Genomic DNA, 133,220 nt, shown 5'->3' with positions numbered 1-133,220 from the left:
AGGACCTCAACAGCAAGTTTTTCAAACTGACTTTGCTTCTTCTTAAAGGGCTGAACTTATGGCTGTGATAACAGTGTTAAAAACTTTTAAACAGCCAGTAAACAGTGTTTCTGATTCAGCCTATGTAGTGCAAGCCATGCAAAATATTCAATGTGCCTTAATTCAAAATATGACTGATGAACAACTTAATCTTTTATTTCATTCTTTACAGCAAGCAGTACAACAAAGGCATTCACCTTTCTATATCACTCATATGAGAGCACATACTAACCTCCCTGGCCCTTTAACTAAACTTAATCAAAGGGCGGTTGCATTGGTGTCTGCAGCCTTTGCTGATGCACAAACATTTCATTCTTTAACCCACCTTAATGCCACAGGCCTTAGAAAAAGATACAGTCTATCATGGAAACAAGCTAAAGAAATTGTGCAACATTGTTCTGCCTGCCAAGTCCTGCATCTGCCACATCAAGGAAAAGGAGTTAACCCTAGAGGTTTATCTCCAAATTCCATCTGGCAGATTGATGTAACACATATTCCTGCTTTTGGAAAATTGTCCTTTGTTCATGTTTCATTAGATACCTATTCACATTTTATTTGGGCCACATGTCAAACAGGGGATGCCACAGCTCATGTTAAAAGACATCTTTTATCTTGCTTTTCAGTTATGGGAATCCCAGAAAAATCAAAACTGATAACGGCCCAGGATACTGTAGTAAAGCCATGGCTACATTTTTTCAACAATGGAATATTACCCATACTACGGGTGTTCCATATAACTCACAAAGACAAGCAATAGTGGAAAGCGCTAATTGTACTTTAAAAACTCAAATACAAAAGCAAAAGGGAGGAGACTAGGAATATAAGACACAACATATGCAATTGCATTTAGCTTTATTAACATTACATTTTTTAAATTTACAGAAAGATTAACCCATGACTGCAGCTGAACAACACCTGACAGGACAAAAGGAAAATTAAAAGGCTGGACAAGATATATGGTGGATGGATGCACATACAAAGAGCTGGGAAAAAGGAAAGATAATTTTATGGGGAAGAGGATTTGCTTGTGTTTCTCCAGATGACAATCAGGTGCCTGTGTGGGTGCCCACCAAACATCTGAAGATCTATCATGAGCCACAGCATCTAGTGGACCCACCTGTACAGTGCACATTGAAGGTTTAAGGATTGTTTTTAAGCCTCGATTTGCTTTCTCTGTGCCTTCTGTTAGAAGGGGCCTGCTTCTTGTTATCAACGGTAAGTTTTACCCCGTGGTAATTAACCAAAGAGGCGGAAGCTGAGTTACAAATGCTTCAGCAATGGCATGCCTCCCGGCTACAGCCTCAAAAGGTTTTGCTTCTGTTTCCGTAGATTTACTAATGTGGGGGTGAGGGTATGCTTGTGTTTTTGCAGGAGATGAACAAACCGTGTAGGTGCCCTCAAGATGTGTATGACCATGGAACATGAGACTGGAAGGACCCACGGATCCCAACCATGGACTGGGTTCCCCTAGTACGAGCCATGCTGAGAAACTGCTGGAGTGCCAGGATTTTACCTATAGATGCTTAAAGGACCAATGCTTTCTGACTGAACTCCTCTCTACCCTGAATACAATAGACCCTAATAGGTAGGCAGGAGTATCATTGCCCCTATTCAGCATGAAGAAGTTACAGAAGACGGACCTTCATCCTTCTGCAGCCCCTAGGATTAAGGGTCCTCTTGTAAAAGGGAAAGGGGAGATATGTATGAAGCATTCAAACCAGAGCAACCCCATTTTGAATAAGGGCTAAAAAAAAATGAAGCTGGATCACCAACTGGCAATTAAGGGCTGCACAGCCTGCAATTATCTTGCTCAATTAATTTTTTTTAAAAAAGGTCACCTTATGCTAATAATAATGATAGCTCTGGCGGTTTTTACAAAAAAGAGAAGGGGAGCATGTTGGGAGAAAAGCTGAGTGTTGGGAGAGAAGCTGAGGCAGGGCTTGCATGTCTGCTAGACTTGCTGGCCCCTTGCTTCTAGAATTCCCATTATCTCAAGCAGCCCTATGCTTCTCATTCACTTGATACACTGTTTCCTTTCAACCCCTACATCCTCACCACCTGTTTCTTTGTTTGAGCACCAATAAATAGTGTGGGCTCCCAGAGCTCGGGGCCTTCGCAGCCTCCACACTTGCAATGGCCTCCTGGTCCCACTTTGTCTCTCGAACTGTCTTTTTCTCATTTCTTTGACTCCGCTGGACTTTGTCGCCCCCATGACCTGGTGTTGGGTCTAATCACCCCAACAGGAGACTGAGGCAAGAGAATCGCTTGAACCTGGGAGGCAGAGGTTGCAGTGAGCCGAGATCACACCACTGCACTCCAGCCTAGGTGATAGAGCGAGACACTGTCTCAAAAAAAAAAAAGAAAAAATCCTAGAAAGACACAAACTACCAAAACTGACTCAAGAAAAAGGAGAAAATGTGAATAAATATATAACAACTAAAGAGATTGAATTAGTTATTTTAAAAAACCTTCCCACAATTAAAAGTCTAGAACCAGATGGCTTCACTGATGAATTCTACAAAATATTTAAAGAAGAACTGATGCCAGCCTTCACATACTCTTCCAAAAACAGAAGAGGAGGGAGCACTTCCTAACTAATTCTATGAGGCCAACATTACCTCAATACTAAAACCAGACAAAATAATCACAAGCAAAGAAAACTACAGATTAATATCACTTATGAATATAGACATAGTAAATTCTCAACAAAAAACTAGCAAACCAAATCCAGCCACATATAAACGGTACTACATGCCATGACCAAGTGGCATTTATCCCAGGAATGTAATGTTGAGTCAACATACAATAATCAATTAATGTAATACATCATATTAATAAAGGATAAAACCAAATCATCACGTCAATAGACACAGAAAAACCATTTCACAAAATTCAATATCCTTTCACAACAAAAGCACTCAGCAAACAAAGAATAAAAGGAAACTGGGGCCGGGTGCCATGGCTCACACCCATAATCCCAGCACTTTGGGAGGCTGAGGCTGGCGGATCGTTTGAGGTCAGGAGTTCGAGACCAGCCTGGTAAACATGGTGAAACCTCATTTCTACTAAAAACACAAAAATAAGGTGGGCGTGGTGGCCCATGCTTGTAATCTCAGCTACTTGGGAGGCTGAGGTGGGAGGATCACTTGAACCTGGGAGGCGGAGGTTGCAGTTAGCCGAGACTGCATCACTGCACAAAGTGAGACTCCATCTCAAAAAAAAAAAAAAAAAAAAGGAACTGGGCCGGGAGCAGCACTCCTAGCACTTTGGGAGGCCAAGGCAGGATGATTACTTGAGTTCAAGACCAGCCTGGGAAATATAATGAGACCCCCATCTCAACAAAAAATTTTAAAAATTAGCCAGGCCTAGTGGCACATGCCTGTAGTCCCAGCTACCTGGGAAGCTGAGGTGGGAGGATCACTTGAGCCCGTGAGGTCAAGGCTGCAGTGAGCCATGATCATGACACTGCAGTCCAGCCTGGGCAACAAAGTGAGACCCTGTATCAAAAATAAACAAATAAATAGAAGAAAATTTCTTAAACCTATAAACAGCATCTACCAAAACCCAACAGCTGATATCATACTTACTATTAAAAGACTGAAAGCTTTCTCCCTGAGTTCAGGAACAATAAAGGGATGTTCACTCTCCTCATTTCCATTCACCATTGTACTGGAGGTTCCAGCCAGGATAATTAGTCAGGAAAATGAAATAAAAAACATTCAGATTAAAAAGGAAGAAGTAAAAATATTTCTATTCACAGATGACATGATCTTGTATACAGATAATTCAAATAAATCCACTCAAAAACTATTAAGGCCATTAAATGAGCTAGCAAGGTTGTAAGGATCAAGATCAAATTACTAAAATTAGTTGTATTTCTATATGCTTTAATGACAAATGCAAAAATAAAAATATTTCATCTGTAATAGCATCGAAAATAATAAAATACTGAGGAATAAATTCAATAAAATAAGTATAAGATTTGTACACTAGAAACTACAAAACGTTGTTGAAAACCATACCTAAATAAATGGAAAGACATCTGGTGTTCATGTATTAGAAAACTTAAAATTGTTTTAAGTCAGTACTTTCCAAAGTGATCTACAGTTTCGATGTAATTCCTATCAAAATTCCAACTGCCTTTCTTTGCAGAAATTGACAAGCTAATCCTAAACTTCATATGGAAATGTAAGGGACCCAGAAAAGCCAAAAGCAATATTGAAGAAGAATAAAGTTTGAAAGTCTCATTCTTCCCTATTTCAAAATTTATCACAAAGGTACAATAACAAAGACACTGTGGTACTGATCTAAGAAGAGACATATAGATCACTGCGGTAGAATTCAAAGTCCAGAAAAAAAAAATAGTTCCGTACTTCTATAGTCAATTGATTTTTGACAAAGATCCTAAGAAAATTCAATAGAAGGTAAGGATAGCCTTTTCAACAAATGGTGTTGGAACAAATTGATATCACCATGAAAAACAAATAAATTTAGACCACCTCATACCATATTAAAAATTAGCTTGATCCCATCTCTACAAAAAAATAAAAATTAGCCATGTGTGGTGGCATGCCCCCATAGTCCAAGCTACTTGGGGGGATGCAGTGGGAGGATTGCTTAAGCCCAAGAGAGCAAGGCTGCAGTGAGCCATGATCACATCACTGCACTCCAGTTTGGGCAGCAGAGCAAGACCCTCTCTCTAAAACAAAAAACAAAACCATTAACTTAACATGGATAAAATACCTAAATATAAGAGATAAAACTAGAAAACTCTCAGAAGAAAACAATGATGTAAATCTTCATGACCCTGGACTAGGCAACAGTTTCTGAGACATTACACCTAAAGTACAAACAATCAACAAAAAAATTAATTGGACTTCATCAAAATCTAAATAGTTTGTGCATTAAAGGGCACTATGAATAAAGTATACAGATAACCTGCTATTTGCAAATCATATATCTGAGAAGTGTCTTATATTCAGAATATATAAAGATGTCTTCGAACTTGACAACCAAAAGACAAATAACCCAATTTAAAAATGGGCGAAGGCTGGCTGTGGTTGCTCATGCTTGTAATCCCAGCACTTTGGGAGGCAGAGGTGGGAGGAACACTTGAGCCCAGGAGTTCAAGAACAGCCTGGGCAACATAGTGAGACCTTATCTCTACAAAAAATAAAAAAATTAGCCAGGTGCTGTGGTGCACACCTGTGGTCCCAGCTACTCAGGAAGTTGAGACAGAAGGATCACTTTAGCCCAGAAGGTTAAGGTTACAGTGAGCCACGATCATGCCACTGCACTCCAGCCTGGGTGGTGGAGCAAGACCCTGTCTCAAAAAAAAGGTCAAAAAACGTAATTAGACATTTTTCCAGAAAAGATACACAATGGCCAACAAGACATGAAAAGTATGTTCAACACCACCAGTCATTAGGTAAATGCAAATGAAGCTATATTACTTCCTACCCACTGGCATGAACATAATAAAAAATAACAATAGTTGGCAAGGATTTGGAGAAAATAGAAGCCTCATACATTACTGACAGGAATGTAAAATGGTACAGCCACACTGAAAAAGTTTGGTGGTTCCTCAATAATTTAAACATAGAATTACCATAAGGTCTAGTAAACCCACTCCAAACCCACAAGAATTGAAAAACAGGCATTCAGGCCGGGTGCAGTGGCTCACACCTGTAATCCCTGCACTTTGGGAGGCCGAGGCGGGCAGATCACCAGGTCAGGAGATCGAGACCATCCTGGCTAACACAGTGAAATCCCGTCTCTACTAAAAAATACAAAAAATTATCTGGGCATGGTGGCAGGCGCCTGTAGTCCCAGCTACTTGGGAGGCTGAGGCAGGAGAATGGCGTGAACCTGGGAGGTGGAGCTTGCAGTGAGCCGAGATCGTGCCACTGCACTCCAGCCTGGGCGACAGAGCGAGACTCTGTCTCAAAAAAAAACAAAAAGAAAGAAAAACAGGCGTTCAAATAAACATTTGTGTATATGAATGTTCACAGCAGCACTATTCACATCAGTCAAAAATGGAAACAATCCAAATGTCCATCATTGATGAAGGAATAACAAAATGTGCTATATTAATACAAAAGAATATTATTCAGCCATAAAAAGGAATGAAGTTCTGATACAAGTTATAACATGGATGAATCTTGAAAACATCATGCTAAGTGAAATAAGCCAGACACAAAAGGCCACATATTGTATGATTCCATTTATATGAAACATCCGGCACAGGTGAATTCATAGAGACCAGAATGCATATTGGTGGTTGCCTGAGGCTGGGAAAAGGGAAGGAATGAGGAGAAAATACTTAATGGGTACAGGGTTTCCTTTTTGGGTGATGAAAAAGTTCTGAAACTAATATTGGTGGTAGTTGCACAACATTATGAATATACTTAATGCCACTGAATTGGACTTTAACATGGTTCAAATGGTAAATATTATGCAATGAGTATTTTACTAGAATAAGAAAAAGTAGTAAAATGCAAATCAGTTATCTTATCAAAACTCGCCTTTAAAAAATGCTTAAAGAAATCTAATAATTCTAAAACATAAATTATGAAATGTTTAAGAAATCAAAGTTAAATCTATTGGTGATAGAATAAAACAAAATGCTAAGAAGAAAAAATGTAATGCTCACCGATGGCAAAGAAATTCTGAAATTTAGGGTAAGAAGAGCTACTGTAGTTATTAACCAATGTGAGTACTCTTATGTAAAGTGGTTTATAGGGTGAAAGTTCTTTAAGCAGCATAGATCCGGCTGGGTGCGGTGGCTCACGCCTGTAATCCCAGCACTTTGGGAGGCCGAGGCGGGTGGATCACCTGAGGTCAGGAGTTCGAGACCAGCCTGGCCAACATGGTGAAACTCCATTTCTAATAAAAATACAAAAATTAGCTGGGCATGGTGGCAGGCACCTGTAATCCCAACTACTCAGGAGGCTGAGGCAAGAGAATCACTTGAACCCAGGAGGTGGAGGTTGCAGTGAGCCGAGATCATGCCATTGCACTCCAGCCTGGGCAACAAGAGCAAAACTCTCTGTCTCAAAAAAAAAAAAAAAGAAGAAGAAGAAGAAGAAGAAAAGAAGAAGAAGCATAGATCCTAAGGAAGGGGCTTCAAGATAGCTGACTAGAGGCATCTGGTACTCACCTTCACAAAGAACCAAAGTAGCAAGTAGATAATCATATTTCAAACGGATCATTTAACAGAGAACACTGGAATTAGAGAAGTGACAGGAAACACCTAAAGCAAGGAAGGAGAGGGATGCGAAGCAGCCTGCTACCTGGGATCAGCTGGGAACCTGGAGAGGCTCCAGGGAAGCCCCTATCCAGGGGAAAGGATATGTGAGTGACCCCCAGTGATCCACATTTCCATTGCAGACTCCTTCTTCCTAGCCACAGGAAAGCCCCTAGACTCTTTCAGGCCCTGAGAATAAGCTGCCTGAAGAATGCATGAAGACACGGCTCCAGAGAGGGGGCTCACACTGGGTCCCATACATACTCCAAGCCCTAAGCAGCTACAGCAAGGCAGCGTATTGGTTGCTAAGACTCACCAGACTGCATCCTGCCTGGGGGCCCAATAGCCCCTGCATCTCCACATCTTTGGAGCTCCATTGACATTTCACACCCACAGCCACCATCGCAGCTCACTGTGCCACGAGGGCTAAAGTGCAAGGGAAGGCATTGGCAAGGATCCTGCTGCCCCCAGCAGTGAAGCTGCAGCACACCTTCACATGGCCTGAGGACAAACTCCCTTACCAACAGTAGCTACCATATCAGACTGCCTCCACCAGGCCCAAAGTGTGAGCACCCACCTGCATATGACTGCTACCAACTGAAAGCAACCCTGTCCTCTATAGTAGCAGGGCTGTTGCACAGTTGCTGCTGTCCCCACTCAATCATTCTGCCTCGAGCTTGAGGAGCGCCCTGCCTCTACCTAACACAGTCAATGCCTAAACGCACCACCTGGGGAACTGAGGACAGGTCCACCCAGCCTGGCTCAACGCTCGCTGTGACCTACCATGCCGTCCAAGAGCCTAGAGGCTGCCCAGCAAAGCCCACCACTGGTGACAAATGGGCATTCATCTTGAAGGCCTGAGGTTGGGCCCACCCAACCTGCCACTGCAGGTACCCACCTGCAGCTGGTACTCACCTGCACATGCCACTTGCAGGCCTCAGGACTATCTTGCATAACCCATTACAGCCATCATAAATACAGTGTGGATAGCTTGGGAGCAAAAGGCTTGTCCCACCACTGCAACTATCATTGACCACACCATACCTGCATCCAGGGGCCCAAAAACCTGCCCACCTTCCCAGCTTGCCACTGCCACTACTGGCACCCAAGCAAGCCACCTAGGAGCCCAAAAGACAGCCCCACTGGATCTAAAATAACACTGGTGTCAACATACACCACGCTGAGACCCAAGGACAGGTACATTCAGCCCGCCACTGGAATCAGGGGACCAAGGACAGGCCCATGTGGTGTTCCTGTCCCCAGGAAAACTTCACCACAGCCTCCACCAATAATAGCATCCTAAGCCACTGAGGAAATCACAAACATCACCATATACAAAATCAACTCAGCACGGTAAAGACTGAAACATAAGACCTGAAACTGTAAAACATTGGTCTATGCAAGGAACTTATGGCTAAGACCTCGAAAGCACAGAAACAAAAACAGACAAATGGGACTATATACATAAAAAACTTTTGCACAGCAAAGGAAACAACCAACAGAGTAGAGACATCGTTGAACTGAAGAAAATATGTGCAAATGATTCATCCTACAAGGAACTAATATCCCAAATATACAAGGAACTCAAACAACTTAACAAGATAAAACAAACAAACCCATTAAAAAGTGAGCAAAGGACATGAATAGACAGTTCTCAAAAGAATACACACAATTTCCCAATAGGTATATGAATAAAAATTCTGAAGATCACTAATCATCAGGGAATGCAAATCAAAACTATAATAAGATATCATCTCACCCCAGTTAGAATGGCTATTAAAAAGAAAAAAATAGCATGCTGGCAAGGATGTGAAAGGGGAATGCTTATACACTCTTGGTGGGATTGTAAATTAGTATAGCCACCACGGAGAACAGTAGGGGAGGTTCAAAAAACTAAAAATAGAACTACCATATGTTCCAGGAATCCCACTACTCTGTATTTATCCAAAGGAAAACAGATCAGTATATCAAAGGGACACCTGTGAGCTTACTGCAGCACTATTCACAATAGAAAGATATGGAATAAACCTAAGTGCCTATCAATGGACTAATGAATTAAAAATGCACATACATACACACATACAATGAAATACTATCATCTATAAAAGAATAAAATCCTGTCATTTGGAGCAACGTGGATGGAACTGGAGGTCATTATGTTAAGTGAAATAAGCCAGGCACACAAAGACAAACATCACATATTCTCACTCATATGTGGGAGCTAATAAAGTTGACCTTATGGAGGTAGAGAATAGAATGATAGATACCAGAGGCTGGGAAGGGTGTGGGTTTGGTGGGGGTTGGGGGAGGATAAAGAGTGATTAGTTAATGAGTACATTCAGTTAGATAGAAGGAATAAGTTCTAATGCTTGACAGCACAGGAGGGTAACTATAGTTAACAATGTATTGTATATTTTGATAGCTAGAATAGAAATGTTTCCAACACAGAAATAATAAATACTCGAGGTGTTAGACATCCCAAGTACCCTGACTTGATCATTATACAGTCTATACATGTAATAATGTATCCCATGCACCCCATAAATATGTACAAATATTATGCATCAATTAAAAATAGAAGTATAGATACTAGAAAGGCTCAATTACTGTCCAACCTCTAGGAGCTAAGTTATAGGCCAAGAATCCTTCAGCTCTTTCCTTCAGCTCAATTCATTTCCAAACACAAGGGGAATAGTATTTGAAGTTAGGACAAGAAACTACAATTTTATTCTAACTCCCCATTCAGCACAACATGCTCATTTTCTTTCTTATTTTCTTCCCATCCATGGAAGTGGTAGGATCATTTTCTTTACTTTAGCTTTCCCTGCAACTGTAGAGGCTAAGTTGCAGAGGCAAAATTCTTACTTCCTTATAATGGGGTAAATATCCAACAGGGATAGGTGGTAGATCTATATAAACTAAAAAGCTGTTGCACAGCAAAGGAAACAATCAACAGAGTAAAGCAATAACATGGGATTCTAAACATTGCTAAGATTTTTTCACACAGAGTATCTTAAAAATGGGGTTGTTATTGAAATAGCATAATTGTTATAATCCTCACCTGAAATTAAATAGATTAATACATTTTAAAAAAATATTTCAACTTGGTTTTTTGTTGTTGTTGTTGTTGTTGAGACGGAGTTTTGCCCCTGTTGCCCAGGCTGGAGTGCAATGGCACGATCTTGGCTCACCACAACCTCCACCTCCTGGGTTCAAGTGATTCTCCTGCCTCAGCCTCCCGAGTAGCTGGGATTACAGACATGTGCCACCACGCCCGGCTAATTTTGTACTTTTAGTAGAGACGGGGTTTCTCCTTGTTGGTCAGGCTGGTCTCAAACTCCTGACCTCAGGTGATCCACCCGCCTCGGCCTCCCAAAGTGCTGGGATTACAGGCGTGAGCCACCAGGCCTGGCCTAAAATTTCAACTTTTATTTTACATTCGGGTGGTACATGTGCATGTTTGTTACCTGGGTATATTGTGTGATGCTGAGGTTTGGGGTATGATTGACCCCATCACCCAGGTACTGAGCATAGTACCCAATAGTTTTTCAACTCTTGCTCCCCTCCCTCCCCTCTCTAGTAGTCCCCAGTGTCTATTGTCGCCATCTTTATGTCCACGAGTACCCAATGTTTAGCTCCCACTTATAAGGGCAAACATGTGGTATTTGGTTTTCTGTTCCTGCATTAATTTGCTAAGAATAATGGTCTCCAGCTGTATCTATGTTGCTGCAAAGGATATAAGGTTGTCTTTTATGGCTATGTAGTATTCCATGGCATGTATGTGTCATATTTTCTTTATCCAATCCACCACTGATGGGCACCTAGGTTGATTCCATGTTTTGCCATTGTGAATAGTGCTGCAATGAACACACAAGTGCATGTGTTTTTTTGGTAGAATAATTTATTTTCTTTTGGATATATACCCAGTCATGTGATTGCTAGGTCAAATGGTATCTCATGGGAGATACAGATATGGATATAGATAGATATAGATACACCCAGTCATGGGATTGCTAGGTCAAATGGTTTTAAGTTCCTTGAGAAATATCTAAACTAATTTCCACACTGGGTGAACTAATTTATATTCCCACCAACCGTGTATAAGCATTCCCTTTTCTCCGCAGTCTCACTAACATCTATTGTTTTTTGACTTTTTTATAATAGTCATTCTGACTGGTGTGACATGGTATCTCATTGTGGTTTTGATCTGCACTTCTCTGATGACTAGTGATGTTGAGCATTTTTTCATACGTTTTCTGGCCACTTGCATGTCTTCTTTTGAGAAGCATCTGTTCATGTTTTTTGCCCATTTTTAATGGGGTTGTTTTTTGCTTGTTAAGTTCCTTATAGATTCTGGATATTAGACGTTTGTCTGATAGAATTTGGCTGTGAATCTATCTGGTCCAGGTTTTTTTTTTGGTTGGTAGGTTTTTTATAAGATTCAATTTTGGAACTTGATATTGGTCTCTTCAGGGTTTTAATTTCTTTCTGGATTCAATCTTGGGAGGTTGTGTTTTCAGTAATTTATCCATTTCCTCTAGCTTTTCTTGTTCGTGTGCATAGAGGTGTTCATAATGGTCTCTGAGGATCTTTTGTATTTCTATGGGATTCGTTGTAATGTAATCTTTGTCATTTCTGGTTGTGCTTAAATAGATTAATATTTTTCTACATAAATTACCATTTAAACACATAAGAAAGCTTCCTAATTCTATTTAAGACATCATCACTCTGGTTGCATCCTCATTCAGAACTGTGGAAATTCTGTATGCCTGTAGTCCCAGCTACTTGAGAGGCTGAGGTGGAAGGATCACTTGAGCCCAGGAGGTAGAGGCTGCAGTGAGTTGAGATCACACCACTGCACTAGAGCCTGGGTGACAGAGTGAGACCCTGCCTCCAACAAAAAAAAAAAAAAGAGGCCAGGCATGGTGGCTCACGCCATAATCCCAGCACTTTGGGAGGCCGAGGAGGGCAGATCACGAGGTCAGGAGATCAAGACCATCCTGGCCAACATGGTGAAACCCCGTCTCTACTAAAAATACAAAAATTAGCTGGGCATGGTGGAGCACGCCTGTAGTCCCAGCTACTCGGGAGGCTGAGGCAGGAGAATCGCTTGAACCCGGGATGTGGAGGTTGCAGTGAGCCGAGATCGCACCACTGCACTCCAGCCTGGCAACAGAGCAAGACTCCACCGCAAAAAAAAAAAAAAAAAAAAAAAAAAAAAAAAAAAATTCCTACAACTACTTAATAGGTGCACAATGATCATATACAATTGTCTTTGCATATTCCTAACTTCCTAGACTTGAAGAGGGCAGGGTAAGAGACAGAAGATAATCAAATAATGATTTTATGAGTATAATTTTTCTAAACGTATTATTATACAATTAAGATGATCACTATGCAAATATAAGAGCTTTAAGATTACTCATCTCATCCATTTCCAAAGGACTTAAAATAGTCCTTATAAGTTTTTAAACATTGATATGTTACATAACAATTTATCGATTGAAAATGTACAATTCAGTGGTTTTTATATTTACATAGTTTAAAACTTTCATTACCTCAAAAAGAAATCTCTTATCCGTTAAGAGTCACTCCCCATTACCTGCCAACTATCCCGATCAGCCCTAGGCAACTACTTCTGTCTTTATACATTTACATATTGTGGACATTTTCATGTAAATAGAACCACAAAATATGTGTTTTGTGATTGGATTATTTCATATAGCATAGTGTCTTTGAGGTTTGTCCATGTCATAATATATGTTTTTTTTTTCCCTGCCAAACAGTATTCTGTTAAATGGGTATAGCATACTTTACTCATTCATCAGTTGGACATTTGCATTGTTTCACCTTTTGGCTATTAAAAATAATGCTGCTATGAACAATCTGTGTTCAAACTTTTGTGAGGACATATTTTCATTTCTCTTGGGGATACACCCAGTGGAATTGCAGGTTCATATGGCTACTCTATGTTTGAAATTTTGAGTAACTACCAAACTCTATTCCAAACTGGCTGCAATATTTATGTTCCAACCAGCCAATACATGACTATTTCAATTCCTCTGCATCCCCCCAACACTAGTTATTGTCTGTCTTATTATGCCTATCTTACAGGGTATGAAGTTGTAGACCATTGTGGTTTGGATTTGAATTTACCTAATGACTCATAATGTTCAGCATTGTTCCATGTTCTTATTATCCATTCGCATATCTTCCTGGGGAGAAATATTCAGATCTTTGGTCCATTTTTTAATTGGGTCATCATTATTTATTTATATATTCGGAATAAAATAGTTTTATCAGGTATGATTTGCAAATATTTCCTCTCATTTTGTTTCCACCTCACTTAATGGTGTCATTTGAAGCACAAATGTTTTTAACTGTGATAAAGTTCATTTTTTTCTGTTATGTATGCCTTTGCTGCCATAGCTATCACTGCCCAACCCCATGTCACAACGATATACTCCTATGTTTTATCTAAAAGTTTTATAAGGCCAGGCATAGTGGCACACGCCTGTAATCCCAGCACCTTGAGAAGCTGAGGTGGGAGGATTGTTTGATCCCAGGAGTTTGAGACCAGCCTGAGCCACAGACTCAGTTTCTACAAAAACTCATTTAGCCAGGCATGGTGCTGCATGACTGTGGTCCCAGCTGCTCAGGAGGCTGAAGCAGGAAGACTGAGTGAGCCTGGAAGATCAAGGCTGCAACGAGCCGTGTTTGCGCCACTGCCCTCCACCCTGGGCGAAAGTGTCACCTTGTTTCCAAAATAAAAAAAAGTTTTCTGGTTTGGGGCTTTATATTTAGGTTTTTTAATCCATTTTAATTTTTATTTATGGTGTGACACAGAGGCCCAACTGGATTCTTCTGCATGGGAATATTCAGTTGTCACAGTACCATAATGAAATACTATAGTCTTTTCATTTTAAAAAAATTGTTTTATAATCTTTTCAAAAATAAGCTGGGCATGATGATACATGTCTGTAGTCCCAACTACTTGGGAGGCTGAGGTGGGAGGCTTGTTTGTGCCCAGGCTGAGGATACAGTGAGACATGACTGCACCACTGCACTCCACCCTGGGCAACGGAACAAGACCCTGTCTCAAAGAAAAAAGAAAAAAGACTGCTTTGGAAATGTATATCAGTTTGGGGTGTATTGCTATCTTAACAATATTGTCTTCTAATCTATGAACATGGGACATATTTGCATTTATTAGATTGTCTACTTTTTTTAAACAATGTTTTGATATGGTGTATGATATTAACTACCTTTTGGATGTTAAATCAACCTTGCATTCCTGGGATAAATCCCAGTTTGTCATGAAGTATAATCCTTTTTATGTAGTCCCGCATCTCTGAACGACAGTGCCATGTCCTGAGAAATGTGTTAGGCGATTTTATTGTGTGAACATCATACAGTATACTTACACAAGTCTATGGTATAGCCTATTACTCCTTGGCTACAAATCTGAACAGCATGTTACTGTACTGAATAGAATACTGTAGGCAACTGAAACACAATGTATTTGTGTATCTAAACACAGAAAAAGTACAGGTAAAACACAATAGGTACAAAGCAGTACACCTCTATAGAGCACTTAACATGAATGAAATTTACAGGACTAGAAGTTGCTCTGGGTGAATCAGTGAGTGACTGTGAAGGCCTAGGACATTACTGAACAATACTGTAGACCTTATAAACACTGTACACTTAGGCTAAATCTATAAAAAGCTTTTCTTCAATAACTTAGCCTTAGCTTACTGTAACTTTTTACTTTATATACTTAAAATTTTAAATTTTTTTACTCTTTTGTAATAACACTTAGAACACAAACATTGTACAGCTGTACAAAATATTTTCTTTATATCTTTATTTTGTTAGCTTATTTCTAATTTTTCACTTTTTTGTTAAAAATTAAGCCATAGAAACATACATTAGGCTAGGCCTACACCAGGGCAGGATCATCAATATTACTGTCTTCCACCTCCACACCTCTTTCTACTGGAAGGTCTTCGGGGACACTAATAAGCATGGAGCTGTCATCTCTGATAATAACAATGCTTTCTTCTGGAATACCTCCTGAAGGACCTGCCTGAGGTTGTTTTACAGTTAACTTTTTAAAAGTAAGTATGAGTAGATGCTCCAAAATAATAATAAAAAGTACAGTAAATACATAAACCAGTGACACAGTCGTTTATTCTCATCAAGTATAATCTGCTGTACATAACTGTATGTGCTGTTTTTATGTGAGTGGCAACACAGGTTTGTTTACACCAGCATCATCACAAACATGTAACACATTGCACTATGACAGCACTAGGTGATGGGAACTTTTCAGCTGCACTATAATCTTACGGGACTACCACCATACATGTTGTCAATCATTGATCAAAATGTTATGTGGTGGCACATGACTGTATATTGCTGGATTTAATTTGCTTATATTTCCTTGAGCTTGTTGGATGTGTAGATTGTTTTTCATCAAGTTTGGGGCATTATTAGCCATTATTTAAATATTTTTTCTGTGCCCTTCTCTCCTCTTCTGGTATTCCCATTATGAGCATATTTGTGTCCCACATTTCTCTAAGGCTCCATTCATTTTTCTTCACTTTTTTCCAAGTCCAGAATTTCCATTTCTGTGTATAGAAATGGTGTATGTGTATATTCTATACTTTGATACAATCATTGTCATCATATCTCCCTTTAATTATTTAAACATAGTTGCTTTAATTTCTTTGAAGATACTTATAATAGCTGCTTTGAAGTCATTGTTCACTAAGATCAACATCTGGTCCTTATCAAGATAATTTCCAGTCTTTTTTCCTGTGTATGAATCACATGTTCCTATTTCTTTGCATGTCTCATTTTTACTGCACTGAACACTTTAGGTACTACACTGCTGCAGCTCTGGATAACGATACTCTCTACTCCAGGATTTGTCGCTGTTGTTTGTTCACTTATTTGGTGATGTGGCTAGACTACTCCTGTGAAGTCCATTCCCCCACTGTATAGCCTCTAATGACCCCATTTAGATTTTTTGTTAGTTTGTTTTTATCTTTAAATCTGGCTTCCTAAGGGTAATCCTTAGGTCAGTACAGTTTAGCAGTCAGCCACTGATAGATCAGAAGTTGTGCTTAAGCCCCTTGAGCCAGTAAGATTTTTCGTTTTGTTTTGTTTTGTTTTTGAGAGTCTTGCTCTGTTGCCCAGGCTGGAGTGCCCTGGGTGATCTCAGCTCACTGCAACCTCCACCTCCCGGGTTCAAGCAATTCTCCTGCCTCAGCCTCCCTAGTAGCTGGGATTACAGGCACACGCCACCATGCTCAGCTAATTTTTGCATTTTTAGTAGAGACAGGGTTTCGCCATGTTGGCCAGGGTGGTCTCGAACTCCTGGCCTCAAGTGATCCACCCGCCTCAGCCTCCCAAAATGCTGGGATTACAGGCGTGAGCCACCATGCCTGGCCCCAATAAGGTTTCCATTCATTACTGTTTGCTCTGTAGCTTGGAGACTGCTTTCACACTTCAGGGAGTTTATAAGTTTGTCTCACATTTAGTCAGGAACTAATAGCAAAGCAATTCCTTCTTCCGTTGCTTCTGAGAGAATGCAGATTTACGTCTGTGTACACTTCTCCATATCACCAAGTATGACCGTGATTTTAGCAAGGCCTCCTTTGCTCTTTCTCTGATCTCCCTTTTAAACTTCTGGCTGGTCTTCCTCTATAGGTATTATACCATGCTGTTAGTCTCCACATAAAGTCAGGCCTCTCAGGAAGGGCCAGGGTCTTGCCAGTCTTTAAGGCTTGCACTGACCCCCTCCCTTGGCAGAGCCTCTGTATTATGGAGCAGTATTTGAAGGAGATGGGAGTTCTACTTTGGACCACACCCATTGGAATAATTCTTCCATAACAATAGCTCTTCTGCAACATGAAGTTGGGTGGGAAAATAAGTGCAGCCTCTAGTTCAGATGTTATGACCTCCACTATTATTGAGTTCTGTAAATTTTGAATAAATTGAGTTTCAATTTTGTGAATCTTCTGATCACTCTCCAGAGACTTTGAATGATTGCTTTTGCTAATTTTAAGCAATGAAACAGGTATTTCTCTGGGAAGAAGTTCCACTGAACTCTTCACAGTGCCACCCAGAGGTCCCCCACATTCCAATTTTCAATTGATTACGCAGAAAGTGGTAATCAAGTTTGGGAATTTAACCTAGTCCATGAAGCTGATTATAAATGCAAAAATGATTCATTTCTAATTTTTAAAAGCTGGAATTAAAGGTTAATTTTTAAAAATTATATACTATGTTCTCCCTTATTACCCGAGGTAACAGTAAGTTGCATACAAATGGATGCAAGGGCAACGTACAACACAAAAAAATCAGTCTTGTTCAATTTCGTAGGTGTCATTGTATCCAAAGCTGGAGTACTCATAAATGCCCAGGATGTCAGTCTATTAAATACGTGCTCATTCATTCATACTTTTTGCATTTTGTCCAAAAAGGCTCAAGCAATCTGTTCACCCATGAAGATTCCCAAATGCAAATTATCTCAGTAAGAATTACAGAGAATCACTTTTCTAGTAAACAATTCTACTATGTTAATAAAAGTTATGTGTGACACCATAGCCTTACTTTTCTTTCCAGATCAACCCCAAGATCAAAAAGGAGAAAGTATAATAAAAAGGAAAAAAAATGGGCCAGGTGCTGTGGCTTACGCCTGTAATCCCAGCACTTTGGGAGGCCAAGGCGGATCACAAGGTCATGAGATTGAGACCATCCTGGCCAACATGGTGGAATCCCATCTCTACTAAAAACACAAAAATTAGCTGGGTGTGGTGGCATGCGCCTGTAATCCCAGCTACTCGGGAGGCTGAGGCAGGAGAATCGCTTGAACCAGGGAGTCAGGGGTTGCAGTGAGCCAAGATTGCGCCACTGCACTCCAGCCTGCCAACAGAGTAAGACTCCGTCTCAAAAAACAAAAGGAAAAAAATGTTAGAACTCTAATAGCAACTTTAGTATTCTTTAGTATTGAACATTAAGTCAATATTAATAATGCCACCAATTCTACACAAACACTGGGTAAAGAAAATACTTTTTTACAACTGCAATAATAAACCAAATTTTCCATTTCTTTTATCTTCTAGACATGTTTTGCACCAAAGCAAAATAGCTATTCTTTATTTAACTATTATGGTTTTTGCCATGAAGAATCTTCAAAAAATATGTTTTCAGATAACTATATTTGGCTTATTTGCACTGCCATATAATCTTAAGTGAGTTAAAAAATTAAAAGAGGGCTGGGCGCGGTGGCTCATGCCTGTAATCCCAGCACTTCGGGAGGCCGAGATGGGTGGATCCCGAGGTCAAGAGATCAAGACCATCCTGGCCAACATGATGAAACCCCATCTCTACCAAAAATACAAAAATTAGCTGGGCATGGTGGCACGTGCCTGTAGTCCCAGCTACTCGGGAGGCTGAGGCAGGAGAATCGCTTCAATCCGGGAGGCAGAGGTTGCAGTGAGCTGAGATCACGCCGCTGCACTCCACCCTGGTGACAGAGTGAGACTCCGTCTCAAGAAAAAAAAAAAAAAAAGTTAAAAGAGAAATAGGCACAAAAAAAGGTATCCAGGTATGTCTAAGTATTTTATTTGTGGGGGAAAAAAAGATACCCAGGGAATCATTATTGAACAAAAAGACAAACCTAAGGGAAAAATTATTTTTCATAAATTTAAGTTTAGAAAAGTTTCTTTAATGATAAAATAATCAACTCCCTTCTCACAATGGAAAGTTCTACATGATCTTAAGGACCAAAATATCATGATCTGAAAAGCAACATGGAAAGTTATTTGCAGTACAAACTATCACATTTACTTAAAAAGCAGCTGAAGTTGCTTTTTTCCAGGTATATAGGTAACATTTCACACCATTCAATACTACCTTCCTTTTGTGAAACATTTTCTTCCGATGGCTTCCAGAATACCAGCCTCCTGATTTTTCTTCTAGGTCACTGGTGGGTCCTTCTCAGTCTTTTGCTGGTTCCTCTTCTCCTCTACTTCTCAATGCTGGCATACCTTAGGTCTCTGTCTTTTGCTACCTTCTCTTCTCTAGCTGTACTAGGTGATCTCATCCAAAGTCATGGTTATTCCCTAATGACTCCCAAACTAATTTTCTAGTCCCAAATTGTACTCTGAAGTCCAGACTTGGATATCCAATTGCCTACACAGCATTTCCAACCTAACATAGCCAAAACAGAATTTAATCTCAGAGTTCGCCCAATTGACAGGTCAAAAATCTGAGTCATCCTTTACTCCTCTCCTTTTCCTCCTCATATCCAAGCTATCAGCAGACATTATCTTCTCTACTTACAAAACAGAGTCTGAATCCAACCTCTAACCCCTCCCACCTCAACATTTATCACACTTGTCCAAAACTGTTACCTAGGACACTATAATAACCTAACCAGTCTCTGCTTTCCTCTTTAATCTTCTTCAGTCTAACCTTGACATTGTAGCTCCATATTTCATAAAGGTAAATCAAATTATGTCACTCCTCTTCTCAATCTAATTGCTTCCCATTTACATATCCATGCCAGGCTATAAGGACCTGGCTTTCTTCCTTATGTCACTTCTTACCATTCTTCTCTCTTAATCACTATGCTGTAACCTTACTGGCCTCTTTGTTATTCCTCAAACATGCCAAGTAAGTTAACATTTTAGGGCCTTTTCACTTGTTTTTTACCTTTGTCCAGAATGCTCTTTCCCCAAATATTTATATGACTCATATGCTTACTTCACTGGGGCCTCTGCATATGTCATCTCTTCAAACAGGCTTTCCCAAACCATCTTATCTAAAGTTTCAACCCTCTCCACATTCTGTCCCAGTGGGATTCATCCCGGGATGCAAAGATGATTCAATATACACACATCAGTAAATGTGATATATCATGTTAACAGAATGAAGGACAAAAGCCATATGATAATCTCAAAAGATACAAAAAAAGCATTTGACAAAAGTCAACACATTGTATTGCCCTTTCTTTATAGCATTTGATATATGTTATTGTCTGTCTTCTCCATTGGAAGTAAACTCCATAAAAACAGGTACTTTGGGCTGGGTGCAATGGCTCACACCTCTAATCCCAACACTTTGGGAGGCCAAGGTGGGTTGATCACTTGAGATCAAGAGTTCAAGACCAGCCTGGTCAACATGACGGAACCCTGTCTCTACTAAAATAAAAATACAAAAATTGGCTGGGCGTGGTGGTAGGTGCCTGTAATCCCAGCTACTCGTGAGGCTGAGGCAGGAGAATTGCTTGAACCAGAAAGTAGAGGTTGCAGTGAGCCGAGATCATGCCTCTGCACTCCAGCCTGGGCAAGAGAGCGAGACTCCATCTCAAAAAACAAAAACAAAAACAAAAACCTGGGTACTTTGTATTGGTCACAACTGTATAACCAGCACACAGAAGAGTACCTGGCACAGAAAAAGGAGCTCAATAAATATTTATTGAATCAATTAATGAGTCAATGGACGAGTGGGATTTCTAGTCTGAACGCCATCCAATAATATAGTTTAGGGTTTGTTTTTTTAAATGGGGGAAAAAAAAGAACCCCAAGTATGCATCCTTAAAGACAAAAATTAATTCAGCTTGATTCTTCTCAAATGATACGAATTTTATTAGAAGGGAGAGTTATTCAATAGCATTGAGGTAATTTTTTTTTTTTTTTTTTTTTTTTTTGAGACAGAGTCTCGCCAGAGTGCAGTGGCGCGATCTTGGCTCACTGCAACCTCCGCCTCCCGGGTTCAAGCGATTCTCCTGCCTCAGCCTCCTGAGTAGCTGGGACTACAGGCACGTGCCGGCATGCCTGGCCAATTGTTTGTATTTTTAGTAGAGACAAGGTTTTACCATATTGGCCAGCCTCATCTCGAACTCCTGACCTCATGATCCACCCACCTTGGCCTCCCAAAGTGCTGGGATTACAGGCGTGAGCCACCACGCCCAGCAGGCAAAATTTTATAGTACATTTTCAGCAAGATATTCTAGCTATTATTAACTTTTTTAAAACTTCAGAATTCCTTCTGAAAGTAAAATTTCAGTTAGTTTATTTAGTCCTTACACTTAAAAACTGAAGCTACAGACACACACATACACGCACACATACACATATACATATACAATACACACAAACAAAATAGAGCAGTTCCATGAAATCAGACATATACGCGAATGTCTTGATTACCCAACAAATCCTCTCCCCTTCCTTCCCTCATCAAATTGCTATGATTGAAGGCCCAGGAAGTTACCAACTACTTAGGGCTTTTAGAGTCATACATGTTGCATCCTGTTAACTTGGTGTTGGTGCTGTTGCTCACAGTAAGAAAAATGGCAATATCCCCAGAGACAGCAAAGTATTTTGCATGTTTATGTCTGTGAGTTAACTGTCACCACATATTGCCTGCTGTCTTCCATCAATGCAGCTCATAGTACCCAAAAATGTGAAAAAATCCTACCACAAAACAGATGTGTCTTTTTACATACAATTTGGTAGAACGCAGAGCCTGATGATGAAGGGGTCATTTTCCACTGGTAGGCTAAAAAAATCTAAATTTTGAAAAATCAGTTAGGCACCCCAAGGCTCTCCTAAGCCATGAACAGAAGGCCAGTCTGAGTACTCCTTGAGGATGGCAGTCTGTCAGTGAAATGAAAATGGGAACTCAAGATGAGCCACTTTGCTCTAGCAATGAGGAGTGAGTTTAGTCCAGTATGTTCAGTTTATGTCAACATTCATTTAATATTGATTGTTGCAGTTTATGCCCTCTGCTCTGGGAACGGAAGAATGATGAACACTACTTCTTATAAAAAGTTTCAAGCCTTGTAATCCCTGTGAAAATAAATAGTCCAAATACCAGCTCCATTTCTTTCCCTGCAGGCACAGAAAAAGTAAAATTACTTATCAAATATTTTACTATGCTTTTTCTCTATTTCCTCCTCTTTCCCTAGGAAGAGTTTGCGGCATCCCGCATGCACATATCAAAATTAGTTCGGGTGGGGGGGAAATGAGCTCAGTCACTAAGTAACATTTAAACCAGAAAGTACCCAATTCCAAGGGCTAAACGTCCATTTTATTATGTTGGCAAAAAAATTTAAGTACTGTGCAATGGAAATGTGTCATCATTCTCACCCTCTAGGAGATAACATAGGAGCAGATATTATTACATTACTGCCTATATTAAATGTGTAAATAGCAGTTTTTGATAATGAGATAATTATATATATATATATATATATATATATATATATATATATATATATATATATATATATATATATATATTTTGAGATACGGTTTTGCTCTGTTTGTTGCCCAAGCTGGAATGCAGCAGTGATCACAGCTCGTTGTAGCCTCGACTTCCCAGCCTCAAGCAATCCTCCTGCCTCAGCCTCCCAAGTAGCTGGGACCACAGGCACGCACCACTATGCCTGGCTAATTTTTTAAAATTTTAGTACAGGCATGGTCTTGCTATGTTGCCCAGGCTGGTCTCAAATTCCAGGCCTCCGGGTGCGGGGACTCACATCTGTAATCCCAGCACTTTGGGAGGCCAAGGCGGGCAGATCACTTGAGGTCAGGAGTTCGAGACCAGCTGGCCAACAGGGAGAAACATCTTCTCTACTAAAAAAACAAAAATTAGCCAGGCGTGGTGGTACACACATGCAATCCCAGCTTCTCAGGAGGCTGAGGCAGGAGAATCGCTTGAACCCGGGAGGCAGAGGTTGCAGTGAGCCGAGATTACACCACCGCACTCCAGCCTGGGGGACAGAGCAAGACTTCTTCTCAAAAAAAATAAAATAAAATAAAATCCAGGCCTCAAGAGATCCTCCTGCCTCAACCACTCCAAGTGCTGGGATTGCAGGCATGAGCCACAATGCCCAGCCTATGTATGGCTTTGTTACACCAGTAACAAATCATACTTTATTTCATTACAATCATACTTTATATACATGCAACTGTAACTATCAAGAGTTATATCCTAGATAAGACTAGAAAGAATAAGTGCCAATAAATTCACATTAAAGTCACTGGAATGAATTTGGAAGGCAAACACTTCATTTTGACTTTGTGGAGGCAGCAGGCTTAAGGTTTGGAAAAAAGGAAAGGTATAAATTCTCTTGATGAAATTAAGCTGTATGAAATCCCTCAACATGATGAAAGTAAATTTATTTACCCGAATAGAGCTCACATTTACTGTCCTTTCTTCTGGGCTTTCCTTAAAAACAAACAAACAAAAAACAAAACAAAGAAAAACAAAAAAGAAGTGGGGAGATATGGTGATAGAAATACTTGGTTAGTACAAATCATCAGAAAATTAAGATGGCAATTCACTTGCTCATTTGCAAAGTTCTATTCCTACCATCACTCTTGGATTCCTTTCAAATATCCATCAGCTTTAAGAAATAACATTTTAAAAATTATTGCTAAGTGAAAACTCTTAAACTATGTAAAACAGGCCAGGTGCAGTGGCTCATGCCTGTAATCTCAACACTTTGGGAGGCCAAGGCAGGCAGATCTCTTGAGACCAGGAGCTCAAGATCAGCCTGGTCAACATGAGACCTTGTCTCTATTTAAATAAACTATGTATAACACAATGCCTTTTTAACAGAATTGTTGTAATGATTAAAATAGTTGTTTCAGATGTAGGCAGGTTTTTATCATATATCATTTTTATAAACATAAGATAGTAAATATAAACAAAATAAACTGGTGAAAGTACTTCTAAAACTTCATATTCAGAGTAAACCCCTCTATTCAGAGTACAACTCCTCTGAATTGTGGGATGTCTGTATTTTTTCACACATCATCCTCTGTGCCATAGAGTGTTGGTTATGTACCATTTCTTTTTTCTTTTCACTGACACATAATAATTGTACATATCTATGTGGTACAGTGCAATGTTTCAATATGTGTATACTTTGTTTAATGATCAAATCATGGTAATTAGCATATCTATCACTGTAAACATTATTTCTTTGCTGTGGGAACATTCAAAGTCCTCTCTTGGCTATTGGAAATATACAATGCATTTCTTAAAAGAACTAAAAGCTAGGCTGGGCATGGTGGCTCACACCTGTAATCCCAGCACTTTGGGAGGCTGAGGCAGGTGGATTACAAGGTCAGAAGTTCGAGACCAGCCTGGCCAATGTGGTGAAGCCCCGTCTCTACTAAAAAAAAAAAAAAAATACAAAAATTAGCCAGGCATGATGGTGTGCACCTGTAATCCCAGCTACTTGGGAGGCTGAGGCAGGAGAAATGCTTGAACCTGGGAGGCAGAGGTTGCAGTGAGCCGAGATAGTGCCACTGCACTCCAGCCTGGGCAACACAGCAAGACTCCATCAAAAAAAAAAAAAAAAAAAAAGAACTAAAAGCTAAGGGTGCTGGGGTCTCAATTATGTAAAGCTAACTACTTTTGGCTCCTGCTTCAGGAAAGTCCATTAACAAGTATGAATCACTGCTTCTGCCCTCCCTCCAAATCATTGGGTTTTTGAGGATTACAACAATGCTCCAATATTGTCTCCAGACTTTTTCCCCAAGCTGCTGACGTCCATCCTGCAAAGTCTGATTCTGGCAGTCTGCCTGTGCACACTCCAATAGCAAATGACAAATATGCCATGATTCCTACCTGACTGACAATGATCACAACGATGTATCTGATCTCTTAGAAGCAGGAAAGTGAACAAAAAGTTTTTGAAATTGATGAATATACTACTCACTGATGAATTCCATATTCTATTTATTTCTCTAGCTTGAACATCTCTTCTGAACACCAAGCCCCAACTGACTACTTACATTTTTTTCTTGGATATCTAACAAGCATCTCAAATTTAAGCAGGTCAAACAGAACTTGATTCTCAAATTGTCCTCACAAAACAAAATAACCTCTCCTGTTCTCTCATCAGTATTCCTCTTAATAATAAATGGAACCACCATCAACCCAACTGCTCAAGTCAAAAAACCAAAGTCAGCCAGGTGTGGTGGCTCATGCCTGTAATCCCAACACTTTGGGAGGCCGAGGTGGGTGGATCGCCTGAGGTCAGGAGTTCGAGACCAGCCTGGTCAACATGGTGAAACCCCGTCTCTACTAAAAATACAAAAAAATTAGCTGGGCACGGTGGCAGATGCATGTAATTCCAGCTACTTGGGAGGCTGAGGCAGGAGAATCACTTGAACTCGGGAGGCGGAGGTTTCAGAGAGCCAAGATCATGCCATGGCACTTCAGCCTGGGCAACAAGAGCAAACCTCCGTCTCACAAAGAAAAAAAAGGCCAAGCGCGGTGGCTCACACCTGTAATCCCAGCACTTTGGGAGGCTGAGGTGGGCTGATCACGAGGTCAGGAGATCAAGACCATCCTGGCTAACACGGTGAAACCCCCTCTCTACTAAAAAATACAAAAAATTAGCCAGGCGTGGTGGTGGGTGCCTGTAGTCCCAGCTACTCAGGAGGCTGAGGCAGGAGAATGGCGTGAACCTGGGAGGCGGAGCTTGCAGTGAGCCGAGATCGCACCACTGTACTCCAGACTGGGTGACAGAGCGAGACTCTGTCTCAGAAAAAAGGGTCATTTTCTCATTCCCACTTCCAATCAAACTATCATCAAGTCCCATCTGTTCTACCACTGCAATATACCTCAAAGCAGTCCATTTCTGTCAATTTCCATTACTACCCCTTGCATACAAATCACTGTCAATATCTCTTGTCTAGACTTCAGCAATAGCCACCTAATTGGTGTTCCTGTTTCCACTCGAGCCTCTTCTTATAACCCCATACTCCATAAAGAAGCCAAAGTGATCTCTATTGGCCAGGCATGGTGGCTCATGCCTATAATCCCAGCACTTTGGGAGGCCGAGGCGGGTGGATCGCTTGAGGTCAGGAGTTCAAGACCAGCCTGACCAACATGGCGAAACCCCGTCCCTACTAAAAATACAAATATTAGATGGGCTTGGTGGCGCAAGCCTGTAATCCCAGCTATTTGAGAGGTGGAGGCATGAGAATCACTTGAACCTGGAAGGCGGAGGTTGCAGTGAGCTGAGATCATGCCACTGCACTCCAGCCTGGGTGCCAGAGCGAGACACTGTCTCAAAAAAAAAAAAAAAAGTGATCTCTATCACATCAACTCAGACCACTTTACAACCCTACTTAAAAATCATTCCAGCCAGGCGCGGTAGCTCATGCCTATAATCCCAGCACTTTGGGAGGTTGAGGCAGGTGGATCACCTGTGGTCAAGAGTTCAAGACCAGCCTGGTCAACATGGTGAAACTCCATCTCTACTAAAAATACAAAAATTAGCCAGGCGTGGTGGTACGTGCCTATAATCCCAGAAACTCGGGAGGCTGAAGCAGGAGAATCACTTGAACCCAGGAGGCGGAGGTTGTGGTGAGCGGAGACTGCGCCATTGCACTCTAGCCTGGGCAACAAGAGCAAAACTCTGTCTCAAAAAAAAAAAAAAAAAAAAAAGCCATACTGCCCAAAGCAATTTACAGATTCAATGCTATTCTTGTTAAACTACCAATAACGTATCCATCAACAGATGAATGGATAAAGAAAATGTGGTAGATATACACAATGGGATATTATTCAACCATACAAAATAATGAAATTCTGTCATTTGTGGCTAGATGGATGGAAGTGGAGTACATTATGGTAAATGAAATAAGCCAAGCACAGAAAGACAAACATTGCATGTTCTCATGCATATGTGCAAGCTAAAAAAGTGGTTCTCATGGAGGTAGAGAGTAGAATGATGGTCATCGGAGGCTGGGAGAAGCGGGTGGGGGACAGGTATGAAGAGAGTTTGGTTAATGGGTCCAAAATACAGTTAGATAGAAGGAATAAGTTCTAGTGTTTAATATCACAGTAGTGTGACTATAAGTAATAATTTATTGTATATTTCAAAGTGGCTAGAAGAGATTGGGGATGTTCTTAACATGAAAAAATGGTAAGTGTTTGAGTTGATAGATATCCCATTTACTCTAACTTGATCATTATATATTGCACGCTGTATCAAAATATCATACAAATACCCCATATTAAAAAAATGAAACAACCAAAAAAAAGTCCTTTTTTTTTTTTTTGAGACAAGGTCTCACTCTGTCACCCAGGCTAGAGTTCAATGGAGCAATCACAGCTCACAGCAACCTTGACTTCCTAGGCTCATGTAATCCTCCCACCTCAACTTCCCAAGTAATTGAGAGCACAGGTGCATGCCACCAAACCCAGCTAAGTTTTTAAAATTTTATGTAAAGACAGCATCACACTATATTGCCAATGCTGGTCTCAAACTCCTGGGCTCAAGCAGTCCTCCCACCTTGGCCTCCCAAAGTGCTGGGATTACAGGCATGCATCACAGTGCCCAGCCCCAGTGTCCTCTCTTGCTTGTTACTGATCTAGGGTCAATTTACTCCACCTCTTTGAGTTAAGCTTCTTCTCCTGTAAAACAGGGATAGTGATAACTAGTTTTGAGGCCTAACACATATATGTACATTATAGTCCAAGTCTGGTGAGTCATAAGTCTTCAATAATTGTTAATTCCTGGCCATAATAAAAAAAGTTAAAAAATAATAGATGTTGGCATGGATGCGGTGAAAAGGGAACCCTTCTACACTGCTGATGGGAATGTAAAATAGTACAACCACTATGGAAAACAGTGTGGAGATTCCTTAAAGAACTAAAAGTAGAACCATCATTTGATCCAGCAATCCCACTACTGGATATCTACCCAGAGGAAAAGAAGTCATTATACAAAAAAAGGCACTTGTGCATGCATGTTTATAGCAGCAGAATTCGCAACTGCAAAAATATGGAACTAACCCAAACACCCATCAATCAACGAGTGGGTAAATAAACTGTGGCATATATATATATGATGAAATACTACTCAGCCATAAAAATGAATGAATTAATGGCATTTGCAGCAATCTAGGTGGGACTGGAGACTATTATTCTAAGTGAAGTAACTCAGGAATGAAAAAAAAACATCGTATGTTCTCACTCATAAGTGGGAGCTAAGCTGTGAGGATGCAAGGGCATAAGAATGACACAATGGACTCTGGGGACTCGGGGAAAGGGTGGGAAGGGGGTGAGGGATAAAAGACTACAAATCGGGTACAGTGTATACTGCTCGGGTGATGGGTGCACCAAAATCTCAAAAATCACCACTAAAGAACTTACTCATGTAACCAAATAGCACCTGTTCCCCAAAAACCTATGGAAATAAAACATTGAAAATAATAAATAAATAAATAAACAAATAAATAAATAATTGTTAATTATTTTTCCCTTTTAGCAATAAATCAATCTTCCTGAGGCTATTCCTTTCACCTTCCAGATGGGAATAATGGTGCCTAACCTTACAACCTCACAGGACTGCTTTGATAATCAAAGAGTCAATGTATATTGTGGTACTTAAAAAAAGAGGATAAGGCGGGAGCAGTGGCTCACACCTGTAATCCCAGCACTTAGGGAGGCCAAGGAGGGAGGATCACCTGAGGTCAGGAGTTCAAGACCAGCCTAACCAACATGGTGAAACCCATCTCTACTAAAAACACAAAAATTAGCTGGGTGTGGTGGCGGGTGCCTGTAATCCCAGCTACTCAGGAGGCTGAAACAGGAGAATTACTTGAACCCAGGAGGCAGAGGTTGCAGTGAGCCAAGATCATGCCATTGCACTCCAGCCTGGGTGACGACAGTGAAACTCTGTCTCAAAAAAAAAAAAAAAAAAAGAGGATAAGTTATTAAACAAAGGCAAGGCAAAACATTAGCATCATCATCATAATTATTATCATTGCAAATATTTATGACTGCACTTGACTCACTTGTCTTTATGAAGTTCAACATTACATCATAAAAGTCTTACATGACAATCTAGCCTGAGCTATTTTCCAAACTAAACTGGTCACTTATATGCTTTAACATTTTTTCTTCAATAGTCAAATCTGTTTGTTTCCAAGAATCTATAAGACTTGTAAAAAGAGTTTTTGGTTGCCTTTCCTGAATTTAGTAAGCCTGTGTGCTATAGAGGGTTACAAAACAAAAAAAGTACCCAGTAATGTGTAAAAGGGAATTTTTATCCATCACCAAACAGGATTTATTCTAAGAATGCAAGGTTGGTTAAACATATGAACCTCAATTAATGTAATATACCATATCAGCAGAATAGAGGACAAAACCCACAAAACCATGTTTATAGATGCAGAAAAATGGGTTCACAACATCCAACACCCATTCATAATAGAAAACATTCGGCCAGGTGTGGTGGCTCACATCTGTAATCCCAGCACTTTGGGAGGCCGAGGCAGGCGGATCACCTGAGGTCAGGAGTTTGAGACCAGCCTGGCCAACATGGTAAAACCCCATCTCTACTAAAAATACAAAAATTAGCCAGGCGTGGTGGCGGGTACCTATAATCCCAGCTACTTGGGAGGCTGAGGCAAGAGAATTGCTTGAAACCGGGAGGTGGAGGTTGCAGTGAGCCAAGACTGCACTACTGCACTCCAGCCTGGGCAAGAAGAGCGAGATTCCATCAAAAAACACCACTCAACAAACTGGAAATAGAAGGGCAGTTCCCCAACCTGACAAACGACAAAGTGAAATGTTTCTCCCTACGATTAACTGGCCATTCTTGCCATTTTTTTCGACATAATACCTGAGGTTCTAGGCAGTACAATTAGTAAGACAAAGAAAAGGCATTCAAATTTAAAAGGAAAAAACAAAATTTCTCTATTTGCAGAAGACATAATCTTGTATATGGAAAATCCTAAGGAATATACCAAAAAGCTATAAAAACTAATAAATGAGTTCAACATTATGAGATATAAGACCAATATATGGGTGCAGATCAATTGCATTTCTATATAATAGCAATAAGCAATCCAAAACTGAAATTAAGAAAAATATTCCATTTATGATAACATCAAAAAACACAGTACTTAGGAATAAACTTAGCCAAACAAGTATAAAACTTATAATCTGAAAACTGCAAAACATTGTTGAAAAAACTGAAGACCTACATAAATGGAATGACATATGATGTTCATGCATTGGAAGACTTAATATTATTAAGATGGCAATACTACCCAAATTTCTACAGATTACAAGCCATTATCTATCAGAATCGCAGCTGGATCCGTTTTTTGTTTTGTTTTGTTTTTTTAGACAGAGTTTTGCTCTTTCACCCAGGCAGGAGTGAAGTGGCACGACCTCAGCTCACCGCAACCTCTGCCCCCCGGGTTCAAGCGATTCTCCTGCCTCAGCCTCTCGAGTAGCTGGTAGCTAGGATTATAGGTGCGTGCCACCACGCCTGGCTAACTTTTGTATTTTTAGTAGAGAAATGCCCAACATTTCACCATGTTGGCCAGACTGGTCCTGAACTCTCGACCTCAGGTGATCCACCCATCTCAGCCTCTCAAAGTGCTAGGATTACAGGTGTGAGCCACCATGCCCGGCCTGGATTCTTTATAGAAATTAATAAGCTAGTCCTAAAATTCATATGGAATTTCAAAGAACCAACAATAGCCAAAACAATCTTGAAAAAGAAGAACAAGTTGGGGAACTCACATTTTCTGATTTCAAAGCTTACTACAAAGCTATATTGATCAAGACAGCATTTACTGGCATGAGGATAGACATATAGATCCATAAAATAGAATTAAGAGTCCATACATCTATGGTCCATCGATTTTAGACAAGGGTGCCAAGACATTTTAATGGGAAAGAGTAGCCTTTTCAACAAATGGTGTGGGTACATTTGTGTACTCACACACACAAAATGAAGTTGTATACTTAAATCACAACATATACAAGAGATAAAATTGATTTAAAAAACCCAAATATAAGAGTTAAAACTATAAAATTCTCAGACAAAACAGAGGAGTAAATCTTTGTAACCTTGGGTTAGGCAGTGATTTCTTAAGCTCTGACAACAAAAGCATAAGCAATAGGAAAAAAAAGTGAAATTTCATTTCATCAAAATTAAAAACCTTTGTAAATCAAAAGACATTAACAAAAAAGTGAAGACAACCCACAAAATTGGAGAAAACTTTTGCAAATTACATATTTGATAAAGGATTTGTATCTAGAATATAAAAAGAACCATTATAACTTGATAATAAAATCACAAATAAACTCATTAAAAAATGAGCAAAGGGCCAGGCATGGTGGCTCACACCTGTAACCCCAGCACTCTGGGAGGCCAACCTGGGTGGACCATTTGAGCCCAGGAGCTCCAGACCAGCCTGGGCAATATGGTGAAACCCTGTCTACAAAAAACGGTCAGGAGTGGTGGCGTGTGCTTGTAGTCCCAGCTACTCAGGAGGCTGAAGTGGGACAATCAATTAAGCTCTGGAGTTCAAGGCTTCAGTAAGCTGTGATTGTGCCACTGGCCACTGCCCTCCATCCTGAGCTACAGAACGACCGTCTCAAAAAAAAAAAGAACAAGAAATATAAAAACTTTTTAAAAAATTTAAAATGAGCAGAGTCTGATAGACATTTCTCCAAAGAAAATATATAAATGTTCAATAAGCACATGAAAAGATGCTAAACATCAATAGCTACCATGGAAATGCAAATCAATACCACAATGAAATACCATTTCACACTTCCAGGATGGCTAGAACCAAAAAAACAGATTAAAAAGTGTTAGGAAAGAGGTGGAGAAAATGGAACCCTCACATACTGCTGATGGGAATGTGAAATGGTGCTGCTACTTTGGAAAACAGTCTGGAAGTTCTTCCAGTGGTTAAACATAGAGTTACTATATGATCTAGTATTCCCACTCTTAAGTATATATACCAAAGGTATATATACCCAAGAGAAATGAAAACATATATCCACACAAAACCTTTTACAAGAATACTTATTCATAATCACCAAAAAGTGAAAATAACAAAAATGTCCATCAATTGATAAATGAATAAAATGTGTCATATCTATATAAAGGAATATTATTTATCAGTAAAAACAAATAAAGTACTGATACATACCATAAGATAGCTGAATGTTGAAAACATTATGCTAAGTGAAAGAAGCCAGTCCGGGCACTGTGGCTCATGCCTGTAATCCCAGCACTATGGGAGGCCAAGCAGATTACCTGAGGTCAGGAGTTAGAGACCAATCAGCCTGGCCAACATGGTGAAACCCTGTCTCTACTAAAAATACAAAAAATTAGCCGGGCATGGTGACACATGCCTCAGGAGGCTGAGGCAGGAGAATCGCTTGAACCCAGGAGGCAGAGGTTGCAGTAAGCCGGGATGGCACCACTGCACTCCAGTCCAGGCGACAGAGCAAGACTGTCTCAAAAAAAGAAAAAGAAAGAAGCCAGTCACAGAAGACCACATATTGTGTGATTTCATTGATTTGAAACTTCTAGAGGCCGGGCCGGGTGGGTCACGCCTGTAATCCCAGCACTTTGGGAGGATGAGGCTGGTGGATCACGAGGTCAGGAGTTCGAGACCAGCCTGACCAACATGGTGAAACCCCGTCTCTACTAAAAATACAAAAAAATTAGCCAGGCATGGTGGCACGTGCCTGTAATCCCAGCTATCGGGGGCTGAGGCAGGAGAATAGCTTGAACCCGGGAGGCGGAGGTTGCAGTGAGCCAAGATCACGCCATTGCACTCCAGCCTAGACAACAGAGCGAGACTCCATCTCAAAAAAAAGAAACTTCTAGAATAGGCAAATACATAGATATATAAAGTAGATTAGTGTTCGCTTAAGACTGGGAGGTGGGAGGCCCTGGGGAATGATGGCTAAGGGGTGTGATGTTTCTTTTGGGAATAATGAAAATGTTCTAAAATTGATGATGGTGATGGATGCACAGCTCTACAAATAAACTAAAAGCCATTGAACTGTATATTTGTTTTTTGTTGTTCTTGTTTTTTTTTTTTTTTTTTTTGAGATGGAGTCTTGCTCTGTCACCTGGGCTGGAGTACAGTGGTGCCATCTCGGCTCACTGCAACCTCTGCCTGCTGGGTTCAAGCGATTCTCCTGCCTCAGCCTCCTGAGTAGCTGGGACTACAGGCACGTGCCACCACGCCCGGCTAATTTTTTGTACTTTTAGTAGCGACGGGGTTTCGCCATGTTGGCCAGGCTAGTCTCAAACTCCTGACCTCAAGTGATCTGCCCGCCTTGGCCTCCCAAAGTGCTGCGATTACAGGCGTGAGCCACCCCGTGCCTGGCTTCATCATACTATTCTACCTTTGTTATGTTTGACATTTTCCATAACAAAAGGTAGATTTTTTTTTTAAAGTAACAAGGTGCTAACGCTACGGTAAGGAGTTACAAGGCCAAAATATAGAAGATGATAACCCAAAGAAGTAAGTCTAATACTCAAAATCACTTTTGGCCTGAGGGAATTTGCCGATCCAGAGGAATTTGCTACCAAAGTGAACTGTACTTCCACGGCCTCAAAGAACTAAGGTAATTAAATTCAGAGCACAGGGTTTTCCAAAACTGGGAACTCTTATAAATCATGCCCCATTTTAAACTTGGAAACCCAATGGGCTATACCTTCAAGATAAGACATAACCAGAAGTAAATCAGTCCTCTCACAAGCTTGCAGTCTAACCTCCTACAGTTCAGGGAATCTCAGACACAGAACTTGGATTAGGGTAGTACCAGACAAAGAACACCACTGGGTACCAGTGAGAAGCAAAGAAAAGTCCTCTGTGCAGAAATATATCATTTCAGTGTTCAAATTATTTCTATAAAATAATATTCCAAGTATCCAGCACATTGTCAAAGATAACCAGGCACACAAAGAAACTAAGCAGTATGAGGAAGAAGCACACACACACACACACACAAAAGCAGGCAACAGAAACAGACATTCAAAAACTTCAGACATTGGAATTATCAAATACAGATTATAAAACAATGCTTACTAAGTTTAAAGAAAGGAAAACACTGGATGGAAAAAACAAAAAGCAATAGAAACGGTTATCTCAAGGCAGAAGATGGTAAAAGATGGAAGAGGAAAGGACAGAAGTGAGATTTTCATAGTATAGAATTCTGTAAATTTTTACATATTTCAAAATAAAATTAAATTAAAAAAAAAAGTAGCCAGGCACAGTGGCGCACACCTTTAATCCCAGCACTTTGGGAGACTGAGGCAGGCATCTCGCTTGAACTCAGGAGTTTGAGACCAGCCTGGACAACATGGCGAAACTCCATCCCTACAAATACAAAAAAACTAGCCAGGAGTGTTGGCGCACGCCTGTAGTCCCAGCTACTTGGGAGGCAGAGATGGGAGGATCACTTGAGCCCCCGAGGTCAAGGCTGTAGTGAGCCGAGATTGCGACACTGCACTCCATCCTGGGGGACAGAGAGTGAGAATGACAACTTGTCTTAAAAAAAATAATAATAATAAGGCAATCTGTAAAACATGAAAACAAACAGAAACAACAAATGTACCTAACTGCATGTAAAATACAGTATGTGCACCTTACATTTGTAGAAGGATTTAGTGCAGGGGGAAAAAGACCTGCAAACATTTAAAATTTCATCTAGTAGCCTCATATTAGTAGTAACATTAATATTATTAATTTGACACAGGTTATTGTATATTGTATGATAAATCAAGTTATTATGAAGGTAAGAAAAGAGAAAAAGACAAGAAATATCAGAAAATCACTATAATGTCTCTGAAATTCTTCTACGTAGTTAAAAAATATAATTCTTATTCAAATATTCTAATCAATCAATATGGTTTCAGAGGCTTATGTATTATTTTCCTCAGCATCTAGTCCTTGACTACATTTCAAAACCTCATCTCCTATCATGTTATAGTCTAGCCCAGTGGCTCTCAACTCTTGTTGTATATCAGAACTATTTAAAAGGTGGGTCCTGAATGTCACCCTAGAGTTATTAAATCAGAGTCTCAGCATGGGAGCAGCCAAGGATGTACACTTTGAAAAAGCACCATTGGCCGGGCGCAGTGGCTCATGCCTATAATCTCAGCACTTTGGGAGGCCGAGGCAGGCAGATCACCTGAGGTCAGGAGTTCAAGGCCAACATGGCGAAACCCTGTCTCTACTAAAAATATAAAAATTAGCCAGGCGTGGTGGTGGGCACTTGTAATCCCAGCTATTCGGGAGGCTGAGGCAGGAGAATTGCTTGATCTTGGGAGGCAGAGGTTGCAGTGAGCCAAGATCACACCACTGCACTCTAGCCTGGGCGACAGAGCGAGACTCCATCTCAAAAAAAAAAAAAAAAAAGAAGCAGCACCACTGACAATTCAGCTGCTCAGCCAGTGTAGAATCACTGCTCTAGCCCTACAATTCTACCTCATGTTCCTCAAACATGACAGGCTCTAACAGAGAGTTCAGCCAACCACGGCCCAAAGCCCAAACTCCAGCTCAACACCTGGTTTTGTAAATAAATTTTTTACTGGAATACAACTATAGCCATCTGTTTATGCTTTGTCTACAGCTGCTTTCATGCTACAATGATAAAGTTGAGTACTCTTGACACAGACCACGTGGCCTGTAAAATCTAAAATATTTACAATCTGGCCCTCTACAAGAAAAGTTTGCTGACTTCTGTTCTATCTTTGCTCTGCATCTTTGTACTTTTCCTCAAACTCTGCTCCTATCTTGACAAGCTCATGTTCGTGCTTCAAAATTCCAATCAGCATCATTTCTGCAAATCCTGAACTTAGCGCCCCTTTATATTTTTTCATCATCCTCTGTACTTTCCGCTATTACATCACTTATTATTGTTTTTTCTAAGATGTCTGTTTAATGACTGCCTCCCTGACTAGATGTGAAGCTCTCTGAGGACAACACTCAGAGTGTCTTATTCACTGTAGTGCCTGGTTCATTGTATACGTATATTAAAATTTATTCAATGAATATCTCCCCCACCCTGCACACTTTTTTTTCATTTTGTTAGATTTCTCAATGTTCCCATCTGTTAAGGGAATCCTGAGTCCAAATTCTTTCAGGGTATTTGTAATTCCACCCTGTTGTCTCATCCATGCATTTCAGATACCACCATTTGAGTTCTTCTCCATGTCACACACACACATAATGTTGAAAGTGACAGGGCTGAGAATGAAGTCCTGAAAGGACACACACAAACATAAACCCTCCTCCACCTGCCTGCATATTGATATCAATCCATTAAATCAGCAGTCTTTGACTAAGACTCTAACTCTAATTGTACTATTAACTAACCTACATTTTCTATCTTGTCTAGAAGGATTTTATGAGAGCTTCCACATCTATGAAGCGTTTCCTTACATGGCACCACCTCTACCCAGGCAGGACTGGACTAATCACTCCCCCATCTTTCTTACAACTGAACCTTTTCTCATTTTGCCACACTGTGTTATAGTAATTTGTTTACAAGTCTGTCTCTGTTACAAGCTCAAGCTCTCTTAGAGGACAGAAACTTACTTAAATTAACTGGAATCCCTGAGCCTAGCACAATGCCCAGAATTTAGTTGTTACTTAAAAAAAATTACTAAACACACGTCTTACAATTCACACACATTAAATTTATGGCACTTCCTATTTCTGCCACCACAGTATTAAGATACAAAATCTAAAAATTCTTTAAATACCCTTACCTGTAGCAAAAAGGAAACAGCGTAACTCAAGAAAGAAGGATGATGGACTACATTTAAACTGTTTTCATATTCAGCCACTCCAGTTTTTTCTAGGATTTCAGGGTCAATATATACTCCTTTCCCAAAGGGTTTGGACGTCCACAGGCAACCAACCATTGATGTCAAATAGTGATTAAATTCTTGATAAGTCTTGCTGCTGAAATTGAACTCTGATTTTGTCTAATGGGAAAGAAATAAAAAATTGTCACTATCACCTATTCTCCCTTTCCTTCTTACTCCCATCAGGTCATATATATCTAGACTTAATTTTTAAACAACAGTGATTTAACACAGAGCTTTCTCATTCATACCTTTTGTACCAACTCATTTTTCTTTGCAGCAGTCAAATTTTTACGATATCTAACAGAAAAAACAAACAAAATGAAACATTTAACATGCCTTTGAATATAATGCCTTTGAAATGGTAAAATTTTTAAAAAACATACATTTGAAATGTAAATATATGCAAGTGTGCATATACACAAATATCCAGTTGTCTAGTTAAGGATTTTGTCCTTTTGTGGTACATTCTCCTCAAGTGAAAATAGAGGCTCAATAAGTTGTATACTTAAGATGTGTACTTGACTAAATAAAAAATAAGCAATGAAAAATGCTTTCAATGTTTCACTATTAAAAATGTAATAGAGTTCTCACTCATAAATGGGAGTTGAACAATGAGAACACATGGACACAGGGAGGAGAACATCACACACTGGGGCCTGTCGGGGGTCGGGGGGCAAGGGGAGGAAGAGCATTGAGACAAATATCTAATGCATGCAGGTCTTAAAACCTAGATGATGAGTTGATAGGTGCAGCAAACCACCCTGGCACATGTATACCTATGTAACAAACCTGCACGTTCTGCACATGTATCCCAGAACTTAAAGTAAAATAATAAAAAAAAATTAATAGAGGCTCAAAAGCAGTCAGTCACTGATATAGAACATGTTTTCCTAATGTAAAAAAAAGGTGCAGCAGAAAGGATAAACAGGAAATTCTTGTCTGAGAACTATTAACAACTAATTAGTTTTTAAACATTTTAACCTTGACATAGTCCTACAAGTTATGCCAAGAAGGTCTACACTAAGCTGAGCATGGTGGCTCACGCCTGTAATCCCAGCACTTTGGGAGGCCGAGGTGGGTGGATCACCTGAGGTCAAGAGTTCGAGCCCCAGCCTGGCCAACATGGTGAAACCCCATCTCTACTAAAAATACAAAAAATTAGCCAGGCGTGGTGGCGGGCGCCTGTAATCCCAGCTACTCAGGAGGCTGAGGGGGGAGAATCGCTTGAACCCGGGAGGCAGAGGTTGCAGTGAGCCGAGATCATGTCACTGCACTCCAGGGTGATAAGAGCAAAACTCCATCTCAAAAAAAAAGTCTACACTTATGGACTGAAGAAAGTAATTTCAGTCCACAAGTGAAAGAATTAGAGGAGACCAGAAATAATACTTACAGTTTCATATAATTGGCAATAGCTCCCCTTATCGCCCAGAAAATGTTATTTTTACCAGAGAAGCTACAAACACTTCAAGCAATTATCACCAAATGACTAATTGTTCCTGAAGACACAGCAATTAGAATGAACAATGCTGAGTGCAACAGTACCATTGCACAACAAGTCCTTAACTAGGAATTTTTTTTATTCTGTAGCCACAGCAGTGGAGGATTTAAAAAACACAGCTACCATGGCCCCATATCGGAAGGTCATGTCCAAAAGCAAGCCACATTTCCTATTTCCAGAGGCCCTGGCAGAAGACGAGTAGGAATATTTATTGTATTATAGCTGAAAGAGGAAGAGAGAATTATAATACACTGTTTCATAAAATGGTAAAAAGGCTTTGTACCTGTGCATAATAAAACACAGCTGGTTCAGGATGCTGGTATCCAGGCTGAGGAGTGCAGAATAGAAGATCCCAGGAGGAAACAATACCACTAATGGAAGGTTATAATTTATGTATATGTCACACACCTTGGAGGAAGAATGATAACATCAGTATACAGAGTATTCCCCAGAACTCCTCAACTAAGTTCACCCAAAGAATCATCAGTATAAGATAAGCAATAACATAACATTAGCTTTGGACATGCCTGACTCCTAAATAAACAAGTAACTACAAGCTGGCTTAAAATATACTTCACCAAACATCAATCACACTATAGAGGATTATTTCCAGAAGGCCATTACTCAAATCTTTCATTTTTTGGGGGGAAAGGTCTTAAAGTTAGGGGGACAGGGTAGATTAAGGAAGTATTTCTTTATCCTTAAGTCCCATAATATTTACTTACCATATGAGTTAGCTGTCAACCTAGAAAACAAAGGAGCATGCTTCTAAGCAAATGCATAACACAAGACAACTAGGTATTAGTAAAGAGAGGAAGCTGGGAAAAGTGAGACTATAATGGATACTTCATGGATAATATTAAATTGGTGCAAAAGTAATTGCAGTTTTTGCTATTGTTTTCAATGGCAAAAACTGCAATTACTTTTGCACCAACCTATAGTTCTGTCCAGGTCATATACTATATATAAAACAATAAAAGGGTACTAGGTAGCAAGAGAAGTAAGGCAGTTGAAAGGTAGAAATGGAGATCTGAAGAAACAACAAGATATTTTTGGTTTCTGCCAGGAGTTGGGAATGGGATGAACAAAAAATAATGCTAACAATAGACTTCTCTCTAGGGCCAGTATTAACACAGGTCAATGTAGTGGTACCTGACCCTAAATAAAAGCAATTGTTTTTCCACTTTGTTTATGAAAGTCAGTTATTCTGGCGAGAAAATAATCATGAACTTCAAAATGTGAGGTTATTTTAATGATGCTAATAAGATCATAGCCCACCTTAATGGTTGTGCATGAAATTTAAATAATAAGCCAATAAAGTGGATAGCCTTCACATAAATCCAAATGGGGAAAATGTAATGTGTACTACCTTCTCATAGAAATCCAAAATAAAGTGCAGCAAGAAAGTACTGTTGCTCTCCAAGCGCATTGCAGTAGTGGATAGCCACCCTACATAGTGGATCAGTTTAGACACAGAGTTCATGGATCCACCCAAAGTTGTCTCTCTGCAATAAGAAACCATAACATTCAGATACAGAGTAGCAATAGTGTTCACAATTTCCAAGCTAAAGCTGAATAATATAAAGCAAAATGTCGGTGAGGATTTTAAAAACTATCAGTGCTCCAACGTATAATTCACTTTTTAAAAAATCACAGTGATTAATCATAAAACTACACTTAGCCCTCCAGGGAACCATTAAGACGAATTCATAGAACATTCTAAGCAATCAGACTCTACTAGTAAATACCAGAGAAATAAAGTATTAAGCTCCAAGCAGATATGAAAATTCTCAAGTGAGATATATAAAAACCATTAAAAAATAGGTATTCCATTAAAAGTTAAGTGGAGAAAAAAAGTTCACATAAAAGTGACATGAAAAATTCAGGGCCGGGCAGAGTGGCTCACACCTGTAATTCCAGCACTTAGGGAGGCGAAGGTGGGGGGCTCTCTTGAATCCAGGAGTTTAAGACCATCCTGGGCAACATGGCAAAAGCCCGTCTTTACAAAAAATACAAAAATTAAGTGCGGTGGTGGCACATGCCTATAGTTCCAGCTACTCAAGACGCTGAGGTGGGAGGATCACTTGAGCCTGTGAGGCAAAGGTTGCAGTGAGCGAGAGTGCACCACCGCACTCTAGCCTGAGTGACAGAGCAAGACTATTTCAAAAAAAAAAAAAAAAATTCAGGCCAGGTGCAGTGGCTCACACCTGTAACCCCAGCACTTTGGGAGGCCAAGGCAGTTGGATCACTTCAGGTCAGGAGTTCGAGACCAGCCTGGCCAACATGGTGAAACCCTGTCTCTACTAAAAATACAAAAATTAGCCAGGTGTGATGGTGGGTGCCTATAATCCCAGCTGCTTGGGAAGCTGGGGCAGGAGAATTGCTTCAGGAGGTGGAGGTTGCAGTGAGCCAAGATCATGCCATTGCACTCCAGCCTGAGCAACAGAGCAAGACCCTGTCTCAAAAAAAAAAAAAAAGAAAAAGAAAAAGAAAATATTCAGGATAAAATGTGAAAATGGACAAAATGATACAGTAAACTAGAAAAAATGAGAACTAATTTATCCCAACCAAATCAAAAGTGATTTAAAGGAATAAACATTAAAATGACTTCAGGAATCATTTCCTATACTGTTAGTAACATTGCAACACAGATCGAAGGAAACCTACAGTACACAAATCAAAACTCAGTTTTGCCTGAATTCCTGAGCTAAAATGCTGTTAAACATATTTTCACTTGAATTTGGCTGGGGGCAGTGGCTCACACCTGTAATCCCAGCACTTTGGGAGGCTGAGGCAGGTGGATCACCTGAGGTCGAGAGTTTAAGACCAGCCTGGCCAACATGGTGAAACCCCATCTCTACTAAAAATACAAAAATTAGCCAGGTGTGGTGGTGCACGCCTGTAATCCGTTACTTGGGAGGCTGAGGCAGGAGAATCCCTTGAACCCAGGAGGTGGAGGTTGCAATGAGCCAAGATCGTGCTATCGCACTCCAGCCTGGCCTGGGCGACAGAGTGAGACTCCATCTCAAAATATATATATATATATATTTTTTTTTTCACTTGAATTCAATTCAACCCTAAAAGGGAATTAGCAAAATTTTTGGCATCTTTTATTCTTCTAGCAAAAAACAGATCTGGCTATTTCATATTCTCCCTGGATCAATGAATGGAGTCTCTTACAGCATCTATGGGTATTAGTTCAATCCATCCATCTACTCACCCCTGTCCTTCAATCCAATGTTAAATGGATTAGGACAAGACTTACAAATTTGAATTCATAGCTTTGCCCTCCTATCTAGGTAGTCAACAATGGTTACGCATAAGGAAAAGAACATGTATAATCTTAGAGTTTCAGAGATGATGATGACTCTACTACTGCCCACCACCATGATACTTCAGTGCCAAGGCAATCAAAGAAGGATCAGGAGACCATTCAAATAGGCGAGCATCTACACATAGCCAGCTGGCTATTTGCAAAACTATATGCTTTTTTTTTTTTTTTTTTTTGAGATGGAGTCTCACTCTGTCGCCCAGGCTGGAGTGCAGTGGCGCAATCTCAGCTCACTGCAATCTCCTTCTCCCAGGTTCAAGCAATTCTCGTGCCTCAGCCTCCTGAGTAGCTGGGATTGCAGGCGTGCACCACCACACCCAGCTAACTTTTGTATTTTTACTAGAGACAAGGTTTCACCATGTTGGCCAGGCTGGTCTGGAATTCCTGACCTCAAGTGATCAGCTGGCCTCAGCCTCTCAAAGTGCTGGGATTACAGGCATAACTGTATCTTAACTATGATTTTTGGTAGCACTTGGCAACTGTGTCTGAAATAATTTGAAACAAAGACGATTGCTCAGAACAGCCTCTTTTGAAGTGTTTCTCCACAAGACACTATCGGCATTTTGGATGAAACAATTCACTGTTCAGGACTGCCTCCTACTTCCCACCCACTGAAGCACATTGAGCATCCCCATCTCCCACACACTAAATGACGGTTGCAACCTCTTCCCAGTCACTGTGACAACCAGAAATGGCCCCCTTCGAGAACCACTGTTGAGAAGTTTTCTACCCTTCTCTTTTTATGATATATAACTACAATTTACTCCCTTTTTGACAGTGATATGGCATATGGTCACATGATAAAAATAGGGCATTATACCTATACTTACTTAATAAAAAGAATTATTTAAAACTTGAGCTATACTATATAATGCCAAATATTGATATGGCAAGCAAAATTATCCACATGTATCACCATTTATATAAGAATTTTAGAAAACAGAATTCCTTTTTAAATTGTCTGCCTTAACTTATGACACTAATAAAAGAGGAATCCGAAGATTTTTGAAAAGATAATACAGAAATTGTAAGGCAGCTATTTCAGGGGTATCAGAGACTTACACTGCAAGTTGGCCAAATATTATAGATGCAAACCTACTATTTTGTTAAATCTCCTGCTGATCCAGGGAATAGAGGATGAACAAATATGGGTCCAGGCTCAGCAGCCCACAGAAGGGAATGCAGGTTAGGGAGAACCACAAGTAAAAGAGAGGAATTTCAGACTGGATGTGGTGGCTCACGCCTGTGATCCCAATATTTTGGAAGGCCAAGGCAGGAGGATAGCTTGAGCCTAGAAGTTGAAGACCAAACTGGACAACACAGTGAGACCTTGTCTCTACAACAAATAAAAAAATTAGCCAAGCGTGGTGGTGAACGCTTGTGGTCAGAGCTACTCAGGGGCTGAGGTGGGAGGATTGCTTGAGCCTGGGAGGTCGAGGCTGCAGTGAGCAAAGACTGCGTCACTGTACTCCTGGGAGACAGAGCAAGACCCTGTCTCAATAAAAAAAGGGGGGGGGGGGCAGGTGGAGGTAATTTCAAACGTACTATTCTTAATGTAATTTAGGTAGAAGAGATTAAATGTCTAAGTGGAATTTCTTTATAATAGTGGTTCTTGGCCAGGCGCAGTGGCTCACACCTGTAATCCCAGCACTTTGGAAAGCTGAGGCGGGCAGATCACAAGGTCAAGAGATCGAGACCATCCTGGCCAGCATGGTGGAACCCCATCTCTACTAAATAAACCCCATCTCTACTTAGCTGGATATGGTGGCACATGCCTGTAATCCCAGCTACTTGGGAGGCTGAGGCAGAAGAATCATTTGAAGCTGGGAAGTGGAGGTTGAGGTGAGCCAATATTGTGCCACTGCACTCCAGCCTGGGTGACAGAGTAAGACTCTGTCTCAAAAAATATATATATGTAGGAGAAGGCAAAGATTTTAGGTAGAAAGAGTCAAAACAACCTGATTATGCAGTTCCTTGAAATTTAGTCTTTTACTTTTACTTTGAAGGTAAAGCACACATTTAACAATTCAGGGCTCTTATTTTAAACTCCAAAGTTAAGAAAAATTAACACATATAACCAAAATACAGCACAGAAACATAAAAACAAAGTTGTACGCAAAATTACGTTAGAGATTTTTCTAGCCATCATGAAAATTGGCTTTAAATATAAGAATATAATTTATAAAATGAGTTAAACTGAATGGAAGTCAAAGTTGCAAATTCTAATCTCATCTCTCTAGTGTTTTGTTATATTAACTCTTGAAAGAAGTCATTTAGCAGATAAGGGTTGCTTTCTGATTTACACAATAGGAACTTAGAGAATTAGCCTTCCTTTCAGGATTGTGGGGGAAGAAGAGTGAAAAGTCACAAAAAAGTCTTCCAAAAAAGTACTACTAAGCATTTACACGAAAAAAATTGTTTCACGCCACACTATTAAACATATGCAAACATTTGTATACAGATCGTCTCTTGTGGAAGACCGTTAGATAACTCACAGAGGACTGTTTGTAACAGGTTTCATGTGAATGTCCACAGAAAGCCACAACAGCCAATTCTGCAATAGCTCTTTCAGACTCTGAAGAACACTACACTGAGGGGGACAAAATGAAAAAAGATTTCATGAAATCATTCAGACATAACAGTGTTCAGAACTAACAGAGGCTTAGAGATGAAAAGGACCATGGAGATGACCACATCCAATTTTGAACCCAACAGCTGCTTCTACACCATGATTAGTCGCCAGAAGACAGACGAATGCCAAGTACAAGTTTATTTTGCCATTTTCTCTACAAGAAACATACCTCAACAGGACTGCCTAACTTATCAGCCTAGAACAGACCTTTCTCTAAATTACATCAATTTATAACAACTATTACATCATCAAATAAAAACAGCATCTTTATCATTCCCCCTCAGAGAACTTTTGAAGTTGCTACAGATATGAATTCCTCTCCCTTTTTACCTTGTGGTCTACAATTACAATTTGCCACCTTTTTGATGGTCATAAAAATTTATCTTATCTTCTGTGACTTTGAAAAAAAAGCAATTCTAGTCTTTCTTTTCTCAGGCCTTGCCTTGATTTCCCAAGCCTCAATCACATACAGAAACATACAATGATGGGCTGGGTGTGGTGGCTCACGCCTGTAATCCCAGCACTTTGGGAGGCCAAGGCAGGCGGATCAGAAGGTCAGCAGATCGAGACCATCCTGGCTAACGCGGTGAAACCCCGTCTCTACTAAAAATACAAAAAAAATTAGCCAGGCGTGGTGGCGGGCGCCTGTAGTCCCAGCTACTTGGGAGGCTGAGGCAGGAGAATGACGTGAACCCAGGAGAAGGAGCTTGCAGTGAGCCAAGATCGTGCCACTGCACTCCAGCCTGGGTGACAGAGTGAGACTCTTTCTCAAAAAAAAAAAAAAAAAAATACGATGACATAAATTCGTCCAGGGCATTTATGATGATAAACCGTAATATCTACAAATTTGAAAGCAATCCATACCATCCCAAAACCTAATACAGCAAATCTTTCTTAAAAATTCTTACTACATAATGGTCTACTAATTATTTGAGTGTTTCCAGTAATAGAGTGCTCACTGCTACTTCAGAGAACAGTTCAATTAATATACTTTTTGACAACTCACATTCAGGTTAGAAGTATGTTCTAGTTGAAAGCAACTCTGGAATCATCTAAGATAATAGTCTACTTTGGTGTCAACCAAGGAATTTTATCATTTGAAGATATTCAACATTACAATGTTATATTATCATTTTTTAATATTTTATTTTTAATTTTTGTGGGTACACGGTAGGTATATACAATGTTATATTTAGAAAACAAAAATCTTGGCCAGGCGTGGTGGTTCACGCCTATAATCCCAGCACTTTGGGAGGCCGAGAAGGGCAGATTACCTGAGGTCAGGAGTTCGAGATCAGCCTGGCCAGCATGGTGAAACCCCATCTCTACTAAAAATACAAAAATTAGCCAGGCGTGGTGGCACCTGCCTGTAATCCCAGCTACTCGGGAGGCTGAGAGGCAGGAGAATTGCTTGAGCCTGGGAGGTGGAGTTTGCAGTGAGCCAAGATCATGCCACTGCACTACAGCCTGGCCGACAGAGCGAGACACTGTCTCAAAAAAAAAAAAAAAAAAAAAAAAAAGGTTGGGCACGGTGGCTCACGTCTGTAATCCCAGCACTTTGGGAGGCCGAGGCGGGTGGATCACCTGAGGTCAGGAGTTCGAGACAAGCCTGGCCAACATGGTGAAACCCCGCCTCTACTAAAACTAAAAAAAAAAAAAAAAAAAAAAAAATAGAAAACAAAAATCTTGGCCATGCACAGTGGCTCACACCTGTAATCCTAGCACTTTGGGAGGCTGAGGTGGGCAGATCCCTTGAGTCCAGGAGTTCAAGACCAGCCTGGGCAACATGGCAAAACCCTGCCTCTACTAAAAATATAAAAATTAGCCAAGCATGGTGGCACGTGCCTGTAGTCCCAGCTACTCAGGAGGCTGAGCCGGGAGGATCACTTGAGCTCAGGAAGCAGAGGTTGCAGTGAGCCAAGATCGCACCACTGCACACCAGCCTGAGCAACAGAATGAGATCCCATCTCAGGAAAAAAAAAAATCTTGGCTGGGCGTGGTGGCTCACACCTGTAATCCCAGCACTTTGTGAGGCTGAGGCAGGCGGATCACAAGGTCAGGAGATCAAGACTATCCTGGCCAACATGGAGAAACCCCATCTCTACTAAAAATACAAAAATTAGCTGGGCATGTCTGTAATCCCAGCTACTCAGGAGGCTGAGGCAGGAGAATTGCTTGAACCAGGTAGTCACAGGTTGCAGTGAGCCGAGATCACGCCACTGCACTCCATCCTGGCGACAGAGTGAGACTCCGTATCAAAAAAAAAAAAAATCTTTAATTCCCCACCTACCCTACCCCTGTTACCACATTAAAGAAAGGTATGAGGGGCCAGTTGCAGTGGCCCACACTTGTAATCCCAGAACTTCGGGAGGCCGAGGTGGGCGGATCACTTGAGGCCAGGAGTTCGAGACCAGCCTGGCCAACATGGTGAAACGCCATCTCTACTAAAAATACAAAAAGTAGCCAGGCATGGTGGCGGGCACCTGTAATCTCAGCTACTCGGGAGGCTGAGGCAGGAGAATCACTTGAACCTGGGAGGCAGAGGTTGCAGTGAGCGGAGATCCTGCCATTGCACTCCAGCCTGGGCAACAAGAGCAAAACTCTATCTTTAAAAAAAAAAAAAAAAAAGGTATGAGGTTTTTATGTTCATGACGATAAAGGGACACAGGTTTTGTCTTTTTATTTTTTTGAGACAGGATCTCACTCCATCGCCCAAACTGGAGTTTGGCTCAAGCGATTCTCTGGCTTCATCCTCTTTAGTAGCTGGGATTACAGGTGTGCGCTACTACCACCCGGCTAATTTTTGTATTTTTAGTAGAGACGGGGTTTCACCATGTTGGCCAGGCTGGTCTCGAACTCCTGACCTCAAATGATCCACCCGCCTCGGTCTCCCAAATTACTGGGATTACAGGCATAAGCCACCGCCCTACGGCCGGTTTTCTCTTTTTAAAAACAAAGTTGAGCCGGGCGTGGTGGCTCACGCCTGTAATCCCAGCACTTTGGAAGGCCAAGGCGGTCTGATAATGATGTCAGGAGATTGAGACCATCCTGGCTAACATGGTGAAACCCCGTCTCTACTAAAAATACCAAAAAAATTAGCCAGGCTTGGTGGCACGCGCCTGTACTCCCAGCTACTTGGGAGGCTGAGACAGGAGAATTGCTTCAACCCGGGAGGCGGAGGTTGCAATGAGCCGAGATCGCGCCACTGCACTCCAGCCTGGCAACACAGCAAGACTCCGTCTAAAAAAAAAAAAAAAAAAAAAAAGAAAGAAAAAACACAAACAAACAAGGTTGAGAAACACAGCTCTACGCTACATGTGAACCTTTTCTACATAAATATCCTGAATAGACAGCCATTAAACCTCTGCCTGACCTACTCCACTGTCAAGAAATATATCACCTCTGAAAGTCCTTTATTCCGTCATGAGTCTGCTCTACCTGTTACGAGATACTGCCCTATATCTACCTCTGTTTCTTGAAGCCACACAGAGATCTCCTTTCATGTAACAATCCTTCAAATATTGGAAGGGAACCAGAAAATCTTAGCCTTTTTTCCTCCAGGCAAAATATCCCTAGTTCATTTACTATCTCAAGTTGGAAAGCTTCAAGTCATCTTGCATCCTTTACACTTTATCTTCAGTCACCATATTCTATCAATGTTTTTTCCTTCAAAATGTCTTACTTATTCATTTCCTTCCCAATCCCACTGTAACTGTGAAGACCACGCCTTCATACCTTTGAGGTCATTTTATCCTCCTAGCTAGTCTCCCTTGTTCTAGTATCATCTCCCAAACCCCAATTCTTTTCCCATGGCTGCTAGACTCTTGTTATTTAAGCACTCCATCCACTGCATCCTCGTTCTTTCCAAGAACTTGCAGTGAACATCCCATTAGCTAAGGAACAGCATCTTACTTTTCACCCAGTAATCTCACTCCTATAAATGTATGCCAAGGGAAGAGTTTAAGAAAAAAATCTATATCATGAAGATGCTTGAGATTGTTATCTATTCTGACAAAAGAAACAAATTAGAAATAAATAATAGAGGCCAGGTATAGTGGCTCGCGCCTGTAATCCCAACATTTTGGGAGGCTGAGGTGAAAGGATCATTTGAAGCCAGAAGTTCGAGACCAGCCTGGGCAACATAGCGAGACCTTGTCTCTACAAAAACTTTAAAAATTAGCCAGGTTTGGTGGCACATGCCTGTAGTCTCAGCTACTTGGGAGGCTGAGGTGGGAGAATCCCTTGAGACCAGGAGTTCAAGGTTACAGTGAGCTATGACCATGCCACTGCGCTCCAGCCTGGGCAACAGAACAAGATCCTGTCTCTAAAAAAAGAGAGAGAAATAATAATAAATTATTAAATAAATTATGGTACTAAGGACTACAGTGCCACTATTAACAACATTATGTCGACTATGTGGAAACATGAAAATTATTATGCAATGTTAATTACGTATTCTGATTTTTTATGTCCACTATGTTTGCAACTCTATGGAAAATGATAAATTAATAAGGACAGATATTGAAAAATTAACACTCTAAAACAAATATAACAACATTAGTGTGGATTTGTGGGGCCTTTCCCATGCAAAATTCTTTGGTGAAAATAAGTTGTTTGCTGATAGGCATAACTGACCAGGCCCAAACAAAACGCACTGAAAATGTGAAAATATTTTAATAGACTTTAAAAATACTATTCATTTATTAGACTAAGCTGGGTAATCAAGCTATACAATAACAAGGCAATAACTAGTTACTACAGGCCTCGGAAACTAATGTTTAGCTAATTCTACCATATTTCACATTCCTGTTATCCTTAGTCACCTCCCAATATGTAAGCCCCTTTAGTCACTTATTCTTCCTTGTCTCTATGCTTCTTGTCCTCTTTCATTGATCCTATCCTTTCCAAATCTCTCAACTGCAGTATCCAGAACCTCTGTTCTGTGGTAACCTAAACATACACCTTCATATTCTACAAAGTATGCTTTCTCTGTCTTCTTACCTTAATCATATCCTAAGCTCTCCTTCACCACCAAACCAGGACACTGTTTCCTCTGAATACATTTCCATGTCTATCCCACCTTAACAACTAGAAGTAAGCAGTGCCCTATACTAAGCTTCCCACTGCTAATGTGGAACAGAATATAAGCCCCTTCTTTGAGAAGGCAAATATAAAATCAGAAATAAATCCTACTTTAAGAAGGAAATCAGATTTAATTTAAAAGATAATATACAGGCTGGGCACAGTGGCTCATGCCTATAATCCCAGCATACTGGTAGGCCAAGGCATGTGGATCACCTGAGGTCAGGAGTTCGTGACCAGCCTGGCCAACATGGTGAAACCCCGTCTCTACTAAAAAATACAAAACATTAGCCGAGTGTGGTGGTGGGCGCCTGTAATCCCAGCTACTGGGGAGGCTGAGGCAAGAGAATCACTTGAACCCGCTAGGCGGAGGTTGCAGTAAGCCAAGATCACGCCACTGCACTCCAGCCTGGGCGACAGAGCGAGACTCCATCTAAGAAAAAAAAAACCATAATATACAAAAATCAAATGGATCTTCTATTTAATCAAGTGCCATGGAAAAAAATTGCCTTAAGATTGTTTACAAATAATTTGTGAGCTACAGAAAGAACCTCATTAGTCAAACTACTGCTAAAAGCTGAATTTGTTAGGCTAAATATTTGACTGCATTTTGCTACAGTCAGTTTTTCTCATGAGTCTGACTATCCCTTGCTTTTCTGAACACAACACAAAAGGTATCTTCAACCCTATTTCCAAACCATTATTCCTCCTTCCTTGTGTAAAAAACCCTTTCTCCTTTGTTCATACTATCCAGCTACACTACCCTCTATTTTTTTATCTTCTCATATCTCTGCTATCACTTGGAATCTTATCCAGATTCATTGAGGACCTTAGAACTCTGCATCATGTCCTGCCATCAATACCTCAGTTACACCAGTGTCCATGCAAATTATCCCAACATTTCAGCTTCACAGTTCCTTGACTTTGAATCAAATAACCTTCACCTTCACTCCACCTTAGTTACCCACTCCCACAGCCACACACTAGATTCTGTCATAACCTGAACTGAACCACACCAAAATCTATTATTTTTTTCTTTGTTATAACTTCCTATTCCAGCTTTCTCACAGACTCAACTCCAACTATGGCTACTCGTTTTTCAACATCAGAGATATTCAATCCCTTAATTCCTTTTTTAAATTAAAAAAAAATTTTTTTTGGATGGAATCTTGTTCTGTTGCCCAGACTGGAGTGCAGTGGTGCAACCTCAGCTCACTGCAACCTCCACTTCCCGGGTTCAAGCGATTCTCCTGCCTCAGCCTCCTGAGTAGTTGGGATTATGGGCACGCCCGGCTAATTTTTGTATTTTTAGTAGAGATGGGGTTTCACCACGTTGCCCAGGCTGGTCTCAAACTCCTGACCTCAAGTGATCCGCCCACCTCAGCCTCCCAAAGTGCTGGGATTACAGGCATGAGCCACTGCACCCAGCCAATTCCTTAATTTTTAACCTCCTTTTTCAGGTTTATCAGCCTTCTCCTGGTTTTATTTTCCTATCTAGACTAGACCACACAGCTGATCACAACTCTCTTGTACTCCATTCAACCAGCAAAACCCAAACTGATTCAATCTCATAATTTGCTTTCTCTTCTCCAACATCTAAGTGGAAGAAAACACAACTGCAAAGATTGGCGTCATTCCAAATTGATGATCGCCAACTTCTGCTGGGCCCTTAATGACGCTCAATAATCCTTTTACTTGTCTTTAACCAGCTCTTTTTTTCTCCCTGGCTGTCCTAAGCAGCTAACACCCTCCTGGAGTGTCCTACTTAATTCTATTCTCTAAATCATGCTTCTTATTTTGAGAAATTTAACATTCTTAGGCACAAAGTACTTTAATGTCTTGCCCTTTCTTCTAACTTTACAAATATATCTATATATCCACCTATCCATGCATCCTCTCCCCAGTCTTAGAGGATAAATGGTGCCTCCCAATTCCTAACCACCCATTCAAGTAAATCTCACTACCTAGTTTTAACCCAATACCTTCATATTTCTTCTGGAACCTTGTACCATCAATTATTCCCAATCTTTTCTCCATTTTCAACTTCTCCCTCTTCTCCACTGGCTCCTTCGACTCCATCTATAAACACACTCACGTTTCTCTCATTTTAGAGGCAAAACAAACAAACAACTTCCCCTGGTTGCCAGTCCCCCTACAGCTCTCTCTACAACTTTTTATTGGTCAAACATTTTGAAACATATTCTATACTCATTGTCTTGACTTGACTTTTCACTCACTCCTCAACCCACACAATCTGACTTCTACCTCCCCTGAATATATTTCCATATTCCACCTTAACAACTAGAAGTTGTTCCACTGGAACTACTCACAAAGGAAGCCAAAACCTCTGTATTGTCAATTCTAAAAGAAACGTTTCTTGTCCGTATCCTTCTGAACCTTCCTGGGATACTTGGCAACATCATTCCTTCATTCTTTATTGATATCCTATATTCCCTTTGTTTCCTTGGAACTATTATTCTCCTGGTTATTTTTATACTTCTGGCAATTTCTTAAGATTCCTTCAGACTGTCCTCCTTCTTGGCCTGAGAATTAAATACTGTGCATTCCCCTGAGTTCTCTTTTTAGCTTGCTGTCTGTTCCCTTCCTTCCTTCCTTCCTCTCCCCACCCCTCTCATTCTCAGATATACGTGTCTGAATGTGTATATGCATATTAGGTTGAACCACAGCAAACTGCCAATCATTAACCATCTCTGACGTACAAAAAATAGCAATTTCCTATGGTCCAGCCTAATGTTTAAACAGCTCTTTAGCGTGGAAGAGTAAGAGAAGAAACAAAGAATAACCCAATTAGAAGACTGAGACAGAATTGCAAAAAAAAAAAAAAATTCAAACTGAAGTCTCTGAAAATTTATTAGCTGGGAGAATTGGTGTGGATGTCATGTGAATGATGATATTGGTCAGGATGTAAAAGTTACAATTAGCATAAATAGACCTCAAATCCAAGTTAATATGATAGGTAATTAATCAAGTGCCATTCAATTACGACAAACGCTAACCAGGACAACATGTTTCCTGTCAATGTGGCCAATAGTAAGTGATTTAAGGTTAAAAAAAAAAGTTATAAAAGAAACATTACTTAATTGCCCCTCTTTTAGAATAGGAATAACCATTCTATAAGAAAGTGGCTCTCAAACTCATTCAGGTAGAACATCTGGAAGCCATATTGGTCTTCTTGGAGACCACCCCAAAATAGTAACACATTATATATAAGGTTGGAACAATTTTACTAGCAGAAAACGACTATTACTATAAATATAAAATATGAATGTCACAGGGAGTTTTGTTTGCTTTGGTCACTACTATATTCCCAGTGTCAAGAAGGGTATATAGTAGGTGCTCAAAAAATATTTGTGAAATGAATAAATGTATCTACAAAAATAGAAACCACAACAATCAAACTAAGTATTTCTCAGTTTGTTTGTTTTTATTAATATGCATCTGCCACTTGTTCGTTCACTATGTCATTTGCTACAAGTGGAAACAGGTCAGGAAAACTGTATGCAACACAGCCTTAAAAAAGGAACATTCTATGCATTAACTTTGAGTTGAGTGATGCAGTACCTCAAAGCCCAGGTCCAAGAAAATCCTGTTATAAAACCATTGCTGTAATATCAGTTTGGAATTGTGTACCACTAGCAATAGAATAATACATCCTATTGAATCTAAGCAAGACAAGTTTTTGTTACCTTGAAATAAATGGTTGATGTAAAGAAGAGCTGTGCTAGATGGTCAAAAAGAAGTGGTTTCACCTCTAGGAATCAAAAAAAAGATTATTCAAAATCCTTTCAATCATAGTACATTGAATTAAATGACTCCAAATTTTCATGATACATACCAGAGAAGCTACTAAAAGGAATCCAGCTCACAAGCTGAAGGAACTGTGACCGACAACAAAGGCCATCCCAGAGAGGAAGGCTCTTATACAGGAATGCTTCACAGGAATAAAACCCCTCCTGTAACACAAGTGAATAGTAAATCCTTATATGGAACTCTTCAGTCATAAAATTATGCTCTAAACAACCAGTTTATTTTGTGCTATAGTTGCTTCACTCTTAGACTAATTTTTTGTCATGAATATAATAAAAGCCTTAGGTTAGGTGCCAGACTTCCTCAGAAAAAGGATGAGATGATTAGTATTTGCATACATTACCATCTTTATCAATACAGTTCTCAAATACCATAAAACTTCATCAATTGGAAAGAAAGTTAAAAGTTATAGAATATTTTTTAAAAAATAAGATTTATTATCTTGGGGTACATGCAGTAATTTGAACAGTCAATAAAATGTATACAATATTATGTAATAGGGCTAGAATTTCATTAGAGGCCATCGACCAAATCCCAACTCTGAGCAGCTCCATCTTTAGAGGCTCAAATGTCTAGGTTGCTTATATTTCCACCAGAGTGAGGATCAGGGACTTCCCTTTTTTCTGTTGTCACCTAAGCTTTTCACAGTCACATGCACCAGGACTCTATCCTAAGACCTTCTTTTCATGACATGAATTCTCTGGACAATCTCATCCATATCATAGCTAAAACCACTTTTAACATGAGGGGTCCTAAATCTGTATCTCTAGCTCAAATCTCATTCCTGAGCTCTAGACTCATTATTTTACTGCGTACTGGATATGACCGCTTTGATGTCCCATTAGGCATCTCTTAAATGAAACATCTTTCCTTCCAAGCCTGCTCCTCCTATATTTCTTTTCTCAGTGAATGCCATCCATCTTCCCAAGTAGGAAACATAAACGTCAACCTAAATTGCTATCCTCACTACCACCTCTGCACCCAGCTTCCAATTAAATGCTTTCACACCAAATCCCTAAAACTTGGGCTGGGTATGATGGCTCACACCTATAATCTCAGCACTTTGGGAAGCCAAGGCAGAAGGAATGCTTAAGCCCAGGAGTTTGAGACCAGCCCGGGCAACGTGGTAAATCCCCGTTTTTACAAAAAAATACAAAAAACAAACACACAAACAAAAAATAGCCAGGAGTGGTGGTGCACACCTGTAGTCCTAGCTACTAACTAGACTGAGCAGGGAGGATCAATTGAGCCCCGGAGGTCAAGGCTGCAGTAAGCCATGATTGTGCCAGTACACTCCAGCCTGGGCAACAGAGCAAGACTTTGTCTAAAAAAAAAAACAAAGAATTATTCCACAAACATTTATCAATCAAGCTGAACATCTATACATGAAGAAAAGTTAGACATGGTTTCTGCCTGCTGGGAGCTCATAATGTGTGGAAAAATGGATGCTAAAAATGTCACGATAGAGGTAAGCACAGGGAGCCATGGGAGCACATAGAACAAGGAGCTAACCCACACTGGGCAATAAGTGAAGGCTTCTTGATGGTGCTGATACCCAAGCTGCAGCTTAAAATACAACTCAGGGTTACCCAAACCAAATAGTCCATTGGCTGGAACATATTTGATGCTCAAAAAATGTTTGTTGATTATAAGTATATAAGTAGTGACCCTGTGAAATTTACATTACTGGCTAATTCAATTAACTGAATACATTTAATAACATCTTCAGTTTGTTCTCTTAAATTACAGGCTTTTCCCTTTTATTTGCATAATATAACATATTCTTTCTTCAAATCTAACAGTGCAAAGATAAAAGTCCAACTCAGCTTTATCTATAATGAGCTTCAAACTGAACAAATATTATTTACAAAAGATATCAGGTACTAAAAAAAGGGTTTTTTGTTGTTGTTGTTTTTGAGACAGGATCTCACTCTGTAACCCAGGCTGCAGTGCAGTGGCACAATTACGGCTCACTGCAGCCTTGACCTCCTGAGCTCAAGGGATCCTCCTACCTCATCCTCCTGAGTAGCTGGGACTACAGATGCATGCCACCGTGCCTGGCTAATTTTTGTATTCTTTGTAGAGATGGGGTTTTGCTCTGTTGCCCAAGCTGGTCTTAAACTCCTGGGCTCAAGTGATCCACCCGCCTTGGCCTCCAAAGTGCTGAGATTACAGGTGTGAGCCACCGCAGCCGGGCAAGAAAAGGTTTTCAATGGATATCTAAATAAATTTTAGTAAAGAGTGGTGGAGAGTGGAAGAAGCAAGTGAAATCTTACTTGTAAGAAGCACTCTGCCCTGATGATAGTATCCAGGAAGTTGGTAAATTCTTTTCCATGTTCATAACTATTCACCTTGTACCAAATACATTCTAGAGCAGAAACAGTAAATATAAGCATCTAGTTGTACCACAATAAAAAAGTGCACAAAACATAATTATCACTAAAGTGACAAGTGACAAAGTAAAAAAGCCATAAAGTCTCATACATCCTAGCTAACTCATGATGTAGACTGGAACAGACACATGGAGATGATAGTGAGATATTCCTCAACAACTTGGTAATATAGGGAAAAGCTTATAGTGTAAATATAGGGAAAAGCTTATAGTGTAAATATAGGGAAAAGCTTATAGAAATGGAGAGAATTCACATATAATGAATATGATAAGCTTTATATCATATAGCAATCCAAGAAAGTATAAACATCTGAATTGAAAGTTTTAGAATACCCTAAACTTCAATTAGAGTATGCTGGGTATAATGTAAGAGTGATACAAATTTAGTACGTGGAAATCTAATAAACTATATCATATTCTGTTTAAAAGATTCAGAGAAGAAGAAGATGAATTGGCCTGGAACCAACTAAAAGCAACTTTAACCACCAGAAGAATCAGGAGTTGCTTATCCAGTATCCAGTAAAGAAACACTCAAATTTGGTCAAAAGAAATATTATCTCTAGAGAAATATACCCGCCCCTCCCCACCGCCCCCCCACCATTGGAGGAATGAAATGCTCAGGCTTTACTATGGCTTGGATGAAAGACTTCTCACTGCCCTTTCCTTTAATTCTATAATTAAGAAATCTTCTAATGACAAATTTGGCTCCCATATATGCTGATAGCAGAGGGGATAATCTAGTTGGCAGATATGAGCATTTTGCTTACCAGAAATAATTAATTTTATAATAAGCTGACATTCTGGCTTGTACATTTGTCTCTTCTGAGTTTCGTTACCATTAACAGGATGATTCTGGGGCCCTAACAGCAAGTTTCTGAACATACAAAGATGAAGAATCCTTGGATTGTGATAGTCATCAAAGTGGAGCCACCCAGTGAGTTCTGGTGGCCATCCAGCAGTGTTTCCTTAACAAAATCCCTCTACCTTCTTACTGCCTTAAAATTACAACAGAAACATTCATGCTCTAAATATAAGATTACCACAGACATAATTACAGCATATGAAGGCTCCTGCTGTCTAGAATTTGGCACCCTTATAAAAGAAACCCATTTGTTAACTATCTTGGTCCATCCTCACTCAATTCTTACCTTCTTGTAATGTTTGACTCAACCAGTAATAAAACCTCAGCAAGACTGGCTCATCTCTGACACAGTTAATATAGTGAAGCAGCAGAGAGTTGTTTAGCACTGAGCCCATCTGAGAAGGCAGCTGCAATGACAGAACAACCGATCAACAGTTAAGTATCTGAAAAGTGGATAAGGGAATCGTCATATAGAAAATATATAACAAAAATAGGCTGGGCATGGTGGCTCATGCCTATAATCCCAACACTTTGGGAGGCTGAGGCAGGAGGATCACTTGAGCCTAGGAGTTTGAGGCCAGACTGAGCCTCATTATATTTTTAAAATAATTTTTTTTTGTTTTGTTTTGAGATGGAGTCTCGCTCTGTCACCCAGGCTGGAGAGCAGTTGCTCCATCTCAGCTCACTGCAACCTCTGCCTCCCACGTTCAAGCGATTCTCGTGCCTCAGCCTCCTGAGTAGCTGGAACCACAGGTATGCACCACCAAGCCCAGTTAATTTTTTTTTTTTTTTTTGAGATGGAGTTTTGCTCTTGTTGCCCAGGCTGGAGTGCAATGGCACGATCTCGGCTCACCGCAACCTCCGCCTCCCGGGTTCAAGCGATTCTCCTGCTCAGCCTCCCAAATGGCTGGGATTACAGGCATGCGCCACCATGCCCAGCTAAATTTAGATTTTTAGTAGAGGTGGGGTTTCTCCATGTTGGTCAGGCTGGTCCCGAACTCCCAACCTCAGGTGATCTGCCCGCCTCAGCATCCCAAAGTGCTGGGATTACAGGTGTGAGCCACCGCGCCCAGCCCAATTTTTGTATTTTTTAATAGAGATGGGGTTTCACCATTTTGGCCAGGCTGGTCTTGAACTCCTGACCTCAAGTGATCCGCCCACCTCGGCCTCCCAAAGTGCTGGGATTACCGGCATGAGCCACCGTGCCCAGCCTGATATAAATTGTTTTAAAAATTAGCCAGGCGTGGTGATGCACATCTATAGTCCCAGCTACTTAGAAGGTTGAGGCGGGAGGATCACATAAGCCCAGGAGTTCAAGGCAGCAGTGAGCCATGATCACACCACTGCCTGGGTGACAGGTAAGACCCTATCTCAAAAAAACAAAACAAACAAAAAAAAACAAAGGCCATGAAATTCAAATAGAAAATGCAAAGAAGCACATGGTCCAGTCACATACCTCTAAGCAATGGATGTTCTGTAAAAGTTGGGAGAAGCTTTGAAGTTGTTCTAGTGGAAATGATCCACTTCTATTCAGACAATCAGAAAGACTCATCTCTTTTTTTCCACATTCTTTAGTGTAGCTACTGGAATTGAGCACTGGTATAACTGAGAGAGAATTCCACTTCTGAAGAAAGATAATAAAACAATCTATCAATGGACTAAACAGACTACAAACCATAAATATAAAAGCAACTGTTAAGGTGTTTCAATTAAAGGAATCTGAATATGGCTTACACAGAATCCTGGGTAACTGACATATACTTAAATATCTATAATCTCCTCTAAGATCTGAATGGTTATTATTTGGATTTAATAAAAGAAAGCCATGCAAGTTGTTTGAGCTTTAGATACTTACTCTTTTTAGAGGACGAACATTAGCTGGACCTAACATCAACTTCAGAGGTTCTGGAGAAGGTCCCCGGTTTCTTTGCTTCACGGCAAGCAGAGCCGTCTTCCATAGATTCTCTGAATTCTTAAAATATATCTATAAATTTGGATATAAAGTACAAGAGAGTAGGTACCCATAAACTGAAGCAACATAAAGTCTAAAATGCCTCATTAATTGAAAATATATTATGAAATCCTTTACACCCATACAAATGCACTTAAAGTATTTTTTTTCTGATTAGTAATCTATTAAATATACCAAATGGGATCAACACGAAGTACCAATTCCTAAAAAAAAACTTTCCCAAAACAGTACCACAATACTAGACAGTAAAACAGTAGGCTGTAAACATTTTAGTTGAAATCTGTAAGTTAACTTTACCAAAAATAACATATTTCAATCTTAATATGATTTCTCTCTCCTTAATCCCTTACCTTCTTCCTTACAGGCAAAGATACTGAAATCAGAGCAGGAGCAAAGAACTTATACAGTGACAACAAAGCCTGGAGATGAGGCTGCATTCCCTGAAATAAAATAAGTTTTCCATTTTCAATTCTGTGGCTATTAAGAAACTAAGGAAACAAATACCAATAAGAAGGAAAAAAGTATATTCAGACCATAATTTCGCTTAGATATAGCTATAGGAAGATGCTATCAAAAATCAAGGAATGAGTAACCAGACATTTAAGTCAACCACCATAAAACAACCCTCTCCAAACTGTGATCTTCTCTCTTACGACCTTTTCCAACTTTACTTCTTCCTTGTATTTTTCTCTTCTCTTCCTATACCTTAGGCTGGCCACTCATACTAGCATAGCATAGCTTATTCTCACTGGTAGCATACTCAGGACTCGAAGTTTACTCATCCTTGATTTAGACCTCAAGGAGACAGGACCAAAAGAGAAGCTAATACCTGATTATTATAATTCTTGGAAAATTATCTAGGAAATTACAATTGGTATGCCATAATCAAGCAGCTTTGATATAACTGAAACAAGTCTTAACAAAAGCACTAATTTCACAACGAAAGATGTGATTACTGCTAGATACCTGTTTTATACATCTGGCTATCCAGAGAAAACACACCACTAAAATGAATTCTAAGGAAGTAACCAAATTGTTTTATTATACTAAAATTTTATTGAATCGAATACTGCACAAAGTAAGGCAGCAAATGAGGCTTAGAAATACAATATTTCCATTTTATAACAGCTTCTTGAAATTAAATTTATTAAAACAAAACCAAAATGACCCAGTTTATCTATGTTGAAAATATCTCCTAACCTCTGTACACCCATTATTAATGAGTATCAGAGTGTTTGTTTTGAGCTAGAATGCTTTTTAGAGAATACTTAGTTGTGCTGAGGCCTTTAGAACTTATAGTCTAGTTAATTAAAACTATCTTTTTTGTTAAAAAGTTAATACTAAAAAAGGGAAGGGGGAGATTTCCAGTTAAAAATGGCATATCGAACATATGATTAATTCTGGATTCTCCCAAAGCCCCATTTAAAAGACAGTAAAAGAATGAAAAAGGTGGCTGGGCATGGTAGCTCATGCCTGTAATCCCAGCACTTTGGAAGGCCGAAGTGGGTGTATCACTTGAGGTCAGAAGTTTGAGACCAGCCTGGCCAATATGGTGAAACCCCATCTCTACTAAAAATACAAAAATTAGGCCGGCTGTGATGGTGCACACCTGTAGTCCCAGCTACTCGGGAAGCTGAGGCAGGAGAATGGCTTGAACCTGGGAGGCAGAGGTAGCAGTGAGCTGAGATCGCATCACTGCACTCCAGCCTAGGTGACGGAGTGAGACTCCATCTCCAATAAATAAATAAAAGAAGAATGAAAAAGGATAAAGCAAAGCACAAGTTCAAAGAGAACAAGAGAGGAGATAACAGCATATGAGAAATCTAAATAAGATTTTGGAACCTAGAATGAAGATGGTCAAATAGTAACCAAGTTAGCAGAATAGATAAAATGAAATCTAAGGTATCAACAGAAAAAGCCTCAAAAAAATCAGATTCATACTTGACAACTCCCAGAAAGGATCAAGAGTTGAGGGACCAGATATCTCTAAAAAGTGGGGATGCAAAAGGGACAAGAAAACAGGAGTATTGCATGAAAGGCTACATATGAAGCAGTTAGAACCCCAAATTCCTTCACTATACTGGCAAAACATTAGGGCTTTACTCTGAAAATGAAGCTGGACTCGGATACCAGGCACAGCCAAGGGAAGATACCAAGACTATTTCTCACCCCTTTCTAGTGCTCAGGTCTCAGAGTGCCAGTAGCCAGGTTTACACCCTGTGATGATGTATTAGCCCACTCTAACACTGCTATAAAGACCTGCCCAAGACTGGGTCATTTATAAAGGAAAGAGGTTTAACTGACTCACAGTTCCACGTGGCTAGGGTGGCCTCAGGAAACTTACAAACATGGCGGAAGGGGAAGCAAACACATCCTTCTTCACACGATGGCAGGAAGGAAAAGAATTAGAGCCGGGCGAAGGGGAAGCCCCTTATAAAACCATCAGATCTCATGAGAACTCACTCACTATCACAAGAATAGCATGGGGGAAACCACCCCCATGATTCAACTACCTCCCATTGGGTCCCTCCCACGACATGTGGGGATTATGGGAATTATAATTCAAGATGAGATTTGGGTGGAGACACAGCCAAACCATATCAGATGGTTAATTTTAAGTGTTGATTTGGCTGGTCCACAGGCTGCCCAGATATTTGGAGAAACATTATTTTGGGTGTTTCTGTGATGGTTTTTTAGATATGTTTAACATTTAAATCAGTACACTTTGAATAAAGCAAATTGACTGCCCTCCGCAATGTGGATAGGTCTCATCCAATCAGTTGACAGCCTGAATAGAAGAGGTCCCAGAAGAAGAAGAAAATGTCCAACAGACTGCCTTCAGACTTTATTTGCAACAGCAGTTCTTCCTGGTTCTATAGTAGACTGCCACTTAACTCAAACTGGAACATTGTCTCTCCTGGGTCTCCAGCCTGCTGGCCCATCCTGTAGATTTTGGACTTACCAGCCACCATAATCAAATGAGCCAATTCCCTATAATATTATAAATACACACACACACACACACACACACACACACACACGATTCTCTATGTACAACCGTGCAACCCCATAAGACAGGAAACAGGAGAATTCTGTTTTGAGAATATTAACATAGTCATCTGGGAGGATCCTCAACAAAACATCAAGATCCTACAATGAACAAGTCCTGCTCATACACACAAGTTTCCAATCATCATGTTAGTGTTTTACTTTTAAATATGAACAAATAAGCTTTACCAAGCATTGGTGAGCAGTGGCTCACACCTGTAATCCCAGCACTTTGGGAGGCCAAGGCGGGAGGATTGCTTGAGCCCAAGAGTTTGAGACCAGCATGGGTGACATAGAGAGACCCTGTCTCTACAAAAAATTTAAAAATCAGCCAGGCCTGGTGGTGCATGCTTGTAGTCCCAGCTACTCCAGAGGCTGAGGAGGGAGGATCGCTTGAGCCCAGGAATTCACGGTGGCAGTGAGCCATGATCATGCCACTGCACTCCAGCCTGGGTGACAAAGTGAGACCCCCGTCTCTAAAAAAAATTAAAATAAAATTTAAATTTAAAAAGTACCATGAAAGACCAAACAATCTAAAAACAGAAACTATGAGGAAACAGAGACAAAGCTTGAAACAGAAAAAAATCACAGCCCAAAGTGCATACACACAGGCTCATGCCCGGTAGAGGGAGAACCAACCCTTAGGATGAGACCTAATTCCCCCTTCTTGTTCTAAAGATTGCTCTGGACAGGGCCTAGTGTATGTAGGAAAATGCCCCACTTCCTACTATTCATGTCTGCTACCAGAAATACAATTTTTGTGGTTTTGTTTCCTTCATAGATTGGGAGCTATGGGGCATGGAGGGGGATAGACGGGATATATGCCTTTGCAGGTATCAGAAATTCACACATCCAAGGTATTTCCTCACATATGTTGACTATGCCTGTTACTATCATGCATGTTAGGTTACATATGAACATGGCTATGCCATCTTGGTTTGATATTGTTGGACTTACCCAAATTCATCAAAATTCAGCTAATCAAAACAATGTTATGCATGCATCTTTATAAATGGGTACTTATTGACAATGGAATAATTTAGTGATGTACTGTATAGAGTGGTAGTAATGAAACCAGACATTTAGTGTCTCCATTATAAATTTTTAGACAATCATCTCATAAATCATTTTTAACTTGAACATACACTGTGTTTCAGCTAATACAAAACAAATCAGCAAGATCTTTTGTTTGTTTGTTTGTTTGTTTGTTTTGGAGACGGAGTTTTGCCCTGTCGCCCAGGCTGGCGTGATCTCAGCTCACTGCAACCTCCGCCTCCCGGTTTCAAACAATTCTCCTGCCTCAGCCTCCCAAGTAGCTGGGATTACAGGTGCCCACCATCATGCCCAGCTATTTTTTGTATTTTTAGTAGAGACGGGGTTTCACCATGTTGGCCAAGATGGTCTCGAACTCCTGACCTCGTGATCTGCCCGCCTTGGCCTCCCAAAGTGCTGGGATTACAGGTGTGAGCCACTGCACCTGGGTACTAAGATCTTTTATTATGGTAAAAATTGTCTTATTCCATTGAAATGTTTTGCTGTAACATGGGAAAAGGTACATTTTTTTCATAATTTCTATTAATGTGAAATAAAATTCAAATTGGACAAAAATATTACCATTAATATCTTCAGAGAACTAAGAAAAAATAATCGTACCCATGGAACTAAAACAGAAGGCTACAAAAAAAGAATAATCATTGAACTGCACTAAGAGGAGACCTCACATTGGAGAAGCACAAATGTGTTCTGTGTTTGCGTCTTTCATTCAATAAATGCCTATAGGTAGGCCATGAAAGCTCCAGTTAGACATGACCACTATTACTTCCTATTGTTTCATATCCAAAGCTTCACGGACTTCTGTTACCTGGCAGGTAAAGTGGAAATAACAATGCAGAGAGCTGTAAGGACCAGAGATAACAGTCAGAGAATATACCGAAGTTTAAGCATCCAGAAGATAATGTCTTAAAATGCTTTCCTAGGCCAGACTCAGTGGCTCACACCTGTAATCCCAGCACTTTGGGAGGCCAAGGCAGATGGATAACCTGAGGTCAGGAGTTCGAGACCAGCCTGGCCAACATGATGAGACCACCATCTCTACTAAAAGTATAAAAAATTAGCCTGGCGTGGTGGTGTGCGCCTGTAGTCCCAGCTACTTGGGAGGCTGAGGCAGGAGAATCGCTTGAACCGGGGAGACAGAGGTTGCAGTGAGCTGAGATCGCACCACTGCACTCCAGCCTAGGCAAGAGAGCTAAACTCCATCTCAAAAAAAAAAAAAAAGCTTTCCTAGATCACAACCATACAAAATATAAATTCATTTATGACCACTCCCTAACACTTACTGTTCCAGCCATACCAACCCAGCTCCCTAAACAATGTTTGCTGTTTGACATCTCCATGTCTTTGCTCATGCTGTTCCCTCTGGGAGGAATGCCCTTCTCTCCCTTCTTTGCCTACTTAAATCCTATTCATCCCTTAAAAATTCTCTCAAGCAGGCCGGGTGCAGTGGTTCATGCCTGTAATCCCTGCACTTTGGGAGGCCGAGGCAGGCAGATCACCTGAGGTCAAGAGTTCAAGACCAGCCTGGCCAACATGAAACCCCGTCTCTACTAAAAATACAAAAAATTAGCCGGGCATGGTGGTGGGCGCCTGTAATCCCAGTTACTCAGGAGGCTTAGGCAGGAGAATTGCTTGAACCCAGGAGGCGGAGGTTGCAGTGAGCTGAGATTACACCCCACTGCACTCCAGCCTGGGCGAAAAGAGTGAAACTCCATCTATAAAATAAAAATAAAATAAAATAATTCTCTCAAGCATCACCACTTCTCCTTGACCCCAAGTCTGATTCTGATTTTTCATTTTGTTCACTGAGCTCCCCAGAAAATAAGGTCCTTAAAGATAATGAGTGACAGGCCAGGCGCGGTGGCTTACGCCTGTAATCCCAGAACCTTGGGAGGCCGAGGCAGGTGGATCACCGAGGCCAGGAGTTCCAGACCAGCCTGGCCAACATGCTGAAACCCTGTCTCTACCAAAAAACACAAAAGTTAGCCGGGTGTGGTGACGCGTGCCTATAATCCCAGCTACTCGGGAGGGTAAGGCAGGAGAATCGCTTGAACCTGGGAGGCGGAGGTTGCAGTGAGCCAAGATCGTGCCACTGCACTCCAGTCTGGGCAACAGAGTGAGACCCTGTCTCAAAAAAAAAAAAAAAGATCAAGAGTTATTTGATTTTGTATTCCCAATGCCTGGCTCAGTACCTGGCACATAGTACACTGGCAGGTCTTAGGTCTTTTCGGTACTCACCATTTTGGCCTGAAGATCAAGCAGTTTTCTCACACGAAATGGTTTGACTAGACAACATAAAGGAAAGAGGTACTATGCATTTGGATTCAGAATAAAAAGAAATTGGTTATATTTAACCACCATGCAATTCATACAGTTTCTTCTTGTAACATATCAAGAAAATAAATACCTGTTCAGTTAAGCCATTAAGCAGATGCTCTTAAAGTACTAAAAAGCAATTTCCACAAAATGACTTCTGTCATATAACTAATGCTAATAGTTATTTTAACTTTATAAAGGCAAATACAAATGCTAATTCTACAAAGTATAATACAACTGTAATGAAAATACTCACCATTCTCTTTTTTGGTAAGTAAATATAACAAATGGCAAACATAAGGGCACTGTTAAAACATAAAAAAATATTAAGAGAAATGATAATATGTCTTGAACAGAGGGGCAACACATTTTCCTCAAATGTCAATCTTACGCTGATTAAGTAAAAAACCTTCAGGACTTCACTGAACAATAGTTTTACAAAGAGTCTCTTTTTCCTACTGTATAGTGATAAAAAAACAATAGTTTTAATCAGCATTTCATTAGGTCATTTTTTAGTTATTTTTGGAATGTAAAGATATTGCAGACAATTTGAAAAACAGAATTACCTATCATCCTCCTACCTAACAAAAATTCATGTATTCCTTTCAATATTTGCATGTATGTATTTAGTTACTAAATTCATACAAATATTGAAAGGAATGCATGAATTTTTGTTATTCCTTTAAATATTTTTATGTATGTGTATTGTTAGTTGGTGGAGACAAGGTCTCACTATGTTGCCCAGGCTGGTCTCTAACTCCTGGCCTCAAGTGATCCTCCTGACTCAGCCTCCTAAAGTACTAGGATTACAGGCATGAGCCACTGCACCTGGCCCATACTTATTAAGACATAAACTTGAAACTTTTATCCTGATTTCCTATTTAAAACCATTTTCCCATGTTGTTTAGTCTTCAAAATTATCATTTTCAATGATGCTTCATATTCCAGTCAGTATATATACAAGAATTTAGTTAACAGCTTAGTCTTCAGTTTGGCAAATAGTATGCACTCAATTTGCTAATTAAATTATTGTATGACTGATTCCCTTCTACCATCTCATTTTCAGTGTCCATCTGTTGAGGTCTTACTCTAGATCAGGGGTCAGGAAACTATGGTCTACCTGTTTTTGTAAATAAAGTTTTATTGGGACACAGCCACATCATGCATTTATTTATTGTCTACAGCTGCTTGCACACCACACCAGCAGAGTTGAATAGTTGTGACAGAGACAATATGGCCTTCATGCTCAGAATATTTACTACCTATCCGTTTAAGAAAAAGTTTGCCAACACCTTCTCTAAATAATAGGAAAGTGAAAAAATAAAGTATTTAATAGTACTAGAGAAAGCAACAAGAGCAAAGACTTTCTTTAAACAAATTTGTATTTTTGTAGTCATGACTCTAAACTTTAAAGTCTAAACTACAGCATATTCCATACTGCCTCTTCTGTACTTAGAAATGGTTTGAGAAAGAATCTAAACATACTTTTAAGAAGCATGAATTTAGATACGGAATTTTTATTTTTTTTTTTTGAAACGGAGTTTCACTCTTGTTGCCCAGGCTGGAGCACAATGGCATGATCTCGGCTCACTGCAACCTCCGCCTCCTGGGTTCAAGCGATTCTCCTACCTCAGCCTCCCAAGTAGCTGAGATTACAGGCATGCACCACCACACCCGGCTAATTTTGTATTTTTAGTAGAGACAGGGTTTCTCCATGTTGTTCAGGGTGGTCTCGAACTCCTGACCTCAGGTGATCTGCCCGCCTTGGCCTCCCAAAGTGCTGGGATTACAGGTGTGAGCCACCACACCTGGCCGGAATCTTTTTTTAAAAGAAAGAATACATATTATGACCACATCTGCCATATACTACACAGAGAATAGCAATTTTCAGTATAAAAAATGTGTTACCTCATATGCTTAAGGATATGAACTACTAGCAATACTATCATGTTGAATATGAAATGAGTGTTACACAATCACTTGCCCTAGACTCCAGTATTATAGGAAATCTGACATTCTCTTTTAATCACATCTAGAAAGGAAAAACTCATGTATTTTAATCATTTTACAATTGCCTTTCTGGCAAATATTTAGGTTGGTGCAAAAGTAATTGCAGTTTTTGCCATTTCAATGGCAAGTACTTTAATAAGTACTTGGGCTATAAAAGGCTCAGTCCCTGACTGGAAGAACTCAGTCTATTGAGCTATTAGAAGAAAGGAGAAAGCGTCTCTTCTTATTTCCTATTCTTTACAAAGTATGTTTAAACACAGAATTCATTTGTATTGCAATTTGGTCAGTTTATGAACAGAAACAATATGAGGTTAAGAGAGATGTCAAAGGTAAGAGAGAGACGATGACATACCACTTGTCATTCAACCACACCTGTGCACCACAGGACATGCAACAGGAATGAGCATCCTACATCCTTACTTTCTATCGACACTTCCAAGGTTACCACTCTTTCACCGTTGTATAGAAAAAGACCTCCTCTGAGACTTAGTTCACCCAACTTTACTACCTCTACCTTACCTATACCCTGTCAGCTCACTACTAACCTAGTACCTTCCCCAAAATTCCATGAGGATTTGGGCATCTCACTCAGTTTTCAGCTCTAACTCTAATCCCAATATCATGCCAGATGACTTTAATGTCCATATCAACAAATCACCATGGTCTTACAGTTTACTGACCTCAATTCCAATGACCTGATAACCATCTATAGAAATATTGTGTATTAGATACTCTGAATGACCCTGACTGCTTTCCTGCCAGCTCAGCAATGTTTTTGACATCATATCCAGCTGTTGAAGCATGTTTCAGAGCTGGCATGAAAGCAAGAATCTGCAGTTCCCAAAAACAAAGTGAAAGTAGAAACACTAAATATTGAACAAGCTTTCTCACCAAGATTTTTTGCCAAACCTTAGAAACTTTGAACTTACGACTTTAATAGCTACAAAGGGAGGCAGGGATAGGTTAGGCAGGGGATAAAGCTTAGGACCCACCCAATGTGTAGATTATGCAGAGGATCTATTATAATAAAAAACTGGAATCCCCAAGAGCTACACACTAAGTGTATGGTTGTGAAATTAAAACTCCACTGTGTTGAACAGGACAGCAAGAAAACTTGCTTGTCCTGACCTTGGAAATGGGTGAAAGGAAAATAAAACCTTTCCCAAGAATTTGTAACCACAAGCCAGCTCAAAAAATGTCTGCAGTTTGGCCAGGCGCGGTGGCTCATGCCTGTAATCCCAACACTTTGGGAGAGCAGGCAGATTACCTGAGGTCAAGAGTTTGAGACCAGCCTGACCAACATGGAGAAACCCCGTCTCTATTAAAAATACAAAATTAGCCAGGCATGGTGGTGCATGCCTGTAATCCCAGCTACTCGGGAGGCTGAGGCAGGAGAATCACTTAAACCCAGGAGGCAGAGGTTGCCGTGAGCCAAGATCACGCCATCGCACTCCAGCCCGGGCAACAAGAGCAAAAAACTCTGTCAAAAAAAAAAAATTATATATATATATGTCTGCAGTTTGAATTTACACTAGTGGGATGGCCTGGAAAACCTAAAGAGAATAACTTAAAGTGGCTCTAACTTAGTTGTAACTCTCAGGTAAATCATATATCTTGTATCTAGGGACTTGTATCTAGAATACAGAAAGAACTCTTACAACCCTATAGGATAATGAACAACCCAATTTAAAAGTGGGCAAAGGATCCTAACAGACATTTCTCCAGGGAGGATATACAAATGGCCAATAAGCACATGAAAAGATGCTCAATATCATTAGTTATCAAGGAAATGCAAATCAAAACCACAATGAAAGACCACTTCACACCTACTAGCATGGCTATAATCAAGTCAGATAAAATAGCCAGTATTGGTGAGGATGTGATGAAATTTGAACCCTGTTATAGATTGCTGGCAGGAATGAAAAATGGTACAGCCACTGTGGAAAAGAGTTTGGCGATTCCTCAAAAAGCTGAACATAGAATTGCCATATGATACAGTAATTTTCCTAGGCATACACTCAAAGGAACTGAAAAAGCAGGAACCTGAACAGATATTTATATACCAATACTCAACACAGCACCATTCACAATAGCCAAAAAGTGAGAACAACTCAAATGTCCAACATTAGATGAATGGATAAACAAAATTAGATACAGTCATCCCTTGTTATCAGCAGGGGATTGGTTCCAGGACTTCCCTTCCCCGCCACCATATCAAACTCTGCGGATTCTCAGGTTCCTTATATAAAATTGTGTAGTACTTGCATATAATCTATGCACATCCTCCTGTATACTTTAATCAGGGGGTGCCCAGTCTTTTGTTATCCGGGCCACATTGGAAGAAGAATTGTCTTGAGCCACACATAAAATACACTAACGATAGCTGATGAGCTTAAAAAAAAAATCCCCCCAAAAATCTCATAATGTTTTAAGAAAGCTTACGAATTTGCGTTGGGCCTCATTCAGAGCAATCCTGGGCTGTGGGTTGGACAAGCTTGCTTTAAATCATCTCCGGATTAGTTATAATACTTAACATAATGTAAATGCTATGTAAATAGTTATTACACTGTATTTTTTATTTGTATTATTTTTTATTGTTATATGTATCTTTTAATATTTTCAATCAATAATTGGATGAATCCATGGATGCAGAACCCTCAGACACAGAGGGCTGACTGCATATATATGAAGTAGAATATTATTCACCCATAAAAAGGAATGAAGTTCCGATACATGGTACAAATGGATGAACCTTGAAGACATTATGTTAAGTGAAAGAAGCCAGACACAAAAGGATAAATACTGTATGAATCCACTTATATGAGGTACCTAGAATAGGCAAATTCATAGAGACAGATAGTAGATTAGAGGCTACCAGGAGCAGGGGAAAGAGGGAATAGGGAGTTACTACGTAATGGTTAGAAAATTTCAGTTTAGGGTAATGAAAAAGTTTTGTAAATAGATAGTGGTGATGCTTGCATGACACTGTGAATGTAAGTCATGTCAATGAATTATACACCAAAAAAAGGTTTAAAATGGTGAGAGTCAGGCACAGTGCCTCACATCTATAATCCCAGCACTTTGGGAGGCCGAGGCAGGAGGATTGCTTAAGGCCAGAAAATCAAGGCCAGCCTGGGCAACATAGTGAGACTCTGCCTCTAGAAAAACTTTAAAAATTAGCCGGGCATGGTAGCACATGCCTGTAGTCCCAGCTACTTTGAAGGATGAAGTGGATGACTCATTGTATGATATGCGAAATAAATCTCAATAAAGCTGTGTTTGTCTTTGTTCTTTTTTTTGAGACAGAGTCTCGCTCGTTACCCAGGCTGATCAATCGAGGCTGCAGTGAGCCATGATAGTGCCACTGCACTCCAGCCTGCACAAGAGTGAGACCCCATCTCAAATTAAAAAAAAAAAAAAAGAAAGAATGAAAAAAATAAATGGCCGGGCTCGGTGGCTCAAGCCTGTAATACTAACACTTCCGGAGGCCAAGGAGGGCGGATTACCTGAGGTCAGGGATTTGAGACCAGCCTGGCCAACATGGCGAAACCCCATCTCTACTGAAAATACAAAAATTAGCCAGGCGTGGTGGTGCAGGCCTGTAATCACAGCTACTCGGGAGGCTGAGGCAGGAGAATCACTTGAACCCAGGAGGCAGACGTTGCAGTGAGCTGAGATCGCGTCACTGCACTCCAGCCTGGGCGACAAGAGTGAAACTCTGTCTCAAAAAATAAATTAAAAAAAAATGTTTTATGTACTAATACACCAGGCACAGTGGCTCATGCCTGTAACCCCAGCACTTTGGGAGGCCGAGGCAGGCGAATCACCTGAGGTCAGGAGTTCAAGACCAGCCTGACCAACATGGAGAAACCCTGTCTCTACTAAAAATACCAAAAATTAGCCGGGCGTGGTGGCACATGACTGTAATCCCAGCTACTCAGGAGGCTGAGGCAGGAGAATCGCTTGGACCTGGGAGGCGGAGGTTGCATTGAGCCGAGATTGCACCACTGCACTCCAGCCTGGGCAACAAGAGTGAAACTCCGTCTCAGGGGAAAAAAAAAAAAGTACTAATACATGCTATAACACAGATGAAACTTGAAAACATTTTGCTAAGAGGCAAGTCATAAAAGACCACATTATTACATGAGTTCATTTATATAAAATGTCCAAAATAGGCAAACCTATAAAGACAGAAAATTAGATTAGGGGTTGCTTAGAGCTAGGGGGGTAATAGAGAGATGGGAGTGATAGTAAAGGGTGTGGGGTTTCTTTTTTTCTTTTTGAGGTGATGAAAATGTTCTAAAATTGACTATGCTGAAATGGTTGTACATATCTGTGACTATACTTAAAATCAGCAAATTGAATACTTTAAATGGGTGAATTGTATGGTATGTGAATTAAATCTCAATAAAGCTGTGTTTGTTTGTTGGTTGGTTGGTTGGTTTTTTGAGACAGAGTCTCGCTCGTCACCCAGGCTGGAAAGTGCAGTGGCGCAATCTTGGCTCACTGCAATCTCCGCCTCCCCAGTTCAAGTGATTCTCCTGCCTCAGCCTCCCAAGTAGCTAGGATTAGAGGTGCCTGTCACCATGCCCAGCTAATTTTTGTATTTTTAGTAGAGACGGGGTTTCGCCATGTTGGCCAGGCTGTTCTCAAACTCCTGACCTCAGGTGATCTGCCCCCCTCGGCCTCCCGAAGTGCTGGGATTACAGAGGTGAGCCACCACACCTGGCCTAAAGCTGTTTTTTAAAAGCAGCCAGAGAGAAAAGAAAAAAAGGATTACAATTAGACTGATTCAATAACATGATGGAAGCAAGGAGCCAGTGGAATAATATTGTCAATATCCCGAAAAAATTTAACTGTCACTCTAGAATTCTACATACACTAATACCAGTTTTCGAGAACAAGGGCAAAGTAGAGACATTTTCAGACAAAGAGTTTGCCATCAAAAGATTTTCAATGAAAGAATAAAAAATACACTTTTAGCCAAAGGAAAATAATCTCATCTTGAAGGTGTGAGATGCAAAAACAAACGATGAGCAAAGATACTGGGAGATATGTGGGAAATCTAAACAATTATCAACTGTAAAAATAGTATTGGCCAGGCATGGTGGCTCATGCCTGTAATCCCAGCACTTTGGGAGGCCAAGGCAGGCGGATCACCTGAGTTTGAAGCCAGCCTGACCAACCTGGAGAAACCCTGTCTCTACTAAAAACACAAAAAATTAGCTGGGCGTGGTAGCACATACCTGTAATCCCAGCTACTTGGGAGGCTGAGGCTTGAACCCAGGAGACAGAGGCTGCGGTAAGCCAAGATCACACCATTGTACTCCAGCCTGGGCAACAAGAGTGAAACTCCATCTCAAAAAAAAAAAAAACTACTCTGTGTGTGTGTGTGTGTGTGTGTGTGTGTGTGTGTGTGTGTGTGTGTGTAAAGGGATGGAGAAAAACAAGGTAAAACTAAAACCAGACAACAACAGCATATAAGCCAGGAGCAGTGTGATGAGAGTTAAAGCATTCTTCAGCACCATATGACAAGAAGAGAAAAAAAAGAAAAAGAAAAAAAGAGTTAAAGCATCCTAAGGTTTTTGTATCCTATAAGATAAAGGTACAGATGCCAGTCACCTTTAGACTTAAAGTATGCATGTTAAGTAGGTATGAAAACACTTAGGTGACTTCCAAACAAGAATAGGAAAGAAACTACGGTCAATCCAAAAAAAGGAGGATAGAGAACACTTAGAAAAAAAAAAAGCTTATTTAGAATATCTCAAAATAAGATATCTGAATTTATTTCTACTATATCAATAATCACTACACCAAGGTAAATAAACTAATTCTCAGCCGGGCACGGCAACAGAGTGAGACTCCGTCCCAAAAAAAAAAAAAAAAAAATTAGAGGACCCCTTGGCCGGTGTGGTAGCTCACACCTGTAATCCCAGCACGTTGGGAGCCCGAGGCGGGTGGATCACCTGAGGCTCACTGCTGCCTCCAAATCACAGCCCATTTCTACAAATCTTTTTAATGTCTCTGGCTTAAGAGAACACAGTTGGAATCTGTGCTTCTATATTAATTCTGTTATGTTTTGATTGAATTGCATGAAGAAAATCCAGCCTCACACAGATACATAGTTGGAAAAGGTAGGAATATTTTAAAAGCGTTTTCAGAAAATTGTGGATATTAGTCTTTGATACTACACCAAAACTTGACAAGTGGTACTTTCTTAAGGGTTAGCTGCAATGTGGAATCTGAAACACTCTGAATAAAAGCTCTGTACTCTGTTCCATTAAAATTCATTGATGTATCTTGTATTTTAAATGGATCTTTTATCCATGTATGAATTTAGAACATCGTACTTGTTCATCTGGAAAATATTGGCTCACTGAGTTATACTGAGCTTCCAAATGCTGACACATTTCATTATATGATAACTAAAAATCACAACATTAATACCATCACCAATTATTAGAAAAGTCTTTCAGGTATCTAAAAGCTGTCAGGTTCATAGTGGCAGATACAAATTTTCCAAACTTTGATTTTTCACTTGAATGCTCAAATTTTATCACTGGCAACAGATACGGCCAGTTGTTTTCTTTGAAATAACAGGATTGTTTTGTTCATTTTCAAGAAAACATCTTCCAAGTACCCAAGTCTGTATAACTACGGTTCGTATGTCAGTCATTCTTTTTTTTTTTTGAGACAGAGTCTCACTCTGTCGCCAGGCCGGAGTGCAGTGGTGCAACCTTGGCTCACTGCAACCTCTGCCTACTGGGTTCAAGTGATTCTCCTGCCTCAGCCTCCCGAGTAGCTGGGACTACAGGCGCGTGCCACCATGCCCAGCTAATTTTTGTATTTTTAGCAGAGACGGGGTTTCACCATGTTGGCCAGGATGGTCTCAATCTCTTGACCTTGTGATCCACCTGCCTCGGCCTCCCAAAATGCTGGGATTACAGGCGTGAGCCACCGCGCTTGGCCATCAGTCATTCTTTCAAATAAAAATGGAGCTAGTTTGGCTCGCAACTCAATCACACAAATGCTTTTCCTCAGAATAACCACTGTACTTTAGCATGCAGGAGGACTTTGTACTTGCCATTTCATCATACAGAATATTAAAGATGTAGAGATTTAATAAAACTAATGAGTTAATTTTTACTGCTTCATTTGACATTCTTAAGTGAAATTAGCATTTTTTTTTTTTTACCACAATGAAGAACATAATGAAGAATATGCTAGTATAGTTTGGTGCCACTGCCTTGATTCCTGTTAAATGGCCAGCAGTTTTACCCACCATTGCTTTAGCACCATCAGCACTAAGGTGAACAAAGTGAAAATGGCAAATAATACCTTGGTATTATTATGAAAATAATTTTGACCTCTTGGACTTCCTGAAAGGGTCTCAGGAAGCCCCAGGGGGTCCACAGACCATATTTGAGAATTTCTTGTCTAGGACATCATGTTATACCTAGATTATCATGTCAGCTTCCTAACTAGTATTCCTGCCTTCAGCCTCTCTCTTAATTCACATTGTTGGGCACTACTAGATATAGCTTCCTACAAAGCTGCTTTCAACATATTCTAGCCAAAAATTTTCAGTGATTTCACCACTGAATAAAGTTCCAATTCCTTAGCATCACATTGGAAGACCTCTACAATCTGTCCTCACCCAACTTTTTCAGGCTTACCACCTAACACCACCTCTAATTAGGTCAGGCTGGTCTATTTAAGGTCTCCTAAAACACAATTTACACACCTCACAACTTTGCTTGAAATATTCCCATCATATCAAATATCACTTTCTGTCATCAAATCCCAAATCCTATTCAACCTTTAAGGCCCAGCTCAACACCCACATACTTTATGGTGTTTTAACTAATCATTTTGATTTACAGTGCTTTCTTCCTTCCTGGAAATATTACAGCAATTATTATCCTCAAACTATCACATACTGTTTTTGATAATTTATGTGATTTCCTTAACTCCCCAATGAGATTTCAAGTTCCTGAAGTATAGAAACCCTACCCTAAACTTTGAATCTTCTACAGTGGCTAGGACAATGCAATGAACACACTGGAAACACCATTTTTAAAAAATAAAATCAATAAATGAATTCCCTTCCCAAAGGCAAGAGCAATACAGTTAGATGAGTGATTCACATGGTCTGTGAACTACTGATGGTCCTTGAAAGTCTTCCAGGTGGACAGTAGATTGATTTCTTAAAGTTATTAATGTTTTTAAGAGAAATAATTATGCTATTTAATCAAAATCACTCCATTGGCACTCATGAAAAGTAATCCTCTCCTTCTCATTAATTCTGATGAGGCTTTTGCAGTGTTAATCAAGAAAATGTAGAGTAAATGACTCAAAGGACTCTGTTGAAGTGGTTTAAAAGGGAAAAGATGGCAATGAGTGCTCTAGATCAGCAAACAAGACTCCAACGTGGAATCAACTTTATCTGTAACATTTTTATTTCCTTAAAAGAAGACATAAAGTAAATACGATAAAAATTTTCTATTTGTTAATCTGAGAGACAGGTGCAAAATAGAATGTTATTGTTTGCCCTTTTCTGTATATTTGATATGTCTACGTTATCTTGGTACATTTCTGTATGTTTGATATATTTTTAAAATAAGGAAAAACACATTGTGTAGCACACTGAAGCATATATGGTGCATCAATATATACACATGTACTATTTGATTGATGCCTAATGCTGTCCAATTTTTACTTACCAGTGCATCATCTTGCAATGAAGCAAAAAAGAAGCCATAGAGCAAGTTAATTTGCTCCTTACGATCAATGAAGTCAAACATTGCAACCAGCCAACGATAAAAAAGTACCTATTGAAGAGACAAAATACTTATCTTTAAAGAAATATAACTGGTACAGAAGAGTTTAATTCCGCCCCCCGTCCCCCGCCGCCAGGGCTATTTTAGAAGCTTCAGGCACAAAGTAGAATAATAGATTTTATTTCTCAGTAAAAATTTCTGTTTGAACACAGTCCTTGCATCAAGATATATTGTTCCAAAACTACAGGCTTTGCACAAAAGGCCAATGCCATTACTTCATAAGTGGCTCTTCCTTGCCAGCCCTTAAGTGGTTCTGAAGGACTTATCATCAAAGTGTTTAAAAAGATTACCTTGGTGCTACCAGAACACTTGCCAACACAAAGCCAGGAGACTGCCTTAACCACAGAATCTTCTGATATTACTGTTGCTGGGATCATGCACTTCAATATCCGTGTATTTACAGCATTTCCTGGAAAGGAGACAAGCTAAATTAAACTACATTTTAGTGTCTCGATTGTTCTTTTACTATTATTCACTCTTGGATCTAAAAATCTCACATTAGGCTGGGCGCGGCAGCTCATGCCTGTAATCCCAGCACTTTGGGAGGCCACGGTGGGCAGATCACCTGAAGTTGGGAGTTCAAGACCAGCCTGACCAACATGGAGAAAACCTATCTCTAGTAAAAATATAAAAATTAGCCGGGCGTGGTGGAGCATGCCTGTAATCCCAGCTACTCGGGAGGCTGAGGCAGGAGAATCGCTTGAACCCAGGAGGCAGAGGTTGCAGTGAGCCGAGATCACGCCATGCACTCCAGCCTGGACAACAAGACCAAAACTCCATCTCAAAAAAAAACAACAAAAAGAAACCACACCTCACGTTATATTGAAGGCAATAAAAACCAACAGTATGTAAAATTCAGTATCTCTTATCATTATTAATAAATTGTTCAAAACAAAAATGTACCTTTAACTACTAATATACAATAAGGCAATAGTTAGGCACAGTGGCTCATGCCTATAATCCTAACACTTTGGGAGGCCGAGGCAAGCGGATCACTTGAGCCCAGGAGGTCAAGACTAGCCTGGGCAACATGACAAAACCCCGTTATCTACTAAAAATACAAAAATTAGCCAAGGGTGGTGGGGCAAGCCTGTAGTCACAGCAACTCGGGAGGCTGATGTGGGGGGAACACCTGAGCCCAGGGAGGTCGAGGCTGCAGTGAGCTGTGATCGTGCCACTGCACTCCAGCCTGGGTGACAGAGTGAGACCCTCTCTCAAAAAAAAAAAAAAAAACTATAAGGCAAATTATTTGGTCCAAATATTTCTATTTAAAAAATATAAATGAGTACAGGGTTTCTTCTTGGGGTGATGAAAGTGTTCAAGAATTAGATAGTGGTGATGATTACACAACTCTGTGACTATGCTTTAAAAAAATGCTGAATTTGGGGCCGAGCGTGGTGACACATGCCTATAATCTAAGCACTTTGGGAGGCTGAAGCAGATGGATCACTTGAGCCCAGGAGTTTGAGACCAGCCTGGGCAACATAGCAGGACCCCGTCTCTATGGAAAAAAAAAAAAAGATTAGCTGGGCCTGGTGGTGCCTCCTGGGAGGCTGAGACCAGAGGACTGCTTGAGCCTAGGAGTTTGAGATTAGCCTAGGCAATATAGTGAGACCCCAATCTCTACAAAAAATATAAAAATTAGCCAGATGTGGTAGCACATGCCTACAGTCCCAGTTACTTGGGAGGCTGACATGGGAGGATCGCTTGAGCCTGGAAGGTGGAGGTTGCAGTGAACTGAGATCACACCACTAGACTCCAGCCTGGGTGACAGAGTGAGACTCTGTCTCCAAAAACAAAAATGCTGAATTTTTAAAACAATGAATTTTGCCGGGCACAGTAGCTCACGCCTGTAATTCTAGCACTTTGGGAGGCCGAGGCAGGCAGATCACCTGAGGTCAGGAGTTCAAGACCAGCCTGGCCAAGGTGATGAAACCCCATCTCTAATAAAAAAAAATACAAAATTAGGCCAGGTGTGGTGGCTCACGCCTGTAATCCAGCCTGGGCGACAAGAGTGAAACTCCGTCTCAAAAAAAAAAAAAAAAAAAATTAGCCGAGTGTTGTGGTAGGCACCTGTAATCCCAGCCACTCGGGAGGCTGAGGCAGGAGAATCACTGGAACCCGGGAGGCAGAGGTTGCAGTGAGCCGAGATCATGCCATTGCACTGCACCCTGGGCTACAAGAGTGAAACTCCATCTCAAAAATAAAAAAATAAAAAAAAATAAAACAATGAATTTTATGAGGGCACGGTGGCTCACAACTGTAATCCCAGCACTTTGTAAGGCCGAAGCAGGCAGATCATCTGAGGTCAGGAGTTCAAGACCAGCATGGCCAACATGGTGAAACCCCATCTCTACTAAAAATACAAAAATTAGCTGGGTGTGGTGGTGGGAGCCTGTAATCCCAGCTACTCGGGAGGCTGAGGCAGGAGAATCGCTTGAACCCAGGAGGCAGAGGTTGCAGTGAGCCAAGATCACACCATTGCACTCCAGCCTGGGCAATAAGAGTGAAACTCCGTCTCACAAAAAAAAGAAAAAAAATGAATTTTATGGTATGTAAATTATACCTCCAAAAAAGCTTTCAATCATAGGGAAATTTCAAAGATTTTTTTTTTAATGGCCTAATAGACTGATTTATTTAAAGCTACTGATGGACACTTTGCATGAGGTGTTACATTTAAGAATGTATTTGTTCATGAGAGAATGTGAACCAGAAATAAAAACATAAATATAAAATTAAAAATATATATATTTGTACCATCCACTCACCCCAAAAAAGTGGGGAGAGTAGCAGAAGAGAACAGATATTCTTTTCTTTTTTTTTTTTTGAGACAGGGTCTGACTCTGTCACCCAGGCTGGAGTGCAGTGGTGCAATCATAGCTCATAATAACCTCAAATTCCTGGGCTCAAGCAATCCTCCCACCTCAGCCTCCAGAGTAGCTGGGACTACAGGCACGTGCCACCATACCTGGTTAAGTTTTTTATTTTTAGCAAAGACAAGGTCTCACTATGTTGCCCAGGCTGGTCTCACATCCTGGGCTCAAGGGATCTGCCCACCTTGGCCTCCTAAAGTGCTGGGATTACAGGCATGAGCCACCGTGACTGGCCTAGAACAAGATATTCTTGGAATTGGCTGGCAGTAATACCATTCTACACTAGTCCAATCTTTCCACTTGATCTCAGGCCTCTATGGTGTTCTCCCATCTGGTAATAGAAATGATGTCACAGAGATCACCTGAGGTCAGGAGTTCGAGACCAGCCTGGCCAACGTGGTGAAACCCCATCTCTACTAAAAACACAAAACTTAGCTGGGCATGGTGGCGGGCACCTGTAATCCCAGCTACTCAGGAGGCTGAGGCAGGAGAATCGCTTGAACCCGGGAGGCAGAGGTTGCAGTTAGCTGAGATCACACCATTGCACTCCAGCCTGGGTGACAAGAGCAAAACTCCATCTCAAAAAAAAAAAAAAGATGTCATAGAGACTGGCTTTGAATATATCCTATCTCAATTTCTGTTAATTAAGGCTTCAAGAATTAGAATATATCTCATCACTTTCTACACTATCATTCTGTGGAGAAGAAAGGAAGCAGTGATGATAGGTAATGAATCACAAAAATAAAAATCTCTGCTTTCCACTCTTGTGGTTTCTTGTTTTTCTTGTTTTCTTTCTCACTCCCATCCACTAACTCTTCGAAATTTAAAATAGTCTCACCACCAACACATTACATGTGCACCAAATTCAAAGGGAGAATTCAATATTAATTCTATTTTTACTTCCAAGTGACTTAATTTTTAAAGAGTCTAAAGTCCCTTTGTACTTAATTATGATGACATTTCTACCATACCTGCCTCTAAATATGCATCTCAACTTACCAAAAGAGCTGCATGTAAAGATCTAGTAGGGATGGGGACATCACAGAAATAACTATAATAAAAGGGAGAAAAGGAATTAAGGAGGCCACATTTGACCTCAGCAAATTCCAGCTTAACAGAAAAAAAAAAATGAAAAGTAACAATAGAAAGCCAGAGATTATTTTTTAACTTGCTATATAAAAGTTTCCCGAGTCTGAGGCATGCATTTTGAGACACCTCAAGTCCTAGCAGACATCAAGATAACCTAATCATTAATTTCTGAGATATCAAAAGGAGGCTGGGTGCAGTGGCACGCACCTGTAGTCCCATCTACTTGGGAGTCTGAGATGGGAGGATTGCTTGAGTCCAGAAGGTCAAGGCTGCAGTGAACCATGATCATACCACTGCACTGCAGTCTGGACAACACAGCGAGACTCTGTCACGAAAAAAAAATTTCTAAAATAGAAAACATCTGTATACTCCATACATGTTGGTTTTTTGTGTTTTTTTGAGATGGAGTCTCGCTCTTCACCCAGGCTTGAGTGCAGTGGCATGACCTCGGCTCACTGCAAGCTCCGCCTCCTGGGTTCACGCCATTCTCCTGCCTCAGCCTCCCAAGTAGCTGGGACTACAGGGGCCCGACACCACGCCCGGTTAATTTTTTGTATTTTTAGGAGAGACGGGGTTTCACCATGTTAGCCAGGATGGTCTCGATCTCCTGATCTCGTGATCCGCCCACCTCGGCCTCCCAAAGTGTTGGGGTTACAGGCGTGAGCCACTGCACCCGGCCCCTACTCCATATATGTTTTAAGGTGAGATGGGAGTGGGAGAATTGATCTTGACAGACATTGTTCAGTTAAACATGGATTCCTGGAAAGATATTAGAACCAAACAATCTAAAACCATCTACAAGAAAAAAGCCAATTTTATTAGGTCTAATTTAACTTTCTAGGGAAACAGAGAACTAATCAGATAAAAATGGAGAAATAAAATACTTGACAGTCATATGTTGAATTCGGTTAGTAATGTGTTGTTACTTTAAAATAAATACACACACACCCCTGCAAGTATGCTGCTAGGATATAAACAAAGGAATCTAACATGCAACAGCCAGGAAATACTTAGTATATAAAGCATTTGGTTTTGAGAGCTGTCTTAATTTTTCTCTTTTTTTTTTTTTTCCCAGAGACAGGGTCTTGCTCTGTGGCCCACACTGGAGTACAGTGGCACCATCATAGCTCAAACTCCTGGGCTCAAGTGATTCTCTTGCCTCAGACTCCCAAGTAGCTGGGACTACAGGCACATGCCACTGCACCTAGCTAATTTTTTTTTTTTAACATTTTGTAAACAAGGTTTCGCTTTGTTGCCCAGGCTGATCTCAAATCCGGCTTCAAGCAATCATCCTGCCTTGGCCCCTCAAAGTGCTGGGATTATAGGCATGAGCCACTATACCCAGCCCTAACTTTTTTTTAAGTAGGAAAAAAAGCAGCAATGTGGTACAGTATAAGCACTAGAATGGGAGTTTGGACATCTTTAAGCAAGTCTCTTTAACTACTCTGAGCCTCTTTTTCCTCACCTTTAAATGAGAGTGTTTAGAGTCTAAAATATCTTCCAAGTCTGAATTTAAATGAGAAAAACTTAAAAGGTTCAAGTAAATAAAATATTGACCAGGCGTTATTTCTAAGAACCTCTTCCAACCATCCCAACCACCACCAATGAATTTAGAACAGGAAAAGGTGCATTTGCACAAAAGAAAAAGCATCTTAGCTGGGCACACTGGCTCACGCCTGTAATCCTAGCACTTTGGGAGGCCAAGGCAGGTGGATCACCTGAGGACATAAGTTTGAGACCAGCCTGGCCAACATGGCGAAACCCCGTCTCTACTAAAAATACAAAAATTAGCCGGGTGTGGTGGCACATGCCCATAAGCCCAGCTACTCAGAAAGCTGAGGCAGGAGAATCACTTGAACCCAGGAGGCAGAGGTTGCAGTGAGCCGAGATCATGCCATTGCACTCCAGCCTGGGTGAAAGAGTGAAACTCATCTCAAAAAAAAAAAGAAAGAAAGAAAGAAAGAAAATGAAGGTAATGAAGTAGACTAAGTGATCTTTTAAGATGCCTTCCAGCAACATTGTTTAAATTACTACGTATGCTTCTTAAGATAAATACTAAAAAATGGTTCTCATGTATTTGGTGACAAAAGTATGTATTTTGCATTTTATTTGTGATGATATATGGTAACTGGTTATTTTCGGCATATGCACACAGAAACTTTTGGCCCAAACACACACACAAAAAAACCCATTTTATAATCTTAACAGATCGGTCTTATGAAGAGAGCAGTAAACATAAAAAACTGCAACTAATTCCAATGAACAATGTAATTCAAAGTCTAAAAGGAAGGTCGGACACAGTGGGTCACGCCTGTAATCCCAGCACTTTGGAAGGCCGAGGTGGGCGGATCACCTGAGGTCGGGAGTTCGAGACCAACCCGACCAACATGGAGAAACCCCATCTCCACTAAAAATACAAAACTAGTCAGGCGTGGTAGTGCATGCCTGTAATCCCAGCTACTCAGGAGGCTGAGGCAGGAGAATCGCTTGAACCTGGGAGGCAGAGGTTGCAGTGAGCCAAGATCGCACCACTGCACTCCAGCCTGGGCAACAAGTGCAAAACTCAGTCTAAAAAAAATAAATAAACAAAGTCTAAAAGGAAAAACTAACAGCAAAGTGATGACAAAAGCATCCCAGGCTGGGCGCAGTGGCTCACACCTGTAATCCCAGCACTTTGGGAGGCCGAGGCGGGTGGATCACGAGGTCAGGAGTTCAAGACCAGTCTGCCCAAGATGGTGAAACCCCGTCTCTACTAAAAATACAAAAACATTAGCCGGGCGTGGTGGCAGGCACCTGTAATCCCAGCTACTCGGGAGGCTGAGGCAGAGAACTGCTTGAACCCGGAAGGTGGAGGCTGCAGTGAGCTGAGATTGCGCCACTGCACTCCGGCCAGGGCGATGGAGTGAGACCCAGTCTCCCAAAAGAAAAAAAAAAATCTCCTCGGCCAGGCACGGTGGCTCACACCTGTAATCCCAGCACTTTGGGAGGCCGAGGCAGGCGGATCACGAGGTCAGGAGATGGAGACCATCTTGGCTAACACAGCGAAAACCCGTCCCTACTAAAAAAAAAAAAAAAAAAAAAAAATTAGCCAGGTGTGGTGGCACACACCTGTAGTCCCAGCTACTCAGGAGGCTGAGGCAGGAGAACTGCTTGAACCCGAGAGGCAGAGGTAGCAGTGAGCTGAGATGGTGCCACTGCACTACAGCCTGGGTGACAGAGCAAGACTCCATCTCAAAACAAAAAACAAAAAGCAAAACAACATCCCCCTCGAGCCAGGTGCGGTGGCTCAAGCCTATAATCCCAGCACTTTGGGAGGCCAAGGCGGGAGGATCACTTGAGTCTAGGAGTTCGAGACCAGCCTGGGCAATATAGTGAGATGCTGTCTCTATTATAAAAAAACGTGTATATATATGTGTGTGTGTGTGTGTGTGTATGTATATATATATAAGATTTATTTTTAAAAGAAAAAAATATAGGTGCTAGGTGAGTTAAAAGAAAAAAAAAGCATTTCTTCAACATACCAAATTTGCCACTGAGTGCAATATTTAATAGAATATCAATTTCTTCTGAAGCTAACCCATTCTTCCAAGCCACATTTTCCACAGTTTTCAAGTGTTTTTCCAAGGTTTTATCTTTATTCTGTGAAGCTTTAATGAGACCTGAAAAAAGAAACAATATTAAATAGTGAGACCTTTAAAATTATTTCAGTCTTCGGCCTCAATAATAACAATTTGGAACTCTTTAAAGGAATAGCTTAATAACCAGGCGTGGTGACCCACATCTGTAATTCCAGCATTTTGGGAGGCCAAAGTAAGAGGATCACTTGAGGCCAGGAGTTTGAGACCAGCCTGGGCAACATGACAAGACTCCATCTCTACAAAAAAATTAAAAACTAGCTGGGCATGCTGGCACGCACCTGCAGTCCCAGCTCCTCAGGAGGCTGAGATGGGAGGATCACTTGTGCCCAAAAGGTTAAACGTACGATGATCATGCCACTGCACTCCAGCCTGGGCAACAGAGCAAGACCCCGTCTCCAAAAATAAATAAAGGAGTTTATGTAAGAAGTGTCTTCCCAAAAACTGTTCAAAGATGTTTTTAACTAAAGAATATTTAACAGCGATAGCAACTTCAGTGAGGAAAGCTGGATTATGCCCTGACATTCCTATTCTAAACTAAAAGCACTGAACTTAGACTACAACCTGTTTCAATATTAGGACAGTAGTTCCCAAACTTTACCATACATTGGAACCACCTAGGAAGCCTTTAAAAAAATCCCTATGCCAGGTTGCATCCCATACCAATAAAATCAGAAAGTCTAAGAGTAGATGCCTGACATCAGTTTGTTTGTTAAAGATTCTCAGAGCCAAAGGGGTAGAGAGGGAGGGAAAAAAAAAAGAAAAAAAGATTCTCAAGTGATCCCAATATGCAGCCGTTTGGGAACCACTCTGCTAGTAAGTTTTGTCATTGTGTTCCTAGTGCCTAGCATACTGATATGTAGTAATTGCTCAATGTCTATTAAATAAACAAAAGCATGAATGAGCAAAATTATGCTTTCCTTTAAAAATTCTTAAGAAAAAAAGACTAGAATATTTTTACAGAAATAGGAGTTTCATAAGGAAAAAAATCCACCTTTACCTTTCTCAAAATATCCCACTGCCATTTGCAAAGCATCTTCTTCAGCTTGATCATCAGCATGTTCATAATCTCCCACTGGACTGTTTTGTCCATGTTTTGAGATGTTCTTTGAGTTGCTTGGATCCTGTTTTACTTTCCAGGCTGAAAGCGTGGTCTGAAAACTACTACTACCTTGTGAAGTCCTGTTTTGTGCCTGGACGTTCTTAACTCTCTTTTGAGGTGACATTACTGCATATGTTCTACACAGAAACAAGTGTTAAGTTATCATTAATCAGCCAAACAGTCCTTTTTTCTCCACAGAGACACGGTGTGTTTCCAGTATTAAGTATACAATAGGTAGCATACAACAGGCATACAATAAATAAGTTGACAACAATCCAGGAAACAAAATCTAGAGGTTGACTTTCTCAGAAAGTCCTTGCCCTAAATAGAAATAGAAACAACCTGACAAGGTAACATTCATCAGCTGAACTAGCTTTCTAGTGGAAAAAACCAGTAAGAGTACAGGCAACATATGCAAGTTCTCTCTTAGAATGGCTATGTCATATAAGTGGGTCCAAAACTAATCCATCTCGGCCGGGCATGGTGGCTCACACCTGTAATCCCAGCACTCTGGGAGGCCGAGGTGGGCCTGACTTGAGGTCAGGCATACAGGAGTTTGAGACCAGCCTGGCCAATATGAGGAAACCCCGTCTCTGCTAAAAAATACAAAAACTAGTTGGGCATGGTGGCACACACCTGTAATCCCAGCTACTCGGGAGGCTGAGGCAGGAGAATCACTTGAACCCAGGAGGTGAAGGCTGCAGTGAGCAGAGATTGCACTACTACACTCCAGCCTGGGTGACACAGTGAGACCCTGTCTCAAACAACAAACAAAAAAACTAATCCATCTCAATAACTCAATCTTACTTTCTCCACTCCTATTTTCCCCACTTCTCCTTGATTTTGCTTTTAATCTTTATGCTCCTAAATTTGTCAGTGCTAAGTTAAAGCAGCATAGTTCAAAAGCCAAACTGGTGGCCAGACTAAGCATTTTCAGGAGATAAATATTCCCATTTATTCACTTAATAAATAATTACTAAATGTCATCTATTTGCCAAGCACAAGTCTAGTTACCAGGGATAAAATAATAAAACAATCAAGATCTCTGCTCTCATGACACTTACACTGAAGGGGGAGGTGAGAGTCAGTAAATAAGTATACAACTAAGAGTGGGCATGGTAGTTCACACCTGTAATACAGCACTTCGGGAGGCAGAGGATGGAAGATCCCTTCAACCTAGGAGTTCAAGACCAGTCTGGGCAACACAGTGAGACAATGTCTCTACTTAAGATTTAAAAAATTAGCTAGGCGTAGCCGCACGTGCCTGTAGTCCTATCTACTCAGGAGGGTGAGGCAGGAGAATAGCTTGAGCCCCGGAGGTCGAGGCTGCAGAGAGCCGTGATTGCGCCACTGCACTCCAGCCTGGGTGACACAGCAAGACTTTGTCTAAAAAAAAAAAAAAAAAAGGAAGAAAAGTAAACAATAATGAATATAATACACAGTGATGTGATAGAAATGAAGTGGAGATGGGAAGCTACATTGTAACTTTGTAATAAGTGTTCAGAGAAAACCTCTCTGAGGTGACCTTTAAACTGAGATTTGAATGCCAAGAAGGAACCAGCCCTGTGAAGATCTGGTGGAAGAGTATTTCATGGAGAGAGAAGAGGAAGACATGCTAAGACTAAGACCTTAAAGCGAAAAGAGCTTTATGTGTTAAAGAAACAGCAGCTTGGCTGGGCAAGGTGGGTCACACCTATAATCCCAGCACTTTGGGAAGCTGAGGGCAACACAGTGAGACATTGTTTCTTTTTTTTTTGAGACAGTCTCACTCTGTCACCCAGGCTGGAGTGCAGTGGCGCGATCTCTATCTCGGCTCACCACAACCTCCGCCTCCCGGGTTCAAGCAATTCTCCTGTCTCAGCCTCCCAAGTAGGTGGAATTACAGGCGCACACCACCATACCCGGCTATTTGTTGTATTTTAGTAGAGACTGGGTTTCACCATGTTAGCCAGGCTGGTCTCGAACTCCTGACCTCAAGTGACCCACACCTGCCTCAGCCTCCCAAAGTGCTGGGATTACAGGCGTGAGCCACCACGCCTGGCCCAACTCTGTCAAAAGAAAGAAGAAAGAAAGGAAAGAAAGAAAGAAAGGGAGGGAGGGAGAGAGAGAGAGACAGAAAGAAAGAAAAGAAAAGAGAAACGAAAAGAAACAGTAGTAACATCAGTCTGGAGGGAGTGGAATGAAAGAGGTAAAAGGTAATGAGCGATGAAGTCAGAACGTAGCCAGGGACTAAGTTCATATTGGGATTTGCAGGCCAGAGTAAGGAGTTTGGATTTTAAATGTCATGGGAAAACATAGGGGAAGGGGGAAAGGTTAGGGAGGGGAGCAATACCACCTGATTTGTGTTTGACGATCATGTTAGCTGCAGTGCAGAGACGAGAATGTTAGAGGTCAAGGAGCGGCAAGAAACCAAATAAAAGGCTGTCGCAGAAGTCCAGAAGAGGTTTGACTGTAGCCTGCACTAGGCCTAGGGTGTAGAGGTGGAAAATGATTGGATTCGTGCAATGTTTTGGAGTTAGACAGAGTAGGCCGTGATAAAAGAATTGGATGTAGGGAAAAGGGAAGAGGAACCAAAAATGACTTCTAAGTTTTTGGCTGCAAATAGGAAAAACTAAAGGAATGGTCGGAATGACACTTACTCAATCCCACCTCCCTGGAACAGATGAGTCCAGATCAGGAGAGGAATATGTCCAAACCAGTGGGACGTTACAGGTTCCGAGTTATTTCCTAGGTTCCTAGGAAAGAAGGGCAGGGAAGCAGCTTCTGACCCCACCCAGTTGAACCATCTCAGCGCTTCCCAAGGATCCCTGGAGCGAAACTGGCTACGGAAAACCCGACCGCAGTCACACCTTGCAGGATAGTCCCACCCTCAAAAGTCAAAAAATTCTCTTCGCCCCCATTTCGCGCGGTGCTTAAAAGTACCTCCTCACCTAAGACACTCTACCTGCAGCCGCACAGGCCTCTTACCACCGAATGCCGCCTCCGGAATTCAAAGAAGCTGACTCCACCCCACGCATGCGCTTCCGCGCAGACCCTGAGGGGCGGCTGGGCGGAGCAACGCACTCAGCTGAAGCCTGATTGGCTAGAGGTGGCGGGTGGCTCGGTGGCGGGAGGTGGCGCGCGCGCGAAGACGCTGACGTAGACCCAATTACGGAGAGCGGCTTACCCCACCCACCTGGGCCGGTGAGGAGAGCAGCGAGTGGGCCGTTGCTGCTGGTGTCAGCTGATTGGCTGGCTAAGAATATAAGAATATTCGCATTCGTCATTTTGCGTATAATGGGACCATTCGTGTCTCGGTTCTTGAATTTAACATGATCAATTATAGTGATTATTTTGCCTAGGCTGACCCCAGATGTCGGGACTTTGTAGGAAAATGTGAAACCGCAAATTTCACAATAAAGGTGGCTTCTCCCTGGCCGAGACTTAAGTTAAAGGGCCTGTCGCTTTCCCCGTGTGAACCTAGGGCGTGGGAGGAAAGAAAGGCTGGATCTGCCCTCCTTTTACCGACAATGGGTATGGATATCCTCCAAGGTTTTCTATAAACCGGCTGTCAACATGTAACTATTCCTAACCATGAGGAGTTAATTGACCTTGAAAACAGCAACAAGGGTTTAGTCTGAGCTCTCAGCTTAGTCCCTAATTTAATCTCTCATTAGAGTAGGAATAACAGAGAAAAGATAAATTTAATGACTCTCACTGAGTTGTTGAGACCAAAACATACCTATAAACTTTAGGCAAACTTGGCGGGGGGCGGGGAGGACTGCAATCTTAGAGATGAATAATCAAAGTTTAAGTTTCTGTAGTTGGGAAAGGATACAGCAAAAATAAGTTTACCACATCATATATGGTTTTCAGAATAGTTTCACCAACTCTTATTTAATCATGCATGACAACTGAGGCTCTTCAATTTTTTCTGATAGATGTTCTTTAATAAAATTGAAAATTTCTTGAATCATTTTTCATGTTTTTAATCATGTTTCATAGGCTCAAAGAAATGTAAATTGGAAGGAAATTTAAGGTTTCAACATCCTTCTTTTTGTAGATGATTAAACTGGAGCCCTGAGTGGTGAAATATCTTGCCTAATGTGACAAGTCTGTGGCAGTGCAACTTGTACCACTTTGTGGAGATATATATATATAGTGAAAGATAGTGATTCACCTTTGATACACCTTCAATTTTCTCCGAAATCATTTTTCTAACTTCCCTTGGCATCACCTAATTAAGCAAAACTCCTAAAACCTGGAAATTGTATTGAGATACTAATTATGTGGCTTTCTGTCTTGCGTGCTAACATCACAAAAGTGTGGGGGAACGTAAATAAAATTGGAAAGTTGGGCCAGGCGAGGTGGCTCATACCTGTAATCTCAGCACTTTGGAAGGCCGGGCCAAAAAGACTGCTTGAGCCCAGGGGTCCGAGGCCAGACTGGGCACCATGGCAAAATCCCGTCTCTACAAAAAATAAAAAATTAGCCGGGCATGGTGGCGTATGCCTGTAGTCCCAGCTATTCGGGAGGCTGAGGTGGGAGGATCACTTGAACCTGGTAGATTGAGGCTGCAGTGAGCTGTGATCACATCACTGCACTACAGCCTGGGCAACAGAGCAAGACCATGTCTCAAAAAAAATAAGAAAAAGAAAAAAAAGAAATTGGAAAGTTGGCAACCTCATTAGCATATTAAGTGATTAAACTCCCTCTTCTCTTTCCTCTCCTCCTTCAGCCAGACTCAGAAAAAGAGAGGCTAAATCCTTTGATATGATCCTTACTTTCCAGATTTTCAGTATTTGTCCACACAGTTTCCTCCAAATTTCAAAAAGTTTTATTTTGAAAGAATGAGAGAAATAAAACAGAGAGGTATCAATTACCAAGAACAATTACACTGAAGAAAACACAATAATAAGTATTCTTCCCACACACACCCCCCCATTTCCCCATCCCTGGCACAATAATATTAAAACCACCAAAGCACACCTAACAAGGAAAAACAACAGTACGTAATGAAAAAAGCAAATGTCCATACTGCTCAGTCCAACTAACCCTTATGAAATGTCCTTCCCCCAGCTAAACCCCACCCACTGGAATGATAAAGAGATGTAGAGATAACCCTAGGGGAGACTTGGAACTCTGCTTATACTAGCAAAGCTCAGTGAAGAATCAGTAAGAGTAGTGAATCTGTTTGGCAATGAAACACTGGATATAGCTTCTTTTTCAAATTTTGGATGATTGCAGAGAACAGGTAGAGTTTGAGGCTCACAGACTTCTAACAGGACTGATCCCTGTTCCCTCAACCCTAACAGTGGAGCAGCTGCCAAATCCTGGTTGGCTGCTGAGAATAGTGGAAGTGAGGCAACTTTGGGCTTAAGACAATCTGAAAAAGATGTCTGGAAACAAGTTTACTGCTTCAGTTTCAAACTGTGAGTAAAGGGTTTTAATAGGTGGGGCTTGGACAAAGGCAAGGTGAAACTTCCTATATTATCACTTGAAGAATTAAACTATCAATTTGACTGCATGCATCCCTTGTTTTAATTAAATTCAATATGGACTATTTAAAATGTAAACAACTGTTGGACTAGAGCCTAATTAATTTCATATATAACTTAGTGTCCGAAATAGAATGTTTTTTTTTTCTCCTAAAGTAGTAAGTTTAAGTTTTTAGCATCTGTGGAGAGATTCCCGGCCATGAGACTACATGACTTGTTTCATATCAGGATTCTCTTTATAGGAAATTTGTTTTATTCTGCCTTTGCTGGAATCAATCTATAAAGGGAAGGATGCCTGTGCAGGATTAGCTCAAGATCAGAGCCTTCTCTGTTTGTGTGTGCGTGTGCACGCGCACACACACACACGCACACACACACAGAGAGAGTAGTTAAATACATTTTCCCACACACAATCTCACAGTCACATGCTTGTTGGAGTCCATCTCACAATTACACTTCAATAGTAGCCGTATACATGTACATGCAGCAAGATGTGAGAGTTGCCCCAGAGTGATTAAAGGTGGCGCACAAATGTCAATGTGGGGAAGTCATTTTAGCATATAGATGTACACAAGCCAATAGGGTCATTAACTTGCAGATTACATTTTTCACTTTCCCCAAGATAAATAAATCAAATGAAAAACACACACTGACATCTTCCTGGTGTCATGGACGCAACTGCCTGGAAGGTCCACTCTTTGCACTTCCACTTTTCTATGACACCTTCACTTTGCCCTGAGGGGCCTTCTCATATAAGGAGGGTTGCTCCTCAGCATTCCCTGGCAAAGGCTTCTTCTCAGAAGACCGGTCTTCAGGCTTGCGAGCAATCAGCAGGCGGCAGGTGAGGAGGATTCCAAACACCAGAGCATGGGCGTAGCGTTTGAGAGGATCACCGACCAGTTGGTGGAAGAAGAGCACAGCCAACACCAGCAACAGTAGGAAGAAGTTGGCCACATCTTTGGGACGCCCAGGCACAAGGGTCATGACGATGCCACAGGCCACTTCAAGGGCACCAATGCTTTTTCGGAGGAGAATGGAATTGATCCCCATTTTCTTCAGCAGAGGGAGGGCTCGAACATAGCTCTTGTAAGCACGTTTCTAGAGTGAGAATATTGTAAGGAAATTACTGCATTAACCATGATTTTAACATTAGAATGAAGAAAACACAAGCAGAGTCCTCCTTCCCTCCCTCCATTCCCCTTTCACACCAGCCACTGGTGTCCCATTATATATAATTTTTCTTATCTTAATTATATGTAATTAAACTAAGAGGCCAGGCACAGTGGCTCACACCTGTAATCTCAGCACTTTGGGAGGCCGAGGTGGGCAGACCACCTGAGGCCGGGAATTGGAGACAGCTTGGCCAACATGGTGAAACCCCATCTCTACTAAAAATACAAAAATTAGCCAGGAGTGGTGGCGGGCACCTGTAATCCCAGCTACTTGGGAGTCTGAGGCACAAGAATGGTTTGAACTCGGGAGATGGAGATTGCAGTGAGCTGAGATTGCACCACTGCACTCCAGCCTGGGCGACAGAGTGAGACTCCATCAAAAAATAAAAAAAATTCCAAACACAAGCAACCTGCTGGAATCCCTGTGATTTAAACCTTAGTAGCATCTTTGCTATGGTCTGAATGTTTGTGTCCCCAACAAAAACCATATGTTGAAATCATAACCCCCAAGATGATGGTATTAGTAGGTGGGGCTTTGGGAAATGATTATGTCCATGAGGGTGGAGTGTTCCTAAATGAGATTAATTCCTTTATAACAGAGGCCTCAGAGAGCTGACTTGCCCCTTCTGCCATGTGAGGACACAGTTAGAAGGCACCATCTGTGAAGAGAAAGTGGGCCCTCAATAGACACCAAACTGCTCCCACCTTGATCTTGGACTTCTCAGCCTACAGAACTGTGAGAAATAAATTTCTGTTGTTTGTAAGCTACCCAGTTTATGCTATTTTATTATACCAGTCTGAATGGACTAAGACAAGCACCAAAGGTAATAAGGCAAATAATTTGATTTTATAGTTTAAAAACATTTATGATTATAAATCATAAATAGCATTAATACTTTTTTTTAGCCGGGCGCAGTGGCTCACGCCTGTAATCCCAGCATTTTGGGAGGCCGAGGCGGGCAGATCACCTGAGGTCAGGAGGTCTAGAACAGCCTGGCCAACATGGTGAAACCCCATCTCTACTAAAAATACAAAAATTAGCCGGGTGTGGTGGGGCATGCCTGTAATCCCAGCTACTCGGGAGGCTGAGGCAGGAGAATCACTTGAACCCAGGAGGCAGAAGTTGCAGTGAGCCAAGATCGTGCCACTGCGCTCCAGCCTGGGCGACAGAGCAAGACTCCATCTCAAAAATAAATAAATAAATAAATAAATAAATAAATAAATAAAAAGAAATTTTTAAAAATTCACTAGGCCCATAAAAACTGGTACATGTTAGCCACATCCATATTTTCTAGTGCCTGCTTTGTCAAAACCCAGATGCATATGAATACCAAGCAAAATGAAACAAGGTAAGGCACAGTATGGTAAAGATTCACTAATTTGAACTTCCCTAAATTGGAATCTGTTATATTTCAGAAAAGAGCGAAGCTGGAGTTTATATTTGTAGAATCTATAAAAATGAAAGTGTTTGCTGAGAAAATAGAAAAATAAAAATGTATGCAAATGTCAGCCCTTTATATATCTTTAAAATATAGTAAGACAAAATCATTCTCATTTCATTGAGATAAATCCCCAAACCTTTATAAGAAGCTACTTTGGCTAGCTTCATTCCTTAAATTTTATTTTATTTTATTTATTTATTTTTATTCTTTTGAGACAGAGTCTCACTCTGTCGCCCAGGCTGGAGTGCAGTGGTGGAATTTTGGCTCACTGCAACCTCCGCCTCCCAGGTTCAAGTGATTCTCCGGCCTCAGCCTCCCGCATAGCTACCATGCACTACCACACCTGGCTGATTTTTTTTTTTTTTTTGTATTTTTAGTAGAGATGGGGTTTCGCCATGTTGGCCAGGCTGGTCTCGAACTCCTGACCTCAGGTGATCTGCCCACCTTGGCCTCCCAAAGTGCTGGAATTACAGGTGTGAGCCATTGCGCCCAGCCTCATTCCTTAATTTTGATTCAAGAAATATTTATTGTACACCTATTATGGGTTTTGCATCAATGATACAGAGATAAATTAGACAGGGTCATGAAGCTTTCAGACTAGTAGGGGGAAACAGATATGTAAACAACATAAAGCAGCACAGTTAGTGGTACATAAATAGAGATCTATATAAGATCACAAAGTAACAGAATTATATTGATCTTAGAGTTACAGATCATTCATATTTTTCACTATCCATTTTGGCCTGTTCCTCATTTTGGAGTAAATTGATGAGATTTTATCAAGTGTCTTATTGGGTTGGTCCACTGCTTTGTTTTCTTTTAGTATCCATTCATTCATTCAATGTTTATTTTCTCTTTTTTCTTTCTTTTTTTTTTTTTTTGCTTTCCAGGAGGTGCTCTCATCTGAGTTCAATATTTATTAAGTGCCTCCTTGTGCTAGGCACTGTACTGGACACTCTGGATATAAGTGTCAGTTATTCAAAGGTCCTGTCTTCCTGAAGCTTGAAGTTTATAAGGGGAAGAGCGGATATGTAAATACATAAGTGCAATAAAGTGTTATAAGTGCTGGATACAATTATGTAGCAGGAACAGTATAGGCACACCAGAGGGAGTGGTCAAATCTCCCTAGATGGTGACAGAAAATTTGGAGTGGAATCTTAAAAGTAGGTGGTGAGGCACTCCAGCCTGAAACTCCATCTCAAAAAAAAAGTAGAGCAGGTGTTTGCAAGATAAAAAAGGAAATGGCACTGCAGGCAGAGGAAGCTGGATGAGCAAAGACCCTGACACACCAAATATGGCCAAATACCACTTCAGTTCAGCATAGGGTGATAGAGGGAAGGGAAGGAGGTGAGACATGAAATAGGAGAGATAAATATGAATTAGATCATGGAGAACAGCATCTGTTCTGCTGTGGAGCTGGACTTTGTCTTATAAGCCAGGAGGAACTTTTAAAGAAATTCCCTCTGGAAATAGGCCAGGCATGGTGGCTCACGCCTGTAATCCCAACACTTTGGGAGGCCAAGGCAGGAGGATCGATTGAGCCCAGGAGTGCAAACCAGCCTGGACAAGATAGTGAGACCCTGTCTCTACAAAAAGTTTTTAAAAAATTAGCTGGGCGTGGCGGTGTGTGCCTGTAGTCCCAGCTATTTGGGAGGCTGAGATAGCAGGATTGCCTGAGCCCAGGAGTTCAAGGCTTCAGTGAGCTGTGATCGTGCCAACGTACTGCAGCCTGGGCGGCAGACCAAGACCCTGTCTGGAAAAAAAAAAAAAAAAAAAAAAAGAGAGAGAGAAAAGATGGTCCCTCTAGAAATAGTGTGGAGGATGAATTGAGGGAAATATGCCTGGAAACAAAGAGATCAGGTAAGAGATGTGGACTAGCATAATGACAGTGAGGACACGGGAAGGGGACAGAGTAGAGGAATGCTTTGAAAGCAAAATCTGGCCGGTTGCAGTGTCTCACGCCTGTAATCCCAGCACTTTGGGAGGCCGAGGCGGGTGGATCGCCTGAGGTCAGGAGTTCGAGACCAGTCTGGCCAACATGATGAAACCCCGTCTCTACTAAAAATACAAAAAAAATTACCCAGGTGTGGTGGCACACGCCTATAAGTCCCAGCTACTCTGGAGGCTGAGGCAGGAGAATTGCTTGAACCCAGGAGGCAGAGGTTGCAGTGACCCGAGATCACGCCATTGCACTCCAGCCTGGGCAACAGAACAAGACTCCGTCTCAAAAAAAAAAAAAAAAAGTTCTACAGAACTTGGTGTCTCATTGGATGTGGGCACTGAGGGAAAGGGAAGAGTCAAGAATGATTCTCAGGTCTCTGGCTTGGGTGCTGGAGAGATAGATAGGTGTTACTATTCTCTAAGTATGGGTATGTATCAGATAATCAGGAGGAACAGAATGCGGGGGTCAGGGATCAGGAAAGAATGAGGAACTCAATTTGGGGGTTTTGAGTTGAAGTACCTCTAAGGCATCCAAGTGTAGATGACTGGTAAGGCAGCTCAGTAAGAGAAGTCTGGACTAAAGATAGAGAATGGATAGTCATTAGTATGCCCAGGGAGGGTATATACAATGGGAAAAAAAATGCATGACAGACATTTAAAAAATGGAAAGAGAGGCCGGGCGTGATGGCACAAACCTGTAATCCCAGCAGTTTGGGAGGCCGAGGCGGGCAGATCACTTGAGGCCAGGAGTTCGAGACCAGCCTGGCCAATATGGCGAAACCCTGTCTCTACTACAAAAAAAAAAAAATACAAAAATTAGCCGGGCGTGGTGGCACGCACCTGTAATCCCAGCTACCTGGGAGGCTGAGGCACGAGAATCACTTGAGCCCAGGAGGCAGAGGTTTCAGTGAGTCAAGATGGCACCGGCCTGGGCAACAGAGCAAGACTCTGTCTCAAAAAAAAAGAAAGAAATGGAAAGACAGAGTCCACAAAGCAGATAGAAGAAAGTATGGTTAGAAAAGCAGGAGGAAAACCAGGAGAGACCAGGTCATGGACACCAAGATAAGTTTTAAGAAGAGGATAGTCAAAAGTGCCAAATGCTAGACAAGTGTAAGAATGAGGCAGAGAGCCAACTTGACCTCTCAGAAGCATCTGGCACTTAAAATAGTGTTCACACACTCTAGATTTGGAACAAATATTAACAAGGGAATGCACCTTTACTTAATGGATTAATTATCATGAGTGGCCCAAGATAAATGCCTATGAGGACTCTTAAAAGACTAATGGTTTAGAAAAAAGCATGGTTTGGATGCAAACAGACTTAGCGTCAAATTCCAGCTCTGCCACTTTCTAGCCTTTTTTTTTTTCTTTGATATGGACTGTCATTCTGTCACTGAGGCTGGAGTGCAGTGGTGGGATCAGAGCTCACTGCGGCCTCTACCTCTGGGGCTCAAAAGCAATTCTCCCACCTTGCCTCAGCCTCCTAAGTTGCTGGGACTACAGGGTATGCACCATCATGCCCGGCTAAATTTTTTTTTTAGAGACAGCCCCTGGCTATGTGGCCTGCCTTAACTTTCCAAAGTGCTCCTGCCGCTTTCTAGTTGGGTGTCTCTGAGCAAATTATTTGAAAGGTCCTGAACAAGCCTGGACTAAGGTAAAGTCAGCAAGGCTACTTACCTTGGGTGGAAAATTTAAGAGGGCACCAAAAACACTCACTGATTAGGTAAATAATATCCATGATGAACAAGATATGAAACTTTTAAATAAAGGTAGGCTCTGACGCTACACTTGCACGACCCTGCTTCACTCACTTCTCCCTAAACCTGCCTTGTCAGAGACTGTCCTTATTTAAAATTCCACCTCACCATAGTTCCTACCCTATTCCTGAGCCTATATGGAAATACAAAGTGTTAGTCATTCTTCCTCTCTCTTCCCATCTTAGATTAAATCAAGGATTTTTCATAGAGAAATTAGGAGAGAGGTTGACCAGTAGGCAGAGTAAAACCTTGGGCTGAAAGGGGCCAGACCCATGTGGGGCAGAGCTGAGCTGAGGTTTAGGGTACCTGGTGGTGGTGAGAAGCCCACCCCTTTCCTCTCATTAACCTAAATACATGCCACTTGCCTTATCCTTCTCCGTTTGCATCCTGGTGATGGTAGCAGGGGGACATTACGGGGAAAAAATGTAGACCCCAGAGGCTTCCATAACACTTTTTTTTTTGAGGCAGAGTCCCACTCTGTCACCCACACTGGAGTGCAGTGGCTCGGCTCACTGCAAATTATGCTTCCCTAGCTCAAGCGATTCTCCTGCCTCAGCCTCCCGAGTAGCTGTGTTTACAGGCATGCACCCCACATCCAGCTAATTTTTGTATTTTTAGTAGAGACTGGTTTTCACCATGTTGGCCAGGCTCTTCTCGAACTCCTGACTTCAGGTGATCCACCTGCCTCGGTCTCCCAAAGTGTTAGGATTACAGGCGTCAGCCACCACGCCCGGCCTCTTAACACTTCTGAGGGTCTCGCTGTCACCCAGGCGGGAGTACAGCAGCACCATCAGGGCTCACTGCAGCCTCGACCTCCCAGGCTCAAGTGATCCTCCCGCCTCAGCCTCCCGAGTTAGCTGGGCCTACAGGCTTGTGCCACCATGCCTGGCTAATCTCTTTTAAATTTTTTTGTAGAGACTGGGTCTCACTATGTTGCCTAGGCCTGTCTCAAACTCCTGGGCTCAAGTGATCCTCCTGCCTCAGCCTCCCAAAGTGTTGGGATTACAGGCGTGAGCCACCACGCTTGGCCAGTAAGGGCCATTTCTAATTAGCAACACAAAAGTTCTCAAGAGGCAATTCCTAAATCCTAACTGTAAACTTCTGATGTGATAAACACAAAAGACAGGATGAGTTGGGTTTTTTTTTTTGTTTTTTGTTTTTTGTTTTTTTTGAGATGGAATCTGGCTCTGTCACCCAGGCTGGAGTGCAGTGGCATGATCTCAGCTCACTGCAACCTCTGTCTCCTGGATTCAAGTGATTCTTCTACCTCAGCCTCCCAAGTAGCTGTGACTATAGGTGCGCACCACCATGCCTGGCTAATTTTTGTATTTTTATTTTTATTTTATTTATTTATTTTGAGATGGAGTCTCACTCTGTTGCCCAGGCTGGAGTGCAGTGGCATGATCTCGGCTCACCACAACCTCCGCCTCCCAGGTTCAAGTGATTCTCCTGCCTCAGCCTCCTGAGTAGCTGGGACTACAGGCGCTTGCCACCATGCCCGGCTAATTTTTTGTGTTTTTAGTAGAGACACTTCACTACATTTCACTATGTTGGCCAGGCTCGTCTCGAACTCCTGACCTTGTGATGTGCCCGGCCCAGGATGAGTTTCTTATAGTCAGTTAGGAGCCAAGACTTCCAGATGCTGGCTGAATGGCTTCTGGAAACACTTCTTTTTTGACTAGGGCTTAACCACCCGTTATTCAGGTACAAACTCTTATCTATACTATAGTGCAATCTGTAGCCTGGGGCCAAACTCCATGTTTTAAATCAAGTTCCTATAACTTCAGTAATCTTTTTTCTCTCCATTTAGTAGAACGGCATATTACTTTTTTAGTTTAGCTAACCTCTTAAACTGCAGCTGTGTATATTTTTATGCCGCTGTTGCTTCTTTTTTTCCTCTGTTTCTCAAGCGGAAACTGCATGTGGATACACCATTTAATCAAATCTTTCATTGAAAACTGAGTAGGTACAGACAGGATTTATTTTCTAGGACTCCAAAGAGGGAATGTTTAGTTTATTGGAGATGGGACTAAGCTTGGATGGGTCTTGACATTATAGGAAGCCATCAATCTTCTCCTGTGGAGTAGAATAGCGACATCAAAAGAATCCTATTGGCCGGGCGCAGTGGCTCACGCCTGTCATCCCAGCACTTTGGGAGGCTGAGGCGGGTGGATCACCTGAGGTTGGGAGTTCGAGACCAGCCTGACAAACATGAGGAAACCCCATTTCTACTAAAAATACAACATTAGCCGGGTGTAGTGGCACATGCCTGTAATCCCAGCTACTCGGGAGGCTGAGGCAGGAGAATTGCTTGAACCCGGGAGGCAGAGGTCGCAGTGAGCCGAGGCCACACCATGGCACTCTAGCCTGTGCAAAAAGAGCGAAACCCCTTCTCAAAAAAAAAAAAAAAAAAAAAAAGAATCCTATTATTGCTAACCCCCTCATTATGCTTGGTCCAGGCCACCTCAAGTTAAACAATAGAAGGGTCACATGTCTTCAGTCTATAGTAACTAGGTCTCTAAAGACTTTAATTGTATGGATAGTAAGAATAAAGAGAGTTGACAGATTCACTTTCTTAAAAGGCTCTTGCAATTCACTTTGTTAGGTCTGTGTTCTTTCCATTGCAATAACCCAGGCTCTGAAACCATAGTTTCCGTATAGGGGGAAGAAAAACAGGAAAAAGATGGGTTTAGTTAAATGTCTCAAACCCCTGCAATCAAAGGCAATCATCTAGCAATATCCTTGGACTGGGATTCTTAAGCTGAATTCCAATTTTAGTTTTGCCACTAAATTGCTTGGAGAAAATTACTAAGTATTTTATTACCTCAGTTTCCCCTCAGATTCAATAAATCAGATGAGCATTTTGGAGATTTAGGTAAATAATCAAAGTGTCATAGCATCAGCTGAGGGCAACACACACACATTTGATCATTAATGAACCACACAATTAGGCCGGGTGCAGTGGCTCACGCCTATAACCCCAGCACTTTGGGAGGCCAAGATGGGTGGATCACTTGAGGTCAGGAGTTCGAGACCAGCCCGGCCAACATGGCAAAACCTCATCTCTACTAAAAATACAAAAATTAGCCAAGCGTGGTGGCACACGTCTGTAGTTCCAACTACTTGGGAGGCTGAGGCAGGAGAATCACCTGAACCTGGGAGGCAGAGGTTGCGGTGAGCCGAGACCATGCCACTTCACTCCAGCCTGAGTGATAGAGCCAGACGCTGTCTCAAAAACAAAAACAAAAACCCACACAATTAGAAATCCATATTTTTGTAAGCCACAGTAATTATTTTAATAACAAAATCATTGATGAATCAAGCAGATCCATTCTTGTGGTATGAGGACATTATGATTCAGACATGAGTCAAAAGCATATGGAGCCTTTTATTTTTTGTTATTTTTTAATTTTATTTATTTTTATTTTTATTTTTGAGACAGAGTCTCGCTCTGTTGCCAGGCTGGAGTGCAGTGGCGCGATCTTGGCTCACTGCAACCTCTACCTCCTGGGTTCAAGCAATTCTCCAGCCTCAGCCTCCTGAGTAGCTGGGATTACAGGTGTGTGCCACCATGCCCAGCTATTTTTTTTTTTTTTTTGTATTTTTAGTAGAGACAGGGTTTCACCATGTTGTCCAGGATGGTCTTGATCTCTTGACCTCGTGATCCGCCCGCCTCAGCCTCCCAAAGTGCTGGGATTACAGGTGTGAGCCAATGCGCCCAGCCTATGGAGCCTTTTAATTTTTTTAATTTATTATTATTTTCTTTTTTTGAGATGGATTCTTACTCTGTCGCCCAGGCTAGAGTGCAGCTGCACGATCTCGGCTCACTGCAGCCTCCACCTCCCGGGTTCAAGCAATTCTCCTGCCTCAGCCTCCCAAACAGCTGAGACTACAGACGCCCACTGACGCACCCAACTAATTTTTGTGTTTTTGGTAGAGACGGGGTTTCACCATGTTGGCCAGGCTGGTCTAGAACTCCTGGCCTCAGGTGATCAGCCCAGCTTGGCTTCCCAAAGTGCTGGGATTACAGGCGTGAGCGACCGCGCCCAGCCAGAGCCTTTCTTTAGTCATACCTTTTTTTTCCTTTTTGTCATTTATTCTTCACCACACAGCAGGATCCATGATCTCATATTAATGATATTATATTTGAACAGCTCAAAACTGTCAAATAATATTAATCTTTGATTACAATTAATAACCAGCCCAAGCCAGCTAACAGGACAAAATACAAAATGAGAACACAGGGCAAATAGTGTCCACTTCAGTTCACTCATGCCAATTAGGTAAAAGGAAAAGATAAATTGGCTAATATACTGTAGAATTCCATTTATATAAAATTCAAAATCAGGTACAATTGACTTATGTTGTTAGAAGTCAGGATAGTAATTACCCTTGATGGGGGTAGCAACTGGAAGGGGCCATGAGGAAGGTTTCTGGGGTGCTGGTCATGTGGGGTTTTTTTTTGTTTTTTTCTTTTTGTTTTGTGTTGTTTGTTTGTTTGTTTTTTGAGATGGAGTCTAACTCTGTCGTCCAGGCTGTAGTGCAGTAGTGCAATCTTGGCTCACTGCAACCTCTGCCTCCTGGGTTCAAGCAATTCTCCTGCTTCAGCCTCCCAAGTAGCTGGGATTACAGGTACCCACCACTAAGCCCAGCTAATTTTTGTATTTTTAGTAGAAACGGGGTTTTGCCATGTCGCCCAGGCTGGTCTCGAACTCCTGACCTCAGGTGATCCACCCACCTTGGCCTCCCAAAGTGCTGGGATTACAGGCGTGAGCCACAGCACCTGGCAATGTGCTTTTTCTTAATATGAGTGCTGGGTTACATGGGAATGTTCTGAAAATTCCTTGAGCTGCATACTTATGCTATGTGCATGTTTCAGTATATATGTTATACTTCAATAAGATTTACAAGGAAAAAAAACTATATGAAAGCAGAAGAAAGCACTGATAAAAATATATTTTGGCAAAAAATCTCAGCCTGGTTGCTATCTTAAACCATAAAGCCTACATAAGTGCTGCAAAATGTACTGACTCATGTGTGATTTTTCTGAATCTCTGTAAGAAATAAAGCCCGTGTGAATCATAGATCATTGTTTAAATGTAATAAAAAGCCATTACATATTTAATTGCCAAATTGCCACATGAATGCTAAACACCTTCTTTTTTTTTTTTTCTTTGAGATGGAGTTTCCCTCTTGTTGCCCAGGCTGGAGTGCAATGGTGTGATCTCGGTTCAGCACAACCTCCGCCTCCCAAGTTCAAGTGATTCTCTTGCCTCAGCCACCAGAGTAGCTGGGATTACAGGCATGCGCCACCATGCCCGGCTAATTTTGTATTTTTAGTAGCGATGGGGCTTCTCCATGTTGGTCAGGCTGGTCTTGAACTCCCGACCTATTCTACTTTCCACTGTCATGTAATGCCCACCTAAAGAGGAAGCTGGCATGCTTGATCGTACCAGTCAAAGTGGACCCTTCCCAGATTGCATCTTAGGGCAGAAGACTGACTCCTACTGTCAGTCAAAGATCTGTCTGAAACAAACTCAGCTTTTGTCCATACTGAGAGGCTACAAGCTCCCCAACATAAACTCTAATATGTAGTTTAGCTTGTGATGGCAGGCTGTGTGAATTAAGCAAAGCTGCTTCACCTCTCAGGGTCTCGGTTTCCTCTCTGAAAATAAATGTACTGTACCACCTCAGAGAGCAGTCTAAACATCAGTAAATTACTATCTTATTACCTAGTTGGAAAGCAATTAATAGCAGTGATTGGAAGCTTAAAAGATTACCTATGGACATTAAATAAACTGCCCAAACATATTGGGAGTGTTTCCTCAGGATTACATAAACAGAAGGGCACTTAACTACACATAAACAAATAAATCAAATCAACAAACCTTTACTATGAGGGGGTGCAAAGAATCAGGGACTTGCCCAGTCATCCTCAGGACCAAAATCTCTTGGCTTTATTGTCACCAGGATTTTGGTGTTTTCTTACCTTTTCATATGTGGTCCCTGTGCTTACAGGATGAAGCCACTACTACAAAAAGCTGAACACCAGATTTAAAGCAAGCCAACTATTTATATGTTCCCAGTCACTGCACAGGAAACTGCGTCCCAGCACTTTTAAGGGCTGTCTCCCATTTTCAAGTGAACTAATAAAGGCATTTAGTCAAGGGAGTGGCCAGTCATGTTGAATTCACGTGGGATTTAGAGTACTCTATAATGATACTTGCTAAATCTGGAGGAGGTATGGGACAACACATGCCAAATGGGCTATTCAGAGATGCATCTGGAAGTTCTGCATGAGATCCACTGTACATTACACAGCGGCAAGTGTGGATTTTTCAATATTAATTGATTGCATAAAGGTCTGTCCACAAGGGCACATGAAAATAGCATCTTGTTCTTCTAAATGCTTCATTTCAGGCTGGGGGTGGTGGCTCACGCCTGTAATCCCAGCACTTTGGGAGGCTGAGATGGGTGGATCACCTGAGGTCAGGAGTTCGCAACCAGACTGACCAACACAGTGAAACCCCATCTCTACTAAAAATACAAAAATTAGGCAGGCATGGTGGCACGCACCTGTAATCCCAGCTACTCCAGAGGCTGAGGCAGGAGAATCGCTTGAACCCGGGAGGCAGAGGTTGCAGTGAGCCAAGATCATACCATTGCACTCCAGCCTGGGCAACAAGAGCAAAAGTCCATCTCATAAATATATATATATATATATATATATATATATATATATATATATATATATATAAATGCTTGATTTCAATCCCTTAAACTGGCTATTTAAATCAGTTAGGAAACCACTGCATAAAACAGAATTACTTATGATAATCACCTCGCCCAAAGCATTTCTCGAACACATACTATAGCAAACACTGTACCAGACACTTTTATACATAATCTCAGTTAATATTTACAGCCTTCTAAGGTAGGCACTCCTTCCCCCAACCCCCCGCCCTTAGGGTGGTCTGTTTCTTAAGTGGTAGGCATTCTTATCCCCATTTTAAGAATAAAGAAACGGAGACACCAAGAGTAGCAGGACCTGAACCCAAGCCTGTGTGACTATAAAGCCTGCACTCTTTCCACTAATCCTTGCTGGCTTCTCCAGTAGAAACAGGAGAAAAGTTCATAGTCATTTGTTTGGTTTTTTAGCAATGATTCTCCCTGGAGAAGATAACACCTAAGAATTACACAAATGATTTTAAAACAAGAAAAAAAAATAGTTGGCAGAAAAGCAAAAAAAAAAAGAAAAAGAAAAAGAAAAAAGAAATCAAATCAAAAATCTAAATTTTAAAAATTGGTTCTGTAGTAAAACAAAATTGAAAATATGGATTGGGCAGTTAAACTGGTACAATAAAAGGAGGAAGACTGTGCCAGGTGTTCTCAAGAATCGGTTGTCAGTTCTGGCATCCATAAAAACCCAACAGTTTTAACCATTAATGATCCTTCTATTGGGAGTATTGAGTCATGGACTTGGTTTCTCATCTCTGCTCCAACAACAGCTTACCTTTCTGGCCTTGGATATGTCATTAAACTTGTTCTGCTTTAGTTTATCCATCAGTAAAATAAAAATAACGAATACACTAAATCTACCTCACAGACATGTTCTAAAGAACAAATAATCTTAAAACAACAACAGCAGCAACAACGCTTTGAGATCTTATAAGAAATGCCACTGCAGTCAATACATGACTAACCTCCTCGATGCAGAGGAATCCACTCCTTAATGGAAAACAAAAAATCCCAGATAATCATCCCAACTGATCTAGGGTTGGGGTTCTGAGAGACTCTGCCTCTGAGAGACAGGGGCTTCTTAGAGAGTCCCTCTAAGAGGCAAGAAATGGCTCCTGAACTGCATAATCAAGAGCCAAACAGAGAAATCTGAAGGGTGGTAACAAGCCAAGGCAATGCTACAATGACTCATTCATTCACCCATCCACTCCACAAATACATATTGAGCACCTTCTCTGTACTAGAACTGAATTTCCCTCCCTTTCCTATGGGAACGAGAATAAAGCTGGGCCAAGCCCAGGCACTATGCAGTAGGCTTTATGCCAGAGAGCAATCTCCAGTCTATGGCCCGATGCTCAATGCAGGAGAGGACCCTGGAAAAGGGCAGTCTGAAAATCCTCTTCAAACTATTGTGACGTCTACTTCTCAGTTAGATACAATCTTTCCATTCCCTCTAGATGCCCCTAGCACAGAAGTGCAGAAGTGTGCATACACACCCACACACAATGGTTCTATATTGCTGTGTTACACTATATCTATTTAAATATGTTCCTATGTATGATATGAAATCTTCATATTTGTTTCTTCTGCCTTTCATTAGGCTGCACTAGACAGCTCCATTTCTAGGAAGAAACATACTGTAAACCCATTTGTGGCTGGTCCTTCTTGTGAGCTCCTGCCAAGCTGGTAGGAAGCTTCCCGGTGACTCCATCTTAGTTGGATTGCCTGCAGAGCCTAACACTGTACTTAGGGTGCAGCTTGGGGGGGCCTCTGAAGCAGCTGACTAGGGTCTGGAGGGCAGGGTGTATACTGAAGAAAGGTAGTGTGTCCCTAAGGCTAGGGAAAGCTTACAAATACCTATGATGCACACACACAAATATATAAATATATGTACATATGAAAAGTAAAGCAAGAGCATGTTCATTTATTCATAATCTAACACCAAACTGCTACCACCAAGACAGAAATATAGTGGCATTTCCCCTCCACCCTGTCCCTCTGTCCCAACCTCTTCAAGCCATTTGGTGGCTTCTGCTACCCCACCCCGTCCCTCTTCTCCCAGTGCAGGCTGCCTCGGGTACTCATTTTGACCTGATTTCAATTCCATCTGGTCAAACATGCTGGGAGGAGGGGAAGGGAGAAGGAGAAGCATGTAAGGATTTGCCACTGGGGCTAGACCTAAACCCTTGTCACCCTCCTCAACCCTAGGGTGATCCTGCGGTGAGGAAGAAATGGAAAGCTCCAGCTTAAACCCTGAGACAGAAGCCAGAGCTGCCTGCAAACATTTTCTGAGCATCTATTAATATAATTTGCCAGTCTCCATCCATTTGCAGCTCACATTAAGGGGCCCTGGAAAGCTCTGCAGTGGGTTCAGGAGAGCTATGAATTCCTCGCAATGTGTGAGGCTGTTCCTCCCTGCCTCAGCCCTAAAAGGGCTTGCCTCTTTTCTCTTTCCCCTTCTGTTCCTCCCCTGAGCTCCTTTCTCTCTTGACCTTGAGAGCCCAATGATGTGCTCCCTCCCATTATTGGAAGTCTGGCAACGGCGACGAGAAGCAGGGTCCCTTCAGCTGGGGTGGGGAAAAGAAGAGGCAAAGTGACAGGGGAAGAAGGGACAGACCCGAAAGTGCTGGAAACATTCCCTGCCATCTCCTAGTACTCCACAGCATAAGAGCAAGTCCTCATCACGCCCAACTGGGGAAAGCAGCCCAGCCCCCAGGTTGCAGAGGAGATGTTTTGGCTAGTCACCTTCTGTGATTCCAACTCTGCAGAGGGGAAAACCTGCAGAGGGCCTGGCTCTGGTCATCCACAGAAGGCAAAGTGGGGATTACGGACTGTTTGCGGGAGAGAAAAAGCAGACTTTGCAGATTTTGTAGATTACCCCACACACAAAACAAAATAAAACAAAACATCTAACTCTCCCTTGAGAGAAGGGGAAGAAACAAGAGCTTAGTGACCTTTATTTGGGCCAAGAATGCTTTGTCTCAAGGATCCAGATACATACCCAGGTGGCTGGAGGAATACTATCAGCTGTCTGCCTGGGATGAGGAATACCAGTCAGCCCCTAAAAATTGCTTGTTTTAGTAGCCCATTTTTCCAGCTCTTTTCCTCTTTCCCTTTTGTTCTGCTCTAAAATAAATAAACTCTCCGCTTGCTAAACTCTTAGCTCACAGGGAGGGAATCAGACTTGTATACTGGTTGCCCGGACTTTGGGTGTGTGCTGGAAGGAGGGAAGGGCTCCTGCCAGTGACAGGTGCTACGCAGGTCTCAGCCTTCTGGTTTACTTGGGATGGGGGGTATTCGCTGCGCAACCCCTCCCCCAACTGGCATTCAGTGGCTCCAGAACAGCATAGCCCACAAAAGAAATCGCTCTTGCCCAGCTGCTCCTTCCGAGCTGCAAAGTTGTTGAGAACGGAGGGTCCAGGTGGGGATAGGGGCTAAGGGGGTGGGACCAGAAACCGAGAAGGAAAAAAGGGGAGAGGTCCTCGCAATCCCATGGGAGTGCGCTCCTCATCACCCGTTTGCTTCACTTACCATCTCACTGTAGGCATCCTTGCTGAGCCTGGGGGTCAACTTGATAGTCCCCATGAAAACAAAGAAGAGTCCCAGGGCCACTGAGAGGGCCACAATAGTTACGGTTCTGGGGGATGCCATGGGGTCGCCAAGGCAGGTCCCAACTAATCCTTCTGATTTGCGCACCCGCTCTGTCCAAGGCGCAGGCAGTTAGCACAGGGAGAGCCGGGGGGACGCTGCGGAGGCAGCAGGCAGCTAGAATGACAAAGGGAGAGGAGGGAGCTCGAGAGAAAAATTGAGAGATCGAGATTCAACCACTCTCACTACAACAATCGCTGGGTCCTAATGCCCTACGTGTGCTCACAGGCCAAAAGGACAGTCTCGAAGTTAAATGAAGCCCTAAAGGAAAGATGGAAACTTCAAATCTTAAATGGGGAGAAGGGAGGTTATGTATGAGTTCAGTCACCAAGTGACCCCAGGAATGAGGAATTAGGGAAGACAGGCTTTGCTGCCACCTTCCCACCGGGCTCACTTTTCATCTCCCCCTCCCACTTATCATCCTTCAGTTATTCACTCCTTTTTTCCATCTCTTCCTTTCTGTCCCCCTTTCCTTTCCCTAAATCAAAATATTAGTCCTCAGTTGTTTCTGAAGTTCGTAACACTCAAGGATAAAACTGCAAATTTGTCAGCCTTCAGTGCTGCCAAAGAAGGCTTCCTCTTTCTCTTGCTCAGAAATCTTTAATGACTCTCATAGCCAGTGGTTAACTCCAGTTTTAAATTTGGAATTCAAGGCCCTCCACATTTTGACCCCTGTCTCTCTTTGGAGATTTAGTTTTCAATGGCTCCCACTGCCACACGCCACCACTCATCTATCTACTCATGGCCTCACACAACCTACGCCTTACCACCTCCTCTACCTTTAACTCCCTATCTTTTGACCCCGCCCCCCACCATCACTCTTCATTAGCATTAAACCTTTCCTTTAATGTCACCTCCTCCATAAAGACTTTCCTGATCCATTGTCAGTTAGATATGATTTCTCCCTCCTCCAATTTTCTATAACAATAACCAATAATTGTCAACTGTTTACTAGATGCTAGACGCTGCCCTCTACTTGTATTAACTAATTTAATCTTTACAGCAACACTATGGACTAGGTATGAGTCCCCATGCTATGAATGGGCACATCGAGGGGCTGGGAAGGTAGGTAACTTGCCCAAGAGTATACAGCTAGTAAGTGGAGAGCCAGGCCTCAAACCTAGGCAGTCATTTCTAGAGCCCAGGCTCTTAACAATTGCTCTGCTGCCTCTCCTGTAATATTTTTCACTATTAGTGTGGTACTTAAAGTTGTTTAGCACTGTAAATGCTCACGCACACACACACAGAGTTTTGTTTTGTTTTGTTTAGAGATAAAGTCTCACTCAAGTGATCCTCCATCTCAGCCTCCGGAGTAGCTGGGATCACAGGCACATGCCGCCATGCCTGGCTAATTTTTTTAATTTTTGTGGAGTCAGAGCCTTGTGATGTTGTCCAGGCTGATTTCTAACTCCTGGATTCAAGGGATCCTTCCGCCTCGGCCTCCCAAAGTGCTGCAATTACAGGCATGAGCCACGGAGCCCAGCCCTACACGATTTTTTTTTTTTTGAGACCCTGCAGAGGGTCTCCCTCTGCAGCCTCAACCTCGTGGGCTCAAGTGAGAGGCTCTCTCTTGTAGCTGGGACTACAAGTCTCTCAAGTAGCTGGGACTACAGGCACGTGTCACCACACCCGGGTAATTTATTTTTTATTTTCTGTAGACATGGGGCTACCTTATGTCAACCAGGCTGGTCTTGAACTCCTGGGCTCCAGCAATCCTCCTGCCTCGGCCTGCCAAAGCATTGGGATTACAGGCATGAGCCACCATGCTCAGCCCTAAACAATCATTTTTAATGATTGTATAAAACTTTAGCATCACTTGAATGTACTATAGTTCTCATTCATTTTGCATCCTATCGCAAGATATTGATGTTGTTTCCATGGTTTTTACTTTTACAAATAAAAATGTGATGCATGGCCAGGCGTGGTGGCTCACGCCTATAATCTCAGCACTTTGGGAGGCCGAGGCAGGCAGATCACCTGAAGTCAGGAGTTCAAGACCAGCCTGACCAGCATGGTGAAACTGTAACCTCCCAAGGGGTTCACCTTGCCCGCTGCCTAGACAGAGCCCATTCATCAAGACAGAGGAATTGCAACAGAGAAAGAGTAATTCACGCAGAGCCCACATGCGGGAAACCAGAGTTTTATTACTCAAATCAGTCTCCCTGACCATTTGGGGAGCAAAGGTTTTTGTTTGCTTGTTTTGTTGTGCTTTTTTGAGACAAAGTCTTGCTCTGTCGCCCAGGCTGGAGTGCAGTGGTGCAATCTAGGCTTGCTGCAACCTCCACCTCCTGGGTTCAAGTGATTTTCCTGCCTCAGCCTCCCCAGTAGCTGGGATTACAGGCATATGCCACCACACCTGGATAATTTTTGTATTTTTAGTAGAGACAGGGTTTCACCATATTGGCCAGGCTGGTCTCGAACTCCTAACCTCAGGTGATTTGCCCGCCTCGGCCTCCCAAAGTGCTGGGATTACAGGTGTGAGCCACCATGCCTGGCCGGGGAGCAGAGTTTTTAAGGATAACTTGGTAGGTCGGGGAAAGCCAGTGAGCCAGGAGTGCTGATTGGTCAAGGATGAAATCATAGGGAGTCAAAGCTGTTTTCTTGTGCTGAGTCAGTTCCTGGGTGGGGGCCACAAGATCACATGAGCCAGTTTATTGATCTGGGTGGTGCCAGCTGATTTATCAAGTGCAGGGTCTACAAAATATCTCAAACACTGATCTTTGGAGCAGTTTAGGGAGGCTCAGAATCTTGTAGCCTCTAGCTGCATGACTCCTAAACCATAATTTCTAATCCTGTGGCTAATGTTAGTCCTACAAAGGCAATCTAGTCGCCAGGCGGGAAGGAGGTCTGCTTTGGGAAAGGGCTGTTACCATATTTGTTTAAACTATAAACTATAAACTACATTTCTCCCGAAGTTAGTTCAGCCTACCCCCAGGAATGAACAAGAACAGCTTGGAGGTTAGAAGCACGATGGAGTCAGCTAAGTTAGATCTCTTTCACTCTCTCAGTCATAATTTTACAAAGGCGGTTTCAATCCCTCCCTTTGGGTTTTATAATACCTTAATCTTAAGGTATAGGCTATGAAGATGGGAAAAGGCCATCAATCACTCTGGCTTCTTCCTGCTGACAGGGGAAGTAGTGGGATTGGGAGTGAACCCCAAGGTGAGAAGAGTGGAACTGCTTTACAATTAATTGTCTGAGCATACTCATGCCGGCCTGGTTGAGCTTCCAAGGCTTGTATGGCAAAAACATTAGTACTCTCATCTATAGTTTTACTACAGTGTTTAAGTGAGCAGCCTATTTTACCTTATAAGGTAAATAATGAGTCCTAGGATGAGGAGTACAATTCCCAATTTTAAAAGCAGAGATTTGAAAGCATTAGTTTGGGGACTTCTAACCCACAAACAATTTAGAATTTAGTCTAAACTGCAGAAAAAACTCAAGAACAGCTAACAACAGTGTACTATAGTTTTTTGAAGCATAATTTTTCTCTCTCCAGTCCCCATTTTTATTAAAAACAACATGATAGAACGGATTTGTTTACAAAATAAGCTTTAGTCTTACTGTATGTGGCCTGATTATTTGCATAAAGTGCAGCAAGAATATTTTTCACTTAGGCTTTTTTAATTGGCTTTGTTAGAACTCTGTTCCATGAAGAATCTCAGATAAGACGTTTTAAAAGCCGAGCCCAGCCATGGGTTTGCACCCTCAAATACCTATGAGTTGGGCAAATTCCTCTCCTCTTGAGGTCCCAAGATAACTTGGGGTTCCTGGGCCTGTTAGAAAGTGACGTTCTTTACTTACCACAGGACAGGAACCTTGCACAGGGACTCTGTGTGGATAAGGTATGAGGCCAGATGCTTCAATGGGCTTTAATTTGCTCTATAAGTCAACTTTGATTATTTAAAGGAAGCATGCCATTCCAGTCAAAGCCTTGGTAAAATAACCAATTTCTCCAATTGTGTCCTGTTACAAAAGAAAACAAATTCTTATTGAATTTATGCAATTAACTATACTGCCATAAATTGAGAATACTCACAAATAGTTTCCAAATTCTGGAGAAATCAGGTAGAGAGGAACAAATATGCTCCAAATTTTGTCCACAGCAGTATATTTTACTCACTTGTTAACAGTTGCAAATAGCTCTAAAGAAATAAGTTCTCTTGACTCTGAAAACAAAGGGTCTAGCAATGTTTAATACATTAGCTCTCCATGAGAGTCCTAGAAGATTGGTTTTTCCTCTATTCCAATAGCTCAATTTTTAAAGTTATCTGAGACCTGCATTCAGAGTCCTATATCTGATTATAAACTGCCTTTTGAAAAGGACCAAAGGAAGACAAAATGTCTGTGGATGACAAAAGTCTATAGCCACTATTAAAGCTACAATTGGCTAGGAATTTTGGTTACTTCTGTGGCATACAACAATTTTACATAACAATTATGATTATTGATAATGTACACTAAATTATATCAACATTATAGAAGTTTCCCGTAATTTTGGAACACATACCAATAACATATTTATACAAATACAGTCCAAAGAAAACCAAACACCATTCACTCTTCTATTTGAAAGTATTTTTCAATTCTAATTTTACGATCTCCCAGAGTAATTAATCAGAAACTCACATTTAGGAGCACCTGTTAAATTTTATAGCTGATTATAAAATCATCTTTTAAAGAGGACCAAAGTGAGACAACAATTGTCTGTGGATGACAAAAACATTTTAGGGCAGCCACAGTTAAAGGCACAATTGACAAGGAAATTTACCTCTGTGGCACACAGTCATTTAACGTAATAGTTATAATTATTACTGATAACATATACTAAGTCATATTAGAATTATAGCAGTTTTTGGCCAGGTGTGGTGGCTCACGCCTGTAATTCCAACACTTTGGGAGGCCGAGGTGGGCAGATCACGAGGTCAGGAGATTGAGACCATCTTGGCCAACATGGTGAAACCCTGTCTCTACTAAAAATACAAAAATTAGCTGGGCATGGCGGCATGCGCCTGTAGTCCCAGCTACTTGGGAGGCTGAGGCAGGAGAATCGCTTGAACCTGGGAGGCAGAGGTTGCAGTGAGCCGAGATCGTGCCACTGCACTCCAGCCTGGTGACATAGCCAGACTCTGTCTCAAAAAAAAAAAAAAAAAAAAGGAAGAAAGAAAGAAAAAGAATTATAGCAGTTTTACATAATTTTGGAGCATATACCAATGACACATTTACACAAATACAGACCAAAGAAAGCCAAACACCATTTCATATTTGACAATGCTTCCTGTATGGTTTTTGTACCAAATAAGCCAAATGTCATTTTTGGACTTTAGAGGACCTAATATCTAAAATATTAGGTTAGAAAGAGACATAATTTATAATTTGATTTTGGAAAGTTTGTCAAATATCAAAGATTTTTTTTTTTTTTGAGACGGAGTTTCGCTCTTGTTACCCAGGCTGGAGTGCAATGGCACGATCTCAGCTCACCGCAACCTCCGCCTCCCAGGTTCAAGCAATTCTCCTACCTCAGCCTCCCGAGTGGCTGGGATTACAGACATGCACCACCACGCCCGGCTAATTTTGTATTTTTAGTAGAGATGGGGTTTCTCCATGTTGAGGCTGGTCTCGAACTCCTGACCTCAGGTGATCCGCCCACCTCGGCCTCCCAAAGTGCTGGGATTATAGGCATGAGCCACCATGCCTGGCCTTTAAATATCAAAGATTTAAAGCACTGGATATCACAAAATAGAATCCCAGGTTACTATAAGTCATTCATTTGACCAAAATGATAACTCCAAAAAATTGTTTAAAAAAAAAACAACTGTGGCCTGGCGCGGTGGCTCACACCTGTAATCCCAGCACTTTGGGTGGCCGAGACAGGTGGATCACCTGAGGTCGGGAGTTCGAGACCAGGCTGGCCAACATGGCAAAACCCTGTCTCTACTAAAAATACAAAAAATTAGCCAGGCGTGGTGGTGCACACCTGTAATCCCAGCTACTCAGGAGGATGAGGCAGGAGAATTGCTTGAACTCGGGAGGTAGAGGTTGCAGTGAGCCGAGATCGTGCCACCACACTCCAGCCCGGGCGACAGAGGGAGACTCCGTCTCAAAAAAAAAAAAAGAAAACCTTTGCTCTGATGGAGGAGACTTAGTTTTCCAAACAAGACCCAATAAAGATGGCATTAGGCTAACTAAATTTGTCTCTTCTCTCTCCTCCCTTTTTTCCCTGCAATTTACTCAAAGGAAGAAATAAAACCCTTTCATTATCTTTTAACATTACATAAAAATCATCTTCAAAGGAGAAAACCAAATTTCATGTTGGCATTAGTGCATCTTTAATGTTAAGGCTAGTATTTTAAATAACATTTTATATCTCTATCCAGTTTTAATTAGTTTGACCATTAAGGTAAGGTTTTCATGAACTTTTTAGAACGTTCTACAATTTTCCATCAAACAGACCCATTTTTTAAGAAAATCCTCTTCTAAGAAAACCCTGTTTTCTTAGAAAATTGATGGGCCTGGATTCTGGCCCCAGAACAGTATCATTTCAAGGTTTTAACCTACGGAAAAAAGCTAAATAATTTCTTTTAAATCCTAGCCAACTTGTTTATATCCACAGAATTTTTTTTATAAGACTGACCCTTTACAAACCCTTTTCATTTTGCTTAAACCTTCGGTTTTGTTCTGTTACTCTTTTAGGTTAAAACAATCCTTAAGGCCAGGAGCGGTGGCTCACGCCTGTAATCCCAACACTTTGGGAGGCTGAGGTGGGTGGATCACAAGGTCAAGAGATCTAGACCATCCTGGCCAACATGGTGAAACCCTGTCTCTACTAAAAATATAAAAATTAGCTGGGCATGGCGGCACATGGCTGTCGTCCCAGCTACTCAGGAGGCTGAGGCAGGAGAATCGCTTGAACCCGGGAGGCAGAGGTTGCAGTGAGCCGAGATCACGCCACTGCACTGCAACCTGGCGACAGAGGGAGACTCTGTCTCAAAAAAAAAAAAAAAAGACAATCTTTAAAACCCTCTGAACTAGACAAAATTACATTCCCTTTAACAAAAGCCATATTCCCAATGCTTTTACATGTATGTAAAACTGTTTCTCCAGTGTTCTCAATTACATGTTACAAAGTTAACTCTTAGCAACTTTTATTTTTAGTGAAAAACCTGATAAGTAAGTAATTTTAATTAGGTACTAGGGGTGGAGCCTAGGACAGACGGAAATGAAGATAAGGTCTGACTCTTTTTAGCACAGCTAGCTGGCATAGCTCTCTATATGTCCCCAGGCCTTATCTATAATCCAATGCTCCAAAGTAGGTGAATCGAACAATTTTCAAAAGTCAAAGAAAGTATGACCTTAAAGCATTTAGCAAATCTGATATCTGACCTTAATTTAGAACAAATGTCTGCATTTTCAAGACATTTTATTTCACCAATAATCTTTAAAACTGTTTTTATTTCCAAAAGATTACTAAAGTCTTGCGAACAAAAAAGCATTAGTTTCTATTTTTCTGACAAAATATTTAAGTGCTTATTTTTCTAAGCCAATTAATCAAAGGGGTTTTCGTTTGTTTGTTTTTGTTGTTGTTTTTTGTTTGTTTGTTTGTTTTTTGAGACAGAGTTTCACTTTTGTCACCCAGGCTAGAGTGCAGTGGCACGATCTTGGCTCACGGCAACCTCCACCTCCCTGGTTCAAGCGATTCTCCTGCCTCAGCCTCCTAAGTAGCTGGGATTACAAGCGTGTGCCACCATGCCCGGCTAATTTTTGTATTTTTAGTAGAGATGGTTTCACCACGTTGGCCAGGCTGGTCTCAAACTCCTGACCTCAGGTGATTCCCCCCCACCTCGACCTCCCAAAGTGCAGGGATTACAGGCATGAGCCACCACGCCCGGCAATCAGAGCTCTTTTATATATAAACATCACACACACACACACACATACACACACACACACACACACACACACAAAATATATGTAAATACAGACAGACAGAAGATTCGGCACTTGTAAGAGCCACCGCACCCAGTCTCTATGCATTTTTTTTTTTTTTGAGACGGAGTCTCGCTCTGTCACCCAGGCTGGAGTGCAGTGGCGCGATCTCGGCTCACTGCAAGCTCCGCCTCCCGGGTTCACGCCATTCTCCTGCCTCAGCCTCCCGAGTAGCTGGGACTACAGGCGCCCGCCACTACGCCCGGCTAACTTCTCTATGCATTTTTTAAAGAGTTATTCCTGGCTGGGTGTGGTGGCTCACGCCTGTAATTCCAACACTTTAGGAGGCCAAGGCAGGAGGACCACTTGAGCCCAGGAGTTCCAGATCAGCGTGGCAACATAGTGAGACCCCATCTCTACAATGAAATTTAAAAAAAAATTAGCTGTGTGTGTGGGCATGAGCTCATAGTCCCAGCTACTTGGGAGGCGGAGGAGGGAGGATATCTTGAGCCCGAGTTCAAAAGAGTTATTCTTAGGAGTTTTATGCTATTTTTGTCATTATTAATGCATTTTTATTCCATTATATCTTCTAGCTAGTTGTTGCTGGCTTACAGGAAAACTATTGATTGTTATTTGGCCACTTTTCTGAACTCTCTTCTTAAATATCTGAGTGTTTCAATTGATTCCCTTGGGTGTTCTCTTGATAGAGAAACAAATTAACTGGAAATAATGGTAATTTCTGTATCTCTTTCAATAGTTATTCCTAATTTCTTTTTCAAATCTTACAGTATTAGCTACAAGTCAGCTTTTAACATTTACTTGGCCTGGGCCAAGAGTACAATTGGAGGCCTACTTACAACACATCAAGGAACCATGAATTGGAACACAAAGAGAAGCAAGAAAACCTATGCTTGTTACTACTGGGAAACAATCATTGTTATGGAAGAATTTATTGCTCTTGAGACAGAAAGGATTTGACAAGTTAATTTGTCTTTTTTCTCACTAAGCACATCTGCTACTCAGATTTTCCTTGTACTTCTAAGCAGTGTCTGATATCAGCAGCAGCATAACTCACAAAACTTCATGGCTTGTAGATGGATTTGCCTTTTGTTCCAAGTATATAGATTGAGAGATAGGAAGTATTCCCCTTAAGTTTGAATGATGTTAATCATGAGAATGGAGGTTTAGGATTATGTGGTGTGCTGTACCAACACTAAGTACTAGATCCCAAGTGACACAAGTGCTTGTGTCTTTTTAAATAAATTTGAGTATTTACAATATGAGATATCCTTTAAAGCATGAGCCGCAGGGCAGAAGCCCCTCTTGCCCAGGTCTAAGGATGATACTGGTTATTCAGAACACTATTAAGCACTTGTAAATGGCAGCAGCCTAGCTTTGTCCTTGACTCCAGTGAGAATGCTTTTAGTTAGAAGAAAGCTATTATTTACAGAGAGTTTGGCCAGGCGCAGTGGTTCACGCCTGTAATCCCAGCACTTTGGGAGGCTGAGGCAGGCGGATCACCTGAGGTCAGGAGTTTGAGACCACCCGGTCCAACATGGTAAAACTCCATCTCTACTAAAAATACACACACACAAACACAAATTAACTGGGCGTGGTGGTGGGCGTCTGTAATCCCAACTACTTGGGAGGCTGAGGCAGAAGAATCACTGGAACCCCGGAGGCAGAGGTTGCAGTGAGCCGAGATCATGACACCATACTCCAGCCTGGGCGACAGAGTGAGGCTCTGTCTCAAAAAAAAAAAAAAAATTATGGAGGGTTTATCATGTATCAAGTGCCATTCTAAGTGTTTTGCCTACATAATCTCATTCATTCAATACAGCAACCCCCCAAAGTAGGAACTATTATTATTAGGTTTTGATTTATTATGTAATTTGCTCAAAGTCACATGCCTATATATTCCTGAGCTGGGATTTTTATATTTTTTTAATAAAAATAGAGACAGGGTCTCACCATGTTGCCCAGGCTGGTCTTGAACTCCTGGGCTCAGAGGATCCTCCCACCTGGGCCTCCCAAAGTGCTGGGATTACAGGTGTGAGCCACCTCACCCACACATAAACTGAGATTTTAAACCCAGGTTAGTCCGAAACCAAAAGCCCATTTTATTAACTACCACATTTTTACTAACTTCCTTTTTCTCATTTATCATAATGTTGGCTATTGGTTTGAGATGGATATGCTTTATCTTTACTTGGCTCTAGAGGCAAAATAGATTACTGGATTTTTTTTTTTTTTTATCGCTTCTTGGCCTTTTGGTTAAGATCAAGTGTAGAATACTGGATTTTTTATTTTTATTTTTTTCCAGATGGAGTCTTGCTCTGTTGCCCAGGCTGGAATGCAGTGGCACGAGCTCGTCCCACTGCAACCTCCACCTCCCGGGTTCAACCAATTCTCTTGCCTCAGCCTCCCAAGTAGCTGGGATTACAGGCGCCCACCACCATGCCTGGCTAATTTTTGTATTTTTAGTAGAGATGGGGTTTCACAATGTTGGCTAGGCTGGTCTTGAACTCCTGACCTCAGGTGATCCACCCACCTCGGCCTCCCAAAGTGCTGGGATTACAGGCATGAGCCACTGTGCCCCTCTAGAATACTGGATTTTTTACTTTATCTTGGAACTGAGCTGAGATCCAATACTTGATTCCCACAAAGGGGCGGCCTTCTTTATTGTCTGTTAAGGCCTAAGAAATTCTGCTGTTTTCTCTCTCATTCCTTACATCCTAATGCGTAGATTCTTGTAGTTTTTTGCTTAAACTATAAAGGTCTCTGGGTGGTGAGTGCACCAGGGTTCACCAATTCACATGCCTACTAGGGGTGAGGAATAAATGCATAAACCTGGTGAGACATTGAGCAATAGATATTGAGTTTTTTGGCTTGTGACCCCTGAATACTCTGGAAATTCTGGGTTGACCACTAATTAGGCCACCAGTTATAGTGCAGACCATCATGTACTCTTCAGTGGTTCTCAGAATGGGTCTGAGAACCCCAAGCGGTCTATTATTTCCTCAAGGTAATTAATGGGCTGGTCTCTAAGAATATTAGTGTTACTTTGTTTCTGTTTTGCTTTTACTTGGTGTCTTAACCAAAGAAGCATCATTTTCCCTTTTTATTTTTATTTTTATTTTTTATTTTTCGAGACGGAGTTTCGCTCTTGTTGCCCAGGCTTGAGTGCAATGGCGCAATCTCGGCTCACCGCAACCTCTGCCTCCGAGGTTCAAGCGATTCTCCTGCCTCAGCCTTCCCGAGTAGCTGGGATTACAGGCATGCACCACCATGCCCGGCTCATTTTGTATTTTCAGTAGAGATGGGGTTTCTCCATGTTGGTCAGGCTGGTCTCAAACTCCTGACCTCAGGTGATCCGCCCGTCTCTGCCTCCCAAAGTGCTGGGATTACAGGCGTGAGCCACCGTGCCCGGCTTTCCCCATTTGTTATGAAATAGGTTTCCTATGACATGTACCAGGTAGGTGGTCTGCATAGCCTTTTACCTTCTCACAGGTGGTCCCCATTGAAAGACCATGAAATCCATAGCAGAATAACATAACCACACCTCCCATAGGGTCACAACTTCATGACTTGCTCTGCAGGATGAAAGGGGATGCCTTAATTTTTTTTTTCCTTTTTGAGGTGGAGTCTCTCTCTGTTGCCCAGGCTGGAGTGCAGTGGCATGATCTTGGCTCACTGCAACCTCTGCCTCCTGGGTTCAAGCGATTCTCCTGCCTCAGCTTCCCAAGTAGCTGGGATTACAGGCAAACGCCAACATGCCTGGTTAGTTTTTGTATTTTTAGTAGAGATAGGGTTTCACCATGTTGGCCAGGCTGGTTTTGAACTCCTGATCTCAGGTGATCAACCTGCCTTGGCCTCCTAAAGTGTTGGGATTACAGGCATGAGCCACCACACCTGGCCGGGATGCCTTAATTTTATCACCAGCTATCGTCTAGGGAGTAATCACTCTGTGCTAGGCATTGTACAATTACAGTCCATTACATACACCAGTACATTCAATCCTTCATGACAGCCCATGAAACAAAGCCCAGTGGGTTTTATTAGTATGCCAATTTTTATAGATGGGAAAATTGGGGCTCAGAGCAGTTCGGCCATTTGCCCAAGGTCATCTTCTCATAAGTAGCAGAGCTAGAAATGAAATCTGCACAACAGCAGAGCCTAATTTTTTTTATTATACTTTAAGTTCTAGGGTACATGTGCACAATGTGCAGGTTTGTTACATAGGTATACATGTGCCATGTTGGTTTGCTGCACCCATTAACTCGTCATTTACATTAGGTATTTCTCCTAATGCTATCCCTCCCCCTGCCCTCCACCCCATGACAGACCCCAGGGTGTGATGTGTTCCCCACCCTGTGTCCATGTGATCTCATTGTTCAATTCCCACCTATGAGTCAGAACATGTGGTGTTTGGTTTTCTGTCCTTGTGATGGTTTGCTGAGAATGATGGTTTCCAGCTGCATCCATGTCCCTGCAAAGGACATGAACTCATCCTTTTTTATGGAGCAGAGCCTATTTTCTTGAATAGGCTCTTAACCTTCTCTGGCATTAGTATCACCTGGAAATTTATTTTTAATGCATATATCTGAGGCCTGCCCACAAAGATTTGTGTTTAATTGGTCTAAAGTAGGGTCCCTGGTACAGGTATTTTGAAAAAGCTTCCCTGCCAGGTGTGGTGGCTCACACCTGTAATCCCTGTACTTTGGGAGGCTGAGGCGGGCAGATCACCTGAGGTCAGGAGTTCGAGACCAACCTGGCCAACATGATGAAACCCCATGTCTACTAAAGATACAAAAAATAGCCAGGCGTGGTGGCAGGTGCCTGTACTCCCAGCTACTCGGGAGGCCTGAGACAGGAGAATCACTTGAACCCAGAAGGCAGAGGTTACGGTGAGCTGAGATTGTGCCACTGCACTCCACCCTGGGCAACAAGAATGAAACGCCATCTCAAAAAAAAAAAAAAAAAAGCTTCCCAATGACCTGATGTGCAGTCACCCTAATGAACACTGATCTTTGCTTCATTGCCTAAAAACTCAGTGACCTCAGCTGTACCGCAGGGAAATACAAGGCATAAGGTGGAAAAATTGAAATAAAAAGAGAAACAAGGTTATGGTAGTGTGTTATCTTCAATGTGTGCCTCTCTCTCTGTCTACTGTAGGCAATATATGTTCTTTATAAGGTAGGTGTGAATAGCAGCTCTGAGTTGAGCTTGCACGATAATGGCTCTTTCCTCAGCTTCACAAGATAGTGCTAATCGAGACCCTCCACAGGATCAGGCTGAATGTGTCAGATATATCAAAAACCTCAGCTGACAGGTAGCTATACTTGGCAAATACTGCTCTTCGATTTTAACTCTTTGAGTTTCTTCCAAAAGAGAACTAAGATAACATTGTACATGCATCAGCTTTTGGTAGCAGTCAAGACTAAGAAACTGAGCCGAACCCGGGATATGCCCAGCTCTTTGCAGAAATACTGTGTTCTGTGAGCACAGCCTCTGTACTGTGTACTCCTCCAGAGTGGAATCTCTTGCCTATTGTCTGGTCTTCCTGGAGAGATAGGGACAGACCTGAACATCCCCCAGGATCTCTGAACATTGAGCCCTAAGAAAAGCACAAGCTCCCTATTGCGCACAAGTTCCTTCTCAGCTTCATTACAGTGATAGGCTCTTCTGCCCGTTAAGGGAGGCACTGGAGTACAAAGCAGAGTTCCTCTGAGTGTACTCTCCAGTCCAGCAACATCAGCATCACTTGGGAATTTTTTAGAAATGCATATTCTCAGGTCTACTGAATCAGGAAACTCTGGAGATGGGACCCAGCAATCTGTGTTTTAACAAGCCCTCCAGAGAATTCTGATGCACACTAATGCTTGAGAATCACTGGTTAAAAGTTGAAAGATAGAAAGTGGAGACATGGGGCCAGGCACGGTGGCTCACGCCTGTAATCCCAGCACTTTGGGAGGCCGAGGAGGGCGGATCACAAGGTCAAGTGTTTGAGACCAGCCTGGCCAACATGGTGAAACCCCATCTCTACTAAGAATACAAAAATTAGCCAGGCTTGGTGGTGTGTGCCTGTAATCTCAGCTACTCGGGAGGCTGAGGCAGGAGAATGACTTGAACCCGGGAGGCGGAGGTTGCAGTGAGCCGAGATTGTGCCACTGCACTCCATCCTGGGCAACAGAGCAAGACTCTGTCTCGAAAAAAAAAAATAAAGAAGTGGAGATATGGGCATCAGATAGCTGAATTCAAGTTTTGGTTCCACCACTTACTGTGTGGCCTTGAACAAGTTAGTTACCCCTCTCTAAGTCTCAGCTACCTCCTCTGTAAAATACAGGTACCACTTTTCTCACGTGTAAAATAAGGACCCACATGAGATAATGCACGTTGTGCACTTAGCACAGTGTGAGGCACAGAGTAAGGATTCAATACATGTTGAATATTCGTTATTATTACATGTGTAGTTCTGGATAATCATTTTCATTTCCAACTAATTGTTTTTCTTTGGCAAAATAAAAATTATAAGTTCAGAAACTGGGCAGATGTGGTGGCTCACGCCTGTAATCTAGCACTTTAGGACGTCGAGCGGGGTGGGTCATTTGAGGTCAGGGGTTTGAGACCAGCTGGGCCAATATGGCAAAACCCTGGCTCTTCTAAAAATACAAAAATTAGCCGGGCATGGTAGCACATGCCTGTAATCTCAGCTACTTGGGAGGCTGAGGCAGGAGAATTGCTTGAACCCAGGAGTCGGAGGTTGCAGTGAGCTGAGATCACACCACTGCACTCCAGCCTGGGCAACACAATGAGACTCTGTCTCAAAAAAAAAAAAAGTTCAGAAACCAAATAACACATCTTGATAATGCAATGGGGATGGGGCAGAAAGTATTTCATCTACCAGTTTCTTCCTTTCTTTCTTTCTTTCTTTTTTGAGATGGAGTTTCGCTCTTGTTGCCCAGCCTGGGTGTGATCTTGGCTCACCGCAACCTCCATCTCCCGGGTTCAAGCAATTCTCCTGCCTCAGCCTCCTGAATAGCTGGGATTACAGGCATGCGCTACCACGCCCAGGTAATTTTGTATTTTTAGTAGAGACAGGGTTTCTCCACGTTGGTCAAGCTGGTCTCGAACTCCCGATCTCAGGTGATCTGCCCACCTTGGCTTCCCAAAGTGTTGGGATTACAAGCGTGAGCCATTGAGCCTGGCCTCATCTACCAGTTTCTTTACAGAATCATGGAACATAAAAGTGAGCATAATAGCCAAGATATAGAGTCAACCTAAATGCCCATCAACGATAGACTGGATCAAGAAAATGTGGTACATATACCCCATGAAATTCTGTACAGCCATAAAAAAGAACGAGATCATGTCCTAAGTGAATTAACGCAGGAAACCAAATACCACGTGTTCTTACTTACAAGTGGGAGCTAAACATTGAGTACACATGGACACAAAGAGGGGAACAATAAACACCAGGGTCTGGTGGTGGAGGGTGGAGGGTGGGAGGAGGATTGAAAAACTTCCTATTGGGGCTGGGCGCGGTGGCTCATGCCTGTAATCCCAGCACTCTGGGAGGCTGAGGCAGGCAGATCCCTTGAGGTCAGGAGTTCGAGACCAGCCTGGTCAACATGGTGAAACCCCATCTCCACCAAAAATAGAAAAAATAGCCAGGCGTGGTAGCATGTGCCTGTAGTCCCAGCTACTCAGGAGGCTGAGGCAGGAGAATCTCTTGAACCTGGGAGGTGGAGGTTGTAGTGAGCCGAGATTGTGCCACTGCACTCCAGCTTGGGCGACAGAGGGAGATCCTGTTTAAAAAAAAAAAAAAAGCAAAAAGAAAGAAAGAAAAAAGAAAGACTACCTATCAGGTACTATGCTTACTACCTGAGTGATGAAATAATCTGTACACCAAACCCCTGAGACATGCAATTTATCTATATAACAAACCTGCACATGTACCCCTGAACCTAAAATAAATGTTAAAAAAAATTTTAAAAGGCCAGGTGCAGTGGTTCACGCCTGTAATCCCAACACTTTGGGAGGCTGAGCTGGGAGGACCACTTGAGCCCTGGAGTTCGAGACCAGTCTGGACAACATGGCGAATTTGGTGTCTCTACCAAAAAATTTTAAAAAATTAGCTGGGGCCGGGCACAGTGGCTCACGCCTGTAATCTCAGCACTTTGTGGGGCCGAGATGGGCAGATCACCTGAGGTCGGGAGTTCAAGACCAGCCTGGCCAACATGGTGAAACCCCGTCTCTACTGAAAATACAAAAATTAGCCAGGCATGGTAGTGCACGCCTATAAACCCAGCTACCTGGGAGGCTGAGGCAGGGAGAATTGCTTGATCCTTGGAGGCAGAGGTTGCAGTGAGCCAAGATTGTGCCACTGCATTCCAGCCTAGGTGACAGAGCGAGAGTCCGTCTCAAAAAAAAAAAAAAAATTAACTGGGTGTGGTGGTGCGTACCTGTGGTCCCAGCTGCTTGGGAGGCTGAGGTGAGAGGACCACTTGAGCCCATGAGCTTGAGGCGGCAATTAACTGTGATCACACCACTATACTCCAGCCTGGGTGACAGAAGGAGATCCTGTTTCAGAAAAAAGAAAGTAAGTAGACTTCTCCACTCCCTCTGCTTCGCTTGACTAGTCTAAGGAGGGAGAAAAAAAGGAAGAAAAGTAGAAAGTAGTGTCTTTATTAAGAATTTACTGATGATGATTTGGAAAGGATGGAAATTATAGCCTCTGGGGAGTTGTAGAATTTGTGCCCTTGGTGTTGAGTCTCAGGCATGAAGCCCAGGTTCATGTACTGATGACATTCCAGTGTGGAGCAGGACCCAGGATAGAAGTTCCTATGCTATTTGTCTACATCTAGCTTTGAGGAATGAGCCACCAGTACTGGAATGCTATTAACATTGAATTGCAAATTTCAACACTATAAAAAGCAAAGGGTTGGGACTATAAAAAGTGAGAAAATGAACATCAGCACCAGCCATGTAAATGTAAAGTAGTAAATATCTATGTTACCCTAGAAACCAGAAGTATAAAGGTAACTAGGTAGTTTGGTGACAGTTTCCAAGGTAATTCCTGCCACAGACAACATAAGAGCTTTCCTGTTATGTTAACTTTTTCTCTACATGCCCACCGGACCTTCACTCAATTCCACTATTTCCTCCCTCTCCCAAAAGACTCCCTCTCTGATTTCCCTATTTTTGTTAGTTTCAGTGCCATTCTCCTAAGTACTATCGGCAGAAACCCTAGATGTTTATCAGTGAACTGAAGGGCCCCCAAAGTAATATGTGTCTCCAAACTTAAGAGACACAGTTTAGAGGAAAATCAGACACATAATTTGGGAAATGATAAACTCTTCAATTGAAAAAATTAAAAAAAAAAAAAAGGCTCACAGTGGATGAAACTAGCCAGCTGTGACTCTTCCCAGAAGCGACTTCTGGTAAATATAATTTGTAGATATATGCAAATAAGATTAAGATGCTTCCCAATATCTCACCTGGGAGCTACCAACCTAGAATGTAATTCATGTAAGACAGCTGTTACCTTGGAAACTGTGACATGTAATGAGAACAGGAGGCAGGTAATATTGTAATGACAGATTCTGATAACTAGTTACAGATGGTGAAAAAAAGAACATTGGAGAGTCAGTGTTTATGCACTACTATTCAAATGACAGGACACAAATAACCCAGTCTGGTACACAAATAACCCAGTCAAAGACCTCCCTTAAAACCATTCAGCCGGCCAGGCACCGTGGCTCACGCCTGTAATCCCAGCACTTTGGGAGGCTGAGATGGGCGGATCACATGAGGTCAGGAGTTTGAGACCAGCCTGGCCAACATGGCGAAACCCCATCTCTACTAAAAATACAAAAATTAGCCAGGCATGGTGGCACATGCCTGTAATCCCAGCTACTTGGGAGGCTGAGGCAGGAGACTTGCTTGAACCCGGGAGGTGGAGGTTGCAGTGAGCTGAGATTGCACCATTGCACTACAGCCTAGGCAACAAGAGCGAAACCTAACAAACAAACAAACAAACAAAAAAACCCATTCAGCTCCATTTGTTCAAGTTACAGATGACCATCTGATTACTAGTTTGGTTTCAAGGGTATATTAATAGCTGGTAGGTATGACCCTAAATAATAGATAAGACTTCCTGTCACTAGAAACTATATTTATCGCTGGCATTTATTTGACTTGTAAACCAATATCTTCTTCTTCTTCTTCTTCTTCTTCTTATTATTATTATTTTGAGATGGAGTTTCACTCTTGTTGCCCAGGCTGGAGTGCAACAGCGCTATCTCAGCTCACCGAAACCTCTGCCTCCTGGATTCAAGAGATTCTCCTGTCTCAGCCTCCCGAGTAGCTGGGATTACAGGCATGCACCACCACGCCCGGCTAATTTTGTATTTTTAGTAGAGACGGGGTTTCACCATGTTGGTCAGCCTGGTCTTGAACTCCCAACCTCAGGTGATCCACCCGCCTTGGCCTCCCAAAGTGCTAGGATTACAGGCGTGAGCCACTGTGCCTGGGCCTTTTATTATTATTATTTTTTATTGAGACGGAGTCACTCTGTCACCCAGGCTGGAGTGCAGTGGTGTGATCTCGGCTCATTGCAACCTCCACCTCCGGGGTTCAAGCAATTCTCCCACCTCAGCTTCCTGAGTAGCTAGGATTACAGGTGTGTGCTGTCGCCCCCGGCTAATTTTTTTTTTTTAATTTTTAGTAGAGAAGAGGTTTCGCCATATTGGCCAGGCTCGTGTGGAACTACTGACCTTGAGTGATCCGCCCACTTCAGCCTCCCAAAGTATTGAGATTACAGGAGTGAGCCACTGCACCTGGCCCATATCTCTATTTTCATAGAATAGATTCCTAGAGGGAGAATTTCTGGGGCAAATGCTATGAAATTTTTTAAGACTCGTGATTCTATTTGCTTTCTAGGAAGCATCAATTTACAATCCCACAGGCAGTGTATGAAGGTTTCTGCCTCACTGCTCATGGTCTACTTTGAGAAATATGTGTTCCTTTTTTTTTTTTTTGTGACAGAGTCTCGCTGTCTGTCACCCAGGGAGTGCACTAGCACAGCACTGTCACGGCTCACTGTAGCCTTGACCTCCTGGGCCCAAGCAATCCTCCCACCTCAGCCTCCTGCTAGCTGGGACCACATGCATGCGCCACCATGCCTGGCTAATTTTTTAATATTTTGTAGAGTCGTGGTCTCTTGATATTGCCCGAGCTGGTCTCAAACTCCTGGGCTCAAGTGATCCTCTTGCCTCGGCCTCCCAAAATGCTGGGATTATAGGCGTGAGCCACTGTGCCTGGCATAGTTCTTTTTAAATCTTAATTAACTTCACAGGTAAAAGAGTATTATCTAGTTTGTATACTTTGCATGTTCTGTGATTACTAGTGAGTTAGAACAAAACACCTTACTGAGCAATCAGATTTCTTTTCCTGGAAATTCTCTCTCCATGCCTTTGTCAAAGTCTTTATTGAGGACATCGTGTTCTTCTTGTAAGTTTATGTAAGCTTTTTATCAAGAAAGATAATGACTCTTTGCTATACTTGTATATATTTTTCTGCTTGTTTTTTATGATTTCATTTTGTTAATTATGTTTTTGTCATGTCAAGTTCTTAAGGTTAAGTAGTAAAATCTACCTACTTAGTGTTTTTTTTTTCTGCTGCTTTTAAGTTTATGATGTCTTCTCCCATCCAAATTTTAGATGCATAATCATCTACATCTTATTCTAGGGCTTTTATGGTTTGATTTGATTGTTGCCCAGGCTGGAGTGCAGTGGTGCCATCTCGGCTCACTGCAACCTCTGCCTCCTACGTTTAAGCGATTCTCGTGCCTCAACCTCCTGAGTAGCTGGGATTACAGGCACCTGCCACCATGCCCGGCTAATTTTTGTTTTTTTTCTTTTTTTATTAGAGACAGGGTTTCACCATGTTGGCCAGGCTGGTCTTGAACTCCTGACCTCAGGTGATCTGCCTGCCTCGGCCTCCCAAGGTGCTGGGATTACAGGCGTGAGCCACTGCACCTGGCCTATGGTTTGATTTTTTTGATCTCCAACTAATTCATCTGAGATTTCAGTTGGTGTGTGGTAGTCGGAGCTCAGATTTTAATGGGCATCACCTGGTATGCTTGTTACAACCCTAGATATTCCTGAACCCTATAACTGCCCTATGGGTTCTTCCTGCCCACTGCACAAACAAGACAGACCATGGCATTGCAGTAGAGAAAGAGTTTAATTGACACAAGGCCGGCCAAACCATCTCCTCAAAGTATCAAAGTATCAAAGGTTAGGGGTTTTTCAAAGGTAGTTTGGGGGAAGGAGTGGGGGTGGCTAGGCAATGGGTGCTGATTGCTTGGGTTGAAAATGAAATCATAGGGATTGGAAGCTCTCCTCTTGCACTGAGTCACTTCTGGGTGGGACCACAGGAGTGGTTGGTGGGTACAGGTGGAGCCATGGGTGTCAGACATCCAAAAGACCTGGAGACATCTCAAAAGGCCAATCTGAGGTTCTACAATAGTCATGTTATCTGCAGGAGTAATTGGAATAGTTGCATATTTTGTGACCTCTGGAATAACGGCTGGCAATCATTTAACTATGCCTACATCTTAGTATAATGCAGGCCCCTCTCATCCTCCTAACCTGGTTGGTGGCCTTTCATTAGTTTTACAAGGGTGGTTTAGTTTTTGGGAAAGGCTGTTATCATTTAAACTATAAACTAATTTTCTCTCAAAGTTAGCGTGGCCCATGCCCATGAATGGCCAAGGACAGCTTGAAAGTTGAAGGCAAGATGGAGTCAACCATGTCAGATTTCTCTTAATGTCATCATTTTGCAAAGGCAGTTTCAGTGACCTGGAAGCTGAGGGAGACTGTTGCATACATTCAGATGGGAGGTCATAAGTTTCTGTGCTAAGGCAAGCTATACTGCATACTGCAAAAGTTTCTCAAAATATGGTCAGGGACATCTGCAACATAATCAGCTTGGATGTTTGTAACACATATGGATTCTGAGTCCCATCCCACACTTACTGAATTGTCCCACCCCACACCTACTGTGGTCCCGACCCAGGAGCAGACTCAGTCCAAGAGGGCCATTTTCCATACCCCTATGATTGCATCCCCAACCAAAGGGGAAGAGGAGGTGATGAAAGGTGTAGAGATGTGTATGCATATAACTATAACTGCCTACCAAACTATCTTTGAAAAATTCTAGCCTCCAAATTTTCAGGGAGATTGATGTGAGTAATAACTCCATCTCTTACATGTTGTGGCCAAGCTCTCATCAATTAAACTCTTTTTTTTTTTTGAGATGGAGTTTTGCTCTGTCACCCAGGCTGGAGTGCAGTGGCGTGATCTTGGCTCACTGCAACCTCAGCCTCCTGGATTCAAGTGATTCTCCTGCCTCAGCCTCCCAAGCAGCTGGGATTACAGGCACCCACCACTATACCCAGCTAATTTTTGTATTTTTAGTAGAGATAGGGTTTCCCCATGTTAGCCAGTCTGGTCTTGAACTCCTGACCTCAGGTGATCCGCCCACCTCGGCCTCCCAAAGTGCTGGGATTACAGGCATGAGCCGCCGTGCCCGGCCTAAACTCTTTCTTTACTGCAATGCTGTGGTCTCAGTGAATTGATTTTGTCTGTGCAGTGAGCAGGAAGAACTGGTCAGGTGATTGCATCACTACATCCTAAAATCCATCTATTATCTTGCAGAAACATCTTATGAAAAAAAAACCCAAAAACTCTTCATTAGCTTCCTATTGATACAGGAACTAGCTCAAACTCCTCATCCCAGCCCTCCAGACCCTTTGTTATTTTCCCTGACCTGTCTATCTGATCAGCCAGTGGCCAATGGCTTAAGCACCAAACTCTTATCTAGCCAGGTCTGCCTCCTCATGGGCCTTGTACAATTATTACTCATTTCCTCTTTTCATGCTGCAGCCCCAGTTCCTCTCAGATTATTCATATCCTATGCATTCAACTCAATTATCACATTCTTTTCCTTCCTTTGGTACCAAGATGATGGCCGTTTTCTGAGACTTACCAAAGCCCCAATTGTTGTGTATTCTCACACTGAGTATTATCTTCCTATCAGGTCACACAATCTTTGAGGGTGTGGTCTGTGAATCTATCCCTCATAGCATATAGCACGGTCCTAGGTGCACCAAAGAACTTGTTTAATGGAACCAAACCAGCCCTAAATGCCAACTAATTTTTGTAAGAGTTAAAGAAAGAGGAAAGAAACATGAAAAGTGGCTCAACAGACAAAGACAGGTTTATTTTGGATAATCAACTGGAGAGGGTCTTCTGGCCGATTTTGGTCAGGAGTGCTCTCTCTTACAGACTAAGAGTATTTATTGGTTTTAGGGTGAGGGAGCTTATTACAGGCTTGGAATGTTACTGTGGCGGGGAGAAGTTTATTGCAGGGTTGGAATGTCTCTGGTTGGAGGGGAGGTTACTTGGGGCTGGCATGTCTCTGGTTGGGGAGGGGTTTATCTTATGGTTGGAATGTTTCTGGTTGGAGATGTCATTTACGGTTTACGGTCATGCTGACCTTAGCCATTAGGCTGATGCCCTTTGGATTTAGGTGTTTTTTTGTTTGTTTGTTTGTTTTTGTTTTTGTTTTGAGAGGGACTTTCATTATTGTTGCCCAGGCAGGAGTGCAATGACGCGATCTCAGCCTACTGCAACCTCTGCCTCCTGGGTTCAAGCAATTCTTCGCCAGGTGCGGTGGATCATGCCTGTGATCCTAGCACTTTGGGAGGCCGAGGTGAGTGGATCGCCTGAGGTCAGAAGTTCAAGACCAGCCTGGCCAACATGGCAAAACCCTGTCTCTACTAAAAATACAAAAAATTAGCCAGGCGTGGTGGCAGGTCCCTGTAATCCCAGCTACTTGGGAGGATGAAGCAGGAGAATTGCTTGAACCCAGGAGGCGGAGGTTGCAGTGAGCTGAATTTGCACCATTGCACTCCAGCCTGGGCAACAAGAGTGAAACTCCATCTCAAAAAAAAAAAAAAATGGAAAAGAAAAGAAAAAAAGAAGAAAAAAAAAGCAATTCTCCTGTTTCAGCCTCCTGAATAGCGGGGATTACAGGCATGCACCACCATGCCCAGCTACTTTTTGTATTTTTAGTAGAGACGGGGTTTCACCATGTTGGCCAGGCTGGTCTTGAACTCCTGACCTCAGGTGATACTGCCCACCTCAGCCTCCCAAAGTGCTGGGATTACAGGCGTGAGCCTCCTTACCCGGCCTTAGGTGGTTTTTGATCAAGGGGAACTTTAGAATTGTGGTGCTTGTCCAAGATGGCGATGCTCCTGCTTGGTCAATTTTAATATATGTTATTTCTGAGAGTGAATGCTGTAGCCTCTCAGCTATCTTTTCCTTGCACCAAAATGAGAATGTTTGACAAATTCCTAGGGATTTTACTTTGTTGTGATTTGGTTTGCTAATAACAAAATTAAGTAAAAGGTTATCTTGGTTCCAGCTCTTATTTGAGTTAACAATATTCCTTATCATCTATGACATATCCACTTACTGACTTTCTGGTTGAAGGGTCTAACCTTTCCTATAATACGGGGTATTTCTTTCCCCTCTTACAAATGTAATGATTTCGCTTTTATAGTAGAACATGCTTTACCAGATTAAATAAATATAAAGGGGTTAATGGCTAAATAATTACATTATAGCTGCTTTAATCTCTTTTCTCTCTCTACCCCTCAGGGTTTTGCCTCCTTGAGTGACAGGCCTGCTTTAAATGAATTTGCCTGGATGCTCAAAATAGGTGGGGGTGAGGGAGGAAATGCCTTCTCTCTTTCAGCAGACAAGATGGAATTCAGTTTAATTAATCAAATATTAATATTTATTGAGCTCGTATGGGACACCTGATTCTGTGCTAGGCACAACACAGAAGGCCAAAACGAGAAGTGATAAAGGAGCAGAAGGGCTTGGGAAGGGGAAGAAAGGGGAAGAGGAGGTGATAAAAGGTGTAGAGCTGTCTAGCCATATAAGAGGGGATTAAAAGATGAGAAAGGGAAAATAGAGCCAAAGGTAAATTATCTGGCCTGGTCTCACTTGATAGCCCTGCATGGGCCTAGAAAGCTGAAGCAGTGGTTTGAGTTCAAATTTTGCTTATGAGCCATGAGAGCAGTTAGGATAGTTGCAATTTGAGTCAAACATTTACCTCCTCAAGGGTTTAGGATGGAAGTGAAATCTCTCTTTAAAAAACAAGAAACATACACGTGTGTGTGTGTGTGTGTGTGTGTGTGTGTGTGTGTTGTGGGGGCCAAAGTCATTGGCCCCTGAAGGTTCACTAAAATATCACTGATATGAGGCTGATTCATAGGAGAAAAGGCATACAAATTTATTTAACATGTACACATGGGAGCCTTCATCATGGAGACCCAACCTCCCAATAATTAACAGAAGCTTATATATCATCTTGAAATTACAGAAAGAGACCAGGCGGTGGCTCATGCCTGTAATCCCAGCACTTTGGGAGGCCGAGGCGGGCAGATCACGAGGTCAAGAGATCGAGACCATCCTGGCCAACATGTTGAAACCCCGTCTCTACTAAAAATACAAAAATTAGCTGGGCGTGGTGGCGCAAGCCTGTAGTCCAGCTACTAGGGAGGCTGAGGCAGGAGAATCGCTCGAACCCGGGAGGCAGAGGTTGCAGTGAGCCGAGATCGCGCCATTGCACTCCAGCCTGGCAACAGAGCAAGACTCCATCTCAAAAAAAAAAAAAAAAAAAAGCCAGGCGTGGTGGCTCACGCCTGTAATCCCAGGACTTTTGGAAGCCGAGGCGGGTGGATCACGAGGTTGGGAGATCAAGACCATCCTGGCTAACACGGTGAAACCCCGTCACTACTAAAAATACAAAAAATTAGCCAGGCGTGGTGGCGGGCGCCTGTAGTCCCAGCTACTTGGGAGGCTGAGGCAGGAGAATGGCATGAACCCGGGAGGTGGAGCTTGCAACAGTGAGCCGAGATCGTGCCACTGCACTCCAGCCTGGGTGACAGAGCGAGACTCCATCTCAAAAAAAAAAAGTAAGAAATTACAGAAAGAATGTGGATGAACTCAGAGTATATACAAAAGCAGGTTTTATTGGCAAGATAGGTTATGGAAGAAAGGAAGAGACTTGGTTTGTGAAGGTGGCCTTGTCATGTAGAGGAAGCCTTCTTCCGAAAGAATAGGTGGTAAATGTTTCTTTTCAAACTTTTAAAGATATCAGACTCTCAATCTCTCCTGGATCCAGGTAAGGCATAGAAATGGGAAGCTTGGCTGTATTCAAGGAGGTTCTCTACAGATGCAAATTTCCCCCATCTCAGTCCTCTGGTCCTGAGGCAGCCATTTCAAACATATGGCAAATACATTTATTTTGGGGTAAAATATTTTTATTTTCTTCAGAATGTATGAACACACAGTATATCAACTTATTTTGAATGATAATAGCTAACTTTGTGTACTTACTGTATTCTAAGCACTTTGTGTGTATTAACTCATTTAATCGTTGTCACAACCGTATGAGGTAGGTACAATTATTGTGGACATTTTTTTTCAGATGATGAAACTGAGGCACTGAGTAATTAAATAACTTGCTCAGTGGACACAGCTTATCAGTGGCAGATCTGCTGGGGGTGGTGGCTTATGCCTGTAATCCCAGCACTTTGAGAGGCCGAGGCAGGCAGATCACCTGAGGTCAGGAGATCGAGACCAGCCTGACCGACGTGGTGAAACTCCATCTCTACTAAAAATACAAAAATTAGCTGGGCGTGGTGGTGCACTCCTGTAATCCCAGCTACTCGGGAGGCTGAGGCAGGAGAATCGTTTGAACCTGGGAGGCAGAAGTTGCAGTGAGCCGAGACCACGCCATTGCACTCTAGCCTGGGCAACAAGAGCAAAACTCCGTCTCAAAAAACAGAAAAATAGAAAATAAGTGGCAGATCTGGGCTTTGAATCCTATTCTGACTGACTCAATGTTTGCTGCTATTTGAAGTATTGGGCCTTGTTTAATTTACTACTGTACTCACTAAGGCTAACACATTGCCTTGCACATAATAGGCATGTTATGCTTTGAATAAATATTAATACATGAAATGTTGACTACAAAGTGTTTTCCACTTGAGCACAATTACTATTAAGCATAAAAATTAAATATCATTAAATGTACGTTCACTATTTTTTTTTTTTTGAAACGGAGTTTCACTCTTTTTGCCCAGGCTGGAGTGCAATGGCATGATCTCGGCTCACTGCAACCTCCACCACCTGGGTTCGAGTGACTCTCCTGCCTCAGCCTCCTGAGCAGCTGGGATTACAGGAGTGCGCCACCACGCCTAGCTAATTTTTGTATTTTTAGTAGAGATGGGGTTTCACCATGTTGGTCAGGCTGGTCTCGAACCCCTGACCTCAGGTGATCCTTCCGCCTCGGCCTCCCAAACTGCTGGGATTACAGGCGTGAACCACTGCACCCACCTCGGTAGGTTCACTTTGCTGTAAATTTTACTCTATTAAAGCAACACTATTTTACAGCACACAGATGTGTGTATACTTCAAGTTT

The 133,220-nt window shown here is 41.7% G+C and overlaps 2 protein-coding genes and 1 pseudogene across 15 annotated transcripts; 1 reads left to right on the top strand and 2 right to left on the bottom strand.

Moving 5' to 3' along the window:
- Positions 1-19,003: 19,003 nt before the first annotated feature.
- On the bottom strand, positions 19,004-87,595 carry CENPI (centromere protein I). Of its 14 annotated transcripts, none has more exons than XM_055376560.2 (23): positions 87,520-87,595; positions 87,192-87,287; positions 85,682-85,938; positions 84,451-84,689; positions 83,337-83,474; positions 76,144-76,262; positions 75,737-75,844; positions 65,260-65,308; positions 64,926-64,972; positions 58,937-59,026; positions 58,470-58,598; positions 58,071-58,238; positions 56,901-57,021; positions 55,637-55,728; positions 53,389-53,506; positions 53,240-53,304; positions 44,314-44,408; positions 39,857-39,992; positions 38,771-38,895; positions 37,238-37,286; positions 36,888-37,106; positions 23,498-23,539; positions 19,004-22,197 (listed from the first exon to the last, which is right to left on the bottom strand). In XM_055376560.2, the coding sequence occupies exons 4-23, from the start codon at positions 84,674-84,676 to the stop codon at positions 22,063-22,065; spliced, it is 2,271 nt and encodes a 756-aa protein (XP_055232535.1). In that variant the 5' UTR covers positions 84,677-84,689; positions 85,682-85,938; positions 87,192-87,287; positions 87,520-87,595; the 3' UTR covers positions 19,004-22,062. The 14 variants fall into 14 exon arrangements, with proteins under 14 accessions (XP_055232535.1, XP_055232537.1, XP_055232531.1 ...); XM_055376562.2 differs by having other exon boundaries at positions 85,817-85,938; XM_055376556.2 differs by having other exon boundaries at positions 87,483-87,582.
- Positions 87,596-89,345: 1,750 nt separating this feature from the next.
- TMEM35A (transmembrane protein 35A) lies at positions 89,346-106,923 on the bottom strand. The gene is made up of 2 exons (XM_004064507.3): positions 106,611-106,923; positions 89,346-91,127 (listed from the first exon to the last, which is right to left on the bottom strand). The coding sequence occupies exons 1-2, from the start codon at positions 106,728-106,730 to the stop codon at positions 90,744-90,746; spliced, it is 504 nt and encodes a 167-aa protein (XP_004064555.1). The 5' UTR covers positions 106,731-106,923; the 3' UTR covers positions 89,346-90,743.
- A 9,984-nt stretch (positions 106,924-116,907) lies between these two features.
- On the top strand, positions 116,908-117,041 carry LOC115932591 (uncharacterized; annotated as a pseudogene).
- The last annotated feature ends 16,179 nt before the right edge of the window (positions 117,042-133,220 follow it).

This window comes from Gorilla gorilla, chromosome X (genome assembly GCF_029281585.2).
Source record: "Gorilla gorilla gorilla isolate KB3781 chromosome X, NHGRI_mGorGor1-v2.1_pri, whole genome shotgun sequence".
In the NCBI taxonomy this organism is placed as follows: Eukaryota; Metazoa; Chordata; class Mammalia; order Primates; family Hominidae; genus Gorilla; species Gorilla gorilla.
This window is presented reverse-complemented; position numbering and strand designations above follow the sequence as displayed.

Bases quoted from the DNA above. Each gene is read 5' to 3' on its own strand.
- CENPI (XM_055376560.2), bottom strand. From the start codon at position 84,676: ATGTCACCTCAAAAGAGAGTTAAGAACGTCCAGGCACAAAACAGGACT. The intron at 58,599-58,936 runs GTAAGGGATTAA...CCAAATTTATAG, and splicing joins CTTTGCCTGTAAGGAAGAAG to ATATATTTTAAGAATTCAGA. The intron at 53,305-53,388 runs GTATGTATCATG...TTTGATTCCTAG, and splicing joins TCCTTTTAGTAGCTTCTCTG to AGGTGAAACCACTTCTTTTT.
- TMEM35A (XM_004064507.3), bottom strand. From the start codon at position 106,730: ATGGCATCCCCCAGAACCGTAACTATTGTGGCCCTCTCAGTGGCCCTG. The intron at 91,128-106,610 runs GTAAGTGAAGCA...TTCTCACTCTAG, and splicing joins AGGATGCCTACAGTGAGATG to AAACGTGCTTACAAGAGCTA.